The sequence below is a fragment of the Harpia harpyja genome, chromosome 1 (genome assembly GCF_026419915.1).
Source record: "Harpia harpyja isolate bHarHar1 chromosome 1, bHarHar1 primary haplotype, whole genome shotgun sequence".
Classification (NCBI taxonomy): Eukaryota; Metazoa; Chordata; class Aves; order Accipitriformes; family Accipitridae; genus Harpia; species Harpia harpyja.
Window position 1 is genome coordinate 46,780,488 of NC_068940.1, and position 125,316 is coordinate 46,905,803.

Consider the following 125,316-nt stretch of genomic DNA (forward strand, 5'->3'; position numbering starts at 1 on the left):
CCTTGGAGGGACCCGAGCTTTGCTTTTTGTGCATTCCTCTATGAGAAATCTCTGTCCTTTTTCTGAAAAGAAAAAAAAACCAAACCAAAAAAACCCCAAAACAAAAACCAAACCCCAAAACAAACAAAACCCCAAACCCCCAAAAGTCAGTCACTGTGGGGTATTCCTTCAAAAATTTTTCTAAATTATACAAGCTATTCCTGTAAAATGTCTCCTTTTGCTACAACATAACCAGCTGAAAAATGTGACAGAGAAATGCAGGGCAGGAGCCAAGAGAGATGAGCAGGCATGCTGCAGAGCATCTGCTACGACTCCTGCTCCCCTTGGTTGCTCGTCTGTCACTGCTATTCCTTGAAATCCCCCCAAGGGCTGCTGCTGGTCTTGCACAAACCGATACTTTCAGCGAGACTGGGATTGAATTCCAGGCTAAACTGGTAACGTCACATCCCCATCCCGACCAGTGGCAAGCACGAGCCAGGTAATGGTGTCCAAACGGAGCCATTCCTCTAGTTAAAATCACACTGGGTGGCTAACGAGGAGAGAGAAAGGAGTGGGACTGACTTTCTACTGGGCTGGAGATCTTACGTTGTTTTATGCCTTTTGAGGTGAAATCTGGATTCTCCAGGAATTAGTGCTGCCTCAGCACCACACCGATGGCCTCAAGCCACCCCGGGTGCACCGTGAAACTGCAACACCCCAAAAACCGCAGCCGGAAGCCAAGGATGATGCTCCCAGGCCAGCTACACAAGCTATAAAGGACACATTATGCAGATAGCTGGGAATGGAAATGAGAGGGAAGCTGGATTTCTCTTACCACTAATTTTCCAGAGCTGCTGCTCTGCTGGCCGCTGGGCCCAGCTCCTTGCCTGGCAGCACTGCCCGTCTGCCCGGCGCTTGCGGCTGAGCACCCTGCTGTCCCGGCCAGTCGGCAACTGTGGGCTGCTGTGCGCCAGCACACATGGTGTGAAGCACTCGGAGACCATGAACAGTGCTTTTACCTGTTTGGTACTGCTTTAAAGTTGTAAAAAGTGATGAGAATTAGTGGTCTTGTGTGACTCAGCCCGTGCTTCAGAGCCCTGGAGCTGAAGTGGCTCCTGAAGAGGTGGAAAATACAAATGCACTGAAAAGCTCAAGTTTTATTCGATACAAACCCAATATCATTAAAGGAATTGTCCTCTGCTCACTGCCAGCCGAGATTCTGGACCCAAAATCCTTGCTTGTAACTTTGTCAAGACACCGGAGCTGCAACATCTGCCCTTAGGGCAGGTAATGCTCACCCAGCTGTAGTTCAGTGCTGAGGGAAATCGCTAACAACCTTTTTGTGATCCTACAGAGAATGAAAGATCCTGTCTAAATGTGCGATGATACTTTTCTATTCTCTGTCCTATCAGATAAAACCAGGCAGGGACAGGAGTGCAGAGACGAGCAGCTGCAGGGTGTTTTAATCCCTCACGCTTCGGGATAGGGCACCTGTATCCTGCAAAACAAAACCCAAAGAGAGAGCTGTGCCCGCCCGTGCCCCATCCTCCACAACCACATCCATTCCTACCAGAAGGTGAATAACACACCTCATCTGATAAGACAGAGCACACTGGTGGCTGCCACTGACTTTACAGCATAAATGCCAGCATGAATGCTTCTCCATCTACCAAGGGGCTGCCTGGCTTCTGCCAATCCTTGGAGCATATTCTGCATTAACGATGCTGGGGTGGAAGGCTGCAGTGTGCGGAGCCAAAATTTAAAGGGAGACTCGGGAACTGGAAATTCAGGGTTCACACCATTGTTTTGCCTCCACTGCCCCTGTCTAAGCAATACCTGATGCCTCTTCTGCCCAGTGCTTTCCTGTTTCTCCCCCCAAATAATGCAGCAACAAAATGCCAGAACAAGGTGTTTATGCAAGGGCAGGGGGAGCAAGCAAAAAGTCTTGGTTTACTCTGTGCCTTTTTCCTGGACTTCAAAGAAATTATTTAGCTTTTCCTGTGCACCTGTTTATTCACCTGAAAAACTGAATTAATACCTACTTTTCTAAAGCATGAGATCCTTACATAGAGATTTATGACAAGCATTTATTTGGCACCTGTTAGCATTTTACAAGGCTTAGATGGAGGCGCTCAGTATCTCAGTAAGAAGAACTGAACACCTCTTCTGCTGGGAGGTGCCGCGTAAGTGCAAAGGACTGTAACTGGTACGGGGTGATCTCATGACTGGTCTCTGGGTTTCTACCCATCCTCTGGACGAAGCGGGTCGGCAGAGAGCCCCTGCGCACCATTGCGTGCTTAAACTGGCTGCGGAGCTTGGGCTGCTCCAGTGATCTTGCAACCCATGCAGAACGGCAAGTTAATCCACACTGCACGGCAAGTTAACCCACACGGTGCTGGGTGAAAGAGCTGCTGGCCGCAGTGGGGGGCTTAGCCCAGTAACCTCCTTCCATGGCAGGAAAAGCTGGTGAGCCAGCCAGCTGCAAGCAGCCCTTCCCCAGAGTAATGCACATCTCAGGGTGCACGAAGAGCAACCCTAAAGAAAGGAGAAGTCCGCTGGGTTTGACAGCTTCTCAACAGATTCGTGCTGAGAAAAAGGCAAGTAACGTTTATCACTGAGTCAGGTGAATTAAACATTCACATATATTTGCTGAAAAAATTATATACATCTGTAGCAAGGCTCTGCCAAGTTTGAAAGATAAGCATCATCTAGTCACTAAATTAAAAAAATAAAAATCTGACTTTTAAATCTTTTTCTTTTTATCCATGTTCAAGAGCACAGACAGTTTATTTTGTTAGCACATTTGGTGAAGAATGTATGTTTGTGTGAGTAGCCATGAAAACCGGTGAAAATTTGGCATTTGTTTTGGATATGATGGAAAAGAAGAAGCCACTTATGCCTTACAGTCTAAATAATCCACAGAGTATATCGGGTTGCAAAAGGGTCACAAAGTAGCAGTCAAAGAGAAGCCTAAACACCCAGAGACGTAGCATACATGTCTGATAAAGAAGAACAAGGTATAGAGCATGCTGGCTAATTAAATAAATTTCACTTTCAACCCTGTTCCTTACGTGTGTAACCCTGGGAAAACCATCCCATAACAAGAAATGGACTCTGAAGAGATTTCTGTATCCATTCACAGTAAGGCTTTGAAGATATATGAAGTTTTATAGCATTTGTATTTTAAGGATTTAGGGCAAGTACATGTTCTTCTACTGAATAAAAAGAAAGTTAGTACTTAAAAGGTTCAAAAATATATCAATTGTGATTTTTTTTTACATAAATAAATTATATTGATTTTGGATTTAACAGCTGAAAAAACCCTTTCTGCTTCCACTGGAGGCAAAACTGAACAAAATGTTAGTTAAATAGAGATAGCAGCATTTCTAAGAAATCTGTCAATAGTGATACAGTATCTATGCTACAAGGATGTTATTAAATAGAACACATTTAATTATTGGGGGGGTGCATTATGATTGATTACATACTTAAAAAAAAAATCATCCAATCCAGTAAACTGGGAATAAATTCCGTGAAAATAGAAACCAAATGCTTTTTAGACAGTGGGTAACAGACTTCTTTGAGATGCTAATTTTAACATGTACATAATTTATAATCCCAAATGTATAAAAGACAATGACAAAAAGCATCATAAATAAATAATGCAAACTGAAATAGTTATGTCAAAACATTTGGACCATCTGATAAATTAGCAAAACTGTAACAGAAAATAAGTAAAAAATACAGTAAATTGTGACAACCAAATGTGAAACCGATTACTAGCACACTCCCAACTCCCTCACCAGCCTGCCTTTTATCTCACTGCTGCACCACCACGGGTTTATTTCAAGTCTCAAACCATGAGCTGCAAATAAGAACAAGCCCAAGTGAAAGAAAAACTAAACAAGGAGTGTGGGGAAGGAGAAATAAGAAGGGTTGCCTGTGGAGGAGTCTCAGTACCCAGAGCTGCAGGGGGGCTGACGGCATTAAAACCTGTCCATTTAAAATGCAGACATTGAAATCATTTGCCAGTGGGGGGGGGGCTCGGAAATACTGTTCAACAGCAAATGGAATGGAAAGAAGAAGCCAAGGTCATCTCTTCACAGTCTAATGCTAGAAAAGAAGAAACTCAAGCTTTGAAAGTCTCAACAGTCCTTCTTAGAGGACTCCCCAAACAGGAAAGCCGGCCTACAGCCTTTTCCTTGTTTGCTGAAAGGACGTTGCTTCTGGGGTAAGGAGTGGAAAATATAAAAACTCAAAAAGCCTCAGCGTTCATGTAAGAGCATTAAAATCAGTGTGGCCTGTTCACGGTTGGAAAAACATACCTTTACAGCACTTCTAATGCCATAGATGAGAACTAACGCCATAGAGGAGAACTGAAGACTAGCAGAATGATGAAGAACCTGGTAGCTACAGGTACAGTAATCCCAAAAAAGTCATGCAAGATGTGCAAAACCTTTCCAGCTCGAGCTGAAAAGTTCTTGTAACTGTCGAGGAAAGGGCAACTAAACTCCACTTAACATAAAACCAAACTTTGGTTTTAAAAAACACAAAAGAATGTCTACGTCATATTTTCACTCGCTGCTGTTTGTCTCCAAACCTTTGAGGTGGGGGTGATAAAGAAATTATATCACTACCAGTTATGCTTTTTCCTTTCAAAGAAATGAATATATGCATTTTCAATCATTAGTTATATACTTCTGTCTATACTACTATTCTAGTAACCATGATAAAATAGGGAAATACTTTAAATCAAAAATACACATTAGCACTTACTATAGCTGTGCTTTTTACCCCCAAATACAGGCTTTTTCGTTCAGTGTCGCTGTAGACAGAAATACCCTTGTCTGCGTGTAGACCAAGAGGTAAAGACTTTTCTTTTGCTCTTGTTTTTTTGCTGCTTTTTCTTCTCAAAGGAGTGAGCAATTTGGGGGGGTGACCGAGTACTGGATTTGCTATCGTCGGCTGGGATGAACGACTGGAAAAACAGAATGAGAATTCGGTGCCTCCCATACTAGCTAGACAACACTGTTTATCTAATAAAGTGGCAAGACCCTGCAACTATTAACATGTAGTATGTCACCAGAGTTTTTTCTGACAGGGAATTAGGTAGATAATATTACTCATGGAAACACAGGTTTATGAAGGCGGAGCGGGGCAGGAGGGTAAGTAACAAAGAGTTTATGGGATAAGAAACTCACAAGCCACAATCTTTTTGTGTTTTTTTTCAATGAAACAAAAGTTCTAATTTGTATCATGAGCCGCTTTGCGCTCCTCCTCTGCTGGTCCGTCCTGCTCTTTCTCTGCCGACAAAGGCGGTGTTTGCTCTGTACAGTTTTGACTGTTTGCAGCTCCTTTTTCCAGCAGTGAGACAGTTTCTGGCTCTGGGTTTGCCAATTCCCCTTTCGCTTTCTTTCTCTTCCGCTTCTGGCTTTCCAGGTTCGCTGCCTCCGAGTGTCTGGTTTGCTGTATGCCGGGCAGCGCCATGCCGATGCCAGGGGAAAGAAACATTGAGGGATAGATCAGTCCAGGAGACATCCCTGGGATAAGAAACGGGTTAAAAGCTACAGGACTACTGGTAGTTATTGCGGATTCTGTCTGATTAGAAAACGAACTAGGACCAGGCTTATCTTCTGAGAGAGTTTCTTTTTTCACATCCTGGCTACTCTGTTTATCCTCAGTAGCTTTCTCTGCATTGGCTGTACCACCACTTTTTGTTGTGCTTGTTAACGAAGTTGGAGCAGTCGCAGTACAAGTAGTTGTCATGGGGGGGTTGAGAAGTCCTCCAACGCCAAACATCTGTGGTACGGTAGCCATGCCCGGCAGCATCATGGGCAACATACTCAGGGTGCTTTTCACATCCTCGCCGGCAGGCACTGCTGCAAATCCAGCAGGAAACCCAACCAGCCCAGTCAGGGGGATCCCTTGCATGTTTCTCATGTTCTGAAGTCCTACTAGATCCATCCCAGCAATCAGTCCGTTCATGAACAATGGTCCCATTCCAGAAGAAGAATCTGCTACAACGCCGGGGCCTTTAATGAGTTCGCTTCGGGGCCTTCTCCCCCTCCGGCGGGGCCCCGTGTCTCGGAGCACAGGCTCAGTTAGGATGCGATTGAATTTGCTTTCTGGTAAGTAGCCCTGAAAATGAAACACACACAACAGAAACACCTGACAGTTATTACTGCATCAAAGGAGATCTGGCTTTTCTGTGCTCGCATCTGCATCCCAGATGGTGTCAGCACAGAAATATTTGCCTACATGATATGGAATTTGAGAGGTACGCACAACTTTTCCCCAAGGGATGCTGCCAAATGCAAAACACCCTCTCTCTGCCCTGGCATGATACTGCAGCATCAAAGTGCACAGGGAGGAAAGGAGGAAGCACATTTTTACCCCACATTTTCACCCAAGCCCTCAGCTTCGGCTGTTCACAACATGAGAAGCACCGGGGCAGCTCTGTGTCAGATGCCAACTTATCTCCCTTCCCAGCTTTAATCGTGGCTTCAGCAACAGGTGACAAATCATGTCTTTTAGCTGTGAAGGGCCAAATTTTCAATGCTCTGCAGGACAGCAAAGCTGCATGGGATGACACACAGAAAGTGGACATGCTGTCTGAGGAGCACCCAGTTAGAGCTTCGCCGAGATGCCAGGAAGGTTCTTCTGAGCACTCAGATACAGGACCAAAACCCAGCAGCCACAACTGGGCAAGACTGTCCGATTACGGAGAGCAGTGTGTGTGGGATCCATAGTGCAGTTTAAAACTCCATTTTTCAGCATCCTCATCACAGATATTTAAACATTTCCCTTTGTGGATCCCTTGAGTTTCAGTATTGCTGCTCTTCGAACTGTTTCCAATAATAGATTTAGGTAGGAAAAGCAGAAACTTGAATCAAATGACCCTGGCAGTCTGCACAGCACAGCTACTGCCCAAAGAGGGATAATCTTCTGCTCTGCTCCCGCTGGCACGTGGGAAAACCTGCGTGGGAGCATGACCACGCCTGGGCTCTGCAGGGCAGCCGACCCCACGCTCCCGCCTGCCCAAGCGCCCAGAGCGGCCAGACGTCCCTCTGCATGCACGTGCCAGGACGGATGCGCACTCACCAAAAGCAAAGTGCTGATGGGGCTTGGGGGTGTGAATGCTAACAGGCATGCAGCCGCCAAACCAGGGCGTGTGAGCGGGTGCCTGGGGCGGTGGCCAGGCACACAGCTATTCCTACCGGCAAAGAAACCATCCCCTGCAAACGAAGGTAAGGAAGAGCTGCCAGCTCACACGGGTGCTGGCCACCCAGACAGGGCACTGACGCCAGCCTGGACATGGAGCTGGGCCAAATCTCCAGTGCTAATTAAAAGCAAATTTGAGAGCGGTACAAACCTCTAAGCCAATTGATTCCCCCTCCAGCCCCCTGCAAGGGTGTCACACAAACCACTGCAGCCAGAAACACAGGGAGCAGGCAAGAGGGACCGCAGGGAGAAGTCTGGATAAGGCCAGCCTGCAGGGCAGGGAAGGGCGATCAATCTAGCAGTGCCCATGTGCTAGGTGGGAGAGAGTGCTCCTCCTTGGCAGGCTCTGCCATGCACCGGGGCAGGGACTGGTGTGACGAACAGGGTGAATGAACGCAGCGAGGCGAGGCTCCGTCCTGTCCCTCTCCCTGCCAGTGTCTGAGCCTTCAGGCCTGGTGACCTGCAGGGCCTTTAGCGGGCCCAGGGTTGCACAGGCAGAGTTTGCAGGAGCTGATGAAAAGCCTCAGCTGAGGGTATTTTTGAAAATTTGACCTGCAAAAATGTGTTTTGTCCACTCCCTGCCATCCAGGACCCGAGGTGGCTTACTGCTCCTAGGGTGTTTCTCTTGCCCCTGCTATTTCTAAGCATCTCGAGGCTTTCTGGACAGTCACCCTGAGCTGCTGAGACCTGTTCCCAGGGTGCTGACCCCCTTCTGTCCTACCCCTGGCCGCGCTGCTGATCTGTGGCACGCGTCCAACCTCCCTCTCTGCCACGTGAGTGCTCCCGGTGCTGCCAGCCCTGCAGCTATCCCCTCCCGCATGCGCAGCTGAGGTCCTGCCTCGCAGCTCCCAGATCCTCACTGGAGAAAGGTTGTGGGGATGGGGAGGGGAAAGAAAAGATGACATGATACAGATTTCTCCAAAAGCTCTAACTTACTGAAAGCTTAACAATGTCAGCCCAGTCAGCTGCAACAGCATACTCCAAGTTTGCATCAAGCCACCTTGGCAACTCCTTCAATGCTGGTGCCGTGGCTCCCCCTAACTATAAAACACAGCAGAAGGATGACCTCTATTGCAGAAAGAGTTACGTAAAATAATACAAGAAATATGATTACACTTCTCCTAGCTCCTTGCTTTGGGCTGCAATTTGGCTGGGGCAGAGACTCCTCCCTTGCTACACATCTTTGCAGGACTCAGTATGTGCCTGCTGCCTCCCGACACACAGCTCAGAGAGAAGAGGCAAGTTCAGCCTCTGTGGCCTGTCCCATTGCCCTCCCCTTGAACAAGCAATGGGGATAGAGCTTCTGTAGTAGCCATGCTCAGAACTGGACAAACCCACCAATTCACCCAGGTCTCCAATGGCCATCGTGGGTGTAACAGAGGGAAACACAGATGTGGCTGAAACAGCCTCTTTCTGCCTCACTCTTTAGTTTTGGTTTTAGATGTGATTAATATCACATCACCTTCTGACCTAGTACAGTCCTGGGTGTGTTTAAGAACTGAATTTGGGCGGAAAGTATCCCTGAATGTCGCTTCTCATTCAGAGAGGTGAACATCAGTGCACTGGAGATTAAACTGCAGACAAGTAAATCTATGCTCCTTGCTCAGTAAGCAAGAAAAAGCCCTTCAAACCCTCCACTTTCCGCATGCCCAGCACTTGGATGGGTATTCGTATGCTCTGCCATCTCATAAGGAGGAACAAAACAAAGATATTTGCTTGGCAATATTAGAATTTGTGGCATATTGCAGTGAATTCAAGTGGAACAATCAAATCCGGAACAGGAAGCACCCAGCCAGGGCTGTGTTGATGGTGGCTTTAAAGCCAAAGGCTGAATCCCTTTGCCACTGTGGGGTCTGTGTACCCTGGCAAGGGTGAACACTCAGACTTTCCTTATTTCACATAGAAAGTCATTGATTTTGCGGGTTTGTGTCCCCTTGGGCACACACGTGTCACAGGATAGCATAGAGCAGTGACGTGTTCCAGATTTTTGTCCCATCCATAGGCTCCTCTGGATTAAATCTCCCCCCATGTGAGCTCAGGGGCTGCTAAGCATTTCAAGACACCAAGGGCAGAGCACGGAACAGGCCTTCGCTTACCCGCCGTCCGGTACCCTTATGTACCACAGGCACCCGCTCCTCTCCTGTGAGTGAGTTAATGTCCAATTTGCTGGGGTCCTTGCAGCGTTGCCTCCTCTGCTTGGGCTTGTCTGAAAAATTCTGCAGTGCAAACAAGACAATGTTAATGAGACTAGATGGCTTAATAAGCCTGGATGGCTACAAGCCCTGCAGGAGAGCAGCACAGATGAGCTCCCAAGGGACAGAGGGTCCCTGCAGACTTGGGTGGGAGCAGCATGAGCAGCACAAGCTGGCCTCTGCCACAGGGCCAGCTCTCAAATGAGCGCAACTGATTTTTGTAGGTATAAAGGGGCTTTCAGTGTACCCTACTTAGACTGCTCCAGCCCTTTCTAATTCCCCTCCAATCCTAAAACTGTAACACGCTGCCAATTCGTATACGTGCATCTGTAAACGGGGAGCTAACTACAAGTAGGAAAGAAAGACAGAACAGGTCTGTGTGTGCCATCTCATGTCAGTCTGATACAGCTACCCACTTCTCGCCAGCTCATCTGTGCTTTGTTTCGCTCCTGTCTGAGCTGCTCCCACCACAGAGCTGCTGCACCGTGTTTCTTTGGGATCAGAGCCCTTCAGGACCACAACCTACAGAGTTACAGCTGAGTTGTTGCACACCCACTGCGTGCACCCAGTCCTGGCATCAATGTGCCTGCAGGGATGTAGCATTATAATGAACTACTGCAGGCTCTGATTCCTGAGAGTCAAAGAAAAGACCCTGAGCTTGGTCTGTCCTTCAACAAGCTGAGCTACTGCAGTACCCCAAAGCAGCTTTCAATCCATCCTACTTGGAGAGAGGACAGCTGCCCTGACAGGGGGACATCCTGCAGGGCTGGCCCAGGGCACTGGGGGCTTGTTGGGAGCAAGAGGTTTACCAGCAGCATGGCCAGACTGGGCAAGCTCCAGTAAGTCCCCACAGAAGGCAAGGATGATGGAAGGGAGTGGGAAGGCACCTCCACACCTGCTCCACCATCTGACTGCTTCTTGCAGTGTTCCTAGCAGTCTGGCCTGGGGCACAGAGCTGCATGTATCTCTGGACTTTGAAAAGCAAGAGCCATCCTGCCCGAGCAAACACTGGGCTCCTCATCTCTCATCTCTAATAAGCTCCAGAACACTAATGGCTTGCCTGTACTCCAAGCTCTAAGGAATCTCTGCCTCAGGTACACAATGCTCCAGGACCAAGATGCACAGTCTTTTACGTATTACCACCACATTTCTTCCTCCTCTGTTTTACAGCCTGTGCTCTGTCTAGCACATGACCTAATAGGCTAAATAAGCTGAAACCTGGAGCAAACCAACCTGTGAAAACCAAGAGTTGGATGCTTATGAGATGGCAAAAAGAATCAGATAGATAGACTTTGCACCCCACTCTCTGCTACTCTGCTTTCTGACGGTGCCCACACCCATGCAACCGCAGCCTTTGCAGCCTGCAACACAGCCGCCAGTCCAGTTTTTAAAGCAAGGAGGTTTCTCTTGTCTGGGAACCTTATTTAATACAACAGCACTGCCTAAAATGACCACAGGTGAAAGGGAGCAACACAGACAGACCTTGAGCATCCCAAATCCCTTCTCCCATTTCTCTCCCCATCCCTGGTGCTTCTGGAAGACATTGGACTAATTGTGCATTGGGCAGATGTATGCACTGGAGCTGGAGAATGGACCTTGGGGCAGGAGGACACAGCTCAGCAAGTGCCTTTCACTGCTGTACAGGGAACCGTGCCCACCTCTCAAACATGTGATGAACCTCCCTAACAGCCCTGATGACCACCACAAGCCATGGTACAGGGGAAAAGGCTGCATTTTGAGACACTTCGTGGAAGCCCTGAACTCAAGAGCAACCGCAGAAAACCTAACACAAAGGGCAACGTACAAGGCAGACACACACACACACATGCCACCAAAGGCCACCCTTACTGTGCCAAAGCCGGGAACGTCAAGTGTGTAGTCAGACTGCTGACGGAGCCAGTCAAGGAGACTCTTATTCGGGACAGCCTTCTCTGCTTGGCTGCCTGCAGCTGGGACTGGCTGTGGAGTTGAGGTAGCAGCAACCGGCCCATCAGGGAGGGGACTGTTCTGGGGGGGCTGCGGCTGGTCTTCCTGAACATCCTGATGTAGAGGGAGGAGCAGGGAGAGCCCATCAGCAGCACATGGTGATGCATGCGCACCCAGGTAAGCAGATGTCCCAAAGCAGGTCATCTGCTCCCATCACACAGATTAATCCGCATATTCCCAGTGCCTGTTCCTTAAATCACCACCCACCACCACATTACACTTCCACTCAGTCCCCAGCTCTGGTGGCGTGGAGGGCAGAGAGAGCTGGGAGATGCTTCTGAACTCACCGGGAAACACCCTAATCACCAGGAGGACCAACTTCCCCCCAGATCACTCCTAGAAGTGCTCTAGAGGGACTGGTCTTGCTCCCAGAGCCCCACTCTTTGAGTGGATCCCAGGGTAGAAAGAGAAAGGGTGCAGCAGGCTCTTGGCCACAGCTCCAATTCAGTCAAGGACCATTCCTCATGTTCGCTAACCCTAGACACCCCCTGAGATGGGACAGCTGCTTTTGATAATGCTTAGCGGGACTCAAACACTCCAGGCAGAGTGCTGCAAGTCAGAGGGAAAACTTCCCTTACTCCCTGGAGTAGTATCTGCTCCTGCCTGCTCCAGCACAGGCCAAGCTGTCCTGGAGGAGGTCCCGCATTGTCATGGGCAGCAGAGCTTGTAGGGGAGAGCTGGACCATGAGACAAATCATGCTGACTCCATTGGGAACATATGAAAGTAGGGAGCATAAACCCACCTGCAGCCTGGTTGGAAGAGGCCTCTCCTTCACAAAGATGAGGTCCATCCCTTCTACATTTTTTCTCCTGCCCCGCCTCCTCCTCATGGCAGCATCATCTCTTCGGAGGCTGCCATTTACAATTTGTCCTGTGACAGGATGGATTAACCCTGCCTGGAGGATGCCAGACAAGTCCATGCCCAGGGAGCCCTGGAGGGTGTTCACGGTCCCCAATTTCGGCATGTTTGTGTTCAGGGGGAAAGGAGAGGAGCTCCCCGGGGACCCATCAGAAACTCTGGACAAGTCCACTGCTGCATCGCGCCAGCCATTCAGCACAATGGGTGGATGAACATGGGTTGCTGCTAGCTGCTCCAAGCTCCTCTGTTTGGCATCTCTCTCCATCTCGAATTCATAGAGCCTCCTGTGCTTCCGCTCGTCCTTTGCAAAGGCAGGGGTCAGGAAACCTTCCTGTGTGTATCAAAGCCACGGAGAGGGTTACAGCTGCTTGTGCACTGCCCAGGGACCACAGCTCTTCAAACCAACACAGCTAACGGTCAGGCTCTTCTGCCTCTCCACAGGAGTCCCAAAGGATGCCCTTTCCCTGGGCATATCAAAATCACACCTCTTTCCCTGTGTGGGGATGGTGCAGGAGCACCCTCACATGCACTTTGATTTCCCAAGGTGCTATAACCCTGGGTGCTCCACCAGCTGCTGGGCAGCCAGGCTGGGGTCTCAGGCCAGCAGCTTCTGTCTCTGTGCTGTGTCTAACAGTGAGAGGAGATGAGAGAGAGCAGGTGACTGATGGGGCAGTGCCCTCTCCTGCACCCTTTCCTTTGGGACACCAGGGCAGTGTCCCCTTTTCCCCCTGACCATGCTGGGTGCTCCAGCGCTGACTTTGGAAGCACCTCTATAGCTGCAGAGGCTGCGGAGCTGCTGCAGAACAGCTGCCTTCCCAGGAGGGGAGCGGGGCTGGTGGGGGGTTGAGAGCACGGGCAGCTCACCAGGAGCCCTCAGTGGAGGGGACCAAGTGGCTTAAGCCATGTGTTAGACACCACCAGTGGCACGAAGAGGCAGTGAAAAGCCAGGCCCCCCTTAGGAAATTCCTGAGCACTTCTGGGCAATGCTTCACCCCAGACTCTCAAGCCTGCCCTGCCCAAGGGCCTCCCTCACCTTTTGTACCTGTGAGATTAACACCCCGTTATTGAAGCTGGGATCGGGGGCTTCTGACTCGGCAAAGCTGTTCCTGCTGCTGGCATTGGTGGCTACTGCTGGAGCTGTCAGCAGGCTTTGTGTCTCAAACTGCTGGCTGGAGGAAGGCCACTTGCCCTTCAGGATGGCATGGCAGATGTTGTCAATGCGGTTGATGATCACACGATCCTGCGAACAGAATTGGACGGTGGCAGGCTGGGACTCGAATGACTGACTCATGTATGTCATTTCAGGATTTAGACAAACCCAGCCCTGGTGACCTCAGCTCGGTGGGGAACTGCTTTGGGGCAGGCGTGACCATGGCACGGGTGCTTGGGAAGAGCACCCCAGTTAGAGCACCTGTGGGGAGCCGTGTGCGGAGGACCAGGAGGCAGACCTGGTGCTGTGTGAGCCACTGCTGGTTAGGACTACACAGTAACACTTGCAATACAAACAGTGTTAATTTTAAACTCACCTTAGGCCATTCAGAGAAGGAGTAAAGCGTCTTCTCCTGCAGCAGCTGGGCTATGGTCGGTGCCCGGGCATCCTGAAGCTCATCGATCACCCCAGGCAGGACAGAAGCAGAACTCTTGCTCTCTTCCTCCAAGTACTTCTCTGGACCATCTGAGAAAGCAACAGAGAATAGAGCCCATCACCTCCCTGGCTCTCTTGCCCTCTCAAGGCAGGAGCAACTCCTCACACCTTCCCACCCCAGCACCCAGCTGGCTCCACAAGGGTCCGAATCCCCAACCAGCCACCAAGTAACGCAGCAGCCCTGGGTCATGGCAGGCAGCCCACACTGCTCAGGAAGGGCCAGCACTCCCCTGGGATGAGTCTAGGGGGTTTTTATTGCAGTCGTCCCCATCCCTCACCATTCCCATAGCCCAGGCAGGTGAGGAGGAGAACACATGCCTTTCCAGAAGGAGCTGCTCACCAGGCAGTGCCCTGTGCCAGGAAGGGAAAGGCACCCTGCATTCCATGGGATGCTCGTGGCAGAAAGGCTGCTGGGGCTCATGGTAGGGGGTTCTGGCCAGCCCTGCTAGCAAATGCAGCTACCAACCCTTTGTTCCCCAATCACATCAGCTAGAGGGATCCAGCTCCTGCAGAGGGGAGGCCACGCCGGGGGCTTGGCAGCCCCAAGGCTTTGGCTCTGCAGGGAGGGCAGCAGGTCCCTCCCACCTCAGCCAGAGGTGACTGTCAACCAGAGGGAGGTCTCAGGACTGTACCTTGACTCTGGCTGCCACTGGCTTTCTCCCCTTCATCTCTGTTCTCACACTCTTCTTGCTTCACTCCCTGGGGCTCAGGGTGCAGGGCCTCTCTGCAGCCTGCCTGCCCTTCAGCCCCTCGGCCCCAGGCCTCTCCCCTGGCATGGGGGAGCTCTTCCCCTGGGGCCGCCAGCAGAGGTGCAGGCAGGCTGAAAGCCTGGCTCTGAGCCTGGCGTGGTGAGTGCTGCAGGGTGTTCTCCTCATCCAAGCCGCGGTCCTCCCTGCCCTCTGGCCCAGGCTCCCCCAGTCCTTCAGGTGTTCCCAGCCCCAGGGACTCTCTCTCGCCATTCACGTCTTCTGGGCAAGTGTCCTCAGGTGTAGGGAGGCCAGAGCTCTGCTCCTCACCCCCCAGTTCATTAGCCTGAGGGTCACAACCAGCCCTGGTCCTGGGACCACTCAAGCCTTCCACAACATCTGCTGCTGCCTCAGAGTTATCATCATCCTCTTCCTCCTCCTCATCTTCCTCGCTGTGGCTCTGACTTGGGCCTGACTTTGCCTCCATTCCTTTCTCCTGCAGCAGATTGATGAACCTCTGCTCAGGAGGAACCTTTATGTCATAGTTATGAAGACTGGGACTGTAGAGCCCCACGCTTATGACCCCTTCCATGGCACCGTGCTCAGGCAGCACTGGTGCAGGGCTGGCGAGGTCTCCCTTCTGCTGCAAGGCTTCGCAGAGCTCTGCTGGGATGCTCCGCGAAGGGTCGCTTTCAGGGGTAGAAGGTGAAGGCTCAGCTTCCTCGTTCTGACTGTCCATTCGGTCACAGCCCACCTGCAAACCCTCTAGGAAGGGAGTCTCTCTCATGGCATCTGCATCGCAGCTGGATGGATCCTCATCCCCCTCTAGCTTGCCTTCAGAGAGTTTAGCAATGCTGCTTCCAACATCTGTGCAACTTGGGCTGTCTCGGGCAAGGGAGCTTTGCTCGCTGTTACAGGCCTTCTCATCGTACATCATGCACACCAACGAGTCTGGCAGAGAGCTCTCATCATAGTTACTGGAAATTATGTCCCTGACTTTAGACATGAATGTTTCACAGTTTGCATCTGGTGGACTGCCCCCAGCCTGGGACATGGTGTTATCTACAGTTTCTAGCTTGATCTGACTCTCGGCTTCATTCTCCAGGGATTCACAAGTCCGGTCCACCTGGCTGTACAGAGGGGAACTGTAGAGTTTGGAGTTAGTCTGGTAAAGGCAGCACAGGGTTTCTGGGCCTGGGAGCCCTGTTCTTTTATGCTGGGCATAGTTCCTGTATGCATCTAAAAAAGACAGCTGGGGGTCATTCATGATATAGTAGTCAGTGCGATTCAGGCCGTGCTTGGCGGTGCCGATCAGCAGGTCCCGATCATGTTTGCCACACTCCCACCACACTGGCAGGTAGAGGCTCGGCCGGCAAAGCTTGAGCCGGTCATGGAGCTGCGGACACTTGAGCACCTGCTCGCGCACCTTTCGCAGAAGCTCGATACGGTAGAGGGTTCTGGCAGCACGTTCCTCTGTGATAGGCTCCACGTAGATGTCCGGGTCTGGGGGACCTACAGCAAGGATAGAAAAGCCAAGGCCCCATTATACAGACTGATGAGAGTTACTCAGAGGCAGTGATGAGCAAGGTGAGTCTTAACTCTTGCTCAGACTGCAGGTGAGGTGGGGGGAGTGCTTGTAGCCGCCGTTGAGGCTTCTTTTCCCAGTCTTACCACCTTCCATCCATTTGCCACCAAATGCACACATGGGAGTAAAATCCCTCAACATTAGCAGCTGGACCAAGAGTGGCACTCAGCTGCAGAGGATTTCAGAGTCTTGTCTGAGCTCTGCTCCATCAGCGCCAGCAGTGCTGGAGCTGCCTGGACCTGCCAGTGGATCAGCTCCTTGGGGTCTGAGCCTCTGGTAGTCCTTCAGCAGGTTCTCAGGGAAGGGAGTCCCTCAAGTCATGCAACTCTTTTGATGAGGAACACCTACCTAAGGCATTAACACACATATCCAAGGAACTGTGCCTGAGACCAGACCTCCTGACAGGTCTGATATGAAATCCTTTCTGCTGCTGTTAGAAGCAAATTGCTTTGTGCTTAAACAGCCCCCAAGCAGTTTATAATCTGCCTTGTCATGCACGGTGCCAATGCATTGGGGCTCTGCAGGGCACTCTGAGAAAACATGATGCCCTGTGTGCTGGCCAGGCTTCCCAAGCCTCCTGCGGTGGGTTCAGACTCCCTTTACCCTGTAGCAGAGCTCTCTAGCCAGCTATGCCACAGCACAGGCACTGTGCAGACTCTGTCCAGCGCCAGCAGAGAGATGCTTGGAAAGAAAACAGCAATACAGATCACCCAAACAACCCCTAGCTCCAGTGTGGAGAAGGTGTGATCTGCTGCTTCTCTCCTTCTCCTCCCTCACATCTAGAGGTTGCTGTCTTGGATAAAATTGATTGTGATTTCATGGGAGAGCTCCATGAGACCCGTGACAGCAGGAGCTGGAGCCCACAGGGCTGCCCTACCTTCCCATTGCGCCGAGGAGGTGGTACGCAGTGGTGACAAGGCAGCCAGAAATGGACGTGGCTTCTGCAAGCCCACAGCCTGCCTGGCATCTCATTGCCTCCAACTGTCCCCAAAACTCCTCCCTTGCTCTCCTGCTCCACAAGAGCAGTGGGACCATTTCTGACCTATGGCTACATGGACCTACCGTTACCCCCCCCATAGGCCATGCAATTTCCACTCACCATCCTCTTTCCACAGTGGGAGACCACAGACATTCTTGCACATGGCCACGAAGCTGTAGAAGTACTTCTCCAGGCTCTCATCTGTCTTCTTCTCCAGTCGAGAGATGGCTCGGAACTGGGCCCAGTCAAAGATCTTTTTCTCCTGGTCATAGATAACCCCAAAGGAGGAGACAGTGCGGTAGAAATCTGCCTGCTCCCTCCTGGTCCACCTGTGGGGCAGGGAGGAGATGTGAACACCACTGAGACATGTTCTGGTCCCAGCATGGGCAAGGCACCAAGCAGAGTGGCTCAGAGAAGACTATCTAGTTACTGCCCACCAGTTTTGGGGAGCTGCCAGGAGGAGCACACCAGGGACATCACCACAACCTGAGAACCTCTGCCTTATGGCGCATAGTGAGGAGGAGTGAAGGCCACGGGCTCTGGCTCTTGGCTCACTATTGAAGAAAAAACACTCTTGGCTGTTTGAAAAACACTAAGTGCAGCTCCTGGCTGTGCTGTCGATGGGGTGCGGGCTCCAGCACCTTCTGTGAAAGCACAAACCTATCTCACCTACTTGTTTCCTGCCACATTGAGTTGTCTCATCACCTCCATGGAAAGGCCAGCTTTCTGTACCAGGAATTAGAAAGGAAGATCCTGCAGACACAGCTCTCATCTAGCCTCTTCCAGAGGGAAACTGGGACTGGGGTTCATTGCCATAAGGGTCCCAGTAACAAACACCATCCACCCTGCTGACTCCTGAGGACTCCTGGGTGCCACGGGTGGGTGTCACCCCCTCCCCAGTGAAGGAAAGCAGCCGTGCTTATGGGGGGCTTCAGTTACAGCGCTGTTAGAGCACAACTTTCACTCTGGCCTGGACCCTCTGAGCTTTCACCTCGTGGGGATCACTCAAAGAAACGATCCAGGTCAGAGGTGGTGAGCAGTGTCCTGGGCAAACAGACCGCAGAGAGAAACAGGCCACAGAGAACAGACCAGGGTGCAAACTGCAGGGCAAATGCAGAAGCAGGTCACAGCAGAGAAAGGTGAGTGGCGTGGGCTGAAGAAAGTTTAAGGTCAAGTCTCAGCTCCTCTGAACTGCAGCTCTGAGCCAGCACCAGCAAGCAGCTAGGACATGTCAAGGGAGAGCAGAAAGGGTGACAGCACCCACAGCACACCCCAGCTGACCAAAATACACCTAGACCAGCATTTCTGCCTCTGCTCCCAGGGGCTGTGAGCCCTCTGCAGTGATAATTCATTCCAAAAAGGAGAATAACAAGAAGAAAGTTAATAAAGAAATCAGTGATTCAAATCAAGGAGCCCAACGGGGAGTTTGTTGAAAGCTGCCTAGGACACCCCTGTAAGGAGACCCAAAAAAACCCCCAAAAGCCCACAAAATTAAAGAGCAGGAAATACCAGGCTGCTGTGGTGTCCACAGCACAACCACTGATGCCCCACCTTGAAGAGGGGACAATAAAACTGGAAGAGGTCCAGATGAAGGGGAGAAGGAAGATCAGTGGGTTCGTGCAGCTTCCATACAAGGAGGCTGTGAACAGAGAGCACAGGGCAGCATAGATACCAAGTGGTTACATGGGTTCCTGCAACAGGGACAGGTTCACAGGAGACAAAGCCATCAAGGACTGTTGACCACAGAAAGCCCCTGCAGTTCAGGAAGTCCTTGGGCTGCACACTGGGGACCAGCAGTGGTGGAGGCAGCATCACCCTACTGCACACCCTCCCTGGATTCTGCAGAGAGCCACTGAGGATGCCAGGATGATCCCACCATCCTTCCACTTACTGGGATGCAAACGAAATGGGAGCACCCTGCAATGAGGTTATGCCACCATTGGGCTCCTGAGGCCATGAGCAGGAGGCTAATGCAGCAGTGTGAGAGCCATGGAGGTCAGAAAGGCTACGCACGTGGGCTGTGACAGTGCTTATTCGTCACCCCTCATCCACGATGTGTCCCAAGGAGACAACACTGCTCAGCAGAACCCACTCTGCTGGGGCTGGGGGGCAATCCCTGGCCCAGCAGATGCTGAATTTGACTCTGAAGAGCTGTCCCCTCGCTTCCTTTCACCGTGTCACCAGCTGCTACCCGCAAACTACAGTGGAGACTGCTCCCCAGCTGGGCTGGCTGCCGGAGCCACAAGGCTCCCTCGCAGCTGCAAGCCGCGTTCCCTGCCCAGCAAGGACCCAGGCACCTCTGTCACATGGGCAGCTGGCTGCAAGGACAGCTGCAGTGACATTTACCTGGGTAAATCCAGGGGAGCAAGGATTTCAACTGGCCTAAATCAGCTTTGGAAAGGACCCTCTGCTGCGTTACCTTTTCTGCATTTCTTTGTTCACCGAGTCCATCTCAGAGGCTCTCCTGAACATCTCGTCCTGCAGCCAGTATCCATGGTTACCAGGCACGAGCATCTCGGCACGGGGAGGCAGCTCTTTGCGGTTGCAGCGCTGGTAGACGGTGACGAGCCTCCGCAGTCTGGCTGTGAGCGCAGATGAGACAGGCCAGCAGGATCTGTCTGAGTCGGAGCCATCCTGGGCTTCAAACACCAGCAAGGACATTAGTATTTAATGCACACTCAAAGCCACAGGTTCCTGTGTCCCTCCAGCCAGCTCCAAGAGCTCCCTCCTGCCTTACCCCTCCCGCGTGGGACACCATAGACCACAGTCATGAGTGGGGGGCTGTGGTGACCATCCGTGGGCCTCCACATCTGAAAAGCTGCTGGCTCACAGCCTCACCATGTCTGAGCTTCCTTCAGAGAGAGCCCAGAGACAGAGGTTGGGGTAGGAATGACAGCTCCGGGCTGGGCCATACATGGGAGAAGACTTCAGCTCTCTGCTCAGCAGTGGGGCCAGCCAGGCCATGGCATCCGCCAGCACCGCCTGCTGCGGAGACCCTGCACGCTCGTCTCGTGCAGGCAACTGCATGGACACGGGCAGGCTAATGGCTTCTAGTCACCCCTGGCTGGCTTTGGCTGGAAACTTTTTTTCAGGACCCTGGCTGTCCTGCCACAGGGCCCATCCATGGGTCACGTGTGACTCTGCACAGGAGGGCCCCTGACAGGAGCCTGCCCAGGTTAAGCTACCTCACCCACTAACACAGAGTAGCACGTCCTCCCAACCCAGCAATGTGCCCCTCCCACCCAGCAGCATCTGCCTCAGCGCTCCAGCTGTGCCGTGCCAGCCCCCAGGAAGCCACACGCCACGCTGCGGGAGATATGGCCTCACCTGCCACTGGCTCATCCCGCTTCTCACTGGCTTCGCCCACTCCAGCAGACACGATGTCCTGCAGAAGGAAACCATCAGAGAGGGCTCTCCAGCCCTGCACAGAACCCCCACACCCGCAGCCCACCAGGCCCTGGCAGTGCACAGGGTGGCAGGATGGGCAGGGCTGCGTGTCCTGTGCCCTCGGGCTGCAGTCGCTGGCTGCCCTCAGCACATGGGATCAGAGCAGCATGGACAGGGGAGGTGAGAGCTCAGAGGGGCAGTGCTGTCCTTTTTGGGCCTGGAGGAGAGGTCCACCACAGTGACACAGGCTGCAGTGCCGCTGCCCAGGACAGTAGCACTGCGACAGCCTCCACTGCTCAAACGAACCCTGCACCCTCCCATGCTTGCCTCACTCACTGCTCTTCCTCTCCCCCAGGGCCATTTCTTTTGGGATACCCCCAACTCCTTTGCCAGGGCCCCACGTGGCTCCTGAAGCCAAGTGTGAAAGCCAGCACCCCTGGCTGTCCCCAGCCCTCAATCCCCCTCAGCTCCCCACAAGGCAGATGCTGCCGAGGTCCGCAGGAAACACAGAGGCAACAGCAGAAGCTGCGCTCCAGTGAGCAGAGATGACGCAGACAGTGTGGGGCAGAGCTGTGCATGGCAAAGCCGGCACAGAGCAGGGTCACCGGCAGTGCTGGTTCCCTGGTGCCCTGCAGCAGAGCTGATGGAGGCAAGCCTGCAGTGCAGGGTGGGAGGGCAGGCTTGGCAACAGCAGACGTGCATTGATCACCGTGAATCTTGCTCACCTCCTGCTTTGGCAGCCCCTCCAGCTTTCCTCCACTGCTCTCTTCCTTCTCCATGCTGCCCCTGGGTAAGAGAGAGAATTAGTCCCCGGTAGCAGCAGCACAGCCCCCTTGGTTGTGCCAGTCATCGGCAGGAGGGAGCGGAGAATTGGTGCTCATGCATCCTCCATCTCATACTGGGAGCCAGCTCCTCCCTGCCTTCCCCCCACCCGCTGTGCCCAGATGCACGGTCTGCTTCCTTCCTCCTCCCTGTGCACAACTCACCCCGCAGCACTGCCCCACTGCTGACATGGCCCCCTGGAGTGAGCCAGACAGCCCCCGAGAGCTTGGCTCCATCCCCTGCCCACCTTTCAGCAGCATCCTGGGCCCCATCGCTGACGCCCTGCTCTGCTGAGAGCAGCTTCTCGTCCGGCATGCCCACCTTCTCCAGAAAGCACAGCGCCGGGTCCGCTCGCATGGCATTGTACCTCTCGTAACCTGCCAAGTGCCATGGGCCATCAAAAAGGAGAAAGACAGCACAAAGCCAGGTCTGAGCCTGGTTCAGGTGAACCTCCTGCTCTGTGGGACACAGCCCCCCATCCGGCTCTCACTGTGCTGCTGTGAGAACAATTCTCACCCCCAGAAATTCAGAACACTTTCCCAAAAGCTGTTAATTGCTCTGCAGCCCCTGGGCAGCAGGCAAAGAGAAAGGTCAGCCTTTCCATCCCACCAGGCAGCCCTGCCCGGTAGGCAGCGCAGCACCTGGAGAGCTGTGCACAGCACCCACAGCAGGTTGCAGCTGGGAGCAAACAGTCCCGTAGCTCCTGGAAGCTGCAGGGGGACTTCAGGACAAGGCTGGGGATGCCACAAGAGGCTCTGTGCCTTCCTCCTCGCCCTTAGGTGGCAACTGCACGCTGCTCCTGGCAAACCGGAGGAGTCTGCTATGAGACCTGGCATGGCCACCCTGGGCGCTGCAGTGCGCCTGCCCCACCACCTGAATGAGCTGGCAGCACTGCAGCTGCCTGCAGCCTGGGGAAAGCTGCCCTGGCCCTGTGTGGCTATGGTGTATGGCTGCGGCTCTGCCCCCTCGCACTGATGTGATGTCCCCTCCAAGTACTGGACTCTGGCCAGGTGCTCCACTTTGGGCCCCTCTCATGCACCGGCACCCACCAGACGAGCTGGGTACACACCATGCTTGAAGACGCCGATGAGCAGGGATTTATCAGCTTCGGCGTTCCACCAGTCCACTGGGATCTCCACGTAGTCAATGTCTGGCAGCAGCACATCCAGCTCCCTGTGGCAGACAAGGTATGAATGCCCCTCTCCCAGCCTCACCAGGCACTGGAGCGCACTGGGTGCTGCTGGGCAGGGGCAGGGGAAGACAGGCGCCATCACTCACTGGCTTGGGGACAGCTAATGAATGCAAGGCTGGCCTGGGGCCCTGCCATGGCCTGGTGTACATGTCTTCCTGGGGTCAGAGAGCTAAAGCCTTGGCTCCACTGCAACCCACCGCCTTCCCCATCCTCTTTCTCCAGAGATGGGGAGGCTACACAGCCCCTCTCCCCTCCCGCCCCAGCAACACCAGAGGACTGGAGATCCTATCTGATCTGAACAGCATCTCTTGGGAGAAACCACTTCAAACCTACCAGCCTCAAAAGAAGAGCACGTCTGGTGGAACGGGCTGCAACACCCCCTCCGCACAGACTTGGGCTGATGGGAGCTGTGCTGGGGAAGGCACCAGACCCTGCTCTAGGAAATTAAGCTCAGCATATCACACTTCTCTCTGAAGCACTGAGAGCTGAGTCTTTGCAGGAAGGTCAGGAGCTGGCAGGCTGCAAGCTCAGTGGCATTAATAGAGTCTGTCGGCCCTGTTGTCCTCAGTGCTGGGAAGGGACTGCAAGCCACAGCGATGGGGCATGCTCTGCTCCAAGGCCTGGCCCTGGGAACCGGACACAGTCTCTGTAGGCTCTTACTTTGCATTAAAGGCCAATTTATCAGGCAGCACATGGAGACATTTTCCTGCAGGCTGCAGGGTGTCCCCGAGCATCCTCACCACCCCCCAGGCTGACACTGCAGCCTCAGAGCTGCCTCAACAGGGCTGCTGCCATGGCCACAGTCCCTGCTCAGGCAGAGCTGCCATCTAAGGATGAAGTTTTGCCTGAGCAAGACCTGGGGATTTGACCACAGGGTCTGACTCGCCCGGAGCCACGGTGAGCCCAGACGTGGCTGGGCTGGATGGCTGTGGCAGTGCTCGAGCGCTGCCACCACCTCCCTAAGAAGCATCACAGGGGTTCACCGTAAGGTCCCTACCTGGCGGGGGTCCCCTCGAAGGCTTTGTCTGCAGCCTCCCCCAGCACTTCAGCCTTCAGGTAGTAGAGCATTCGCACCCGCAGCAGAACCCTGTCCCGGGGCAGCAGAGAGGAACACATGCTAGCACACAGGTGCTCAGGTGCCAGCCTAGGGCCTGACCCAATGGCCCTCGCCAGAGCGTTTGTAGGGGGATGCTCTGAGGGTCAGCAAGGCCAGGGAAACCCGCTCAACACTGTGTTTCCCCACGTTGGAGGACCCACTTTCTCAAAGCAGGACAGGCATCAGCCATGTGGTGTCATGCCACAGTGCCCAGCCCTGCGATCTGCTGGGGCCCTGCAGCTGGAGGTTTGCTGCTCAGGACATGGCTCCCATTAGTTGGAGGAGCATCCAAGAGCAGTCCAGCAGCTGGAGCATGGTGATCCTGCATGGGTGGTGAGCCCTTTGCAGCTCCCTCCCACCCTCCCCACACTAAAGGCCCTCAGCCCACGATCTCCACGAGCTGGTGTGGGGTCCCACACTCACTTGTTGCAGTGCTGTTTGAGGTGCTTCTTGTAGCTGTCGTCATGCAGGACGACCTCGGGGTTGCAGGTGGCGAGCCAGTCCGCATTCTTTATCTCGGGAAGCAGCATCTGGTTCTTCGTCTTCTTCCCCTTCCTGCCTCTGGGCACTGGTGCTGACAAGCCTGTAACAGCAAGTGGCAGCCAGTGAGCACCGTGGGCCAGGCCGGGCACCTCTGGCGCTGCAGTGCCCAGGCAGGGCAGCAGAGCTGGGGAGCTGGTGGAGGCCATGCAAAGCTCCTGGCTGCAGGTCAGCAAGCCAGGGTGGGGGAAATGCACGGGGTAAACACAGAGTGTGGGAGGCTCCGCCTCCAAGAAAAACTTGGGGATCACCACAGAAACTGAATTGCTGTAATTTCTCAGTGCAAAGCTGAGCCCAAAGGATAACATGGCCCCTTGATGTATAAAAATATCACACAGAAGCACGGAAGGGACCTTGGTCCTGGGCAGAGCCAGCTCTGAAGTTCACCCTACGTGGACAACACAGGGATTTGGGACGAGAGTTCAAACAAGAGCTCCCAAATGATCAAAGACCAGAAGAGAATCCTGATGATCTGATCTGAAGGGTTGTTTCCTATTCCGTGCATCAGGAGGAGGGCTGAGTGGGAACCAGATCACTGCAGGGGGCATTTACACTTGGCAAAGATACCTAAGGGAAAAGGAATGCAGTTCCATCTGGCCGACAAAGATAAAATGAGATCCAGTGGCTGGAGCTGAAAATTAAACACATTTTCAACCTTGAAATAAGATGCGAGTTCACAACAGAACATAGAAACAACTCCTGGTAGGGTCACTATTGTTTGGAGTCTTCCAAGAAGGATGAGCTGCTTCCCTGGGCAGCTGCTTCTGAGGCAGGGTCCTGCGGATGTCCTCTCCTGCCTATGAAGGGGAAAGAAGTGCCTCAGCAGTCCCGTCCCATCTGTCTGGTCTTGTGACACCAGGGAAGAAGAGAGAGCATCGCTGTATCCTCAACACCTGCATAAAGTTTGCAGCTCCATGACAGAACAAGGGCTCCAGCCCAGGTGGCTGCTGGAGGCCTGCGGCAGGCATCAGGGCTCCTGTCCCCAGCACCAAATTCACCTGACAAACTCTGGGCAAACATTGCTTCCTCAGCAGCTTGGCATCTTCCAGGATAGGGCTGGATCAGAGCAGAGCTCTGAGCTGGGATGCCCACGTACTGTGCTCGCCCCCCGTAGTCATGCGGATGCAGGATTGAGAAGGAAAAGCCCCAGGAGTCACTAGCAAGGGCTGGAGGTTGCTGTTGCTTTCTGCACATCAGGGAGGCCCGGAGCATGCCTCACCTGGTCAGCTCTCCGCAAACATGAGTGGTACCTCAGGCTCCTTGGCGAGCCACAGCAGCACCTGCCGTGTGGCTGCTCCGCACTGGAGGGTTCTGCTCTCCTCCAGCTCCTGAGGTTAGGCTAGATGGTTTTGTTGTTCCTCTGGCCAAGACCATATGGAGGTTTCACAGGTAGGAAAAGCGATTTTGAAGAGCTGATGGAGAAGCTCCTGGTTGTTTCCCTCTGCTAAATATCCAATTTTAGTGCTGTTCTTGCACTAAAGCATTCCTGAGCCTCCACTGAAACTGCGGCTTGTTTATTACTTGCCATTATCTAAATCAAGACCATTCATATCAGCCAATTTGTTTCTTACTCTTGCTCTGCTCCCCACAAGGCTCTCACATCCAGTCCCAGCGCCGCTCTGGGCAGGGCTCTGTGCGGCAAGGGCAGGAGGCAGCACTGCCAGAGTGGCTCACATTGTAGGAGGTGATTGGAGTAACTTAAGGAAGCCACTGAAGGCCACATGCTCGGACCTTACACTGTAAAGCCAGTTGGACATTTCCAGACGAAGGAAATGGTGAAGTCGGGTTTTAAGCACCAAGTAACATGCAGCACGCTCCCGGGGCTCAGCAACAGCACCACTCCAGAACAGCCTTCCCTGCGCTCCACCACCTTGAAACAGGAGCCCCAGGTTTCAGCCTGGCTCCCTGATGCCAAAAGCAGGCTGGAGACTCCTAGCCTCCTCACTACTCACCTTGCACCACAGATTACAAGTGCGTAACAAACAGCACACAGCCATGGGGCTCTGACCACCCCGAGGGAGCGCCGTGGCCTCCCCCAGCAAGCCCTCCTAGCCCAACTCACCTGTCCTGAAAGCCACAGGATGCAGGCACTGTGCTGCTAGGTCAGCACAGAGTCCTCTGACACAGAACAGGCAGTGACCACGTGTCCCAGGCCACAACCCTCTAAGTAATCCAAGGAGCCAGCACTGGCTCTGTCTTTGTATCATTAAAGACAAAAGTCACTGTGGCTGCACGATGCTGTTTGCATGGTGGCCTCTATTTGCTGTGCTGCTCCAGCCCCAAGGGATGCCTACAGAGAGCAGACGCTGCACTGCAGGTAGGGGGGTGAATCTGCAGTGCCCCACTGCCCAGGCCAAGTCAGAAACAGCAGGAGAGCATGGCTGGGGAAGGCTCTGGGTGGCCCCTGTCTGAAGCTGAGGATACACTGGAAACCTCCACCCAACAGAATGCAGATGCAATTACAAATTGGATATGTGGTGTGATATGTGGACATCACCACACTGGAAAATAAGCATACGAGTCCTCTGAACAGGGAGGGCACAGCCAAACCTGAGATAAAGGGTCCTGCCAGGTGGAGTGAGATAAGGCACCATCACCTGGGTAGGATTATGCATTGCAGAGGTCTCGGGGCAAACCAACAGTGCCCCTCCAACCATCAGGGCAGGCACTGCAGACCAGTATGTCTGGGACAAGAACCGTGATGAGAGGAGACACAAGCTGGTGACCTGGGGTGAGATGGCTGCACAGACTGCCCCACCAGCTTCCCTGGCGCAGCCATGAGTGCTGTGCCTGGTGGTCTCAGCTGTTGGCATTAGGGCTGGGGCTGCCAACTGGCACAGGTAGAGTCACTGCACAACAATCCACACCATGTCCTGCAATGCCCTGAGGAACAGTCAGGCACGTCTATGCTCTGAGTGGAATAAGCACCCTCACACGTATCACACCCAATGTGTTCATATGGTCACCAGTGCCCAAAGAGCTCACTGCCTGGTGTCTCCCCGTGCTGGGGAACCCTGACATTATTCACAGGCCAGAGAAAACTTAGCAGTGCCCGCTTGAGGGTAGGATGCCATCTCTGCTCCCACCACAAGGCTCTCTCTGCACCAGCCATGGCACTGGGATCCAGGAAACAGCCTCCCCCACCCAGCCAGCCCCTGCCACTGGCTCTGAGGGTCAGTGTGGAGGTCAGTCCCCTGGCAGCCACTTTCTCTTGCAGAGAGAGTCGTGGTGCTCAAGCACAACTGCTTGCTGGCTGTTTCAATCAGCTCTGCTTTGAATTCTGCAGCCTCAGTCCCGTAGGGTGGCACAGCGGCAACAGGTACAGGTGTAATGGCAGAGAGAACACGCAATACCTGAGTGATTCTGCAGAGCCTGGTTCTGGCCATCCTTCGTCGGTGTGATGAGATCCCAGATAAAACTCTTAATCTTCTCATCCCCCTTGTAGTGTTTGACACAATAGACCAGCAAGGCCCGACAAATCATCTCCATGTCCTTCTCATTCAGGTGCCACTTGAACCGCCCGTGGGTCAGGATATCTTTCCAGCGTCCCCAGCTGGAACAGCAGGAACACAGACAAAGTAAACACTCCTGTGCAACTAGAGACCTCGCCGGCACCTCTCTCCAGGAGCTTGCTCAGGGGCATGGCCCTGCCAGCTCCCCTGGATAGGGGCATTCTGCCCCCACATTACAGGAGCAGAAGGGGGAGTGGTTTGCCCAGGCCTGAGCAGGGCAGAGGAAGGAGCACACTCTGGAAGCACCGACTGCCAGCTCATGCTTTGCTCCCCTAACTCTCCTTCCATCCCAAATGTTCACTTAGAGCCCAAGTCCCACCAGGGAGGTCACTGCTGGGAAGAGGGAACACAGCAAGCAGGACGGACAGAAAGTGGCTGGGGCAGCCAGTAGCCCATGTGCATGCTGGGGCAGCTGGAGGCTGTGGCTGTGCTCTCTGGGAGGGGGTGAGACTCACCCAAATATAAGCAGGTTCTTTTCAACGCGGAAGCACTCAGCCCGCAGGTACCGCCGTGTCTTCTCGTTGAAGCGCCGCGAGCGTGTGGGTCGCTCATCCGAGTCACTGTCCAGCTCGGAGAACTCCATCAGCTCATCCTCTTCGAAGGAGTTGTAGTGTTTGGTTTGCTTCCGCACCCGGGGCCTGTCGATGACCAGGCTCTCCTATGAGGGACAGAGAGGGCAACACACTCAGGTATGGGCAGAAACACTTGCCTTCCATCAGGGCACAGCATGTCCTCTTCTCCACACTGCCACCCTGCTCTGCTCATGCCTCTGGCTTCCGGCTCCCCAGCCCCGTGGCTAGGCATCACCTTCCCACTGGGATACCTGCTCCAAATTACCTGCGTGTAGCTCTGCCTGCACACACGAGACAATTCCTGGCCAGCACAAAATTCAGCCTGAATGATGGCAGGCTGAAAATCAGGCCCTCTGGGTTCAAACTGCTGACAACCAACAGCTGATTCAGCTCTGAATCATACTCCTGGCCCTCCCAGCACTGCCTGTGCTGAGTGCTGTGCCGGAGGTGGTGTAATTTCTGTGTTGGGGGATAGGTGGACTGGAAGAGGACAGGCAGCTTCTAAGAATGTGCAGAAGGGAGCAATATGAAATTAAAATAGCATGTACCTGCCTCCTCTCCTTCCCCCCACCCTGTCAAATGAATCCATGTCACCTAAATCTGCCTGGATTTCAAGCACGTGGGACTCCGCCACCCCCAATTCTCCCTGCTAGATCGTTGAGCTCTGCAGAGCTATGAGGCCTCCACCTTGCTGCTGTCTAACACCATCTCTACAGTGTTGCTGCCTTAGCTGGAATTTCGGCAGGCCCTGGGGCCACACTGAAGCCAGCTACAGCACCCTGAGCTCAATGGAGGAGCTGGGAGGAAAGGCCCAGGTTGCAGCCGAGCCCGTGAGCTCAGCAGTGCCAGTGGAGAGATGGGACCCCATCTGTCCACTCCTGCCTCCCGACAGGCAGAGTCACCAACCCTCCCAGCTCCATCTCAGAGCTCAGCTAGAGAGCTCCTTTTGTGGGCAGAGCAGGCAGGGGCCGAGAACAAGGATGTTGCCCCTGGGAGATGCTCCCCAGAGGCACGTGGGGAACATCCAGCAGCTCTGCTACCATGCCAGGAGAAGCCAAGCACTGGCTTGCCAGAGCTCCAGCTGCTGCATTTGCCCATGGCCGCTGCTGGGAAGGGGCCAATTTGCCAGTGAGGGCAAGAGGCGAGACTCCGGGAGCATCCATTTACAGTCCGCAAGCCCCTCACTCAGACATGGTGACAGATCCACTTGGCTTTACTCCTTGTTCCCATCCCTGAAGGCAGGACAGCAGGGCTGCAAACGCTGACAGAGGGAGTGGCACAATCCAAACCTGTCCCCACTTGCTCCATCAGGCCAGGAGAAGCCCTGGGCAGCTCCCTTCATCGCTATTCACATTCAGCTTTTAGAGAGATTTGTTCCTAAAGCAACACCCAGCTATTAAGCCTGACCCACATCGTCTTCAAACAACCCCCCAGGCTCAGTAAATGTGGCTAGTATTCAGCTGGATATAGCAAATATCCAACAGGCAGCACGAGGGAGCATTTGACACTGTAAGAGCAGGAGAAAGTACTGGAGGAGTTGCCCAAGCTGCAACTCCTCTCGTGACAACCCTTGCGCTGTCAGGGCCAAACCCAACTGGCCCGGATGACCTCACTTGCACAGTTCCTGCTCAGAGAAGATGAGTTGAGCAAGAGGGAGCATTTGCAGACACCATGCAGGGCTGTGTCCATCCCCTGAGGCACTGAGCCCTGGGCAGGCCCTTCCCCAGCCTGCTCTAACCTAGGACAGAGCTCTGAGACCCAAACCAGACCAAGCACCCAAACACAGTGATGCTCTGACAAACCCAGTGCCACAGCCATGATATTCAACCTCCCTGCAATCTGCCTTCATTTGTGAGTGCAAATGAGGCGGGGAAGCAGCACAGCACGGTCACAGCCCTCACAGTATTGATGTGTTCAGCAAAGAGACATCTCTTCTGCAAAGAGGTGTTGCCTTCCAGCCAGCACCCATCGCCTGCTCCAGCCCAGCCAGTACACTGCTCCCACTACAGCACCACAGCCCAGTGTTTGCTCAGCAAGGGCCCCCAGTTCCAGGGGTGCCCTCATATCCATGTGAGAGGCTGGGACCTGAGGGTGCCAGTGTGCCTGACACAAGCCTCTTGATCAGCAGTGTCTCAGCACTGTCATGCCACTGCAGCTCCTCAAAACCCTCCCGTGCTGCTGCTGGAACCCACACATTAAACGTTATGAATAAATCACAACAGAGAAGCGTGGTTATTATGGTTACTACCTTGGCATTAAACAGGACTGTGTGATGCACGACCGATTGAAGGGACCTGCCTGCTCTGATGTTACCTGCTCCCCACCAGCCACAACTAATTGCAAGCCCACTTTGCTTGTAGGTCACTAAATGGCTGGACTTGCTGCTGGGTTGAAGGTTCCCTGAACAGGCCCATGGATGCTGTGGCCCTGCAACAGGCCTGAAGGGCTACCCAGGGAGAGGAGAGGGAGCCCCGGCCAATGGGCACAGTCGCATGCAGCACGGCTTCCTCTCTGCCTGCTGCCAGGAAAGCCAGGGTGCCCTGCCAAGCTTCACCACGACAAAGACCACCTCCTGAGCCATCAAGACCTGGGGTGGTGGGAGCCAGGGAGCTGTGGTGAAACAAATGTGCCCGGCACTGCAAGCTCCAGGGCTTGAAAGGCTGGAGTATGCAAACTCATGTCAGCTCGCCAGGCCTCCTCCAGAGCAGCCAGGCCTCCTCCAGAGCAGCCAGGCCAAATGCTTCCCTCTGCCCAGGGTGCCAGGGTTCATGTGGACATGGGTTTGGGCTGGAGAATGGTTACGCAGCTTCCCCCTAGCATGGGAAGAGCCTTGCTCACCCGACCAATCCCCAGCCACAGCAAGAGCTGGCACTTGGGCCCCTTTGTGCCCTGCCAGGGCACACAGCAGCTTGGCCCTGGCGTGCCTGGAGCTAACAAAGGTCTCTGGGCTTGGTGAGACAGCCAGGGAGGCAGGAGATCAGAGCTGGCACCTGCAGAGCAGCATGGGATCGTCCTGGTACTACTCCATGCTGGAGCCCCAGCCCCAGCTGCCCAGGCTGCCAGCACCCAACCAGGCTGGCAGTGGGAGGCACTCATGCCTGCCTGTGCTGTGGGGAACTCCAGCACAGCTCCAGCTTACACACAGGCAGTCACACCAGTCTGCTGGGTTCACAGGCATGCCATTGCACTGGCTGTTTCATCCGCTCCTCTCCTCCCCTCACACACTGCCAGGCCCAACTGTTGCCCCTTAACCGAGCCTGGGCATAGCTGGGAGCACAGACTGAGCACCCTGAAATACCAGGTAGAAACAGCCCAACATGTGGCTAAAGTAATCAGGGCTTCAGCCAGCACTCATGGGTCAGTCTTCCATTGCAGTAATTACTGACGCCTAAACACATACCCCTTCGTGAGCCCAGTGGAAGCACACAGCTCCTGCCTGGTGACCACGCCACATGGTGTCAGATCAGTTGTGGGGCACACAGGCCACGAGCTGGATCCTACCTTTTCATTCTTGGCGTCTGTATCAAGCTCTGCTATCTTGGCCCACTTTTGCCAGAAGTTGGGGTCATCTAAGGAAATGTCAGTTCTGTTTCCTGATGCTACGAAGCTGGCCTGGGATTGAAAGAAGAGGAGTGAACAGGGTGCAATCCACCATCCAGATGTGCCACCCACCATCCAGATGTGCCTTCCCCCATATAGAGATCCCCAACACATCTGTCTGCAGTGCACAGTCTCGCTGCCATGGGGTGTTACACCCCATGTTGACACATGTCAGAGGGCTCTTTGTTTCCTTAAGGGAGCTGAACCCCTCTCTTCTGCAGTCCTGCCTGACCTGTTGGAAATGGAGCCTGGGCTGTGCCATCCGCAAGAGGAGGAGGGACAGATGGCCCTTGGTGCCCCCAGCAGACACCAGCCACGAGCGTGGCACAGACCTTGCTCCTCAGGCTCTCTCCTGTGGGGATTGCACCCTGTCAGGGCCCCACAGCACACAGCTTCCCATGGCACAGCAGCACCCAGCTTCAGGCATTGTGCAGGCCAGCAGCCAGGTCCCGCCATGACCCTGGGGGTCTCCCTGTGGAGCCAGGTCCCATAGCAGCAGGAGAGACAAAGATGGGCCGCGGTGCTGGAGCGCTGTGCTGATGGTACCACAATGCCTTCCCACACCACTGGCAGCCCACATCTCCACCTGCATCTCTGCCTGGCAAAGCACCACACCAAGGCAGCACTCGTGTCCGGAAGGGCAGGGGAGGTGACAGACTCCAGATCAAATAAGCTCAGCCCATAAGTAGGAGATCAGCCCAGCTCAGGACTGGATCTCACCTAGGCTTTGAACTCATCCATCCTCCCCAAGGAGAGGCCTGACCCTGCCCACAACAGCTCTGGGCATGACCTGCTGCCACGGCCAGGAGTCCTCAGCCCATCAGAAGAGCAAGCCCTCCAACCCGCAGTGCACCGACTGGAACACAAGAGCAGCTCTGCATCCATCCACACTGCTGGCCCAGTGACAGAGCACGCCCTGGCACTGCCCGGCACCTGGAGGACAGCCCCTGCTCTGCCTTCTCACCAGCCTGAGCCAGCTTCAAAGGGAAAGTGGAAGCCGCCAAGCTGAACCCTCCTGGGCAGCCTCACATCACCTGCTCAGGCTGGTGGCCCCCTCCTCAATGCTCTGCTGACCACCAGTGAGACAGGAGACCATGCTGCTTCTGTGCCCCAGCAAGGTCTCACTCCTGGGTGCAGCAGGACAGGCAGGAGAGCTTGGCCTCCATGCAGACATGTCTCAACACATAGGTAAGAGGTCAGCCCACCACTACTGCCCTGTGTACTCCCAGCATGTCCCCCAGCACCCTGGGGGGAGTCCCCCCTCCCTCCTGATGGAGCACAGCGCACCTTGGCAAAGGTGGAGCCCTTCCCCTCTGACTGGATCGTGATGGTCTGTGTCCTGCGCTGGAGGATCTGATCAATGTCTTCCTCACAGAACTTCGATCCTTCGTCCTCCTCATCCATAAGAGCGCCATAGGCACCTTTCCGCAGCAGGTCCTCCACCTCCATCTTTGAGAGCTGCTGAACCTGCCCAAAACACAGGGGCATCACCAACCTGGCCAGCTGCCCTGGGCAATGCACAGCAGAAGGCTCTTCCCTCTGCCCCAGGGGGAGGGCAGAGATGCTCCAAGCCAACCCAGATGTCCCACTGCCACAGCAAAGAGGTCACTTCAAAAAGTTGAGGGACTGTCAGGAATTTCAGTCCATGTCACCCATACACAGCACCACATGTGTCCCCCAACCCCGTGGCAGTGCAGGTGCAGCCTGCCAGGCCAAAGAGCAGCAATGCAAGTGTGTGGGACTGGGCTCTCCCTCCCCAGAAGCCTGCCCAGGTCTCTGCTCCAACCCAGCAGTGACTTGCAGGGGAAGGAAGAGAGCTCTCCTGCAGCACCCCCCACCTAGTCCCACTCTGACAGCCAACCTACCCCGTTGGTGCTGCCCTTGCGGTTGATGTCCTGCAGCACAGCCTTATCCAGGCCCAGCTTCAGGCTGGCCTTGTCGAACATCTCCCGCTCGTAGGAGTTCCTGGTGATGAGGCGATAGACTTTCACCGCCTTGCTCTGCCCAATCCGGTGGCAGCGAGCTTGAGCCTGGGAGTGCAGAGGGCAGAGTCAAGCACAGTGAGCCCAGCAGGATGAGGACCGTGTGGCTTGTGGCACCCTGCACCAGCCCACCCACCACTCACCCCCCTGAGCCACAGTCAGCTCCCACCCACCAGAGCACCCTCATCTAGTGCCTGTGGCTGACCTGGTACGGCTCTGCCAGCGGGTGCTGGTTAGCACCAGGCCTGTGCGGTTGTGGAGCAGGAATCAGAGACCCCTGCACTCCTGGGCAAGGACACAGGGCTCAGGCTGGAGCCTTGGCTCTCTGCAGGCGGGGGGCACCCACCACTTCACCCCCTACAAAATGAGGTATGGACAAAGCGTTGCCTGGTCTGTGGCCCACCCGTGCTTTTAGAGCCACACCGTGGTCTCCCCCATGACACGTCCCCTCTGCCTGCACCCCTGCTGACTCTCCCAGCATGGCACCCCATGCCCAGTACAGCCAGGTGCTCCTGCCCTTCCTTCCCCGGCTGGCACTAGTGATGGGAGCCGTGCTGCAGGACCTCCCAGCAGCCTGTCCCGGCCTGGCCCATTACCTGTAGGTCATTCTGTGGGTTCCAGTCTGAATCAAAGATGATGCAGGTGTCGGCAGCGGTCAGGTTGATGCCCAGCCCGCCCGCACGCGTGCACAGGAGAAAGACGAAGCGATCTGAGTCGGGCTTACAGAAGCGGTCGATGGCAGCTTGGCGCAGGTTCCCGCGTACTCGCCCATCAATGCGCTCATAGGTGTACCTGCTCCGATAGGAGAAGGGGCAAGAGCAGGGTCACAGCAGGGCCTGAACTGGCTGCAGCTTACAAACCCCTTCTTGCTCCTTCCCCCGGGCTGTGTGTGGGCACACAGGCAGCCAGGACTTACTGGCAGGACCTGTGCACAGGTGGATGATCAGGCCCCATTAGCCTGTGTGCACTGCAGTTGTTCCCAAAAGTTGTTCATCATGGCAAAATCATCATGATCCCACACACAGTGCATGGCTATGGTGCTCATGGGAACCAGGACCAAGGGAATGGCCTATTTCCATTTGGTCACTCCTAGGACTAGCCCCAGGCAACGCAGAATGGACAGGTCAGAGCTGCCCAGCTTTGGGGTCTCTGCACCCACCAGCAGTAGCCTATAACTCAGATCTTTTGGTATGTGGGCACAGAATGGCCAAACCCCCACCCTGGGCTGTTTCCACTCTGTATCTACAGTGCAGGATGGAGGTGATGTGGAGAAGCTGTGGTGAATGCTGAAGCCTGTACTAACCGCCTCTGAATGAGATAGTCCTCCAGGATGTCGAGGCAGCGCACCATCTGGGAGAAGATGAGCACCTTGTGCCCACCAGCGATCAGCTTGGGAAGCAGCTTATCAATGAGCACCAGCTTCCCGGCTGCCTGGATCATCGCCTGCAGCTGAAAGTCTGGCGCCTCTGGGCTGTGTGTTTTACGGAAGTCTTCCAGGATCTTCTCCTCCGCCCCTGCCAGGTGAGAAGGGACCTGAGTTCTTGGCAAGGCTAGCAGTGCAGCTGCCCCCAGCCTCCTGTCCAGGGCAACAGCAAGCCACCATGCAAGGAACAGAACCCATGCAGTCAATCAGATCTAGGGAGGTTGGCTAGAGACCTCCAGAAGCCCCTCCACTCCTGCAACTCTACTCCTTCTTCAGAGCTTGCACCAGCTTTTGGCAGAACAAGCCAGGCTGGGATGTTGGAGAGGGTCCCACATCAGAACACTCCCAAACATAGTGAGCCTCACAAGACCCTGAGGTGCCTACCAGCAAGCAGCATTTGCAGGCAGCTGGGCCGCCCGTGAGGGCAACAAGGCAGATCACTGCATCCTGTGCTGGGCCTGGATGTACAACCACACCAGCAGCAGATGGCATGAGGGCCTGAGCTGGCTCCCAAGCTGGGTGAGCTCTGCGGGTAGTGACCAGTAAATGTTGCAGTGATATCCATCCCCCCCACACCTTCTGTGCACAGCCCTCACCGTTGATGAGATATGGGTGATTGCAGCACTTCCGCAGCTCCATCATGGTGTTGATGAGGTTGGGCATATTGTGCTGGTTGGCACCCTTGGAGAGGAAGGAGAAGTTCTTCTCCAGGATGGCCCGGTAGTATTTCTTCTGGATATTGGTCAGCTCCACTTCAATGATGGTCTCCTGCTTGGGTGCCAGATTCTTCTCTACATCATCCTTCAGCCGCCGCAGCATCATGGGCTTCAGGATGGATTGCAGCTTCTTCACCTGCCAGAGCAAGTGCAGAGGTTCACTGCCCTCCCTACCTGGCAAGCACATGGTGACAACAGCGGGGGGGCCTGCAACGCTAGAGCCTCCCCAGGCTGGAAACCCACTACAAATGACCCTGAAGCAGGTGCTCTGCTGACAGCCAGGACAACTTCAGGGTCTGGCTTCCTTGGGGCAGGCATGTGAGTGATCAGCCCTGGGCCACGAACTCCACACACTTCTGCTGCTGGCAGCCTTGGGTAAATGTGTCTGCTGTAGGAGGAGAGCTGAGAGCTTTGATAGCAGCTGAAATGATGGTTGCTCCACGTGCCCATGCCTGCTCCCTCAGAATGATGATCTTTGTGCAATCTCCACTTAAGCCACACTCAAATGGCAGTGAGACAGCCCAGGGGACTGAGCTGCTTTCCATTACCCATGCTCAAGGGAAACTTTGGAGGACAGCTCCCCAGGGGAACCTGACAAGGGCGACTGACATATGGACTTACTGATCTCCTCACTCCCCCTACACTCCTGTTGGTCTCAGGGACAGACCAGGTGGGAAAGCCGGGTGAGCTGTGCTGCCCAGGCATGCAAGGGGCAGTAGGGAGCTAGGTGGGGAGCAGATCACTGCCTTGACACAGGCTGGTCTCCTCTTTCCAAAGCAGCGTTGGGGGCTCTGTCACAACTTTGCTTCTCCTGGCCCGAGGAGTCCTATTCACTTCCATGAAGCACATGTCTGAGTGCGTGCCTGACCATGCGTCCCAGCCACCTGTGTTAACAGTCACCAGCGTCACTCTTCTAGGTACCTGCTCCTCTGTCTTCAGGTCTCCAAACTCCTCCAGGAAGGCTGTCTCTGAGGGGAACTGCTGTGGCTCCAGGAAATTCAGGAGGCTGAAGAGCTCCTCCACCGAGTTCTGCAGGGGGGTCCCTGTCAGCAACACCTTGTGCTCCTGGGTATACACAGAAAACAGGTTGAGGACTCAGACCCACTGGCTGAGTCCAAGGGGTCCCAAGAGCACAACGCTCCTTGTCTTCCAGCCTCAGGAGCACTCTGGGTGGCCTGGGGGCACAGACATTCCCTGAAAGGATCCCCTGGCCATGGTGCCAGCCCTGACCCAGCCACTGCCACACAACACTGTCTTGTGGCTCCCAGGATGCTCCCCTGGATGTGTCCCAGTCCAGCTCTGTGCAGCAACAACAGCCAAAACTGAGAATCCCACACTGTCCCCAGGCTTCAGCCCTGCCCTGTCACAGGGCCCTCAGGCAGGGTTGTGCTGGCACCAGACAGGGACGCTGACAGAGCCCAAGCCTCTGTGCACCTGGGGGCAGGATGTCCCTCTTCAGGGCTCAGGGAGAACAAGAGGCAACGTGGTCCAGAGCCATGTGATACTGAGGGGCATTAGGGACCTGCTGCTAGGCCCAGCATGAGCAGGGTGCTCTGAAATCAGCAGGGGCATGTATGACTGTCATGTGCACTGGGAACAAGGAGAAGCTTTTATTAGAGGTTCACCATGTAGGTACATGCACAATAAAAAGAGGCAGGGCTCCAGACAACCCCTCAAGACCTGGGGGTGTGAGGAGTGGATGACCCCTCAAGGAGAACACATTCCCTTCCACGCACTCACACCATGGGCTCTGGCTTCAGACACCACCGGGTGCTGCCTCCCGGGGCGCACCAGCCACTCTGTCCCAGCAGTGCCAGAGACTTGGGTGCTTGCTCACTGCTCAGGCTAATCCTCCTGCCCAGCCTAATGCAGGAACATCCCCAAGAGCCACCAGCTATGAAAGAAGGGCAATTGTAAGGTGGGAGGCTCCCACAGGACTTGTACAAAGGAAGGTGATGGTTACAAAGTGGGGCCAGCAGCAACCCTGCTTTGCCCCAGGCTGCTCACAACCCAGCAGGGACCTGCACAAGACACAAGGTCACAGGGAAACAGCAGGGTCTTTGGGAACAGGACACATAAGACTAAGAATTTTCAGAGGCCTGGCCCAGCTACAGGTGAGAGTGATGGAAGCTGGGTAGGGCTGGGAGATCAAATAGGCCTGATGGCCCTTGGTCCAGCAAACAGCAGTGCTGCCTTTCCCAGGGCTGGAAAGGAGCTGGACATCCAAATTCATTTCTCAGAGAAGCTCACTGATCCCTTCTTCACCATGCACAGTCCTGCACCTCCATCCCTGGCACAGACTGGTCCTATGTTTGCAGAGCAGTAAGAAACCAGCTTGATTACTGTAGCCCTGCTCACCGCAGGGACAAGGCACACCACAGCCAGAGGATGCTGTGCATGGCTGGTCAGCAACTGCCTCCGTGTGCTGCAGCAGCCTAAGCTGTGCTGCAAGGCCAGGCAGTGCTCTGTCAGGGAGTGTGCACATGGGGGGACTTACTTGGCCTGCTGTGGGTTAATATGCCACTTCAGCAAAAAGGAACTTGTGATGGCTGCAGGGCACCAGTGCCCCATCCATCAAACGGCTCTCCTGTCACTGGCACTGCTTCAGCGACCTGATGGGTCCTGGATGGTTTTCTCTCTGACGGGGAGCTCTCAACCCTGGCACTGGGCCTGAGCAGCTGGCAATGGCATCTGACTGCTAGGCATGGCCATCTCAGGCCCACCCTGCTCTCATGTGAACTTGGGCAGGACATGCTCACCAGGGCCATGAGCTTCAGCCCCTCCAGGAGTTTGCAGTTCCTGTTCTTCAGGCGATGTGCCTCGTCAATGACCACACAGCGCCACTGGATCTTCTTCAGCTCCGGGCAGTCAGCAAGGATCATCTCAAAGGTGGTGATAACCACCTGGAACTTGAAGATCCCAGGGAGAGCGTTACCCTAGGGAGACACAAACCATATGCAGCACTTGACTCCTGCAGGGTGGCAGGACACTGTCAGACATCCTGTCAACATATCAGTGTTAGCATCTGGCTCCTAGCCAGGATTTCCCCAGATTCATCTCAAGCAGCGGGCAGGTTCCTGCAAGCCTCCCTGCTGGCCGCAGGCTGTGTCTCTCCAAACCAGACACTGCTTCAGGGCAGATAAACAGGCCAGGACAAGAACTGTGGCTGGGGCTCTGCTGCATTTTCCCCCTTCTGCATGAGTTGGGCCTGTTCTTCACTCATGCACAGTGCACCCTGAGCCCATGCCAGCAAAGGGGTCTTAAAAGATCACCTTTCCCTCTCCAGATGAACCACAAGCTTCACATGCAGCTCAGTGCTTCCCAAGTAAAGGAAGCCAGGGCTGGGGGGTGCATCCTGGGAGTGTTGTGTGCGTCAGTCACCTGTGTGTCCCTGTACACCATCTCGTACTGCTGGATCATCTGCCGGCTGATCTGGCTGCCGTGGTACACAATGGCATTCATCTCCGTCCAGGTGCGGAACTCCCTCTCCCAGTTGGTGATGGTGGAGAGAGGTGCAATGATGAGGAAGGGGCCATGGATGCCCATCAGGAATATTTCTGAGAGGAAGGTGATTGACTGGATTGTCTTCCCCAACCCCATCTCGTCAGCCAGGATGCAGTTCTTCCTGCAGAGACGGACAGGGGCAGGTGAAGGTGGCTCTCAGCGGCAGGAACCACCCTGTCACTAACTCCTCGATGGGATGTCAGGCACATCACCTCCACTCACAGGTCTCTGACCCTGCAGCATGGAGGATGGGGGGACATTGATACAGTGGCCCAAACTGGTCTGGGTAAGCCAGACCATCCAGCTTCTTGCAAAATAGTGGACTCAAAGTTAGTGTAAAAGATGCTGTCCTTTGGGTGCACACTAGCCAGTGAAAGATGCATCTGATGGCCTGCTGCAGCTGAGAACATGCATATTCCTGCACTCCTGCCAAAGGAATGGGTCACCAGTAGCCTGTCCAATACCAAAAATCAGGTGTATCTTAGACCCATAGCTAAGCCCTACTATCTCCAAGACCCATCAGCATTTACCATGGAGAAACATTCCTGAAGACTCAGTTGCAAAGCTAAAACAAACACAATTTTTCTGGCAGCTGCCTGCCAGCTCCAGCACTGGAAGGTCTCAGCAGCTGCTCTGTCAGGCCTGTTTGTCAGCTCTGCTCCCCCAGCTCTGCTGCTCCCATGACCGTACACACCAGCATCCCACTGCCAGCAGGACTCCTCATGGGAGCACAGGGCTCCAGCCTCTCCTCACCTGTTATACCAGTTAAAGAGCAGCCAGTTCATTCCCTCCAGCTGATACTCCCGCAGCTGGTTGCTATTCTTATACTCCCGGGACTTCTCCAGTTTCTGCCAGGACTCAGATGCTGGGCGCTCCTAGGAGGAGAGAGGAGGAGCAAGGTCCACAGAGAGGAAGAGGCTAACACTCAGCGAGGCCAGACCTCACTTCTGCGGCTGTGCATCAGGACAACACTTCAGAACAGTCATTGACAGCTGATTCACAGCAAGGTCTTGGCCTCCGGATCCCACCCTCGGATCCTGCTAACTAACCCATCCAGAGGGGAGGATATGGGGCTTGCACTGCAGCAGCAGGGACAAGAAGGTCAGCACTGCTGGACCTTGGCAAGACACAGACAGTCCCTGCCTGCCCAGGGCAGCGAGCTGCCAGCCGGGTACGTTACCTCTGGGTACGTTACCATGTGCTTGATTTCTGGAGGGATTTGGAGGGCTTCAAACTCTTTAATCTTCCCTGGGTCAACATCCTCCTCCAGCTCCCAGGTGCTCTCCTCATAGGGCAGCGAGCACCACTTCACCAGGTAGTGAGTCACCTCCTGCAGCGCAGAGAGACAGGCTGAGACAGCGCAGGGCTCATGGCCACTCAGCCCCAGCGTGCGGGCACAGACTGCGACTGAGAGCAAGTCACAGGGATGGTCAGCGGCCCTCCATTTACCCCTGTGCCAAGGGGTCCCCAGGGACAGGGCTCAGGCTGTGGAAGGCTGGGGAGGCCTTAGGGTGCTCAGAGATGACACGCAATGCACATTGTGAGTCCAGGCCTCCTGCCAACCCTCCCCCTCTCCCTGCATGGGGCAAGCAAGCGATGTAGCCACTCACCTCCCCGGTGTCAGGGTCCTTCGTGTGAGCCACCTCCAGAATTCGATCTACCTCCACATAGTCCGGGTTGAACAAATCCTCATCAGGCTGCAACAGCAAAAAGTAAAAAGAGAGGTAAGTTCAAGGTGATTCCAGGGTTAAACAGATGGCAGGCATGAGTAAACAGCTGCAGGGCATCTGTCCCCAGGATGCTGCTAGCTGTGGCAGCACACCAAGTGCCCTGGATGCAGGTACACGACATCTGTCTCTGGGCAGGGAGGACGCAGGAGCCCTGCAGAAGGCAAAGCTCTTGCTTTAGAGCGGCCGCTGGCTCCATGCTGCCCTTGCTGGGAGGCAGCAATGTCCTCTCCAGCCCATCTGGCCCCAAGGTACAAAGCCCTCAGCTGTATGCTCCAGCTTACATGCAGCAGCCAGAGCTGTGACTGCCACAGCACAGAGCCACACATAGCACCCGATGAACTCAACTCCTCTGCAAGGGATGACAACTTGTTCTCTGTCTCTGCCTCTCTTCCCACCTTCAGCTCAGCAGTCACCAGCAGCAACCGCTCATGAGGTAAGGGCTCGAGGGCTCGTCCTCCTGCCAGGAACACCTGGGGAGGAGTGGGCTTTAGAGTAGCAGTGGTCCTCAGAGAGACACATTGTCTAGGGCTTGGGAAGGAGAGAAAACAGGCTTCTATGTTCACAGCTCCCCAAGCCCCAGTTAGTCACAGGAAAGAGCATTTGCTCCTTGCTAAATTGTTAGCGGTATGGTGCGTTCCAACACATGTTTTTTCTTTGCATCCTGGGAAAGACCCCAAACAGACTCAGGAGTGAGAAATTTGACACTCCCCCCCCCAGCTTTCCAACTACATTCATGGAGAAATCTTCATAGCCTACTGGCCTGATTTACACTTGTAAGGGGCAGTTTGAGGAGATCCAACAGCTCTCTCCAGAGCAGCAAGATAAATTACAGAACACAAGATTAATCTGCTCATAGAGCAGGCAGGAGCTGCCCTAAGCCCAAGTATTTATAGCTCCCTCTCTCCCATAGTATCTCTGCTCCACCATGAAAGCACCTCCAGTACTGCACGCTGCCCTACTTCCCATTGAGCAATGCTTCCAGGGTTGGCAGTGCCTGGCAAGTGACATTTGTCACCCTGCCCACACCTCTGCCAGTGACACCACGGGTGTTCAGGGCACTGTCATGGCCCCTTGGCTCCAGCATCCCCACCTGCTCACCCTCTTGTGCTGTGCCCTGGTTCAAAACCTGCCTGGAAGCTTGAGGTGCCATGCGGCTGCCTAGGCATTGCCACAGAGTCAGCAAGGGGGCACAGGCAGGGCCCAAGGCAGCACCCTGGGATCACTGAGCTATGGCAGAACTCAGGCAGGGCAGGCACAGCTGCACAGTGAGTCCTCCCTGACCACTCCCAGCCCTGAATTTTGGCCCTGGAGCTGGTCTTGCCGGGGCAGGGAGGTGCCAGAGGCAGTCAGTCCTCAGCTCTTGGCCTGCTCAGCCACCGCACTGGGCCCAGGTGTGCCAGGCTCTCACCTCTGTAAAAATATGCTTCATCTGAGCCTGCTTGTTCCGGAAGCGCTTTATCTTCTGGGAGATCCTGGGATCCTTCTCCAGCTCCTCCAGAGTTGCCCACTTACAATGGAGGTAGGAGCTGCAGAGGAAAAAAAAAGTCAACAAAACATGACCAAAGAGGCCTTTGGGGCCGATCCCATCCGCCACGCAGACTAGCAGGGATCTCCCAGCGACCCAGAGAACACCCAGCCTATGCTGCACCATGTGAAACTCTGAACTGGAGGAAGCTGTGGCCCAGGTCCAGGCCAAGACTGAGCACTGCGGCTGCAGCGGCTTTCCTGCTTCCCACTGCCAATGCTGGCTCAGGAGGACAGAGGCAGCGAGACAGCGATGCTGGGGCTGCAGCTGGGGATGGGACGGAGGTAGGAGCACACAGCCCTCACTCCTGCATGCACAGGGCCCACTGCTGCGGCACAGAGCACCACAACGTCACACGTACAAGTTCCTGTACTTGACGTAGAACTCCTCCATCTCAAACGCCAGGCCTCCGGGATGAGCCTGAAACCAAGGGGAAGAGAGTTAGTGACAGTCAGAGCCTGTGCAGAAACTGGGGGGCATCCTCTGTGGCATGGGCACAGACAGGCATCCCCTGCCCGGCCACAGCCTCCAGGTAGGCTGAGCCCCATGGACAGCGAGGATGGCCAGGCACTGGGCATGCTGCTTGCCCCGGAGGCTCAGTGGCCCTGGGGAACATAGTGTGAGATCACCCTTGAGCATGGCAGACTCAAGCACCTCCTGGGCATCAGCCCAGGCCTGACTCCTCTCCAGAGGCTTTCTGGTGCCCAGGGCAGAAGAGGCACTACATTGATCCCCAACCCAGCAAGGTGCCAGTCCAGGCATACCCCAGCAGCACCCTGAGAAAAGCAAGTTCAAGGAATGGCACAGCAGCACTGACTGCTGCTGCTACGTCTCATGTCCCTGCTGCACAAGGCAACCAGGTGCTGTCTCTCATCTGCCCAGGGACCTCCAGCCCCACTGACATCTTTGCCACTCACCTCCTTCTGCACCATCCTGGAGGCAAGGATCTTCTCAATGATATTGGCATCATCCTCGGGAGGTTCCTGGGAACAGGAGAGCAGAACGCTGTTTTCCCGGCTCATAGTGTGGCTTGGCCTCTGGCACCCTCCCAGCACAGAACAGCTGCTTGCTCCTCTCCCAGCCCACCAGCCGGGCAGGCAGAGCCAGCACAGCAGGAGCTGGGAGAGCTGCGCTTGGGGAACCCTTGCTGGGTGTGAGGGTGCAGGTGCTGCCAGCCCAGCTACACTCGCCCTCTGCCTATGCTCCCCAGGCCAGCAAGGCCACAGCACTGACTGTTGTGTTTAGCTGTGCAGGTCCTTCCAGCTAGACCAGGGCAGCCAGAGAGGGTAGCAAGTCTCCCAGAAGACAGGAGGAACCTTGGGCACTTCCTCCCCAAGACTTAAGGAACAAAATATGCCAAAATGTGTACATCTCCTGCTCCCAGCCACTCTCCATGACAGATCTCTGACTTGGCTTGGCATTTATACAACCCTATAGTGCTGGATGGCCCCAAGGGCCCCAGCAGAGCAGGGAGCAGGGCTGTTGGGCCCTGCCACAGGCATCTTCTGTTGCTGCCACCTGCTCATGGCCACAGGCCATGGGCAACAGCACCTCAGCCCCGCCACTGTCCATGCAGCTCTTCCCAGCAGGCTCAAAGTGCCACCTCCTTCCCTCCGTATGCTTCGACTCTGCCATAACGAAATCACCCCATGACACCACAGAGACCTTCCACTGGCCACCCACAGGCTCCCACCCCACTCCCTCACGCTGAGCACACAAGCTTTGCTGGAGGTGGCCCTAAGACTGTCCTGCTTACAGCTCTGAGATGGCAGGCACAGGGCAAGTGGGGAGGTCCAAGCTCTCCTGGCCACGTGCTGTGGCAGGACCAGCCCCACCGAACACGAAGGAACAAGAGAGCTGGGCTTGTGCCTGTCTGCGCTGTAGCAGGAGAGGCACAGAAAGGTTAAGGGGAGAGGACAGGCAGCAAAAATGTGGAGTGGAGCTTGCTTGAGCATTAGAAATATTAGTTCTGCCCTGGCTGGGAGATGGTATGGCAGCAGGAGGAAGAGCAAAGTGCAGAGCAGAAAGGAGGTAGACTCTCTTCATCCCCTTCAGACGGAGGCAGAGTCTGGTGCAAGGCAAAGCAGCCCCAAGATAGATGTCCCTTTGCACAGTAGAAAGACCCTCCAAGAAAGTCACAGGGAAGGCTGGGGAATGACAGGCAGCTGGGACATCCCACACCACTCACCCAAAAGGGTCTGGAAAAGCCAAGGCAGTGCCCAGAGCTGCAGTAACCCCTCCATGCCCCAGCCCTCAGCTGACCTGCTGCCTCGGCACCCCACCCTGCGGTGTGGGGCAGGATGCTAGACCCAGTATCGCAACACAGTGAGCAGGGTAACAGCAGCTCTGTCTGGGCCCCTCAGCTGCAGTCCTGTGGCCCAGAGGGGCATTTCTCCCCTGTTTGGGGCACTCTGCCCCACGCCAGGGTAACACGTCCAAGGGCAGAGATGGTCCCACTGCAGCCACTGTGCAGTGCCCGTTACCCTACGCCTGGGCATCCACCCTGGTGCTGCTGGGCTCCAGCCTGACCCCGGCCACAAAGGGTTTGTGTGAACATGGCCAGGGGCTCAGTGCTGTCATCACAGCTGCCTCCAGTGTCCTGTGGCTGAGAGCTCCCACGCTGACCCACAACCCAGCCATCTTACACAGGTCCATGGCTCATCGCTGGCAGCCTGTGGGCTGCCAGAGGAGCCCTGCACTGCCCTAGAGAGCTGCTGAGGAACGTGGCCAGGATCCAGGGGGGAAAGCCGCAAGTCCAGGCCATGGGGAGAGCAGCCCTGAAGCCTCAGCACTCCCATCTTGCCCTGCTGGGTCAGATCCAACCCTGAGAGCAGCCAAGCCCAGGCCTGGCTGAGCCTGCTGGCAGGAGCCCAGAGCAGCCACTCAGCAGAGAGCCTTCCTGCCGTCAGACACCAGCCTTAATAATTCATCTGGAGCAGGACAAATTGAGGTGGAAGTTGAGAACTAAGAGGAGAGCAGGGTGGCAGCATGGACATATGCCAAAGGCAACCCACTCCCACCTGCTGCTTTGAAAATCTCACTTGGAGAGATCACTGCCAGGAGCCCAGCTGGGACACGGCCCCGGGCAGCAGCTGAAGCAGCACCAGTAGCACCTCCTGTGGGTGTGCGCCAGCCCTTCGGGCGAGGCAGGGAGCACCAGGCCAGGTCTTATTTACTGGCTTAACAACAGAGCTGACTAATACCCACACCAAAGCCTTGTGAAGAGGGGACTAGAGATGTACACAGGAACACTATGAAAACAATTAGTGACCATTATTAATATCTAGCAGCTTTGTTAGAAACCAGAGAGAGGGAATGAGCTGCAGGATCCAACACACAGACCAGCAGGAAGGAGCTGCCAGCACCCACCAGGAGCTGGTGCTGAACCAGCGGGCAGAGGAGACAGGGCAGCAAGGCCCAAACTGCAGTGACACCAGCTGGTCCCTGCCACGCTGCCCAGATTCCTACCATGCTGCCCTGCGGATCAGCTTGGCTGGCAGGTGTCAGGCTGGGTATCTCTACACTCCAAGGCACTGATAGAGAGCAGTAATATGGGCAGAAAACAATGACCTGGCACCTACAAAGCCCTCGGCTGGCAGAGCCAAAATAATAGACTAACCTGATGGACAGGAGCTACAGAGACAGGAACTAAAGGTGGGCATGGGCAGTGGGTGGGTCATGCCTTCATGGACGTGTCCAGCTACGTGACATGTTCCAGAGGCTTTAGTCTCCAAGCAGGAGGGGGACAGCTGGACCTGCATGCCTCTTGCCTATCCCTTTGTGCACTCACAGTCCCTGCAAAGCCAGCCTGCGCCCTCCCAGACAGGCACACTCTCACCCTGTCCTTGTGCTGGGATCCCCCACTTCCTCGAACCTCAGCACTGACACCCTTGGGATACCCTGCAGGAGGCAGGAAGCCCCATCACCCCAGTCCCACATCCAGCCCTACCTCTGCCTGCCACGCCAGAGTAGAGGCAGAGAGCGCAGAGGTTCGCCCAGCTCCCAGCACAGCTATTGTCTCGCCATCATCATCCACCACCTTGAAATCCAGGTCCTCGTTGTACTTCCTCCTCTTCACTTGCCGTCCTGAGCGGCGCTTCTGTGTATGGGATGAAAAAGGCAGTCATGGGGTAGATGGGTAGACCAAGTACCTCCTCCTTGCTTGAGTGGAGGAGAGAAAGCCCCAGGGCTGCCTGATCTCCAGCCCACCCCCTGCCCCAGTGGGATGGAGGTGGTGGGAAGAACAAGCAGCGCTTGGAGGTAAACCCATCACCATGGTGCCGAGGTCTCCATCAATGCCTGACCCACACAGCCCCATCAGCCCCCAAGACCTGAAGCAGAGGAGCCCTGTGGAGACACATGCAGCTCCCCAGCCCTGCAGGGCTGACCTGCCTCCCCGTGCTGTGCTGGGAAAGGGGAGCTGCCAGGAGCCACAGAGGAGAGGGAGACTCAAGGCTGAGGGACGTGCAGCACCCAGGGCAGCAGTGTGCACCCAACCCAGGGCCACCAGCTGCCTTCCAGCAGTGTGGCTGGTAGACCACTCCAGGGCCGGGGTCTAGCCGCCACACTGCTGAAAGTGCTCTCCGATCGCTGCACCCCAGGGCCCAGCTCTTCTCCCACTCAGAGGCAGACGGGATTTCCCCCACCGGCAGCCAGCCAAGGGCTTTGGACATACCTGGCTGTCAGCCGACTCCGCAGACTCCTCTGGGCTCTGCACGGATGGGCTCAGGAGATCCTGATCCAAATCCAAACTGTCCACTGGTATCTCATTTTTCCTCTTCCCTTTCTTCTTCTTCTCCACAGGGGTGTCCTTGCTGCCAAGACAGACTGATGGTTAGATCTTGTCCTAGAGATCCTGGGGGAGAGCCAGCAGGCAGCCACACAGGGCTCTGCTCCCACTGGATCACCCAGAGGCAGCTCAAGGCTCCTGGGGCCTCCTCGAGCATTGGGGATCCCCAGTTGGTGATTCTCATTAATCACCAAGTTCCAGTACACTGGGATGAAAGGGTCCACCTGCCCTGGCCTGGTGTGGGGCAGAAAGGGGCTGGGGGCTCCCACCAGCCAGGGGAACAGCCCCACAGGAGCTGTAGGAGATAGGATTCAGCTCATGGCCAGGCCTCAATGCTCCTTTGGCATGGGGAGCCCAGATGCATGAGGTCAGGATGCTCTGGGTAGTGGCTCATGCATGGTGATGAGCCAGAAGGAACCAGGCCAGCCTCTCCCCTCCAGGCAGGGTGACCTCTTCCTTGGACCATGAAGTCTCCAGAGTTAAGGCAGGTCCTGCAGCTGAGAGACTCTCCCCAGCTGGAAGACCGAGACAGGGACCTATATCCAGCGCAGGTGCAAGGAGAATCTCCCCACTGCCAACCCCAGCAGGCCAGGGCAATGAGGTGCCTGCTCCAAGCAGACCACTCACAATCATGTCCTGCACTGACGAAAGTCAGGAATATACTTCAGCAGCTCCAGAGGCAACCCATGTCCTGGTACCCCAGAGACAAATCTTCTAGCCCAGTCTGAGAAGCACCAGCCATCCTGCTGGCCACCTCCTGCATGTGCCACAAAGCCCTGCCAGACCCAGATAAACCTTTACACCAGTGTTGAGATAGAAGCTGCTGCTCGTGGTTTGTCTTTCCTGAGCCACAGCACCAAGTCCCCTCCCAAGACAGCAGCTGAGCAGATGCTGGCCTGTGCCTTCACCCAGAGGGAGTTAAGTCCCGTGATTGCCATGAACATGGGGAAGATGCAGGTCCCAGACTTCCACCGGTGCAATGGCCCACCACGGCAGTCACTGCCGCCTCCAAGGGCCATGCAGGAGGCTCTGTCCCACCAGGCAACTGTCCTCCATGCTCAAGTTGTGGAGGGGATTTGGGCCCTACTCCCAGTGAATCCCACCACCTTCCTGCAAACATAAAAAATGCAAAGACGCAGCCCAGCCCTGTGGCACCCAGTACCCACCACAACCTGCCTGCACAAGTGAACGTGCCCAGGAAGCACCACAGTAAGAAACAGCTACTCCCAATGTGCCTGTCCATCCTTACCCTCTGCAAGGAACACTGTTAAGGGAAAGATTTCAAAGAGCTGGTGCCTGTCCCTGAGCTGAGCAACGTCCCCTTCCTCATTCACAGCCCTGCCATCCATTCCCTCCACATCCCAGACCTGCACAGCGGCAGAGGAACGGTTAGTTTCAAAGCCGCATTGAGGTTTTACCCCCATTTCACAAGAAAAATCACCACTTGCCTGGGACTGGCAAAACCCAAGCAGTTAAAAATCTGCTGTTCAGGCCACAAATGCCCTGGCTGTGCACTCGCGCTTCAATTAGAGGCACTGAAAAGGCACTGCGAGCACTGCTTCCACCCAAGCAATAACTCCCAAGATATTGATTTGTAAGTCACAATTAACAACTGCTTCATTCATGAACCAGTAGTTGGCTATGATTAGAAATAATTTAGAAGAAATTATGCCACCATTATCTGCCACTTAGAGGACTCCCAGCAATCATTTCATCTGCACGGAGTGCCTACCCTGCCTGCTGCTCGCCTCTCCCTCCCCACGCTGCAAGGGGCCCCCAGCCCACCTCCCTGTCTCCGTCCTGGGCAGCGGGCACAGGGGGACACACAGCCCTGTTCCCTGCAGAGCTTCCACCTTGACACCCATGGGTGCCTCCACCCAGCAGCCGTTCCTCCCACGGGTGGGTTTGCCAGTGGCTGACCCAGAGGCTGAGGCAACAGTCCGAGAAGAGGCTTGAAGAGGGGCTGCGGAGGGGGAAGCTGCAAGGAGGACCCACGGGCTGGACTTTCCAAGCAGCAGGGATGGACCTAGGTCCTCCTGGAAGGTGCAGGTGAGAGGGAGGAAGCCCCATGGGCTCAGGGTCCACTGGGCCAGGGTATCAGGAAAGCACAGAGCTTTGTGGGACTCCCAGACTCCCACACACGGTTTCTTCTGGCCACATGATGTGTTACAGAGTTATATTAATTGGTCTTTTTTGCATGAAGTGACCTCTTCACCAGGGCTCCGCACACTGGCCCCCAGGACAGCAAGCGGATCCTCCTCCAGCCCTGCTCCTGGTACCCTCAGACCCTGCCATGCCTTTGCAGAAGGGACCAGGGTCTCCAGCTCTGCAGCTGGGGTCACCCCACCACAATCTGCATGTCTAGCAGATTGACCTGCCCACCAGCTTCCCATGGCAGGTCGCATTGTCATGGGCTGCTTTTAGCGCTCTGTGAAGGCACTGATGGCAGCCAAGGGACCTGCCAGGGTGGCAACAAGCTCCTGGACAAGAGCCATGAGTGCCTCCAGGAGCCCAAGCCTCCACGGTCTGCTCTTTCCCAGGTTTTCCCTACTTTGGTCTGGTCCCTAAGGTCCCACTGCAGCGGTGGACCTCTGTGAACTGCCCATATGGCAGTCGCTTACTGGTGGAGCAGATGTGTCATTAGGAAAAGCTGCTAGCTGCATCCCTCATCCCAGGATCGTCCTCGGTGCCCAACGCTGCCTTTACATGGGCTTCATCCTTCCCTTCCTTGCCTGCAGCCCCTCTACTTCCCTCTCCACCTCCAGCCCCTCCACTTCAGCCCTCCTTGGGGCCTTGAGGAGCCCTTCCTGCACCTTCCCGACACTGTCCACTTGATCTGTCCATCCCCATCTGCTCCCGCTCACCAGCCCATGACGACACGGGGGCTTGGCTTCCTCATGTGCAGAGCCTGAGGCTCCAGGAAGACCAGAAGTGACAGCGCTGCACAGCTCAGGGACCTGCTGGGGACATGGTGCCCAGCTCTCACCCTGCTGAGCTCCCCGCCAAGCCTAGTGTGGGAGCTTTGCTGCCCCACACCTTCTTCTGTTCACTACGAGCCCACATCAATGGCACTAACGTCTGCCCTGGTGCCGGCTCCACAGACCTGGCCTCTCCAGGATCTGGCTGTCGGTGAGCTCTGAAGGAGCAGGGCTGTGGAAGACCCGGGGCTCGGTCCTCACCCTGCACACATGTTCTGTGGGCAGCCATGGCAGGAAGGAGGTGGGCAGATCCCACAGACCCTGGGACACCCATTCTGGTGACCATTTCTAGGAAAGTGCCCTCAAGAAGCTCTACCAAACTGGTGTTTTCTAACAAAGAAAGGTTTTGCTGAAAAATTCCCAGCTGGCTGCTGTACTAATCCCGTTTACAGTAGAAATACATTCATCCTATGGATTATTTACAGTACACGAGGAGGGCCCAGGTCCAGTCGATAGGCCTGCTTTGCACAGGACTCTCCAAAAACACTTATTCTCGCCAGTCCATGACAGTAAACCAAATGACCCTAGTGCTCTTGAGACCTGCTCTGCTATCTGCACACATTCCCAACTGAAAAGAAATCAGAGGTAAGAAATCAGAGCTTCTGGCCAATCAGCCTGTTAATTAAAAGGATGAGCAATTACCGGCGGCGGTGGCGTTGGGTTGCACAGTACAAGGGAGTTCTCAGGCCTCCCCCCACTGCTGGCCTTAGGCTGTTAGCACAGCTCCACAGCTGCAAGTGAGGGACAGGTCCTGCTGCCCAGGAGAGGGAGAGGAGACAGTATGTGCACCACCATCCTCCCAAACCTGACCTGAGGGAAGGCAGGCTGCCGGTCCCCACGCGTGCAGGGATCCTCACTTGCACAGACATCCCAGGGCCAGGTTTGCCTCACCCACATACCCTCTGCCCGGGCCCCAAAACAGGTATGACAGGACCTCTGACACACAGCACCTCACTGTCCTGGTAAGACACCTCCCTAAGGTCCCTCTGACCCCCAGGACACTAAGCACAAAGGCCAGGCCAAGGAGAGGCCAAGACTGTTCGGTCCTTTCCTGGATCTGGGGTCTAACAGGGCCTCATCCCACCCTGCAACGTGGTGGCCCAGCATGGCTCTCTTGGCCAAAGCTCCTGCGAGCCCACAGCCCTGTCCACACCAGGCACAGAGACAAGGTCACACCACCACCCACCTGCTCTTCTTGGGTCTTGTTCTGGGGGCAGGCTCAGAGCCACTCTTCTTGTCTTTAGGCTCCTTGGGGGCTTTGGGTTCCCGAGGTTTCCGGGGCTTCTTGGCCACCTCCCTCTGCTTGGGCTCCTTCGGCTTCTTGGGCTCCTTGGCCTTTTTAGGCTCTTTTGGTTCCTTAGGCTCTCTCCTCCTCTTTGGTTTCACCTCCACAGCTGCTTTTTCTCCCCCTTCCTGCTCTCCCAGATCCTTTTTCTTCCGTTTCTTCTTCACCCCTGTGCCCCCGCCCCCACTGTCCTGCATCCCGTTCTGGGTGCTCGTCCGCTTCTGGGGACCCCCATCAGGCTCCTCCTCCAGGCACTGGCACTGGCCGCCTGTGTCCATGGCCGTCATCATCACCTGGTGGGGCACCTCGTCCTGCTCCTCACTGCTGGCAAAGGGGTCCTGCACCTTGCACTCCCAGGCATCCGACATTGGGGAGCGGCTCAGCACTTTTAAGCTTGGCAGCTGCAGAGAGAACAGAAAGGCAGCGTGTGAAGCAAATGCCACATATAGAAACAGCAGGCGCTCTAGGGGGAACTGCAGCCCCAGCGAGGCTCTCATCACCCAGGTGCAGCACAAGCAACATCCCTCGACATACTGGGGACTATGGCTAATGGCCACCACACACAGACGCAGCTCAAAGGGAAGGACCCCCCTTCCATGCCCGATGGAGGCTGACAGGTTAGAGAGGCCTTTACTGAAAGGCCCCACCAGGCCACACAGGTCCAGAGCGGAGGCGGCTGGCCCCTCTGCTGTGCCCCCAAGCACATTCCTGCCTTTGATCACACACTCCACACCCCACTCTGCTGAGACCCAGAGCGACCCATGCGCTAGGCCACCTCATGCCTGTTGCCCAGAGCCGAGGATTGGCAGGCCCCCAGGTCCGTTCAGGACAGAGCTTGGGGCAGAAGAGGGGGGTTGGACCAGCACCTTTCCCGGGAGCTGCTGGGCGCCAGGGCTCCCTCCAGCCCAGGAGAGTGGAGCTGCTCTTCCTGCTCCAGCTCTTCCTTCACTTCCTGCGAACTTTCCAGCACTGAACTGAAAAGAATTCAGCTGCCTCCCTGGCTTAGCATGCCACGGTGGGCCCAACCAGAAAACAGCATGAAAAGGCTCAGCTCTGTTTGAGCAGCAGCAGGATCATCTGCGATAAGGAGCCCAGGCTCACAAGCAGCGACCCCAGCTCCTTGAGAGCAGCCCAGGTCGGCAGGGCTGGCAGGGGACAGCCCAAGGAAGGGAGCTGCCGGTGGCAATTTGTAATGGGGACCAGAAACATCCCTTGCAGTAGCTGCCAGATGGGGAGAGAGCAAGGGATGCACAAAGGGCCAGGCAGAAGCGTAGCTGTGTCCAGCAAGGACCGGGAAAGTAACATGTCAGGCTCTGCTTCAGTTGCTCTGCCAGATAGTTCCTACCCCCAGCACAGGCAGCACCTGACCCTGCCTGCACACTCAGCCAGCCCACTGCACCCTCTCCTCTCTGCCTGTGATCAGGGGGCCACTGGAGAGCAGCTGGAGCCACAGCCAGCACCAATCCCTCGTGGTACTGCTGAGAGCCCGCCGCCACCATGTGCCCAGGCAGGTCTCTGCCTGCTGCCCTGGCAGCACAAGCAGTCTGAGCTGCTCCAGCCCCGCAGCGGGAGAGCAAACCCCACAGCCCTTCGCAGGAGATGGCACACTTTTTACCCACAACCACCTGACTAGCTCCTCCTTTTAATGCACGGCTTGGCCATGACCAGAGGGAAGCTGTGGCTATCCCCGGCCTGGCTCATCGCCATGGGGCTGGCAGATCAGCACCAGATGAAGCCCAGCAGCGCAACCAGGGCTGGAAAGCTGGTCCTGCATGCAGGTGTTTGGTGGGGCTGAGGCCCACCATGAGACAAGGTGTGGGGCTGAGCCCCTGTCAGGCCCATCCCACCAGCCTGGAGGTGGCACCTCCTTGGAGGGAAGCTGTGGGATGGCTCGTGAGTAGCCTGGGAGGCACCAGACAGCAGCACGCCAGCAGGGACGGTAGCAGTGCTCGTCCTGGCACCCTGCGCCCACGGCTGCCCCAGGCCAGGGTCCTGGTTGCTTCACAAGCCAGTTCCCTGGTGCTGAGGTGCCAGTGCCTCTGGCAGCAATGCCCTGGCCCCATGGACCCCCAGCGCCATCCGACTCTTCAGATACCCCAGAGCTGCAGGAGATACCCCAGAGCTGCAGGAGAGAATGTAAATATTTACATCCTATGGGCTGAGCACTGGAGCCCGTTCGGGCTGGTCGAGGTTCAGGGCACCCTGTACGCTTGGATTTCTGATTTGGATTAGATGGAAGCGTTAAATGAAAGGGGAAGGTTTTCCTGCAAAGGGGAAAACCCCCTGATACCCCTGTAGCCACCTGTGAGTGGGGCTGCTGGCACCTCTGGCATCAGCCAGTCAGGCTGCACCAGCATTTCTGCCTTCACGCAGCCACCTCCAGTGCTCTGCCCTCGACCCTGCTGCTGGTCTGCTCCAGCAACCTGGGACAGGGGAGAGCAGCTGTCCCATCACATGGACAAGCCATCAAAGTGCACCCAAGCAATTAAGGGGAACCTATTATGGGCTGGGAGAAAATCAGCACTATAGGTGCTGCTTCTGAGCCCACAGGCTGAGCAACAGGATCAGTCCCAGCCTTTGCATTCCTCAGATCTTGCAAGCTGGGAATCAGCTGGAACAATTTACTAGATTAGCTACAAAGCTCACAGACCCCCAGGAGCCTGGATCTCCTTTTGCTTCTGTGCTGAGCAGCAGAGCAGCCAAGTGCAGATACCACATGGAAGGTCGATCTTCACCATCCTTGCACAGCAGGAGGGTGAACAACTCCTTTCGAGCCACAGCTTGTAGCCCTGAGTCTTGCAAGGGGCTGTCCGTTTCTAGGCAGACCACCCAACGAGCAACAGATCTGGATACCGCAATTCTGGTGCTGTCCAAGAGCAGGCAATGTCACCTGCCCTACCAGAGAGGGGTTCCCCGGACTGGACCAGGACTGGGCTGGGAGCAGTGCTGAGCACCTGGAGCAGCTCTGTCCCTGACAGCCTGTGCCTGGTGGAGCTGAGCCATGATGGCCAGGCATGGGGACATGGGTCCCTCTAGTTGCGTGCATCAGCAATTCCCAGCAAACCAGCGTGGAGTAGAGAGTGCCAAAACTGGCTCATCATTTCCACTGCCGCACACCAGCCAAGTGGTCCAAAGCTCCCCCCTACCCAATCTGCTGTCTGCATCTACAGCGCCAACCCAGGCTATGGAGCCCAGGCAGGTCCTGCTCACCATTGACACGTCCACTGCCCAGCAGGAGCCTCAGGCCCCACTGCATGACGTGGGCTGATAAAGCTGTCAGGAGAGCAGACCTCAAACTGACCTACTTTGTGGGGTCTGCTCATGCTTGTGTTGTGCTTCTTAGGCAAATCAAAAGGGCATTTCGGTGATTGCTCATGAAGACATCCCAGCCCGCCACAAGCCCTGCTGCAATAGAAAGCTTTATAGAAACAACCACGAGCTGTCAGAAGGTTTGTGAAAATGCAAGCAATCCTTCTGCTTCTCCTGCATCACCTCTTGGCTGCCAACAGCCCCTCCAGCCTCTACGCAAACTCATCATGGTGGAAGCACAGATGTGTCCACCCCAGCACACCTCCTAGGCAGTACTGCTGGCCCCCAGATCCAACAATGCCAGCACTTTGCCATGGGATGGCCTGTGGGCATCAGACATCACAGCCTGCTGTGTCCGGGAAGCAGTGTTGGTACCAGGCAGCATTTGCCTCCAGCTGGAGCAGCCAGAAGCTTCTCATGCTTGCCCTGCCATGAAAGAGCCATCAAACACCAGCCTGTGGGACTGAGCAGCTCATGGCCAGGGCTTGCACAGGCAGCAGAAGCACAGAGGGGCAGGGAAACTAGGCTCCTCCACACCGACTGCGAGCAAGGTACTGCCAGCCCCAGAAACCCTTCTGCACCCAAGGCTTCTTGGTTTGTCTTGAGGGGAAAGGGCTCCATGTCATGCTCCTACAAATCCATGGCAAGCTCCTGCCATCCACATAGGACTGTGCTGCCAAGTACAAATCTGCAGTCAGAGCTTGGTGCACTGCTGTGAGCCAAGGAATGGGCTTTTCCTCCTTGCCCTTGATGAGGTTCAGTTTATCCTGGCTTCTCATCAACAGGAAAAGCCTGAGAAAGCAGTGCCAGCATTATCAGTGCTCCTGCGTGGCTTCAAAGCACACTTGCAGCTTGCCTGTGGCAGCCTGGCCAGTCCTTTGCGGCAGGCAGGAGCACACTGTCCCCATGCAGCCAGTGCTGGACCATCAGCTGCTGCCCCTGTGCCGCTGGGAACCACCACCTCTGCTTCCAAACAGTGAGGAGCTGAAGGGCCCGTGTCACACCGATGGGGACACAGCACTGCAGGGAGCTCTGCTGCTGCAGCAACCCTCAGGCTGAGTGGCCCGAGACATGTCTCCACAAGCCATCAGGCTGCCCATGGCTTTGCTCGGGCTACTGGCCACCGTGTCTGCAGCAACAGCCAGCAGTGACACACTACATGTTCTGTCTCCACTCGCAGGGGAGAAACACATCCAGCTTCAAGAGCCTAAACCTGGCAAATCATAGCCCCAGGATGCTTGCTGCAGCAGATGGGCAAGGTGGGCTCCCTTTGGCTGCTCTGGACCAGCCAAGGGCTGCTCTAGGCCAGTGCTCTGACCCCAAGGGGGGCAGGAGTGGGGCAGGGCAGGCAGCATGCTCTGCCTCCCCGTCTGCCCAGGCTGACTGGTTCAGGAGCTCCAGCAGCAGGACTGCATCCAGACAACGGCAGCTAACAGCCAGCTGCATGAACCCACCTGTAACCATTGGTGCCAAAGGACTCAGTGGCATTCAGTACTACAAACTTGTAAGGTATGGGAAAAACCCACTCATTTTGTTTAAATCGTGCTGCCCTCCTAAGTGGCTTCTAGTTCTCAAGGTGTGAGAGTATAAAGGAGGATTTCTGTGTCACCTGCTCTGCCCCATTCACTGTTTTGCCATTCTCCATCACATCCTTCCCCTGCAGAGCTCTCTTGGCCCAGCTAAAGTACAGGTGACAAGACACCCTCTCATCGCAGTTGGGCTGGGCCAGCTCTCAGACGATCTGCCTTATCCTTCTCTGCACCTCTTCAAACCCCATCAGCTTTGGGGTGGCAGTAGGAAAGCACACAGTACCAGAGAGGTACCACATAGCAGCAGGAGGGTTTCTGCTCTGTTCCTTCTCCCTTTCTGAACTGCTGAACACACCTCTGGGACAACCTGCAGGCAGATGCCAAACTCTCTGCCAGTGTTTTAGTCTCCTCCAGGAGCAGGGATAGCCCCAAGTGAAGATACGCACATGGCTGGTTCACCCATATGCATTATTTGGCACATCTTAGGACTCTTCAACTCTTCAGACTCTGTCTCCATTTCAGCATCTCAGATGATTGCAGGAATCAGCTGGCACCTTCTCCCCTGCTCTACACCATGAAAGCAGAGATGTTTTTCCTGTACTTTGCTTCCTATTCTTTAACCAGTCACTAATTCACAGAAAGACCTCTTATCAGAACAATGCTTAACTTTAAAAGCATTTGGTGAGAAACTTTCTCAGCAGTTGTTTGGGAGCCCATGAGCACTGTACCAGCGCAGCCCAGTCTCACCCCTGCAATCTGGCTATCTTTAAAATCCCCAGCAGATTGCAACGACTAACTTTGCTTTACAAAAGCCACAATGACTATTCACCAGTGTACTATTTTCATAAAGTGTTTATTATAGTTCCTAACAATTTACCCAATATCCAAATAAACCTATTGGCCTTTAATTTCACGTTTGCTACACCTCCCCTTCCATGGATGTGGCCCTGATGGGCAACAGCACCTAACACCATTTATTAGCGATTCCCAACATCTCCTCAGGCTCCTTTACAATTCTAGAGTAAATACCATCAAAGCCTGGTGGCTTGTGTTACTTTGCTCAGAAATGTCTTTACCAAACCCTTTAATTTAAGGGCAACCCTCTGATGCATCTGGGAGCCTTCCTGACTGAGCTGTTCTGCCAATGCCCTGTTTCCACAAGCACTCACTTGACACCTCAGTTGCTTATTTACCCTGTGACTCCTCTTAAAGGCTTTTTAGTCCGGAGATGTTTAGAAAAAAAATTATTAGACTCCATGTCTTTAGCAAGTGGTTCCTAAAAATCTTTTTAGTCCTGCTTTGTTACAGGTTTACTTTTAAATTCCCAGAATATGTGTCCTTTTTCTTACTACAACTTTTTTTAACTAACGAAAAACGTCATTTTACATTGAACAGTCTCTTCTACATGTCTTCTTACATGTCTGCCTAACCACACAGGTTTGTTGTTTCTGGAGTATTTTGGAGGGGGGGGAAAGTAAAGATGATGACTTCCAGGGTTTGGTACATAATGTCCATCTCTGAACCTCTGGTATCATTCCTCAGCAGCCTCCGTACGCACAGTATGCTTTTTATCCTTAGAGCTGTGCCTTTGCACTGTCTCTCAACTGGCATTTTTTGGTGACGATTGTAGCAATTTTACATTTTCAGAATACACTTTTATGTAACGTTTGTACATTTTTTAAGTCCTAGAGGAATCTTCTATAAATTACATTTCATACAGGAAAGCAAGTCCCTCAGCAGCAGCTGGAGCATGAAGTCTTGTCCCATGCATCTAACTACTGTCAAAGAGAAGGTCAGGGGAAAATAAATGTTTCAAACCTCCCCACAGAGCCGTGAAGGCTAACAAAGAGCACTGATAATTGCATGACCCCATTAGACGGCAAAGCCAAGGTTAGGGTGGGCCTTAATGTTGTGTTTCCTTAACTTTAAATTGTTTCACTTCATTTATAGTCCCAATTTGACTCAACTTCTCATTTTGTATTCAGGACTCAGGGGAAAACACCACCAGGAGATGGGAAGCAAAGCGGCTCCTGCCCCTGGTCCTCGAAGGGCTCCCTCTCCTCTCGTAGACTGCTGAGCCTGCGAGGTGCACCAGCTGCCCCCGCCCATGAGGGTCACGCAGCACCCCTGATCCTCTCCAAGCCCTCCAGCAAAGAGCGGAGCCGGATTCACAGGGACGTGAAGGAACAATTTAAAAACTCCACTTGGCACGTGCAGGGAGCTTAGGAGCATTGAAATTCAGCAACATTTTCCCCACAACTGCCCAGGGCAAGCACCAGCCCAGGGCCAGTGGGACTGCCTGCAGTCTGAGCCGGGTCCAAAACCCTCACCCTTGCCCTGCCTGCGCCAGGTACCCGCAAAGGGAACAGCTGAGACAAGGAATGAGGGGGAACAGCAACTGCAAAGAGAAGGTGAGGAGGGGAAGATGGAGGGAACTGGGGACAAGGAAAGGGCAGCTAGGACAGGGGGCCAGGATGAGACTAGGATGTTATGGGATGAGTCATAAGGAGCAAGTGAGAATGGAGAACAGCAGGCAGCTTTCGGTGAAGACAAGAGAAAACTGGGCCCAAGCACCTGGGGGAGGTACAGCAGAAGGGGTCAGGCTGGGCTGGATAGGGCAGAAGATCCTGTACCTTGTACCCAGCCAGGAGAGAACAATCACATACCCAGAGCCCCGCTCTCTCCATGGCCTGTGAGACCACATCACCTTCCCGTCCTCTGGCGCTCCTGGGCTCCCACCCCATGGCTGGGCAGCCCAGCATCATCTTCTGCCCCATAAAGGTCACACCAATTAACCGATTATACAGCTTATCCACTTGCCATGTGATACCCAGACAGGCAGGAGCAGAGAGAGAGGCTCCCCTGGACCCAAGTGACAGAAGTCACAGGCCAGCACTGCTGGGAGGTGTGATGGGGGTGAAACAGACGTTGCATTGGCACTACTGGGTGTTGGAGCCTCCTCGCCAGCCAGCATCACTCCTGATCTGTACCCAAACCCTGCAGTACCACATGAGTTTGGGGGTAGGAAGGGGAAAGGAACAACAGCCCGATGTCCACCCTGCTGCCCATCCTGCACCTCAGGACCCTGCCCTGAGCCCTGCAGGCTTTTCTGCCCAAGAGCACAGCATTCCCAGCAGGGCAAAGCTCTGCCACAGCCTCAGGGTCTGAATGGCAGCTCCATCCTGCAAGGAGGCCATGGCTGAGCCCTTCTCATGGTCATCGCCAAAAGCGAAGCCAGGTCCCCTGGCTACCAGGCTCAGACAACATCCACACAAGATGCTTTTGCTGGGCAGTGTGACCAGAGCCAGCAGCAGTGGCCATGCCATATGCCATCTTGTATGCAAGTCCCAGCACCATTCAACCCCTGTTCACTGTAGGCTGGGCCAGGCCTTCCTGCAGCCCCCCAGGAGAAGCAGGACACCTCCACAGAAGCTCTGCATTTGGGTCTAGGGCACAGCTCAAACCCCACAGAGATCTGTCCTATATGTGGAGTGTCTACAGGGACCCTGACTGCAGGGGTCATGAAAGCTTTCCATGCTCTTTAGACAGAGGCCAATATCTGGGGGCTGCCCAGCACCCCAGCTGCTCAGCTTTCCCCCACGGTACTGACCAAAGCCACCAGCCAGGCTGCCACTGCACCAGCAGCCCAAGATGGGCAATGCCACACAGCTCTGCCTCCCCAAGACGGTCATGCTGGCAGCCGCCAGCCCAGTATATATGTGCAGCCAGTTGCAGAGCCCCATGATGGGAGCAGAAAAAGCATCTTGTTCCATACACAGCATTTTAGCAGGCTGTTGAGCCACCATCTCCAGCAGCTGCAATCCCCTCTGGTGGCGTGCACAGCATGGGCTGTTGTATTCTAGTTGCTGGGTGTCCACACCCCTCATTTCCAGCTCTTAATGCAATGCAGCAGAAGCTAAAAATACACAAGTGCCACCCTCTGTCATGTCTCTGAGCAGGCTCTGCAGTCGCCATGGGATGTGCGTGACGGAGGTGGGGCCTGGCTCTGTTCCTGAGACACTCCACCAAGATGCAGCCCTCAACAACTACAGCTGGGAAGCTCCGTCCCATGACCGAGCCAGCCCTGGCAGCGGGCAGACATGTCCCCACTGCTCTGGCACAGGGCACAGCAGGGGCACAGGGCAATGCTGCTGCCCTGGGCTGGCCAGGCTGTCCTCCCTGCTTAGTCCTCTCTGACAGGGCAGGAATGAAGGCAGGGAAAGAGCACTGGAAGAAAGCCTGTGCAGCAGCATGCTGCCATGAGCAGCAGCAGGGTGAGGAGCCCTCAGGACCACGGGGGAGGACCAGGACCAGCGCTCTTGGCTGTGGGTGTAGGAGCAGGGGACCCTGGCAGCTCACTGCTCCCCCTGCCCTTCATCCTCACCAGAGTGGGTGTCCACACGCTGCTTGGCAGAGCAAAACTCCTCCATGCACCCACCACCGAGGGTCATCGCACCTGACAGTCTCATCACGACAAAAAAAGCCCGCAATGGGCCAGGAGCCCATGGACACAGCCTGCGATAGAGCCACAAGTGCCCTCAGGCTGGGGAGCCCCCATTCCCCTGCCCTGGATCCTACTGCTGTCAGGACTCTGCTCCAGCCCCAGGGAGCTCTAGTAACAGCCCTCAGCAGCGTTTTCAGCAGGTGAGACATCAAAGCTCATGTTTCACTTAAAAAGACCCATAAAATTCAGGAAAAATCTTCATTTTATGCAGTGAGTGCTTGAAGCAAAGGCAAGCAGAGCTCCCACAGATACTCCTGGGGGCCTGCATGCCCTGACGCGTCCCCAGTGCGAGGGCTGCACAGCAGCCATGCAGTCCCCACAGCCCTGGGCTGTTCCCCACTGCCTCCCCCCACAACCAGCCGTGCACCACTGGGGATCGGGCCATTCCCACCGCCTCCAAGCCCAGGCTGAAAAGTCAGAAGAGCCCTCCAGGAGAAGGCAGGAGCTAAGGGGTCACAGGGCTTCCCATCCCTCCCTCTCCAAGAAGCAAGCAATGCTGCTCTGCTCTTACAGTCTGCGCAGGATGGGAGCATTTCCATGGCTGTAGAATAAGGAGATTTACAGGCACGGTGGGATAACTGCATTTATTTTAGTTCAATATTTCTCAGGTTTTTCAACAAGTCAGAGCTTGGCAGAAACAAGCAGTAGTAGAAGACCCTTCAGTGGCCAGGAAGGAGCAGGACACAGATGGCAGAGGCAGCCCAGGGAACGATGGTGCTGCTGAAGCCCTCTAAGAAAATCCATCGTTTGTCATTGCTCCCTGGGGTAGCTAGGCACCCCTGTCCCACCTCCACCAGCAGACAAGGCACCCTGGCATGAAGCCTTGTAAGTCACAAGGGAAGTGACAGGTTTCATGAGTTAGTCACAGCTTGGTGACAAATCCACCAGATTTTCATGCATTACTAAGGAAGAAGAGTCGTGCAAACACAGACCCTGCCTGCACTAACAACAGCCTCTCATCTGGTGCACCAGTTGGCAATGCCCTACACGCCAAACCTTTCCAATCCGTGCAGGAAGGGTGGCACTGCTGCGGGGGGCACCAAGGGGGCATAGAGAGGAGCTCCTCCCAGGACAGCCTGCTGCGAGACCCCAGCTCTCCAGCCCAGGCTTCATAATCCACTGGCAGTGGACATGGGCAGGACAAGGCACTTGCTCAGGGCAGCCACGGACTTGTGAAAGGAGAGAGCACATACATAACTGTCCTGGGTTCAGCTGGGATAGAGTTAATTTTTACAGGAACCTGGGAGGTGGGGGGGCATAGCCGGGGCAGCCGACCTGAACTAGCCAAGGAGCTATTCCATACCATGTGACATCATGCTCAGTATATAAATGGGGAGAGGGCTGGGGGGAGGGCCCTCGACTTTCAGTGGCGGAGCGTCGCGTTCCGGGTGGTGAGCAGTTGCACTGTGCATCACCCTTTTTGTATATTCTTTCATTAGTACCGTTGTTGTTGTTGTAACCTTTTTTTTTGTGTTGTCCCAGTAAACTGCCCTTATCTCAACCCTCGAGGTTCCAGGTTTTTTTTCTTTTCTCTCCTCCATCTCCTCCCTATCCCACCGGAGGGGGGCGGGAGGAGTGAGCAAGCGGCTGCGTGGTCCTTTGTTACCGGCTGGGCTGAAACCACGACAATAACCATTCCCAAAGGAAGCTGACAGCTCTCTGGCTGGTGTCTCCCTCACCAATATGAAGGGTGCCAGCATTTTGCCAGCCTTTGTACCTATGGGCCTGAACCTACACCTACATGATGACCAAGATGGCAGGGAGACATGTACAGAAATGTGTGGCCCTTGAGAGTCCTGGGAACCACACAAACATCTCATCTTCTCCAGAGAGACTGCTCAACGGACTTTTGAAGGCAACAGCCCTCCTTGGTGCCACGAGGAGTCTGTTTACAAGGTGTGGGAGCTCCTGGTCTCAGGTATCCAGGGGGACGTGGAATGGCACCTCTTGCTAGTTTTGCCTCCAATGCCGCTCAGCAGGGTCTGCAGAGCATGGCAAGGAGCCATCCACCTTGGGGAGCAGCCACCCTCTTCACCACATCAATCAGGAACCCAAAGTACCCCCAGAAGCCCTGCTTGGCCAGGCTTTCTTCCAAACACTGAACTCACAGCAGCATTTCTGACTGCTGCCCAGACCCTCCTGGGGACACCCCAGCACAGCCCTTGCAGAGCTGGTGACCCCAGGAACACTGCAGCCCGCTCCATGACATGCTCCAAGGATCATCCTACACTACTGCTGGTTCAGAAAGCTCAGGAGATGAGCAGCTCAACCTCTACCCCTCCTTGCTCACACTGGCATGCCTTTATCTCCCTCCCAGACTTCATCTGCAGGGGCACTTACACAAAACACTTTGGCAGCTGAGCCCTCTAAAATCTCCAAGTGCTGGGGGAGGATGGTTTTGCTGTGCTTAAAACACACGTCATTTCAGCAATCCCATTTCCAGAACAGCCAAACCTGCTATATTAGTCCAATGGAGCAGTGGGAATTTCTTACCGGGGCTTTGCTACCAGAGGATAGAGATCACTCACCCATGCCCCAAAGTGCCCTGCTCTCCTCCAGCCCTTCCCCCTGCCCTGGCAGGAGTGATCCAGCAGTGCTGGTAACACAAAACCTGCTGCACTCCCCTCCTCCTCACCTTGAGATTGGCTCTGCTTCTTCACACCAACTTTAGGACACACTGATAAACTCACTACTTCCTACAGTGCTCTGTACACACACCTTCCTGTATCTGCAGTGTTTGGCTTGCTGCAAGCTCCTAACAGCACACTTGCTTTTTCCAAACCCTTCCCTCCCTTCCTCCTCCCCATTAACCTGCCATGACAGCACGATCTGCAGCTGTCCTGAGCAGCATGAAGACGTTGCTTCAGAGCTGGCTAGAAATGGCACCAGCTCATGCCCTCCAACAGATTTATCCCTTAGCTCAGTGTTCAATTTAATAGTTCCCATTAAAAGCAGCACAGACACAAATCAGCTCAGGGTGGACTGGTTTGTTTTGTACCTCCAGACATATTTCACCCCAGCGGGCAGAGCAAGTCTCCATGCATGTAACAGGTTCTTTCCCCTTATCAGAGCGCCGATGGTCAGGTTCTTCCTCTGCACATGGTTAATACAAAGACCACTGGCTCATAAATCTCCGGGAGCAGCAGGTAGTTATGATCCGATGCAGCAGTTCCGAAATGGCAGCTTGGTGGGATGGGATTATTTCTGAGCAAGGGAAGATTCCCTGGCCAAGCTCCCACAGACATGATCTTCTCCAACCTCCCCGCTGGTGTTAGTCCTGGAGTATCATGTTATTAGCAGTAATCACAGCAAACTTGGTTTTGTAATATATATATGATGAGATTCAAACAAGAACCAATACTAGGGACTTTGAGGGAAAAGGGTTGCTCTTCCACAACAGAACAGAACCGAATCAAGAGCACTTCCGTTACTGAAGATAAACCCCACCCTGTTCAATTGCCCACATCAGACTCATCTGCTCTAGGCTGCAGCTCAGGTCAAATTTCCCCGTGCTGAGCTGCAGCTCTGTCTGGAAATGTAAGGTCTACCCCTGGCCCCCTTCCCACCACACATCAACTGCAACAATTCACACACAGGATATGGTCCCCAGGCCTTGCCAGCTGAGTTGGGATAAGGAGAGAGGGTCACAAACCTGCTTTTCTTTTTTCTGTATTTTCATTATCATCAAATCTGGGATGAATGTTATTTCTGCAAGACACAACACAAAAAAAAATTCACAATAAAGAGACTGGTGAACCTGAGGTACTCCATCCTTCCACATCACCCCTCCAACAGGCCGAGCCACCCCCCGTGCCACTCAGAGCAACAAAGCTGCAGGATTAAAACACTCTCAGGGACAAACTTGGGGACATCTGCTCTGCTGAGCCATGGCAAGGAGCCTGACCACACATCTCCCCGCAGCTCAGTGCTACCTGCACCCTGCCCCACCTCACAGTTGCAGTCCCAGCATGAAGTGGGACACCCAGGGCTAGTGGAGACGCATTCCACCTCCCCAGAGCCCCAAACCCATCCCAGACACCCCTGAGAGACATGTCGGATGCTGCCAACCCTGCAGCAGCAAAGAGAAGCAGTAAACAAACCAGCCTCTGCCAAGCAGCGATGACAGCAGTAAGAGACGTGGAGAGGATGCAGGAGCTTGAGGTGGGTTGCAAGCCCCACTACCAAAGAAGAGCTGCTAGGGGGATGAGGACGGGGCAAGCAAGGAGGGGGAAGAGCCATACTGGCAAACACCATCTCCCCAGCGAGCTGCAGCAGCCCTCAGAGCAGCGTTGGGTCATGACCAGCGGGCCGGCTGCCCCCTCAAGCCTGTGCCCCTGCAGCGCAGGAGGACGCTGTGTGAGCAGCACCCACCTTGCAGCCCACAGGAGGAGGGGGGGCCGCAGGCAGAGGTGATTCCCAAGCAACCCCCCCACACCAGGCCTGGCCAGAGGGGCTGCAGTTGCAAATCCAACTCTTAGCAGCCCCTTAGTGACAGAGGCAGAACTGCCTGCGCGACCAGGTCCCCACACTGCCCCCCACCAGAGGAGGGGACCAACGAGGGATCTGTGGTGATGCAGCACTCCAACAGCTCCCTGGGGCAAAGACTGTTCCCCCACACTCACTGTACCACAGCTCAGCACCCTGCACCCCGTGGCTGTGGTCCGGCTTGGCCAGGGGCACCTTTTAGCTGGTCTCTCCCTGATGACCACAGCTCCCTGCAGGCACTGTCTGAGCAGCTGCGCCCAAACACAGAGACACAACACCCAGCACACCCTCCCTGGGCTGCCACGCACCCTCAGGATGGGGCCGGCTGGCAAGCAGACATGCACCTGCCCAGGCCTGATTTCTCTGGGGATTGGCATAGGTTGGACACTGCCAGATGCAGGAGAAAGCCAGGCTCACTGCTTCCCTCCTGCCGGTGCTGTGTCACTAGAAAGGCCAGGAGCAGCCCCACCACATGCGGGGTCAGCATTGGAAACAGCTCCCCAGGATGAACATGCTCACCAGCTGTGACAGTCAAGGGGACATGGTAAGGTTACAGCCCCGTGCCCTCCCCACAGCAGCCCCAGCCACGGTACCCTTGACAGAGCTGTTGGGGTTTGCCCAGACCCCTTTCTCCAGGCAGCAGATGCTTTTTGGGGAGCCAACCTTCAGCAGTTGTCTGCTCCCACAGTGCCAGCAACAGGCGCCAGAGCCCAGAAATATTTGCCAAGTGTTTTAGACATAAATCCCACAAACACCTGCCTCTTGTTTCCCTCCCGTACCACGTAAACCCCACTCCACCAGCCACAGTGACACGAGAGCCTCCCTTGCCACTGCAGCTGTCAGACTTGCTTGGCACAAGGGCACAGCTCACACTGCTGCCAGTCTGCAGGTGAGGCCCAGTGACGCCCCAGCACACCTTCCCCCCTAGTCAGGTCTCCCCTCCCAGCAGGAGCACCCTGCTAGGCCCAGACCTCACCAAAACCCAGAGCCATTTCTTCACTGACCCAGCACCTCTCTTCCCAAAGGGGAGAGCTCAACAGGTCCTACAGGTGGGCAGTGCTCAGGCCAGCACAAGAGGGGACCAATTCTGCACACCAATGCTGGTCCATGGCTCATGCGCAACACACCAAGAAGAGGCAGAGGCTTCTACCTCTGATCCCAGCTACATGGCACGAGCCAGGCCAGCACATCCCACACATAAGTCAAGCTTGGTGGCAGTAAGGCAAGGCACCCAGTGCCACCAGCTGAGTGGGGAGGAGTTTGATGGCATCTGTAGACAGGATGACACAGAACTTTTCTCTCATGGCTAAGCCTGCCAGCCCCTCCTGTACTCCTCCAAGCATGCCCCAGAAGGGCCAGAGGACAAGGGGCTAAGCCAGGCTGGAAGATGCGTGCAACTGCAGCAGTGGTGCTCTCCAGGGAGGACCAGGTGGAAATTTCAGACTGAGCGGCCACTGCCGCTCAGAACAAACCTGCCAGGCTCCAGCAGAGAGCAGCCCCATCCCAAGGCTTTGCTTGGAGCAGAAGTGTTGGAGATCTGGGTTCAGTTCAGCTTTCACAGCGGTCTCTGGGCTGCAGGAGACTCCAGGGTGGTCAGCTTAGCCCTTCTTGCCAGCAGCACGTAAGTGCACTGGCCTTCACCCACTAGCCTCAGCCTGCACCCAGCAGGTCCTCTCAGCTCCCAGGGCAGGAGATGCTCTTACCCTGGCTCTGCTTCCCAGCCTTTCACCCACAGATTTTCTTCTGGAGTAACCCTGGGCCCTCCAGCCCTTGCAGGCACTAGCACTTTCTTCCTGCTCTCTGTTTTCTTTCCATCATCAAAAGGCTGTGAGCTCCCTCAAGCTGCCCCTTCCCCAGAGCCCCAGCAAGCCATGGGGTCCCCTCTGTGCTCAGGGAGCTCTCCCCATCACCTCCTTGCCCTGAGGACTCGCTCCCTGACACTTAAGTGCCCCACTTGTCACTTGGCAGATACCGAGAGTTTTTGCAGGCTAGCCCCAGAACAGAGCTCACACAATGCAAACAACTTCCAGGCCTGCAGGCTGAGCCCTGGCACCCAGCGTTACAGCACTAAGGTGCCTGTGTGTGTCTCCAGCAGCCTCCTGCTGACACAGTCACGGGGACAGCACCAGGATGGGATCCAGCAGCACTGTCTTCTCCCATGGCAGGACGTTGGCAGCTTTCATCCACACCCCTCCAGGAGCCACTGCATCTCACCAGCACGGCTCTGGCCACCTCCAGAGCCCAGGGCAGGGCCAAAGCCAGCCCAGAGAGAGACTATGAGGGCACCTATAGCCCTCTGCCTCCACCCCAGCAGAGCCAGGGCCCCACACTGGAGCACACAGGCGGTTCCACTGAGACCCAAGAGATGTCAGGGAAGGAGAAAGACTCAGATGTTGTCTGCAAGGCAGCAGTTCAGCACCACTTCTGGCAAGCAAAAGCCAAGATAAATACCTTGCTACAAGTTCCTCAGCTCTGGGCTAGCCCAGGCTGGAAGTCTCTTATCGTGTGGCCTACAAGAGCTTGCTCCTATTACTCAGCTCTGGGTTTTCAGGGCTTTTTTTTATTAAAATAAAACAAACATCATACATTGTGCATCACACACATTTAGTGGCCTAGGTCCCAGCATGCTCACCACCGTCTGTATGGTGGTAACACAGGCAGTTGCCAGCAGCTGAAAAAGAGGGCCAAAGGATGCCAGGAAGCTTGCTGCCACTGCAAGCAAGCGGCCCAACCCTGCTGCCTCTCCAGAGCCCAGGCAAGGGCTGCTGGTCTCCGCTGCCATCAGCCTTGGTGGCTCTGCCCTACAGCCCTGGCCTCTGCTACCATCAGCTGCTGTTCTGGCACCACCCAGCCTGTTACTTCACAGGCACCAAATGCTCGGGCTAGGGTAGGATTCAGAGCACGCGACACTGGGCCAGCAGAATGCCTGCAGGCAGGGAAGGCCAGCCAGTGCTATGAGCAAGCCACACAAAGGAATGAGCTTTAGACCAGCCATGCCTTGCTTCACAAGCCTCGCTTCACAAGCCTCATCTCTAGCAGCAGGAAGCCAGACACAAGCTCCTCAGAGGGACAGCGAGCAGGCAGCTGGTGTATGCCGTGGGTCCAGTGCTCTCGGGAGTGGACGTACAGAGCAGGGATGTTCCTGGGCTCCCCAGCAGAAAGAACAGCCAGGATCCTGCTGCCAAAGCAGCCCTCTGCAGGCAGCCTGCTGTTCTCCTTCCTGGGCAACTATGGACCAGGCTGGGGAGGGGTAGGCTGCCAATTCCTAATATCCATTTTTCCCAGGGAGTGCACAAGGACTAACCTGCACACACACGGCTCACGAACAACTTTTACCAGGTTAAAGTTAGTATCAGGGAAGGACTTTCACAGTTCCCTGAGTACGGCAGGCTGCAGACCACCCCTAGCTTTAGGGGTTTGCAAGAGGCACGGCAGAAGCCCAGCCACTGGGCTAGCCAAGCCACGGCCTGCAGCACTGGCACACAGCAATGAAGAAGGAGCGCTTGGCCAGCCCTCTGGCACGCTCTGAATGAGCACCAGGACGAGAGGGGACAAGGGCACAGGTTCAGGAAAGGACGTGGGAGAGCAGAGCACGGGAGGACGTTTCTCCATGACCAAAGCAGAGCGATCACTTCTTGGCACACGCCTTTGTTTCTACTCAGATTCACACCCACAGATGAACTGTGCGAGACCGCAGCCGAACCCAGGGAGGTGTCCTGCACAGCACCCACTCTGTTACCGGCAGGAGGCAGCTAACGGGGCCAGGTCCCCCCTCCTCTAGGCAGCAAGGGGTGCCCATAGCCGCAAACGGAGCTGCTCTGGCCCTTGGCAGGGAAAGTGCCCAGGAGACCTCACCACAGGCCACAGCCCAGGACAGACTGTGCCCCAAAAGCACTCGGCACAGGCCACAGCCAGCAAGGGACAGGCAGAAATGGAGCAGGCAGACCCTCCTCTCACCCAGTAACCTCCCAAAGAGCCTGGAGGAAATGTCTACAGGTCTTCCTTCTTCTGTCTGTCCCCACATACAGCAGCTTGAACATGCCAAGCTCTACACAGACACCACCCACTCTGCTCACACCCCATCACTGGCAGAGCACAGCTACTTGGCATGGCGAGTAGTGCCAGGGCCAGGCCAGCCCCAAGTTCCATGCTCAGCAGCGGTCCCAAACCACCAGCAGACAGGTCTTCTCTATGCTCCGTCCTCTTGTTCCAGCTGACAACAGGCACACAACAGTATCACCCCCACCGAACACCCCTGTATTTCCATAGCACTGAAGCCAGTGTGTGCATCTGTCTTGATACAACAAGGCTGGTATACCAGAGGAGACAGTTTAACAGAGATACCTACTCTGACCATGTGCAAAGTCATTCAAGTGCAAGGAGAAGCCCTGCAAAGTCATTGCAGGTGTCAGGAGAGAGCGCTTGGTCTCCTGTCCACACACAGAGCTAGCCACAGTGAGAGGCCACCCCATGAGGATGGCAGCATCCCAGGTCCTTGCAGGGCCCTGCTGCAGCTCCCTGGATGATGTGCCATCCTGGTTTGTGGAAGGCTGCGTTAAACTCTGGGCTGGCCAGGGACCAGAGTCACTGTGGTCAGTTGTGAATCCAGACAGCAGGGAACCTGGGGCATTTAACACGTCGTATTGTTCATAATCCTGTGAAGCAAGCATGTCCTGCCATCACCTCTTAGGGGACAAGCTGCAGAGGAGGAAAGGGACACGTTCATGTCTGCGTGGTGCTGTGGTCTGCTTTTGCCTGCTGCATCCAGAGCATCTCACCTGGCCTAAGAGCCAGGAACTTGTCCAGCATCCTGAAGGGAAACACACCACCTGCTAGGGAGCACCACCACACTGGCATGCAGATATATACATTGAGAACCCCATTTAACTAGCCATTTCCACGCTAATTAAGTATTTGCAGATTAAAGGGAAACTCTAATCTCAAATGAGACAGCCTAATTTTCTAAATGAGCTTATGGTTTTCATATGGAGATCAACGTGTTCTCACTAGCACATCATGCAAGCGCTCCAGGCTGCTAGATGCAGCTTTATTGCCACTGTCAAAAGTGGGGAGTTTTTATTCTCCATGCTCAAGTTTTTATGCCTTTTTAACCCAAGATAATTGATGCACATCCCACACCAGCACTGCCAGCCTGCAACACCCGCAGCACCATGTGGTCACCAGCGCTGTCGGCTGCCACAGTCAAAAGCAAGTCCTCCTTCATGAGGTCACAGTATTACACTCTCTGAACCTCGCCGGGCACCGCACACAAGTGGCAAGCACACCAACATGGCACACCACGCTGGCAGGCTGACCATGCACTTGGGAGCTGTCTTGTTGCATTTCAAAAGACAAGAAAAGCAGTGCTGAAACCTGTGTTTCATCCCTCTACATGAGCAGACCAACTCGCTGTCACACAGCCTCTACAAAGCATCTGCTGCTAGCAATGACGTTTTAAGTTACACAATTTGGGGCACATCAGGTTACTATCCTCCTCCCTTGGATTTATTTTTATTGTTCTGAAAGCACAAGACATCCCTACACCAGACCACATCATGCCAGTATTTCCTGTTGCTCCTGCCTGGACTCCTCCAGGAGTTGCAGCATCTGTGCACAAGCCAAAAACATTATCAGAAATTCCACATCTGAGCCAACACCAACCCAAGACCAAGCAGGAACCATGTGCTCTTCCCCTTCTACCAGTCTTCCCACAAGACTGGCCAAGCTCTCGTCTGCAGCTGGAGGATTGATTTTCCCAGTTCAGAGGCTGAGGCTTGCTAACATGCAGTTCAAGTGCTCCCAGAATCCTGCGGACACGCACAGCGCTCCCACCACACAGCTCCAACCAAACACCAGTCCTGCAAGCGCATATACATACAGGCACTCTGTGAAAAGTAACCACAGCTCCTGGCAGGGAATGATCATCTATCTCATTTGTACACACAGCTCCATCAGCGTATGTCCCCATGGAGTGGTTCACCTCTGTTTTGCCTCAGAAATGGAAGATCTTCTCAAGATGATCCTCAGGTGGAGGAGAAAAAGGGGCGCTGAAAATGAGCTGAGAGCAAAGGCAAGGAGAAGACACAGTGGCCCAGACTAGTCAACCTGTAAAGAGACAGATCTTCTCCAGGGCTAGAGTAGAACTTTTAACACGTTTCAGAAACACGCTAGCCAAGTTTGGGGGAGGAGGTCACCATATGAAGGAAAAGGAATAAAGCTCTACAGCGGTGACAGGGATATACCCAAAGGCATGTGTGAGCTAGTCCACCTTGGCCTGGATTAGTCACAGCGCTTGCAGGGCATCTGAGTGTCCTGGTTTTGGCTGGGATTGAGCTAACTTTCTTTCTAGTAGTTGGTATAGTGCTATGGTTTGGATTTAGTATGAGAAGAATGTTGATAACACACTGATGTTTTCAGTTGTTGCTGAGTAGTGTTTATACTAAGTCAAAGATTTTTCAGCTTCTCATGCCCAGCCAGCAAGAAGGCTGGAGGGGCACAAGTAGTTGGGAGGGGACACAGCCAGGACAGCTGACCCAAACTGGCCAAAGGGGTATTCCATACCATGTGACGTCATGTCCAGTATATAAACTGGGGGTAGTTGGCCTGGGGGTGGGGATCGCTGCTCAGGAACTAACTGGGCATTGGTCAGTGAGTGGTGAGCAACTGCACTGTGCATCACTTGTTTTGTGTATTCCAATCCTTTTTTTATTATTGTTATTATTATCATTATTAGTTTCTTCCTTTCTGTTCTATTAAACTGTTCTTATCTCAACTCACAAGTTTTACTTTTTTTTTCCCTGATTCTCTCCCCCATCCCACTGGGTGGGGTGGAGTGAGTGAGCGGCTGCATGGTGCTTAGTTACTGGCTGGGCTTAAACCACAACACTGAGCTGGAGCCTATGAAATGCAGAGCCTTGGCCATGGTGTGCTGCCCAGAACCCATGTAGCACATTAACACATCCGTGTTAGCAGAGACAAAGGAAAACAGTATTTTGAGATCACAGCACTCGGGAGAGGCTGTGTGCTAGGACTGCCTTTCAGCACTATCACGGACAGCCCGAGCAGCCCCAGGAAGTGTCTAGGACAAAGCTATCACAGATGGGCCAATGCCGAGGATGCTTTTCAAGATCATACCTGATGGAAAGACAGAATGCCATTGCCTATGTCCTGTTGCATGTCAGAAGGAGAGGAGGGTCCTGGCACAAAAGCCAAAGTGCCTTTCCAAACTTTCCACCATACAACACATCTCCACAGCGGAGCATCCAGCTTCGTGCTTGCTCAACACCATGCTGAAAATCTAGCGCCAAGCAAACAAAATGCACACTTGTGCACTCACCCTCAAGTGCAATCCATGACTGATGCATGAGCTGGGCAACACAAGCAGAGCACCAAGGACTCTATTTGTACATGCAGCTGCTACACCACCATTAGACTAGCAAACACGCACTCCTGCACCCGGCCCGCAGAGAGCTGCCAGGGAGGATGAGAAGCAGAGCCAGGAGATGTTCTGGAGCAGCAGGTATACCCTTCTGTACATGGTGGGAGCAGGTACCAAGTATACAGCACTCAAAGAGTAGCTAGCTTCATCCCTGAGCACAGCAGAAAAGGTACTAATGCAAGCCCCAAGTGCAGGATCCTGGCAAGCAGGACTCAGGCTGGTAGGACTAGTTTGCTCAAGAGAGCCAGCCACACCAGGTCATCAGGGTCCCACTCTGCCCAGCTGCCTGCAGTACCTTCCTATTACTGTTCTGGCCACCCACAGGTCCCTGCCAGCACCCCACGGCAGGCTGCACTTCTGCAAACACAACGGCAAGCTGAGGGTGTTCAGGGCACCCTCTGCACAGTCTCCCACATGCCAGGAAAGGATTTTACAGCTACGCAGGCAACACATCCTTCCTGGCTTGTAACAAGATCTTAAGCATGGAAATGAAGTGGTAGGTTCTCAGACAATACCTTGACAGGATCAAACCACCTCAGAGAGGAAAGTTTACATGGGTTGCAGTTCTCCCCGCACCTTCCTCCATTGTTTTAAACCACCACATTCCGTTGAAATTCACTGCCCAGCTCACGCTCCAGTGTGGGTGCGTGTTCCCTCTCCCCAGGTATCTTCCAACAGCCAAGCTACAGCACCATTCAACATCACAGCTCTTGTTGGGGCTGTCCATATGTCACACAGCATGTCCCTGCTCCTCTGTGCTTCAGAGACCCTCCTCTCACAGGTCTCCCCAGGCTCCCATGAGAGCGAGCGCTGGAACGGGAAGCTTGGCTTTCTGCACCTATCTTGCTTATCTCTTCCTATTATTTTATGTTATATTTATATCCTGTATAGGGGGCTAAAAAGAGCAGGCAGGCAGCCCCACACTGCAAAACCAGGAGGAATGCCACATGCAGCTGGATCCCAGCTCTCTGCCACTGCTCTGCATGCCTGGGGGCTGTGCTTTGAAGAAGGCCAGCCTGAAGTCAGAGAGGACTGAAGACGAAAATAATACGGCACTCGCCCCTTCTGCACTCAACCCTCAGAAAAATCCAAGACAAAACTCTGCTTGGGGTGATCAGCAATTTCACAGCACACCCGATGCTTGCACAAGCTGGCATGTCTGAAAGCAAATGGGGCAAATCCAGGAGGCTGGGGAAGGCTCAAAGAAGTCTGTGCCAGTCAGCAAGGAAGAGCTCCTCTCCAGATCTGTCTGTCCAGCACAGGGGACGCTGGGACTCTGCCCAGCATGCCACTGCACCTCGCTTCAGAGCACGTTGCCCAAAGGAGGTCCCCAGCCAGTCCCCAGCAGCCAGCCCCAAGAATAGCTTCCAGCCTTGTTTCTCCAACCATGCTGAGCCATCCCCCAGCTCTTTTACTAAGCCTCCAGAAGCGCATCCCTGGCCACACTGCCCACCCAGAGCAGGGGGCAGCCCAGGAGAACATTTCACAGCCCCTCTGCAAGTCTGACCTACCCAAAGGAGTTACTACAAGGTCAGGCTGACCCAGCAGACTTTGTTCTCAGGCCCACATCTGCCCAAAGAGCTGAACATGTCCTTAATATCACTGTTACCATCCAATCTGAGAAGTTCTCGGGGCCAACAGCAGGGCTGGGTGACAGGCATCTGTGGCAGAACTCTCCAAGCATGCCCCAGCATCCCCACGGGCACCTGGCCACAGCATCTCCCACACAGCCATTGCAATGACATGTGAGGCCCATAGAGAAATCCTGCAACACTGCTGGGACCACAAGGCTGTAAGAAATGTTCCAAGTCACAGTGCTGGAAGCAGGAAATCTAGAAGACAAACTGCCACAGGACACTAAAGAATTCCTAGTATGTGGTTTGCAAAAATAGCTACAATGCTAGCTTGCCTGCAGCTGGTAAACAGCATTAAAACAAGCAGCAATTCAGGGTCCCCTTTTACCCACCAAATAGATGTCAGATAACCTCAGTCATATCCCATAGCAGTCTCAAAGTCATGACCCAAAGACGTCCCCCAATTTAACGGGATAAGCATATTTTTGGCCAGGTTTTGAAACTTTAAAGACAACAAAGTCTCCAACAATGTTCTCTAATATTAATTTCACTTACATACTGCATAGCTCGTGGTCTGTAACCACAACAAGCAGCATTGTTCTGCTGCTTCAGTCTGTCTGGGAAGACGCTTGCTGCAACACACACCTCCTAGCCTTCAGGCTAAGAGCAACCAGATGGGAAACCCTGATGCAGCAGCTAGGGGTGCACGAAGCTCCCAGACAGATACTAACCATGTGTCAGCCCCCATAACCTTGCTTCCAAAACTGACAGTGTTTAATATTACCGCAGAAGAATAATTTCTAATACTCATCTCATCACCTTGTGTGACAGCAACAGCGAGCTCTGCATGAAGTTCGCTCACACATCCAGCTCGTTTTGGGAACTGCAGGTCTTCAAGCAGCACGGATTAGCCTGCACACATGCGAACATGGGCCGCAGGAGCAGGCCCCACCAGGGAAGCCCGGCACCCCAGGCTGCTAACAGGGCACCACTGGAGCAGACGGCTTGCCTCACAGTCTGGGCTACTGTGTGCTCCTTCCAGAACCCAGCCCAGGTTCCGGGTGTGCGCAGCTCCCAACCCAGGATCCTGCCTGGGCCAGCTGTTAGCTCCAAGAATAGCTCAGATCAGCTGCAGAGGATCAAATAATTGCCCCAGGGATGGGAAGCACCAACTATTTTCAGCTTTCTGGGAGCTTTGCTGGGCTAGGGGAGAGCAATCGCAGTGGAGGCAGAGTGCTAGCCACCCAGCCCGGTGGGAGGAAGAGCTTCCAGCTTGTTATGCTCTTCCAAGGATCTTGTTTTTACCAAGAAAAGGAAAGGGTTTCAAAGAGGGTTTAAACCTCAGACTTGCTTTTTTGAAACAATTTTCCAGTTGAAACTGCAGTTTCACACCAGGAACATACAAAATATGCAGATTTTCCACCAGAGGCCCAATCCTGACATCTCCTGCCCGCCCTCGCAGAGCAGCCGAGAGCGGCTCCTCCCAGGCTGCTGCACACCAGCCCCAGTGCAAGGGGCACGCAGCACTGCTGACCACGCTTCAAGGGGGCTGTCTGGGTCAGAGCTGGCCTCAGTGTTCGTAACCCTCATCATGGGCACTCAGCAGCCTGCTGCTGGCTCCTTCTCTGTGAAATCTTTGCAGGTCACCTTTAAAAGCCACAAGAGGCCTAAAACTACTTTACAGGCTGCAAGATTAGTTGTGCCCATAAAGACATTCTTTACGGCAGTGTGCGATGCCAGCTCCGGAGCACTACTGCTTCCACGCCTGGGCAGCAGCAGGAGCATCTACTCCCCACCCCACAGACCAGCACCTCTCCACACACACCTGGGGTCTGGGGTGCTCACAAGCCTTGGCTGCATTTCAACCACACCACCTCACATGTCAAGAGGATATTTAAAGGACACCGATGGAAGCACTCAAAAGCCTGAAAATGCTACAATGAAGGTTGCACAAGCACTGTTAATTGAACTTTTGTAGGCAGCTGTTACACAGGAAAAGCCTTGCCCACCAATGCTGCATGCTAGCAGCAATGCCAGAATCCAAATCTAAAGCTTGGATCCAAAACTGGGAAGAAGCAGCCTGTCTGTGCTAGCATCCACATCCTTCAACAGCCCTGCAGACAGGAGAAGTCACGGCTGCTGTGCCATCCCCTGAGAGAAATGAGAAGGAAGAGGAAAAAGGGAAGCAAATTAATGTTGCACTGTCCTGGTTTCAGCTGGGATAGAGTTAACTGTCTTCCTAGTAGCTGGTACAGTGCTATGTTTTGAGTTCAGAGCGAAGAATGTTGATAACACTGATGTTTTCAGTTGTTGCTCAGTAGTGTTTAGACTAATGTCAAGGATTTTTCAGCTTCTCATGCCCAGCCAGTGAGAAAGCTGGAGGGGCACAAGAAGTTGGCACAGGACACAGCCAGGGCACCTGACCCAAACTGGCCAACGGTGTATTCCATACCATGTGACGTCCCATCCAGTACAGAAACGGGGAAGTGGGGGGCAGGGATTCGCCGCTCGGGGGACTGGCTGGGTGTCGGTCGGCGGGTGGTGAGCAATTGCACTGCGTATCATTTGTACATTCCAATCCTTTCATTATTGCTGTTGTCATTTTATTAGTGTTATCATTATCATTATTAGTTTCTTCTTTTCTGTTCTATTAAACCGTTCTTATCTCAACCCACGGGTTTTGCTTCTTCTCCCGATTTTCTCCCCCATCCCACTGGGTGGGGGGGAGTGAGTGAGCGGCTGCGTGGTGTTTAGTTGCTGGCTGGGGTTAAACCACGACATGCACAATCCCTGTCTGACTGCTCGACTTTGAAGTAGTAGTTTTCTGACTTAAAAAAAAACCCAAACAAATCCAGAAATTTGCACATAAAATTTTAAGGTACCAGGAAAAGAACCCCAGTGAACCTCAACTCTGCTCTGCATTACCGGCAAGCCTGGGGAACAGGACCTCTGGGTGCACAGGCCAGCTAGGGGGACTGTAGCTGTAAAAGCACTGCCAAAGCAAAGTGGGAGCTGCCAAAACAGCTAGCCTGGGAGAAGACTCATCTGGCAGCCCTTATCTAGGGTTCAGATGTAAAATTAAGGTTAGGGTTGAGAGAAAGACAAAAGCTGCAGTGTGAGAGGGATTGGAAAGAGCTCGCTAGAATAAAGTGGGGGCTGCTAAAAGACCTGGCCTTGCAGAAACCTTCCACGAGGATGACCTTGACCAATGTTCAGCCATAAGATTAGGGTTGGGATAATGCTGAGACAAAGTCCAGAGCTGCAGCTGGAGTGGGGCTGGAAAGGGGCTGCAAAAATACCTGGCAGCTGCCAAGAGACCTGGACTGGGAGAAATCACTGGTTCAGGTAATCAATAGGAGCCTTCTCTACAGCTTCCCAGGAAAATCACAGTTCTGGCTAAGAAAACCCAGAGGTGCAGCAGCAGCAGCAGCAGCAGCAGGGCAAGGGAGAGCTCACCTGAGCAAAGCGGGAGCTGCAAGATGCCTCACCTGGGAGAAAGCCTTCATCGGGGAAATGGCTGGGGGCTTGGCTAAGGCTCAGCTGGAAAACTAGGGTTAGGGTTCAGAGAAGTCTAGAGCTCACGTGGGGCTGGAAAGGGACTGCCAAAAGGAAGAGGGGCTGCCAAGAGGTTTGGGCTGGGAAATGGCTCAGAAGCCTTCCCTACAGCTCAGCTGGAAAATAGCTCCTAGGGTCAGGGTCTGGACTGAAAGGAAAGGTTACACTTGCAGTTGGCCTGGGGCTGGAAAGGGGCTGCCAAGAGACCTGGGGTGGGAGACACCTTTTGCTGGGAAATGGTTGGGGGGGCCCTTCCTTATGGCCCAGCAGGCAAATCAGGGTTCAGGTTGAGAAGCAGAAAGCCTGGTGTTATTGCTGGAGCGAAGCTGGAAAGGTGCTGTCAAGAGCCCTGGGCTGAGAGAAAGCTTTCGTGTGAGCAATGGGTTAGGGGGTCTTCCCTACAGTCCTTCACAAAAAGAAGGTTGAGTGAAAGAGAGAGCTTACAGCTAACCCTGGGCTGGGGGCTTCAACAGCCAAGCAGGGGCTACCAAGAGAGCTGGGCTGGGTCAAAGTTTTCATCTAGACAACGGCTGTGGGGTCTTTTCTATTGTTTTGCAGGAAAATGAGAGCTAGAGCCAGGGTTAGGGTTAGGGCTGAGAGAGAAAAAAGCCTAGAGCTGCAGTCAGACTGTGGCTGGAAAGGGGCTGCCAAAGCCAAGTGGGTGTTTCCATGAGACCTGGGCTGGGAGAACTCTTTCATCTGGCTTTCTATGTCTAAGGCTCAGAGGGAAACTGAGAACTCGGGTTAAGGCTGACAGAAAGTGAAAGCCTAGGGTTTCAGTTGGAACAAGGTTAGAAATGGGCTGCCAAAGATTATTTTAGGTTGCCAAGAGACCTTGGCTAGGAATCATCTTTTGTACAGCAGGTCTTGTCAAAAGGTTCAGCTATAAAATTAGGGTTAGGGTAACACTGATGGAAGGAAAAAGCCTAGAGATGCAATTGGAGCAGGGATGGAAATGGGCTGTCAAAGCAAAGTGGGGGCCTGCAAAGAGACTGGGGCCTAGAGAACCCTTTGATCTGGAAAATGGCTCAGCAGCCTTCTCTACAGCTTCCCCTGAAAAGGGAGAGTTAGGGTTGAGAGAAAGCCTGGAGCTGCAGACAGAGCGGAGCTGGAAAGGGGCTGCCAAAAGGAAATGGTCAGGAGACCTGCACTAGGAGAAGTCTCTGGTCTGCAACATGGCTTCAGGGCCGCATCTACCCATTCCCAAGAAAACAAAGGCTAGGGATAAGACTGAAGGATGAGAACTGCCATTGGAGTAGGGCTGGAAGGTGGCTGCCAAGATACTTGGGATGGGAGAAATTTTTACCCATGCAATGCCTGGGGGTCCTTGTCTAAGGCTCAGCAGGAGAATGAGGACTAGGTTTGAGAGAAAGATGACTTCTCCAATTAAGGTAACACAAAAGACAGTCCCAGTAACAGGCTTCTGCCCTCCTTCATTCAGGTGCAAAGGGAATAGAGCACAGTGACAAACAGCATTTTTTAAAATCAAATGTTTGTTTTCAGAGGCTGGTGCTTTGCTGCAGCTGGCTGAATTTTTACAAGGACAGGTAAAAGATCAAATTTTGCCTTTTTCTGTAACCTCTTCCTCAAAAACAACATCCGTTCTTGTTGAAACCTTACAAAAAAGCCAGCCTGAGGCACTACAAAGATTTGCACTGCAAAACAGCGAGAGTTAGACAAGGATTATTCCAACTGTGCAGAGGAGCTTCATCACAGAGAACACCAACACCACCTAAGATCGAATTATGTTAAAATGTATCTTGCAGGAACGAGCTGTAATTAGACTGGCCCACAAGTCTGACGGTCTCCACAGCCAATGAGCTGCAGAGGACTGTGCCCACAGGTTAGGTATTCCAAGAGCAGGCAACAGGATGAGTCTGCACCATCCAAGTTACTCTCAGTTGACACCCTATTTGCCTTTTAGGAGACTCTGCTGGTGGGCGCTCACATCTGAAACTCCAGTTGATTTTGCAGTGCATACCCCCAAAAGGCTGGGCTAATATAAGTTCATTGATCACCAAGATACCTGGCAAAAAGGTGTCCTCCATGTTATACAACACATACACAGGTGAGAATCAGCCAAACCGGACCAGTTCTTAGGGTCCCAACAAGACAAGCACTTTGGTGGAACAGTGCAGGGGGATGAAGTTTTGGTTCAGTTTTGGGCCCCTCACTACAAGAAAGATACTGAGGTGCTGGAGCGCGTCCAAAGAAGAGCAACAAAGCTGGTGAAGGGTCTGGAGAACAAGTCCTACAAGGAGCAGCTGAGGGAACTGGTGTTGTTTAGCCTGGAGAAAAGGAGGCTGAGGAGGTTGTAGTGAGGTGGGGGTCGGTCTCTTTTCTGGAGTAACAAGTGTTAGGATGAGAGGAAACGGCCTCAAGTTGTGCCAGGGGAGGTTTAGATTGGATACTAGGAAAAATTTCTTCACTGAAAAGGGTTGTCAAGCATTGGAACAGGCTGCCCAGGGAAGCAGTTGAGTCCTATTAAATCATTTTTCTTTTGCTAATACCATTGGAAGTGATTCTTTAAGCAGTCCAAACCACTCCCGTTCATGACAACATCCCTGGAGGTGTTTAAAAGATGTGTAGATGTGGTGCTTAGGGACATGGTTTAGTGGTGGACTTGGCAGTGTTATGCTTACGGTTGGACTCAATGATCTTAAGGGTCTTTCCAACCTAATACAAGTCTATGGTTCACAAAAACTGGGAACAGTCCCCAAAACCAGTAAGGCACATGGCACAGTCAGGAGCTGCCCCTGTCTTTCCCTTGGAGACACATTCTGCCTTGCCTCAGCCCTTCCCTCTCCCCAACTCCAGCATGTGCTCCCAAGATACACACACAACCACCACCAAGGATGGGCCCTACAGATGACTTCAGACATAGAAAGTACAATCTCCAAGTGTAGGCTGGCATTCCCCCGTTGCAGACTTTCACCAATATCCCTTCAAGCATTCTGTGTCCCAACAGGAACAGATGCTCCAACAGCCCCTCAGTCATGGACACACCAAGGCACTTCAAGAAGAAAGTTTTATTCATAGCCTTTAACCAGAGCAACTTTCATTTCCTGCAGGGAGATCACATCTGCAGCATGGCGAGGTACGTGGGAGTCAGCAGCTCTGAACTCAGCCCTGCTTTTGCTTTGCCTTCACTTCCCGGCTCCGTTCCCCTGGCTACTGTCTTCAAGGCCTGCCCTCCCCTCTCTTCTCTGACCACCCTGGTGCACCCAGCACCACCACCCCCCCCACGCGCCCCATCGCACAGCTGTACCTGCTGCAGCTCAGAAACTCCCCCAGGGCCAGTTCAGCCCTGGCCTGCGAGCAGCAGCAAGGCACCCAAACTGCCTCAGGCAGGCGTGAGTACAGCCCTGCCTGTTCCCCCCCAGGTCGTGTCCACAGGCTTGTCACCAACAGCCAAAAGGGCTATAAACTCAGACAAAGCCAAGGCCTCAGCATCTGCAGAAACTGATGGAATTTGCCCAAGAAAGCTCCTTATTCAGCACAGATGAGAATTTTTTTGCTTTATTAGAGCACATCCCTGCAGTACACTGCCATGTTCGGCTGCCTGCGAGAGGCAGGTGGCTTCCTTCTTCAAAGGGGAAAAAGAACAGATTTTATCTGTAGAAATAAGCTGCAGCCAGGAAACAACGTGAGCAGTTAAAACAAAAATCAACACCCAACCATCAGGTCCTTAGAGACTGTCAATCCTCTTCAGAAGGATGAGCAGAAGGGGCATGTGGCTTTCTCCAAGGGAAGAACGAAGCACAACAGGAGTTGGGATTCAAAGAGCAAGCAGTGCTCACAAGCCACCTCCTGAAGGACAAGAGGCACCCCCAGGTGCATGTGGGCCTGTCCACCTCTGTGCCAGAAATACTGGTGATAACACACTCAGAAAACCTGCACTTTCTTTTCACTTTCTAAGTAGGAATTCTGCACCGAAACTCCTTCAAAGCTGCTGCAGCAAAGAGCAGAAACAGGCAGCAGCCTTGTGTTGCAGCCACAGGCACCATGAACAGTCACTTTTAAGTTGATGTGTGCCACTACACGATACATTTCAATTCTGATTTTCAGACCACAGCTGTGGCAAACTTTCACTGACACAACCAAGCCACTCAGCACCCTGCACATGCACACCACATCTCAATGAAGTGACAAAAGTCCAGCAAAGAGATTGCATTTGCTTCTCAGCAGGTCTCCGGCATACTCAGGTCCCAGGCCAGACGTGAGAGCTCCCAACATCTGCTCTTGAAGCAAAGCAAGCTGGGTCCAGCGGGAGCACAGTCTGCCTTGCACCATGGCTGAGGCAAGAAGCCCCTCCAGCAACTACTTTCAGTCCAAGGTAATGGCACACTGCCAACCAGGAGCCCATAGTGACACTGCAGGCTCACAACACTATCTTAAATCACTCTGAAAACACAAGTTGGGGTCTGTGCCTCAGCTGCCCACCCTCACCAGCAGCTAAAAGCCAGCATTTAGAGATTAGCAGTTTTCCCAGCAGCTTTTCCTACATGGCAGACTGGAAGATGAACTCATTCTGTCGTTCAAAGACATTCAAGGGGAATAGGAAGCCCACACTTCAGGCTGGAGGCCCCTTTGCTTATTACAAACTACAGAAGTACTCTACAACAGTATACCTGGCTCCACACATTCTCACTCATCCCCCAAACTAGCTGGCACTGGCCCCACTGGAGATGCACCCTCTCCAGGCTGACCCCGTCTGCCAGCCATGCTCCTTGCAGCCTGAGGGTCCCCTTCCCAGGCACAGCACAGCAGGCTCAGGCTCCAGGGAGGTGCCAAGGACAAGTCTCACCACAAGCAGCTCCTTTGAGATAGAAACATCAAGAAGTGTCCAACCTCAATCTGTCAGCAGACTTCTGGTGACGCCTCCTTCCAGATGAGGGGTGCAAGCCTTTCTTTCGTATCGCCTTTCTCTCTCCTCCCTACTATAGTTCTCATTCCAGAAAGGATCCCTTGAAAATACAGATCCCAAACAGGGACAGCATTTTGCATGCAACCCCAAAGGACAAGCAGGAAGGCAGGGAGATAAAGAAGAGAAGAGAATTGCACAGCCATGCCATGAAATTACTGATTTTCAGACAAGCAGGTCTGCTCTGCTGAAGCACCTCAGGAAGTGCTGCATCTCCTCAGTGTTTGAGCACAGCTTGAAGGAAAAGAGATTAGTCAGGGCTGCCAGGTCCAAACCTGCTGCCCAGGCCTCCAGGCCACAAGCAAGCCAGCCTCATGGACTGCAACTAGCCCAAGTGGAGCCAGGGAGGCTTAGGACACCCTTGCTGCTCTGGTACCAGAAGATGTGCTAACCTGCCCTGAGAAAGGCTGGCAGAGGTCAAAGTACAGACTGATGAGAAGATTCAGATCTCTCTAGAGCTCCCAGCAGCCAGCGCTCCCAGCAGCAGAGCGCTGTAGACAGCTCCTACAGCCACAGCACAAGGGCCCTGCTCAGCCCTTCCACACACAAGGGAGCAATGAAGGGCATCGGGCAATGGGGTAACCAACAGCTTTCAGAAGACTGTCTCACAAGTAAAGGGTCCTGGTCTTTCTTTTGCCCCACACCACCAACCCTTATGCCAGTGTCAGCAGCTGTCCTTGTGTGTACACACCATTTTGGGGTGGCAGGGACATCGCCACTGCCTTACACAAGCTGCAGAAGCAGCTTTTTGGGGGGAAGAGGTGCTGCTCCAGCCGTGGCAGCCTGAGAGCTGCTCTGCTCCCTGCTGCCTGCTTTCATCATGGCAGCAGCCCTTGGCTCAAACATGGAAGAGCAGTGGTTCATGCCTGACAACAAACCTTACACCCTTGAGGAAAAGGGAGAGTAGTCAGTAGCCATTCCCTACCATACAGAGACGACATCGAGCCACGTCATTTTTGTATCAGGGTCAGGCATCACGTGAAACCTTTCAGGCCTTTGCAGAACTGAGGTACTAATGAATACCACTGCTCCAGCAGGAACTCCCAGAGTCCTGGTACTTGGCACTGGTCAGAGGCACAGGACTAGCATCAGCATCTCATGGCATGCCCCATCCCACAGCCTGGAGAGCCTCTTTCATCAGCACACTGACCACAAGCGTGTCAGGCCAAGATGGATCAGTGTGCTGGGGGTAAGGGACCAGCCTTGGCAAGCAAACATGAATCATTCCCAAAGGAGCAAGGGTGCCTGTGTCTGCCTGAAGACAGCTGGGAGAAATAAGTACTGGCCATTGCTTGCCAAGAGGTTTGCTGCATTGCCCTGCTACTCCTGCCTTAATCACTAGGAGCACTACAGAGTAGCAGATGACAGGCCAGGACTGATGGGCTCTGACAGGCTCTCCCAGGCAAGCTGGAGCAGAGGTCCCCAGGGCCTGGCAACACCAGTCCATCAGAGGGGCCTCCAGAGCACTCTCCACTCTCAGTAGCTTTACTGTTGGCAAGGTAGACAGCAAGCCTGAGGACAACAAAGCATGGCCCAGGCATCAATCACCCTCCCTACCTGATGCATCCACACTGCAGGTGAGCAGCAGGAGAGGACCGACATGTCTGGCTGGGACAGACCAAGAGCAGAACTCAGAGCCTACACTATCGTTCATCAGCTTGGCTCAACCAACACCCTTCTCCAAGGCACCAAACAGCAGAGACACATCTGCAGTCCCCTGGTGCTGTTTGGTTCTTGCTACCTTATCAATTCCTGTTTCCAGGCAGGGCTGCACAGACACGTCTCAGCCAGCAGAGCTACCAGAGCTTGAAGCCTGAGTATCTGTGGTGCAATCCAGAGGGACTCAGGCAACTACATTCCTGTGGGCTGCATGAAGAAGGGGTTTTGCAGAGACATCACCCTGCCACCGGCTTTAGAGAGGTGCTCCCACTCACTCGGGGAGATCCAGGCAGGGGAGACAACCACTGACAAGACAACTGCCTGCAAAACACGGAAGGGGCAGAGCTAGGGGAGGGGGAAAGAGAAATACGGCATAAGAGTGACACTTCTCTCCCTGGCTCCTCCCAACCAGCTCTCGGCAAGCTGAGTGGCCCAGCGAAGCCTCCTCCGCTGGGCAAAACAGCAACCCAGCCAGCTGCTGCTCCTCCACAACACGCTCAAGCACCCGAGAGCTTCTCTGTGGGATACTCTTTGAAGGAGGTATCCAGCCCCCATCAGAAGCCACCCGTCTGCAGGCTGTCACACAAGCAGCCTGGGAGCCCAGAGCCCAGCTCCCTCCCCACAGCCTGCTGCAGCAGGATTTGTTTATGTGTCTGCAGCTGCTCCATGCATTCGCCATGGGAATCCAGGCTGAAACTCCAGCCGCATCGCACGGAGAGGTGGCCTCCCCTCTGCGCAGCCTCGCAGCTTGGTGAGCATGCGGAGCCCGGCAGGCAGAGTGCTGCAGGGGGCACGAGCCCCTGGAAACAGGCCTGCCAGAGTGGTGAGCCGCATTCCCAGCCCTCCGCAGTGCCTCCCCCACATCCTGCCTCCAGCCCTCCGCTGAGGGTAGAGAATGCAAATCTTGGGTTGTAATTTTTCCAAGTTAAAAATAACCCAGTAGTTTAGTAAGAGAAGCAGCAGCAGCGAGGCAGGGGGCTGGGAAGCCTGTGAGCTTGCTGCGAGATGGCTTCAGCACACATTTTTCCTTCCCAAGCAGAGGCTAAGGAGAGGCAGTCTCCCAGCTCTGCACGCATAGCTATGGAAAGCAAGACCCCTTCCCAACTGCAGAGGCTTCACTGAGCAGCCAAATGCTCTTTGTTTCAGAGCTGCCCTAACACTCCCTCACCGCTCCCTGGCCCTGACAGGAAGGGGGCACAGGCCCTACTGCCCTCAGCAGGACACATGGCAGGATGAAGGAAGCAAGGGGCATACAAAGAGGTCCGAATAAGCCAAAGTCAGGGAGCAAACACCCCTCAGGCAGCTGCACATGTCCAGGGCAGGCCAGGCAGAACATTGCACCAATGCCAGCCCCAGGGGAGTCACAGCTGTGCTCCAAGCAATTTTCTGGTGTTCTCTGTGGGGCCAGGGGAGCCAAGAGATCTGCTGACAAGAACGCCCAGTGTACGCGGCAATCCTGGCAGCAAGCCATGCAGCGCCTTGCCAGGACACCTAACTCCACCACCCTGCAGGGGAACAGGCAACACAACTTTGACGGGCAGGCAAGAAATAGTCACAACCTCCTTGCCACTTGCTGCTTGGGACAAGGAATACAGCGATGCTGCACAGCGTTCCCCCTCCAAAAACCCTGCTCAGCACCAACACTTCTGCTCCCAAGCCCTCCCAGGCAAGCTCTCAGCCCTAAAGCGACAGCCACGTCAGAGACCCTTGGGACAGTGCCACTGCCTGTGCACAGAGGATGCTCTGTTGGCACCCAACAAGCAAGAGAGCACAGGCAGGCTGGATGCAGCCCCCAGTAATGCAGCTTCAGTCAGCTGCGCTTCATGACTCTCATGACAAGCTCACGTGGCAAAACCAGCAATAGCTCCTTTTTGGAGAGTTTTCAAATGCAGCTCCTAACCCAAGACCATAACTACAATGACCTTCAGCAGTTACTTCAAAGCTGCACAGTGCCGCAGGGCTGAGAACCAAGGGCTCGCTTAGACTCTAGTGAGCCCAGCAGCAAGCAGGGACCAAGAGCACAAGGGGAAAGCCGCAGAACAGCTGAAAACACCTTCAGTTTTGTTCAGCAAAGGCACGTCATGAAACGCAAAGCCATGCCTCGGTAACCAGCGCGCACACAAAGACACAGCACTCCAGCTTGTTGCTAAAGAGAGAGAAACCAGGTCTGAGCTCACCCTAAAATGTATTTTTCTCACCACCTTCATGGACAGCTGAAAATGAGGGGACACACCGCTCCCAAGCAGCACTGGGGGTTGAGAGGTGGCTGTCTGCAGAGTGGGGATGCACCCAGCATTAGTTAGCTGCACCCCCTTCCCCACCACGGGGACGCACCCAGCGTTAGCTGTATGCCCTTTCCCATACCATTTCCCTGCTGCCCTGGTGTGCAGGAGCTGCCAGGAGCGAGACAGGTTTCTCAAGCCTGCGTCTGTTGTCTTCTGATCAGCAGGCCAACAGTCTCACTCCAAACAGTTGCTCATAAGCCCCAGGCAGTGGATTTTAATCCTCAACACCAGCAAGGCAAAAACCAGAGGAAAAATAAAACAAATCTCTACAGCAAGGAAGAGAGAAGGGAGGCAGGCCAAGCCTGACCAACCTTGTAGCTGGCACCCAGCAGGCTGGGCTCCCGCGGGTGGCGGGCCTATGACCACCCTCAGCAGTACCAAGGACCAGGATTTCATGGGTGAGGGTGCGCTGGTGAGTGTGTGAACATGTGCAGCACTGCTGTCCATGCAGGGGGCCCGCAGCAGCTCCCTGCAGGCGTGGCACCCCACCAGCACGATTCGTGTGCCCTGTCAAGAGCATCACCTGCCACATCAGCAAAGCCCACCGCACTGATGTGGCATTCTCCAGACCTCTACTCCTCATTAAAAGCAAACACGCTCCAGTGTGGCATTCAACCCAGGCCACTACACACACCAAATAAACTGCCCTGTCTGCCAAATCTTAACAAGCCATTTCTCATTCACCAGCCCCAGCGTGTTGACCAGCAAGCCAATAAGGAAGGACATGAATGGGGTGTCCAGGGAACAGACTGTGCGAGTGCCATACAGCCTTCCTACTTCTCCCATCACACTCCCAGCACTTGATTTCCTACTTTAAAATAAGGGAAAATGCAGTATCTGTATCCATGTGCTGCAGGAGAGCCCTGAGTTGTGCAGGCCAATAAAGCCTATGGCAGACTGCCATTTCCACAGCTTCTCATGCAGCTCTCCTACCCCTCTGGTACCCTGCTGTGGGCAGGAGGCAGACAGCTCGCAGCCTCTCTCCTTGCCTGCCGGGAGTCAGAAGCACACTCCTCATAATGACAGTCCAACACAGCTGCAGAACCAGCTTGCCAGCAACCAAAACGATGCCTAGTGGGCGACTCCTCTTCCTTACCCTGGGACCGTACACCCAACCTGCTCTTCCACAAGGCAGGGAGCCTCACGTACCAAGGGGAATATGTGCTAAGGCTGCCAAGAAGACTGCGCAAAGCTTCAGGTCAGAGTGACGACACAACCCTAGCCACGTTTTAGATGGAAACAGGCAAAGTAGCTCTGTGGGCAGACTCTCAGTGCGAGAAGCAGGCTGTCTTCTCTGAGGTGCCTGGCTGTTACCCCTGGGCAGAGATGGGATTGTGGGCTCAGCTCCTACTGGCTTCCTGGACCAGTGGTCATGAGGAGCCAGACTTCCCAGTAGCATAAGAAAAGCCTCTTCTGAATTAGCGGGCCTGCAGGAGCACAGGGGTTAGTGCCAGCTGCTTCAGAGGCTTCTTGTAACAGGGCAAACCACCCAGCTGCTCTCCAGCTATCAGGAGGGATATAGAGGTTTTGGCAGAAACCAGCACCCTGCACACTCTGCACATTTTCCTGCTGTCTTTTTTTTTTTCCCTTGTGCACAAGCACTCAGAACTTCACTTTGCTGCCCAAGTCCATCCTCAAGGTCACCAGCCCTGTAAAGATGCCACCAGGCACATAATTTAGCCCACAGCACCTTTATTAGTACGAAAGATGTACAAAGGCCAGCTAAACCAGTAGACCTTGACAGCTGGCCAATTCAAAGAACCCTTTATAAGGTTCCTGCTTGAGAGCTACACACCAAAGAGCACTGAACTCAAGCCATCCCAAGGCAGACAGCAAAAAAATGAGATGGCATTCCTGAAAGCACAGATCTTCCCCTTTTGCTGTTGTTAATATCCTGCACAGCAAACTCAAGCTGTCAGAAAACAGCTTTGCCACACTGCAGACAGCTCCTCAAAGGCAATCAGAGCCCTTTATGCCTCTATTTTCCAACTGTAGAATGGGGATAAAAATCAGCCTTCACAGCAGGGCTACTGGGAGGATCAACAAGCACTTGCAACGCACCTCAAGGCTTGGCTGTAGACACATACGAAGAGCACATCCGACACCCAGAGCAGATTACCTGCTGGGATGGCACAGCAACACCGGCCACAGCTCCAAATGGTGACGGAGACCCCACTGCAGAGTCCGGTCCTGCTGAAAATCATTCCTTCAGGCATTTCTGTCAGTCTTCTCCAGTTGAAGCTCCCTGCCATAGACCTCCACAGTGGATTGCCTTTACCCCTGCTAGCCATCCAGCTGGTGCCCCCACCCCATTTGCTGCTGTTACCTGTTGGCTTTAAATTATTCCCTATTGCCCTCTTGCTATAACCACAGTAAAAGGGTGAACCAGGCTTTGCATGCTCCTGCCAGCCTGCCCCCTGCTTCATCTAGTGGAAAGCCCATGGGAACATGCCCTAGGAAACACATCGAAGCCAGGAGCTGAACAAAACGTGGCCAAGCCACCAGCAGCTGGACCACAAGAGCACAGTCAGCTTTTTAAGCATTTCCAGGGCCTCACAGGCAGGACGGACACCACTGCTTTGCCAAATGCCTTGTCTGTGTATGGGCGGCAGAGTGGGGAGGGGAGGGATGTACAGTGCATGAAGCGAACTCGGGGCAGCCTTGTTTTGCCCACCATGGCCACATCTTGTGCCACAATTCTTGAGTGCAGGCACTGAAGGCTGATCCCAATCTACATCTTAGTGCATGACAAGCAAGCAGCTCTCCTTTGGGCTAGGCAGCATTGCCATCCTGGTCCTAGGGGTCTCAAAACCCAGGTGACAAAGGAAGCTCAGCTCAGTCTGTGCTCTCTCACACACAGTGAAGGTTGGAGGGGCAGCAGGAGGGACCTCCAGGAGCAAAAGGATATTTTGCTACACTGCTCACTCCCCAAGTACAGGACATCTCCATCACCAGCTTAGAGGTCACTTGCTTGATGCTGCCCTGTTGGAGAGGAGCTCCTGCACATGCCAAGGCTGCACCTGCCCTGTCAGCGCTGCAAACCCAGGCCACCCCACCCCAGGAGAGGGCAGAAAGGTTGGCTGGCAAGATCCCTGCCTGTGGCAGTGCCAGGCACTGGGGGAGCCAAGCCGTTTCTCAGCACCCAGGAAGGCAACATCCCAAACAACCACAGTCTGAGAGTTTACTGTATGCTGTGGTGAGGTCCCACAGCTCATGGCATCTGTTCTGCCTGTACGTCCTAAGAGAAACTAGCAAATCTTGGCCCAAAATAGCAACAGAGAGAAATCTGCTGTTCTCCAGGCCTGAGAACTTCCATACTGAAGCATCAGACCTGTTCCCCAAGCATCTAAAGAACAGGGAGAGAAAGCAAAACATAGCAAACTCTCCTGCTGCAACACAGAGCAAGAGCACCCTTCATAAGCGGCACCGCTACCCCACAGTCCTCAGGTCCACATCCTTACATGCACCTCGACTTCAACTGCTCTGCCCTGCCAGGACTGTAACTCCCTGACATTTACCTCCAAGGGCTTCCAGTTTATTTTGAATTTAACTCTCTGGGATACAAGTTCTCCACAACCTCAGCTGAAGCTACTTTGAAGAACAGTCTCCCGAGTTCAGAGGCCATCTGTAAGGAGACATTCCTCTCAATCATGTATCTCAATGCTTCCTTGCATTTGTGTCTTATACACCATCCCAAGAAACACTCCAGCATGGGAGGAAGAGAGAAGTGCCAAAAAGAAATTCATCAATTCCTCGTGTGCAAATGCTTGGAGTTCAGCAATGCCAGGTTTGGTTCCCTCCTCAGCTACAGGCAATTCTTTAAAAAGGCTACCCAAGTGTATTAAACAGCAAGCACCCAAAGTCCTGCCCAGACATGCTGCAAGTAAAATGCTGCTGAAAGCACATATGGAGAGGTAGCCCCTTCTTGTCCCAGCTCATAAAGCCCTTCAGTGAGAGGCCAGCTCAGGGAGCAGTGGAGAGAGAGAGCATCGACCTCACCAGGCTGGAGGTCCACACTTGCACAGGGAGGGAGCACACCCCTCCTGTAAGAGCACACCCAAGTTGCAATCACTAATGCTGACCACAGAGCACCATCTTTGCAGTGTCCCTTTTTCTAAGCAGAGCTGGGACCTCCAAGCACACCAAGCCCCTTCAAACAGCGCACAGGCAAAGCTGCTATGGGTCTCTCCTGAAGTCAAGCTACGTTCATTCAGGGCACAGACACAGAAGACACCCACCATGTCCAGGACCCTCCTGGCCAACCACCACCATCTTCATGGGGTCAGCTAGCCAGCAGGCAAGCACGTGGCACCAGCTGCACCAAACTGCCAAGAGACTCTTGTCCCTGCTTGCCTGGCAGGCCTACAGATATCAGTCTCCCTTGACATGTAGCAACATGAAGGCCCCGCAAGCAAACTCTGGACATAACAGCAGAGCATGAGTCCCACAGACCCATGTCCTTGCCCACTCCTACTGCACGTACCTGTCAGAAGTCTGTGCCAACATGGTTTCCACATCTCCTCTCCCTCCATACCTGGATGAGCCACTCATTTTCTGACCCCTTCCTTCAACAGACATCTCTGGAGGAACTAGAATGCAAAATGGTCCAGAAATCCACTTCTGCTCTGTGAGACATCTCCCTCTCCCAGCTCAGGATGGCAGAAAGAGCAGGAGGTAGAGCTTGACCCAGGAAAGGGTTTAGGAGCACTGTCCAGAACTCCTCATCCCTAATGTCATGCTCTGCTCAACAGAGAGAGACCCTGTCTAGAAACCAGAGAGAGCCAGCAGAGAGCCTGTCTAGAAACCAGAGAGCAGCATCTGCAGATAACCACATCTCCACACACAGTGCACTATGCCCTGTCAGATGTGGGCACAGCTGTACCTATTCAAACACACATGGTTTGCAAGCCTGCAAAGTCGCACCTCACTACAGGGCTCCTGGAAAGGCCGCTCTCATTGAAATTACAATTACTAAAGCTTCAAAGAGCCTGTGCCCATAGCGACCCACTCCTTCCTTTGCCTTCCAGATTCAGGACCCTGGTCCTCACTCTCAAAGCATAATATGGGACTGGCCCAGCTCCAAAACAGCAATGTTATTCTCAGACAAAAATTCTCACCCTCCGGAGCAAGGAGGTGGAGCAGTGACTGTGACTGGCCCACAGATCTGTAACCACTTCTCTGAAGAAATCAGGGTAACCACAAACCTCAGCACCTTCACAGTAAGCGCAAGCCTTGCTTCAGTCAGCCTCCCCACAACATCACCGCACAGCAAACAAACAGAGCACAGTCTCTGCTGTCTGCGGTAAAGGAGAGAAACCTGCCTTTATGCATGCACAAAAGTGCATGCCGGGAAAAGCTCAGATACCCTGGTGAGGGGCACCCTACAGGGACTGAGAAAGATCCGGAGAAACAGGGCTTTGCTTGCCCTAAAGCAAAAAGCAGAGAAGCATACAAATAAGAGCAATACGCTGTGCATTCCCACACCCCACTGCTGTCCTTCCCAGGCTAAATGAGCACAGAGTGCAGCAAGGATGCACCACGCACACATACAGAAGTCATCAAGAAAGAATGGCACTCTCTTCTCAGATAGCCAATTAACAGTCACCTAATACCTAAGCTTCATTTTATCTTAATTATGTCTTAAGTTCAACCAAAGCGGATGAAGCATTTAGGGTTAAAGGTGCTCGGTGCACAAGACCTAGAGAACTCAAGGCAGCAGCTCACACAAAAATAGCAGCTTTCACAGCTCATCTATTGCAAAGCACTAATGTTTATTCTTTTATCTAGGACTAACTTTAATTCTGCCTCAATGCACATACATAACAAGGCATTAATGTTTCTTAAAGAACTAATACTTCACCTATCTATACGTCAAAAAAGTGAAAGTTCCCCATAACTTTGCATCACCCTTGTTCCTGTGTGTAGCACGCTAGCACATTGCTAATGCTGGACTTCACCTTCAAAGGTAGCCACTAAGCATAGGCTAAATTACAAAATTAAAACCAGAAAGTACATAAAACAACTTAGTTCTCTAATTACCTTCATGACTGCTGAAGAGATGTTTAACAACTGGAAGTTTTTTGAAGGAAACTCAACTATGTCCACATAACAAATGCCTATTTCTAGTGCAATACAGAGGGACCAAAATTCTCAGCAGTGGCTGCTAACATGGAGGGGCTGGTAGCTGAAGTCCTTCAATTAGCTAAAGTCCTGCTTCTGCATTCAAAGAAATGCAAACGAGATACCTCCTGGGGGAAGGGGTGGGGGTCTTACATCCTAGGGAGTTTTACCAACCCTCAGGGCAGTAAGTGCTGCAGTTCCTACCCCCCCCAGGCACACTCTCAGCAGGCCAGCCACAGGGACACCCGGCTACACTTCCCCCACCAGGCATTTGCAGAGGCTTTTGGCCTGGGGTCCCTCACAGCATGCTCATGCCCTTCCCACCTATGTTCCTATGCAAGAGCTCCCAGGCTGCAATTTAAAAGCATGCTTTAGAACCACATATGATACTGAACGAAACAACCTTGCCCCTCCCCACCTACCTGTCCCTCCCTTGCAATAACATGCACATTAGCAGGGGCATGCAGCCAGTTCACGGGGCTGGGTTAACACCAGGCTGACCCCAGATATTGCCTCCTTTTACTCTAATGCAAAGCAGGGCTCCACAGATCCCACACTTTTATGGAAACATTTAGGAAACACAAATACTCTGCAAATTGATACTGACAAGCTAACTTTCTCCTTCTTTTGGCACAGTCACCCCAAAAGGAAGCAATGAGTTACCTGCATTTCAACCAGACTTCCTGTACCAACTGAGCCAAACAGCAGAAAGAGCCAGACAAGTGTCAGAAAGCTTCACCAGAAAAGACCTAAACTTAATCTCACCAGTTAAAATGCAATTAAAAAAAAAAAAAAATCAAAAACACAACACACCCCAAAACAACCAACCAGATAACACTACCTATACTAGTGCAACATTATGGCTGCATAAAGTTAGGGCAAAGGCAGGACTGCAGAAGACATGCTGTACCTCCTAGGATACATGTTAATAGTATCACTGTCAGACTGCTACCGAGCAGGAGCATCCCTCATAGGGAAACCAGGGCTGGAAAATGTGATGTGCACCCCATGGCCAAGACAACATCTCATTGTGATGATAACACCTGCACTCCTTGATCCATACCCAATGCAATTCTGCAAGTACATTTCCAGCTCCCACATGAAAAACAAAGAGAGACTGGGACTCGGTTCCCACACTTCTCACTTTCTTTTCTGGACTGAAGAGAGTGTTTTGCTCCTCTTAGAGCAGGATTTATACTCACTACAGGCTGGGAATCCCCTAGAGGCAACAGGCTGCAGCACAGAACAGCGTGCACCCCTTAACCTCAAGGCAACACTTTCTCCACAGGGGGAAGGTCCTTGCACAAAGGATGGGTCAAGTGCTCCGCTGACCTCCTCAGTGCCAACGCCACCAAGGCCTCCAGCTCCTCACCGAGCACTGGGCCCCAGGGCAGTTATGATGGGTTAACCCTGGCTGGACGCCAGGTGCCCACCAAAGCCGTTCTATCACTCCCCCTCCTCCTCAGCTGGACAGGGGAGAGAAAATATAACAAAGAGCTTGTGGGTCAAGATAAGGACAGGAGAGATCACTCACCAATTACCGTCATGGGCAAAACAGACTCAGTTTGGGGAAAATTAACTCAATTTATTACAAATCAACCGGAGTAGGGTAATGAGAAATAAAACCAAATCTCAGAACACCTTCCCTCCACCCCTCCCTTCTTCCCGGGCACAACTTCACTCCCGGATTCTCTACCAACCCCCCAGCAGCACAGGCGGACAGGGATGGGGTTTACGGTCAGTTCATCACACGTTATTTTCTGCCGCTTCATCCTCCTCAGGGGGAGGACTCATCACACTCTTCCCCTGCTCCAGCGTGGGGTCCCACCCACGAGAGACAGTCTTCCACAAACTTCTCCAACGTGGGTCCTTCCCACGGGCTGCAGTTCTTCACAAACTGCTCCAGCATGGGTCCTTTCCACAGTGTGCAGTCCTTCAGGCACAGACTGCTCCAGCGTGGGTCCCCCACGGGGTCACAAGTCCTGCCAGAAAACCTGCTCCGTGGGCTCCTCTCTCCACAGATCCGCAGGTCCTGCCAGGAGCCTGCTCCAGCGCAGGGTTCCCACGGGGTCACAGCCTCCTTCGGGAACCCACCTGCTCCGGCATGGGGTCCTCCACTGGCTGCAGGTGGATATCTGCTCCACCGTGGACCTCCATGGGCTGCAGGGGGACAGCCTGCCTCACCATGGTCTTCACCACGGGCTGCAGGGGGATCTCTGCTCCGGCGCCTGGAGCATCTCCTCCCCCTCCTTCTTCACTGACCTTGGTGTCCGCAGGGTTGTTTCTCTTACATGTTCTCACTCCTCTCTCCGGCTGCCGTTTTCCGTCTGTCCCAACTTTTTTTCCTTCTTAAAAATGTTATCACAGAGGCGTTACCACTATCGCTGATTGGCTCGGCCTTGGCCGGCAGCGGGCCCGTCTTAGAGCCGGCTGGTATGGGCTCTCTCGAACACAGGGGAAGCTTCCAGCAGCTTCTTACAGAAGCCACCCCTGTAACCCCCCCCCCCACTACCAAAACCTTGCCACACAAAGCCAATACAGCAGTGCAGGGCAGGAGGCCTACACCCAGGCACCAAACTCTCCGAGCTTTTAGCTGACTTCCTGAGGAGCTGAGTGTGCTCAGGCATTCCCCAGAGCACAGCCACAACCTTTCTCCAGGTATCGCCAGGGTCCTGCCTCAACCATTTAAGCCTGGCCACAGCATCCCAGGTACTTCCTACTTCTTAGGCTGACTGGACACATCCAACATAACAATGCTAAAAATTAATAGCAACATATTGGCAGATTGCTCGGCTGCATACCAGATTTTCCCATATAAGGGAAAGTTGAAGGCATTGTCCTATCACACGGAAAACATATTGCACCAGCCTGAGATATTAGAAAGCACAATCAGAGTCTCCTCGTGTCACAAGCTGACACCCACAGCACCACGTTTTTCCCCTTTTGCTGACGGTTTGGACGGCTTTCCCCAGCTCCGTTATTTCCACCAGAGGCTTGTGCCTGAAGATCACTGGAGGCTGGCTGGGACAGGCACTGCCCAGCACAGCGTTTGCAGCTTGCTGCTACACAGGGGCCCTGCACTTTCTTAGAGGATATGGGTCCCACCACCACCATGCTGGCAATGCAGACCCTGATATTGCCACCATTCCCAGGGTGACGTGTAACTCTGTTTTCATGGGTTTTTAGGGTGCTGAGAACACACCATACAAACCTGCACACTGTCACCAACACTCTGCCCGCAGCAAATATTGCTACTCAACTGACTACATATAGACCATTCACCCTGACCATCTCCTCTCCCCTTTACACAGCTTGCTGGCCCCCAACAACAGCTCTGCCTCTGCTTTCACAGACCAGGGTGAAGTCACCAACACCAGAGGTTGACTCCACTGTCCCAGGCAGGAAACGGGATGAGAGAGGAGAAATGCTTTCACTACTACTTACAGGAGCAATGAAAACAAGCCCTCTCAGCTCCCCTGAAGCCCATCCAACCTCCATGCTTGCCGGTGTCTCTTTAAGACAATTTCAGAGAAGCCTCCCTACACATGCCTGCTTTCCAGACCCAACACACCAAGTCCACATTCCTGCACCAAGGGCTCACTCTCAGCACAAGGCTGATCAACCCTCTCCCCTCCTTCGCAAGGGCAAGCTTCTCCTGCACGCCAATGTGCACGATACTAACTCTTACCTCTGCAAATCTGAGACAGGCCAAGACACTGCAGCTTCATGCAAAAAAAGGCCTGCTCTGGCAGCCGAGCTCTCAGCCTTGCCATCTCGTGAAAACAAGTTCACTTGCTTGTACAAACCCCTCTTGAAATAACACAAACCATTAAAGTAAAACACTTTATATTATCCACCTGTAAAAGTTTATGTCTTTGGAGAAGCTCTTGAGAAAATATTAAAAATATCTCAAGGAAGACTAAATCTTAAAAATGACTGAGATTACATGGGGGGGGGGGCAGAGATTTGCTTCCTATTAAGAAAATATGATAAAAAGCAGTCAGGAAAATGAGACATTCCTCTGAAAGCCTCCTCCACCAAGCCACTAGAAATCAACAGACCCTGAAGATACACACAGCACTCACCACTGGGGCTAACACTGGTGTATCCAGGGCCAGCTGCTCAAAGACCAGCAGCTTAGACAGAGCCACTCTCCCCTAACGCCAACACGCAGGACAACAGAGGGAGAGGTAAACTCAAGCCATTAAAAAGGCATACGCTACCAAACCAGACAGCAGCACTCAGAACAAGGTAATGAGGGACCCTGACAGCACCTTCCGCAGGAGATGCGCATTATTCACGTGCTGCAAGCATTGAGAAACAGCAGAAGAGCTGCCTTAGTTTCACAGATTCACACAGCCTAGTTTTTAACACATCCGCACTAGCCCGCAGCAAGGGGCTGCAACTGCCTTCTCAGCAACAGGGCAATCAACGTTTCTGTTTGGAGGAATGAGACAATAGGCAGAAATAAACAGCCACAGCTGCGGGATGGGCTTCAAACTTCACAAAAGTGAAAACGAACCAAGATCAGGCTTTCTCCAAGTCCTCTCATTGACTTTGGCTTTTATTTGAAGTATAGTGCTACCTACTTTCAGTTCTGCTGCACAAGGTACACGCAGACATTTTGACAGGATGCAACTCTACTAGTTATCACGTTTTACAGCTGGAAGCATTCAAGGGGCAACATTCAATCAGCTTCACCCCACCACTGCTGCGTGGTTCCCATCTTGGCAGCGAAGGAAACTCAGCAGTATGTCCAGTCCCCTGAAGGACCTGCAAGTTTAGGCAGCTGTACCAATTCAGAGATGATGGGCAGAATTAGCTTTCCAAAAGCAAACAGACAACAACATTAAGCTTTGTAGTGGAAGAGGAATCAATTTTCCACTAAACAAGTGGGAAAGGAACCCAGTGGCATCACTCAAACAAAACCAACCCAGTTGGAGGCCAGAAGCCTCAAGAGAAACAACCTATTTACTCCAGGAAGAATTTACTCCCAGAGCAAAAATATGCTGTTACTGCTTCATACTTCAACAGCTGGACCAAAACAACAATTTCTCTGCAAAGCAGCACAGCAGAGCTCCTGCGTGAATGAGGTAAACAAAGGGCGAGGAGAGACAAGGCGGCACCTATTCCTGTGCCATCACCTGAACAGGGCCCATAAGCAACAGCAACACTTCACAGCAGGGAAAATACTCGCAGAGCTCAGTGTTCCCTCTGACCCCACACCAGTTAAAAAGACATAGGTAGCACCAGCTGCCGAATATCTACAAGCGAAGGGGTCAGGGATAAACATCTAACAACTACAACTACATCTGTCTGCCCGCAAGAAGCCCCTTCGCCAGGGAGGCCAGTGACTGCAGAGGGGTGCTGGAGACTTCTGCACAGACCTACGGGACACTTTGCACAACCACAGCAAACCATCCCCATCCCTCTCCCCTCATTCTCCAACCCCAAAAGCATTTGCTGCATTTCCCAAGCAGGAGGTAAACAATGAAAAAGCCCGAGCTTTTGGCTAAAAGCATCCCAACTCACTGAAGAAATAAACCAAGCACCTTTCATAGCAAAATTACTGAAAAGCTCTACCACATCGAAGGCTGGCAGCAGACCAAGCAGAACCAGGTCTCCAAGTGCCGAGGCAGTCTGCCTGGCCTCCACAGTCCCTGACTTTACTGTGAGTTTAGCGTAGTTGTCAGGAAGGCAAATCGATAAACAGAGAAAACGTTAGCTGCTCCAAGACGGGGGTGCACACTAGGCAGCAATACTAGCAGATGACTTCTCTTCATCTTTGTGTATTCTGTTTGCGTGCGTTTCTCTCACAGCGTTTACCCTACAAACCTCATCGATCCCAGACTGAAATCCACCTCAATCGCCAGTAAAAGTCACTAGTAAGAACAGGGAGAATCCCACAACGCAGCCACCAAAACACAACGGACGCAAGGCTGCGCGGGGCGATTACGGTGAGATGACTGCAGCGCGAACGAGACGCGACTCCAACGTGACTGTGATGCCTCTCTGTTGTGACATGGCTGCAATGTCACAACAGATCCACGTCTGCTCCGCGCACAGCGGGCGAAGCAGGACGGATCCGCCGATGACAGGGACGAGCCCGTCGCCCGGTGCGGAGGGAACGGCCCTTTAACCGCACCCACCGCCCCCCCCCCCCCGCCTTCTCATCGCCCCGGGTGCCCTTGCTCGGCAGCGGCCGGGCAGCAGGAAACCCATGCCCCGGGGGCCTCCGGCCTGCCAAGGGACCCGCTTCTCCCCCGCCCGCGAAGTTTAAAGACTTAATTATCGATTTTCTTGAGCACTGCGGCCGGAATGACGGTGGAAAGCTGCGCCCCGCGGGCCGGCTCCCGGCACCCCCCATCCCACCCGCCGCTGCAGTCGCGCAGCTCGGTGCGGGGCCGGGGGCCTCGCTCCCCCCTTCCCGGCCGGGAGGAGCCTCCGCGCAGCGCCGGGGGGAGCCTGCCCCGCCTCCGCCCCCCCGCACGCCCCGGGGGCCGCCGCGGCTGCGGGGGGCGCCGGGCCCCGAGCTGCCGGCCCGGCGCCGGCTAGGCCCGGCCTTCCCCGCGCCTGGCGGGCCGGGGCGGGGGGGGAGGCGGCAAGCGGCAGGTCGGGCCGGCAAGAGGGGCCGCGGCCCGGGGGAGGGCGGCGAGAAGAACGCGCGGGGACGCCGCCGCCCTTCCCCCGCGGCCGGCCCGTCCCCGCGGCCGGAGCCATGACAGGGCCGGCGGCTGCCCCGGCCCCGCCGCCCGCCCGCCCCGCGGCCCGCGCTGCCGCCGCCGAGTTCATTCATAGCGCCGCCCCGGCGCGGCCCCGCCACCGCCCCCCCCACCCCCCCGCCGCTGCCCCCGGCCACGCCGGGCGGGCGAACCCAAAAGTTCGGGGCAGAACTTACCTAAAATGGCTCCTCGGCCGCCCAAATACAAACAGCTATTATTTGGTGAAGTTTAGCCCAGCACCCTGCAAGGACACCCTAACCTCGCTCGGGCACGCCCCCGTCCCGCGCCCATTGGCTGCCCACCGCCGCGCGCGGGCGCCCATTGGCGGGGCGGCCCGTCAGCCGCGCGGCGCCCGCGCCAAGCTTGGCTGCAGCGCGCCCGCCGCTCGCTCCATTGTGCTCCTGTTTGCACCGATGAGAGCGCGGCGGCGATTGGCCGCGCCGCCGCCCCCGCGCGCCGCCCCCCGCCACTGCCACCGCCCCGCCCGCGCCCTCCACGTCCGCGCCCGCCGCTCGTTCCCCGGATGTGAACCGGCCCGCCCCAGCCGCAGACTCAGCCCCGGCCCCGGGCCCGCTGGGGCCTGTGACGGACGGCGGCCGCCCCGCCGCCTGGCGCGGGGCTGAGCGGGGCCCGCCGGAGCGGCGGTGCGTGTCCTCGGCCCCGCGCCTCGCTCGCCGGCGCCGGGGGTCGCCCGAGGCCTCGAGAGGTGCGAAGGCGCCCGGTGGCGGCCTCGCTTAGAAAGGGCCGGGAGAGCGTAGGGGCGGCTTCGGGAGGCCGCCGGCCTGAGAGGAGGGAATGCCGCTCCCCGGAGGGGTGCTCCAGGAGAGCCGCTGGGACAGACCCGGGGCACGGGTTGTGTTAGCCACCTGTCTGGAGAGAACCTCGGCAGGGAGCAGTCACAGGCAGCCGCACCAGCTGGCAATGAGACAAGCCTGCCGGGGTGGGTTTTCTGTTGGAATTCCTCACAACCGGACCTCCTTGGGGTGCCTGTGCCTTCCTGGTCACACAGCACTTGGGGGCTTCGCGCAGCGGCCATGGTCCCTCCTCCAGCTCAGCACCCTGGCAGCCAGACCAGCAGCACCCTTGCCTTGGTGGCTGGCAGCGTCGATGCCTGCCTTTTCTGCCTGAGAAGGTGTGAGCTGCTCGCCTACTTGGGAGGAGGACCAGGGCTGGCAGTGTGGAGTCACTGCATCCTCCCAGCTGATGCGAGATGCTCTGAGCAAGTTAGCTCCGGCACCAAGAGGAAACTCTGCGAGAGCTGATTAGCTCCGCTGAGACTTGGGGCTGATTAACCGAGCGTGAGTGCAGTCCTCATGCAGCCATGCAGCTTGCCCTAGGCTCCAGAAGGTTGCTGGCACAGCCCTGCACTGCACCCTCTGAAGTCCTGGCTTGTTCAGCACCAGCTGGCACTGATGTTCTGTGCTGGCCGGCTGGCACGTTCCCTTTACACCTCCTGGCTTTCCCCAGATGCTGTCCTTTTCCACTGGTCATGATGGGCTCCTGGGCAGAGCAGGCAGCACCACTGGGCAGTGCTGGTGTGCTCTGGAGGTACCTGTTACTGCACAGGTGTAGGTCAAACACAGAGGACACAGCCAAGGGACACATCTATCGCAGAGCTACATCCACTCTGTTCCACGCTTCCTTCAGGTCCCCTGCACAGACCAGTATACCACTGTGCTCCTCCCAGCGAGGCAGGACTTCCTTCTCTGCAACATTCCCCTTTACCCTTTCTCATTTGCTCCAGCCCACATCTTCACCCTCCACCCTTTTTCCTCTCTCAGCCTGGCTCGTTGCCCATGGATGGCACTGGTGGACACTGCTGAGATCTCACACGTATGTTTTGTCTCTCCTGACCCCCAGGTTCAGATACTTTTTCTGTTTATAGAAGGTCAACATGTGTGAAGTATTCCTCTCCAGGGTCTTCCCCTTTCCCTAGTCCTGCCTGCTCCTTCTCCAGCCACCAGGCATGCCTGTACCTGATCTTTTCATTTTCAACCTGCACTGGTCAACCTTTGGCCAACAAACTCCATCCTTTGCTATATCCTCCCTCTCTCTCCAGAGCAGCACCTTGGCCTCCATATGAAGAATGCCTGTAAAGGTGGAATTAATGGGTACTTTATGACCAGAAAACCAAAGCAGCTTATTTTTACATTAACCACTTTTTGGGCAGTTGGTCTCAAAAGAATGCCTAAGGGTGGCTAAGTGACTCATTGCTGTACGTGCAAAATAGGTGGGCCAGTTGTTAGGAAATAGTAAAGCAAGACACAAACAAATCCCTTCCTGGATGAGAATTCATCTGGCAAATATCATTTGGGAAGACATTTTAACACCTTCATTATAGAATTGTGGAAGCGTTGGTGGGAAGGGACCACGGGAGGTTGCGTTAGAGATTTCCAGAGGTCCCTTCCCAGCACCACAATTGTGACCAACACAAGATGAGATCAGCCGTGGCTCTGCCTACCTGAGTCTTAAGACCCTTCACGGCCAGAGATTCCCCCACCTTTCTGATGACCTGTGCAAGGCTGCACCACCCTCCCAATGAAAGGGTTTTCCTAACTGTCGTGGTTTTACCCCAGCCAGCAACTAAGCACCACACAGCCACTCACTCACCACCACCCCCACCCAGTGTGATGGGGGAGAAAATTGGGAAAAGAAGTAAAACTTGTGGGTTGAGATAAGAACGGTTTAATAGAATATAAAAAGAAGAAACTAATAATGATAATGATAACACTAATAAAATGACCATAGTAATAATAAAAGGATTGGAATATACAAATGATGCACAGTGCAATTGCTCACCACCCACCAATCGACGCCCAGTTAGTCCCCAAGCGGCGATCCCCCTGCCCCCACCACCCCAGTTTATATACTAGACATGACATCACATGGTATGGAATACCCCCTTGGCCACTTTGGGTCAGCTGCCCTGGCTCTGTCCTGTGCCAACTTCTTGTGCCCCTCCAGCTTTCTCGCTGGCTGGGCATGAGAAGCTGAAAAATCCTTGACTTCAGACTAAGCATTACTTAGCAACAACTGAAAACATCAGTGTTATCAACATTCTTCTCATACTGAACTCAAAACATAGCACTGTACCAGCTACTAGGAAGACAATTACCTCTATCCCAGCTGAAACCGGGACACTAAAATCCCACCTGAACCTTTCAGGACTCACTTTGTGGTTATTGCTCCTTAATGTATCACCAGGCACTGCCAAGAAGGATATGACTCTGTCATCCTTGTAACTGCCCTTCCAGTACTTGTAGACTGCTGTTAGATCAGCTCCTAGGTACCTCTTCACCAGAAGAAACCGGCCCAGCTCTTCCACCTGTATTCAAGGGCCCTTTGCCTGTCTTGGTCACCTGTTGCTGATGCCTCTCTGGCTTCTCAATTTTGTGGGCCCCAAAATTGGACACAGTGGGGACAGAATGCATGATTTTATAATGGAAACTCATCTACCAATCCAGTCTTAATCCAGGCCATGTCTGTTTTATTATTTATGGAGTGGGATTGCTGTGTTTTGGACAAGGTGATTTAGAGAACTGTCCCAGTATCTGTATTTCACCGTGCTAGCAATAGCCAAACAAGACTGAGGGGTGCACCCACCTGGTCCTCTCACAAGGCCAGCATGAGCTCTGTTGTTGGGTGGCCCCAGCACCCTTTGACACCAGTACTGGAAGCACCCCTCAACCTCTCTGGAAAGCAGGTTTAAGTCCCGAGCTCGGCTATTCACAAATCCTCCTGGGCGCAGGATGTAACCTCTGTGAGTGCAGGATGCTCAGCTGAACAGAGCTGGGGTCAAGCATCACCTGGAGCACAACCTTGTTGCCAGCAGCCATTGTTGTGCACAATCTTTGGGATCACCACCTTCTGATTTGATTTGAAATAATAATAGTAATAGTAATAATAATAATAAAGTTTTGGCCTCTCTAAAGAGGGATTGTGACAGTCTCCCTGGGCAAACTCCTTTGGGCTCAGGACACCCCCATACCTCACTGCCCACAGGGGACCTGCCTCCTCCCAGGGAGCACAGCCAGCTCTGCACCAGGATGCATGGCGGGGCCATCGTTACCTGCGATGTGCTGGGTGGAGGCTACTGTGCTGTCCACTGCATGCATGAACACCCACTGTGGCCCTGAGTTACAGATGTGACCCACCCTGAAGGATAAATGTGTTACTGTTACATACTTACCTTGAAACCAATGTTAACAGGAATCAGGAAAAGCAAAATGCAAATGAAGGTGGTTACTCACAGCATCTCAGCTAGGCAACAGGGAGAAATGCAAAAGAAAGCAATGAGAAAATTAAAGAAATAATATGCTTTGTTGGCTTTCACAGAATGTCAGTGGGAAAGGCAGAGTCTGCTCTGCAGCCAACTCTCCTGCCGGGACATCGGCTCTTTGGGTGCCTGTGCCTTTCTCCTGGCCAGTGTCCCTGAAGCAGGAGAAGCAGCATCATTTGGGGCCTGGTGGTACCTAAGATGTGCTCCTGCTTACAGAGAGGCCCTGAGGACTCCCAAGGTCTACAGGGAGTTGGGCACAGTCTCCTGGGCTATGTCCCAAGGTTGGTGGTTGTGACCTGAATCATGTCCCCTGTGCAGCTGGGGCAGTGACTTTGCTCTAGCAGCTGCTGCACACCAGTACCTACCGCCACACAACCGCCTGCAGGCTGCCGCGTGCAGCTCTGCACCTGGGTGTGTGAAGAACAGCTAGGTCTGAGCTTGCCACCAGGGACGGAGACCTCTGATGTCGCATGCCACTCTTGAAAATGTCACTGATTTATCCAAGATGCAGATTTTGCAGCAGCAGGTGCAGCATCCCAACGCAGGAGCACCTGGGCTGAGTGGCAGCGCAGTGCCATGCTGTGCCTGCAGGCTAGTACCGACCACGCTGCTTCTCCTGGACAGGAGCCCCAGAGATTTCCAACACCTTCTTAATATGCAGTGGCAGTACAGATTACCCAGGCACACCTCAGTGCCGCAGCACGTTTGGGTGGGTGTGCCCGGGCCAGTGCACCGCAGGTCTGTGCAGCCCTCGGGCAGCCTCACACACCGTGCTGGGCATGCTGCTGCCGCAGGGACAGGCACTGGCTGCCATGGGGACAGCTTTGGCAGCAGGAAGGAAGGAGTCCCTTGAGACTGAAGAAATGCCAAGTGTTTCCAGGATAAACTTGTCCTCTTGCCGAGAGGGATGCTCCAGTGCTGCCTGCAAGAACTGTGCCTGCCTGGCCACTCCTGAGCCTGGGGTGCTGGGGTTTCTGCCCATCTCGCAGGTAGGGGCAGGCAGAGCGAGAGTGGTTTCCCTCTAGCTGATGTGCTACCCTGCAACACAAGCCCAGGAAGATAAAGACTTTTCTCTGTAGCGGCAGCCCTTATCCAGGAACAGGGCAGCCACTCCACAGGTTTTGGAAGCAGTCTGAAGAAGTCATTAAAGGAGCAATTAACTGCTGTTAGCCATGGGCGTTTTTTAGGTACAGGGACGCAGGGCTTCCTCCACCTCAGTGTATTAGTCTCAACTGCTGATGTAGCAGCCTTTTGCTTGCTGTGGCCATCTGTACATTTGCACATCTCAGCAGGGTCCTTCACTTGTCTGGTTCTGGGGAGGTTGGTGTGTCTCCGACCATTATCTGTGGCCACTTTACAAGCCAGCGGCTTTGCTGTGGCTCTGGAGCTTTTACGCACAGAATAGTCTTCCTGGGCTGTCGTGGATGTTTGTCCCAGCACAAGGTGAGTGAAGGATCCCTCAGCTCCTTTCTACCATGCATCCTCCCATGCCAAGGGCTTGGCCACACAGCGCCGGGTCCAGGCTGGAGGGGAAGCTCAGCTCTCATCACCACCAAGTTGCTCTGTCCGACTTACATCCAGGCTCTCCGGGTAGAGGTCTGCAGGAACTGAGGACCAGGAGCCTCAGTTCTCCCATCCTCCCTTGATGATCAATTCGTAAAGCAAAGCAGAGGAGTACATTTGTCTAGAAGTTGTCCAGAAGCTGTCCTGCAGATTTTATAGTGGACGCACAAGATTGTTTCCAAGTCTGGACCTTAGATTCTGAGATACATAAACCCCTGTCAGATGCACATCAGCAGACAGTTCTGGTTTTACTGCATCCTTTTTCTCTAGAAGCAAATTTCAAGACAGTTTGCTCATGCTGATACAAACCTGGGCAAAACCAATGGGGTTATTGCCCTGGAGTCATTGGCATGAACGGACCATGTTCTGCCCACAGCGAGGCGTCATGGCCATCCCAGGTGTGCTGCACCTGGCAGTCAGGACAGCTCAAGCATCCTCATGCATCCTCTCCCTATACACACCACAAGCACGACCAGAGAGTGCCAATCTGTCACTTCAGACCAGAGCTTGAGTGTGACGGGGCTGTTGCGCTGCTCAGCCTCTGCTCTTCTTCCACCTCCAATGGTTCAGACATTGACAGAAGGCTTAATGCAAGCCATGGGGTTTGTACACCTATTCCAGCACGAGCCCTGTGTCTGTGAACCAGCAAAACTTAATGTGTCTGTCTCCCCCCCTAGAACAAACCCCCTTAAGTTGATTCAAGAATGTCACAAAATTAATTTTTATTTTGCAAAGATTTGCACTGCCTGAAGCAAAGATCAATTGCTTTGGGAAACGCTTTGGCTAAACCCATCTCTGCCTGCATCAACCATTTCATACCCTAGAAGGGGATTTTCTCTAAGGCTGAGCATCCGAAGGCTGGAGCTGTGGGAAGGGTGCTCCAAAATTGTGCTCTGGCATCAGAGATGGGGGATGGCATCCATGGGACCATGGCCCCATGCAAGGCACAGGGAGAACTGCCTGGGTCCCACCACCCAGCAAGGCTTGACCAGGACTCTGCAGACAGGCCGCAGGAAGACTTACCAGCCCTCCTTGCTGATGCTGTTACATCCCCAGAGCAGATGCATACTTGCTGCTTCTAATGGTAGCCCTCCCTGTGCACAAGTCCATCAGCTGCAGCCATGGGTCCTTTTCAGCAGCTGGGGAGTGGGGGCCGTGTCAGAGACAGGAGATGGGAAGCGGAGATGGGGGCTGTAGTCACACCAGCAGTAAAAGCATCAGTTATGTTTACAAAGGTCTTTTGGTAGGATTTTGCCTGGAAGCACTTGATGGTGGGCAGTGACACCCAAGCAACCTGGGCAAGGGGGACATGCAGGTCTAGCTGCCAGGTCCTGCTGGGGATGGTGGTGTCAGCCCAGCCCCTGCCATGCTGCAACGTGGGTGAGAAGCAGAGCTCAACAGCCGAGTACCTCTGGTGAGGCAGCAAACCAGAAAGGAGCTGGAGCTACATGCAGAGCGAGCGGGCAGGGAAACCCCTTTCCACTGGCTGCAGCCGTAGTCAGGTCCCAGCCAGATCTGGTGCAGCAGGAAGGAGAGGGAGTTACCCTGATGCAGCAGCATGAGTCCTTCCCTTCCAGGCTGTTGAAGCACACCTATGCCCCTGTGAAATACAGAGCCTGCAGAGAGCTGAAGGGGGAAGGAACAGACTTTTAAATACCCTGCGCAGCTTGTAAGCATGCATGAGTAATTAACTAGTGTTAGCATCAAGGCAGAATTCAGCATCTTAAAGACCGGTGTGGCAGGTAAGGTTAAAGAAGGCTGACTTTCCAGTGCAAGGTCTGAAGAGCGGCTCTGAACCCAGGTGAGATGCTTGGATGCCTCTGCTCAGGCCTGTGGGCACTGCAGGACCCCCTGGCTCCAGGAGCCACCCTGGGCTGACCCTTGTTGAAACTCCCATACGTCAGATGCCCTTTACTGGAGTCGCCAGCAAGGAGGTGGATGGCTCCTCCGTGGGCAGCTGAAGCAGTGGCCAAACCGTGCGTGGGATCAGAGATGCCCCAGCCCAGATGCCTCTTGTATCTGGCTTTGCTTGTTGCCTGCAGGGTTATCCTGCCAGCACTCCCTGCTGCCGGGCTGTGGCAGGAGAAGCCAACCTCCAGCCTATGCAGGGGACCCCAGGGATCCCACGGACCGGTGTTTCTTCAGCCTTAGTCTAGGGAGTCTCTAAGGCAGACTTCAGCTGGAAAGTCCCCATTGAAGGATGGAGGTTTCCTTAGGTGTGGTCATTTGAGGAAATTCCCCTGCCCTCAGGAGTTTCTATCAAGTAAATTACATGATGGCTGTTGTAAATTCCCTGTGGGATTATTTGGGATTATTAAGTGGTTTCCTAGTCTTTGCTGCTGCAGATGATTGATGGAAGAGGAGATGGGGTACTCCCAGGAACTGGGAATTTCCTGGCCAGTCCCCCACACCATCGCAGTTCCTTAGCGCTGAGCTGCTGTGCATGGGGCTGTTGCTCGCCCTGGCCCTGCGGTGAGCCCTCTGCTTTGTCATTGCTGTAAACCCAAGGACTGTCCCACACTACACCCTGCTCATGGTGTGGGTATAAATTTGTGATGGATCACACAGCAAGGACCTGGGGGCCTCCTTCCCTGCAGGGCCCTCACATGCCCCGAGGGAGGGAGGCTGTCCCACGAGGCATGAGGCTGTCCCTGGGGCACAGTATCACAGCCCACCTTATCTCACAGACATATATGGGGCACGAATTACACATGAAACTTCATGTCTATGGAAATCTCAGCCTTAATCTCCTTTTACTGCTGCTCTTCTGTGGCTGCAGTCCGAGGCTGAGAAGAAAAGGACTCTGCAGGCTGTTGTGATGTGCTGCATCCTTCTGCCCCACGCCTGCATTGGCACCCATGACCCTCACTGTGCAGACCCCACGTGGCACTGCCATGGCAGGCGATGGTGACAGGAGCTGTCTTCTTCATCTGGTCAAAGCTAACCCCAGGGCCACCCTGTGGGCAGCAGCTTTAGCTGGGAGGAGAAGGATTTGCCAACAGCAGTTTCCCAGTGCTCTCAATGGAATCCCTGGGACTTACTTTCTGCTCAAGTTTTGTGGCTCCTGTCGCTTCAGAGCTGCCAGCTCACAGGTGCTTCTAATCACTCCTCCAGTTAACTAGAGTGAAAGGTGCTTAACATGCTGCTCGTCATTAGCCAGGTCCTGAACACCCATCACTCACCTCCCACGTGAGCTGTGCTCATCCTGTGCGTGCAACTAAAGCAGAGCCAGTGGCCATGACCACCCCTAGACAGAGACAACAGAAATAATTTCACAAATTCAAATTACACAGCCCTCAGCTCTTTAAACACTGTTTCTCTCCCAGCACATTTTCCTCTCACTGACTCCAATTGATTTTGCTTCCAGGCAGGTTTCCTCACTAGGCTCCTCTTTCCCCAGGCTCCTGGTGAGCACCCAACATGATGTGGGATCTGCTGCCCACATGAGCTTCACCTGCTTTGCTTTATGCCAAAAGTGAATTACTGTGACTTCTCCAACCCTGGCTTCACTGTCAGTTCCTGGGGGCAGGGGGGAAGCTGGTTTGATATCCAACACCCAGCACCTCCTTGTGTGGCTCTGTGGGATGATGCTGGTGTTGCCCCTGTGGTCCCTACAGACACTTTCATCCCTTTGGGTCTCTAGGGGTTATTCTCAGGGCTTGCCCAGTTGTTCTACCTTTCCTTCTTCACAGGACGTGAGCCAGCCAGGCCTGTGCTTTGGGGGTTTTCCATATGCTTGTACCCAGAAATGGTAAAATCCTAGAAAGGAGGGAACCTTTGGGACCAGCTAATGCTAATGCCAGCTAATGCTAATGCCAGCTAATGCCATGCCGCCTGGGAGCTGGCTCCCCCAGAAACCTTGGCAATGGAGACTCCAGCCCCGCCCCCCTCATGACTGGGGGGATTTTTCCCAGTGCCTACCTTGAATTCCCTGTGATAATTTAAGCCTGCTTCTCCTTGCATTATCCAGCACAGACAGATTAATCCTTTCCTCATTGCAGGAGTCATTTACATTCCTGCAGACTGCTGCCGCAGCCCCCACCGCTCTCTCCTACCAATTAAGCAGCCCCACGTCTTGCCAGTTTTTCTTGACGGTCATGTTTTCCAAGTCTCTGACATCCTTCCCTGGATCCAATCCAACCGGCCCAAAGGGCAATGTCCAGACATAGCTGCCTTCTCCAGCCACTGCTTCCTGGTGCTGTGGAGAAAGGCAGAGCCGTCTCCAGCATCTCTTGAAGCCCTCCCCCGTTACACAACCCAGTGTCATGTTTGCCCCTTTTTTGCTATTACCCCCTGCTCTGTTGTGATTTATTAGAATGTCAGGTCCTTCCCCCCAAAATTACTCACTTGCTTCCCATTTCTTATTTATATGTTGGCCTGGTTGTGCTGGGGTGCTGCCGGCGTTGGGCTGTGCTGCGCAGTGTCCTGTTCCCCAAGCCTGTTTATCTAATTTGTCAGTGAGGGTGGCATGGAGGGAGAGTTTGAGGTTAGGGATCTGCCTTCCAACATTATTCCCACTCTTCTTGCCTTCCTATTTTGTCTGCAAGTCCTGTATCCCGTTATCTCACCTGCTGGCAGCTGCAGCCTGGAGGCAGTTATCCAAGCTAGGACCAGCACTCATTTTATAGCAGGGTTAGGCTGAATATGATCTGCAACTTGCTTCTGAGCTTCTTTGATGAACCTCTGTCAAAAGCCTTAAAAACATCGAGATATACGCACTGCGTTTCCCATTCTTCTAAGGAGAAAATCAGATTGGGTTTGCCCATGAGAAGTCGGTGTCGCTTTCTGCTCCTCCACGTGCTGTCCTGCGGGGTCCTGGGGCTGCTTCGCTGCTTGTCCTGGTGTTTCCCAGGGGACTGAAGCTGCGCTGACCATTGTGGTTTTTCTCTTCTTTTTAAAGAGCTGCACAGCATTGCCCTTCTGCTGCCCCAGCTCCCCACCCCCCCCGCCATTTCGGCTACACACCTTCTGCTTCAGGCTGTCCTGCTCCCAGCTCTGCCTGCATCCGCAGAGAGGCCTGCCAGGTCTGCCCTGTCTGCACCGCTCGGTCTCTCCAAGCTCCCCAGCCCTGTTCCTGGCAGAGCTGTTGCCCTTTCACCAGTGCTAATTGCACACTCCGGCTGATCCAGGCTGGTGCACTGACGCAGTGAATGCCCCTGGCACTGCAGTATCCCTGTCAAGGGCTTCCCCTTCCCCCTCCACTGGATCAGCCTCGGCTTTGCCTGTCCCCTTCTTCCCCACATGCTCTCAATTGCCTTGCTCGCTGAATCCTTTTCTTCTCCCTTTGGCCTTCTTGATTTTGCATTTCAAGCTGATGCATTTACATTCAAACGTGCCTGCCTGTTTCCCAGCCACTCCCCAGCCACCTGGTCCAAGGCTCGTAGTTTGGAGACAGCATGGGATGCTCGCCACCTTGCCATAGCCTCTGGCGTGGCCTTTGGCATGGTCTCCCCGCAGCCTCCTTGCAGCCAGGCTGGTGAGATGTGGACAGCAGAAATGCCCAATAACGCGGGGGTAGGAGAGGGCTGGAGCATGGGATGCTCAGGGTGCACAGGGGCAGGACAAGACCCAGTGAGCTCAGGGAACTTGATATAAGGACATGACTTTCCCCATGAGGGTCTTCAGCCCCTGGCCCAGGGCTCACAGAGGTTTGGGGTCTCCTTTTGTGAGGGTATTTGAACCGTACCTGAACAAAGCCCTGAGCACCCTGGTCTAACTGGTGCTGCTCAGAGCAGCATGTTGAACCAGGCCTCCCTGGAGGTCCCTTTTCTTGGTCCCAAGCTCTGGCTCTTTCCCTCTGCAAGACAAGGAGCTTCTTCATATCTCAGCCACATTCATCCCACTTCTTTCCCCCACCCTCTGTATCCACGCCTTGGAGGTTAGAAGCAAAGCCAGAGCCTTTCTCTTCTACTCGCCTCTTCCTGAAAAAAATCACTTTTAATGCCTTGGGAGTGTTTGCTGGACAGTCTATCGCTGCCATCCTGATTCCACACCAGCCACTCAGGCAGGGACATTCTCCACCACCGTGATGTCCCAGGCTTTGGGTGAGCTCAAAGTTCAGTTGCTCACCAAAAGCCCATTGGCGTGCAGTGCAGCCGCTGTGGCAGGATGGCAGCCAGGTTCTCTCTGGATTGGAAACCAAATGTATCCAGCCTTAATATACAAAGCAACACATTCCTCCTTAATCCCCTGCCTGTCTTTCCATTACAAGCTGCATCCTTCCATATTAATATTCCAGTCATGTGGCTGAGCCCACCAAGCCTTTGTTACACCAATTAAATCATAATCTTGATCACACATTAAGACTTCCAGCTCCTTTTGTTTATCCCTCCTGAGCGCCCCGATAGGGCAGGCGTGCAGTGGGCTGACCCCCTGTCCGCCTCTGTGCCCAAGGGCTGTGCTGGAAATGCCACCTCCCTGGTCACCTGCAGCTCCTTCGAGCTGCAGACATGGGGCTGCAAATCCACACACACCCCAGAGCCAGTGCTGGCCCGGTCCCAGGGGAGACGGGCAGTGCCGGGGCTGGTGAGGCTGGCACCCCTTCTCCTTCCATCACTGGTGCCAGGAGGTGGAGTGAGGGGGGCCGGGGAAGAAAGCAGAAGGAAGGTGAGCAACAAGCACCCAGGCTGGGCTCTGAACATCATCTGGCTCTGTGAAGCAGCCCCCAATGCTGTCAGAGGCAGCTGTTGGGCAGGGGTGATGCTGCCTGGGGACTGCCTGTCCCCATGCAGGCGTCATGGCAAGGGGCCAGCAGGAGGGACCGGGCCCCTCTGTGCTGGCTGCAGTCAGTAATGGTGCAAGAAAGGGCTCTGTGTGTGTGTGTGCATATGTGTGTGACAGGAGCATCCATCTTGGTCTGGGGCAGACTCCCAGCACAGCATCAGAGCCGGGAAAAAGCCAGGTTTGAGTTATTCCAGCTGCAAGGCAATACTTGGGCATTTTAAGTACCTGGTGTAAATCCAAGCTCTGGACACGCTTCCCTGGGGCATAAGCCCTCTCCCGGAGCTTTGTGCTTCGTCGTCAACACTGGCCTGGAAAAATGAGCCCCCCTAGCCCTGCCTGGAGCAGCCCCAAGCAGTGGGATGCTCCTGCCCACGCCACGCCAGTGCGCCCTGTCGATTTAAGGCAGGGCCCTGCTCAGACTGGCCAAGTCTTCATTACCTAGAGGCAAGCCATCTCACAGCAGAGCCCAGGGAAATCAATAGTGTGAAGAAAATTAACTCATTAAACAGCCATCAGCGCAAATGCGAGGAGGACTCATATCCTCCCGCTGCATCCGTATGATTGTTTGCTGCAACTGGCCAGAGACAAACCCAGCTGCTGGGCAAGTAGCAGCAGGGGACATGTTTGCTGGTGCTCCCTGGTGTGCCTGGCACCCACGCGGGCACTGGACATCCCGGAGCTGGTAGTGGGTGAGCGGAGCAGCTTTTGGGAGCTGCTTGGCTGGAGAAACCCAGGGTGAGGAACGGGGCTTGGCTGTGTGTACAGCGGGGCCGGGCAGCAGGAGCAAGATGTGCCAACTGGCCCTGCCAGCCCCCCTGGCACGGGGAGCACCCCCGCCCTGCTGCCAACACCTCCATTTTGTCACAGCACCTTGCAGAGAAGGAAAAAGCCATTGGGACACACTGGCCCCTTTGGAGAGGAGCCCGGCCCCCCGAGAACCACCCCGGGCCAGGCTGTTTCCACAACTTTCCAGGAAGTTTTTTTCCCCATGGTGCCAGGGGACATGATCCGGGTGTGAGCCAGTGGGGCCCGGCCGCAGGGGTCCCACAGCATCCAGGGCTGCAGGAGCGGAGCCAGAGCTGGGCTTTTTGCTGCGTGGTGGGGGGACAAGGGACAGCGGGCAGATGCTGGGACAAGAGAGGGTCAGGCTGGGGCTGGATGCCTCCAGAGATCCCGTGCGTCACCCTGCGACCCTCTGAGCCAGCGTCTCTGCTGAAGGTGAACAGGGAAGAAAACAATAAGGGAATTTTTTTAAGGTCTCATATTTTAGGGCAGCAGTGCTGTGCTGGAGCTGAATGCTGTGCGATGGGGAAGTTTCCTCTCTGAAAGCAAAACTCATTTTCATTCTCCTTGACACAATGAAATAATTTACTCCTTTTGGCGACATCATAGCAATTCTTAGGGAATTAAAGCAATTTGATTCCTTATCATTTTGTTACAAACCTTGGCGAACCAGCACAATTGTTTAGCAGAAATTAATGGCACTGAATATTTCCACGTGGGCACAGGGTTGTGCTGTAAATTCCCCACAGCGCACCTCTTGCCTGCCTAAAAGCTGCCTTTCAGTCAGCCACCTGTCTCCACCACCGGGCGAGGGGCTGGTTGACACTTGCGGTCACCAACGCCCAGCCTGGTGTGGGACTTCATGGGTCCCGCTGCAGGCAGCACCCTGGAATGGCACCCCAAGACCCCTCAGACACCCCACAGCTACCCAGCACCACGCAGCCCCTGTGGGTGCGTGGCGCGGCCCTGGGTCATCAGCTGTGTGTTACTGATGGGGAAACCAAGTCAGAGAGTGGCCAGGCTGTCACCTCCTGCCAAGCGTGCCTGTGGAGGGGCCGAGGCTGCCAGCAGCATGTCCTTCCCCCTGCCAGACAGGGGTCCGGAGTGGGAGGCTTGGAAAAATGAGCCCCCCTCAGCCCCATGCCGATGCTCTATGCTGGGAGCACATGGGCACAGCCACGCTTAGGGCACAGCCATGGCCAAGGGCCCATTAAGCACCAGCCACTGAAGAGAGCAAAACCCAGAGCCACAAGGGTGTCAATTAGCAACCTGTTCATTACTGAGCCAGGTGCTGACACGAAGGGCGGGCCTCACTCACTCCATTTTGTCCCTGTCAAGGGGAATTCTCACAGGCAAACAGTGATGTGGTGCCATCACTGGCAGCACTGTTCCGGAGGAGGGAGGGTGGGAGGACAGGATTTATTTGGGCCCAAAGCAGATAAGTTGTGGGGGAGGAGGAAAACAGGGACAGGGCAAGGCAAAAGCAAACAAGAAAAACTTCAGACACATATTTTTGGGGGCAAAAGTGAGGGTTTCCAGCAGGACCGGTCAGGCAGGTAGAAAGGAATAGGGGCATGAGGAGCAGCCACCTCCAACAAGTTTCCGGCAAGGGCAGAATCCAGGGGAGCAGGAGGGAGGGTCTGGGGGTGTGAGTGTGCTTTGGGGAGCTCCTGGTGCCCTTTCAGGCTGAGGGACCCTGAAGGAGGACCCAAACCTCAGCCCAAGGTTGCAACACATGCAGGAGGACACCATGAGACACCATGCAGGGAGGTGGCCACGCTCCTCTGCATCTCCACAGTGTCCCCAGCCATCACCCTGCCCCACTGCTCGCCAAAGATGACCCCGTGTTCCCTGTCCCTCCGATCCTGGGTGACCGTGGCTCCTGCAGCTGTGCAGGAGAGGGCTGGTGTGTGGCACCCAGTGAGCCAAAATTAACTTGTCAGCTGCTGCCCTCCCTCCACACACTGATGGCTTTTATAGCCAGCATCTGGCTGCAGGCTGGGGCTTGTGCTGCTGTGAGAGCAGTCGTGCTGGTGCATCTCAGCAGCTTGCAGCCACAGCTTCCCCTGCACTGTTGCTGTCAGTACCGTCCCTGTGAGCGCCATCCCCTGTGTGCACCACCCTTGTGTGGTCATGGTCAATGGCAACTCGGAGGTGGCCACGTGCTGTGGCAGTTTTCTTGCCATCTGAGCTGCCATCAGGAGCCCCGTGTAGGAGGGGGCACGTGGCTGGACCAGCAGCACCTCTGCTCTCCCGCTCCAGGGCTCCGGGAAGCCCTTGGTTTGTAACACAAAGGGCCAGGCTGGGCCATTGGCACGACGGTCTCCTCACCACCCATGATCTCTGTCTGTCTCCCTGGAGGCGAGTTATTCATAGAGAAAACTCGAGTCAGGAGCAGAGATGTCTGCATCGGGCGGTGAGTGGATCTTTGCTAAGCCTGGGGTGATTTTCTGTACCTCTTATTGCACCCTGCCCCCCAAGGAGACCTTCAGGCTGCCCAAGGTTCAGCCTGGACCGATATCTCTGAGATGTCCTCTGCTCCAACACCGGCATGGTGCCCTCATTCCTACTGCCACGAAATGCCACTTGGGTCAATGCTGCCTTCCTGCATTCATGAAACCGCAGTTTGGGGTTCATAGCTGGAAATCCTGAAGCCGAACATCCTAAAAATGCTTCAGCAAAAGCGAATGTGTCCGGGGTGCCTGACGGCAGCAGCGTGTCCCCCAGCGCAGGGCCTCATCCTGCCCTGGGGGGATGGCGCAGAGCGGAGGTGGCTGCACAGCCCTCACAGAGACACTTGCTCTCATAGTTAAGAGGCAGTAATTAGGGTGCTCCTCTCTGCCCCGTGCTGTGGGATACTGAAGCCGGGGCTGCTGCTCGCAGGCAGCACAGGCAGCTCATGGCCTCTCGTGTTGCCTCCCCATTTCAGTCCTCCATCCCAGGCATTCTGCTGGTGCAGGAGGAGGACGGGACCGTGGTGCTGCTGGTGGTGCCCAACGTGGCACAACTCCCGGTGATGATCTGCCTGCCCTGCTGCCAGCCTGTGCCTGGCCCCTGGTGTTTCCAGGGGAGGTTTTACTCCAGCTGAAAGGCCACAGGGAAAGTCAAACAAAAACCCAGCCAGTCCTTCCCCTGCCTGCCTGCCAGCAGGGCTGGGGCTCCCCTTCCTCCCCACCATGGGCAGGCTGACACTGCCCATGGCTGTGGCCTTGGCGCTGGCTGTCCATCGCAGAGCTGGTTTCATCAAACCCCATCTGCAGAGGCAGTCGGGGTGTCCCTGCCCGCCATGCGGCGAGGGGGGTGTCAGCACGGAGCAGCTCCCTGGGACACCCAGCACCCACCAGTTATCACCCCCAGGGTCCTGGGACAGCCCAGCACCAGCCACCCCCACCCCCCCCCCCATCCTCTTTGGCCCCCGCCGCAGTCCCCACTGCGGGAGAGCCCCAAGCGTGGCAGCACGGCAGCAGTCCGCTCCGGCCTGCCCCTCATGGCAATCAATGGCCATAAATATTGCTTAGCATCTGAATGGCTAAGCAACTGCTTAGAAAGTAAATTACTGCTTAATTACATGAAATTATGAAGAAATTTATTTTCAGAGTGATAGTGGGTCTGGTCTGATGTGAATTCCTAACAACATGACATTATTCTCCCTGGGAAAGAGAGCTGCTGCCATGCTGGGGTTTGTGCTGGCACCAGGACACCGTTCAGCACAGTTTTGCTGCAACAAGTTTCTGCAGAATAAAGACAGGGCTGCGGGTTACAAATGGCCCTGCCGGGGTGTCCCTGTGTCCCTGCTGTCCCCAGCCTTGCCAGGAACATGCAGTGGATGGATGTGCATGATGGCTCTGGACCAAATAACTAATCCCAATCCCAGGACAAACCAGCCTGTAACTATTGCTGGTGTTTCAGAAACAGCTATTGCCACGGTGGATGTGAAATTTAAGGCAGAAAAGATTTAGTATTCCCAAGGCAAAAAGGCTGCTGGTGGGCAATGTGCGCTCACAGCCCAGAAAGCCAACCATATCCCAGGCTGTATCAAACAAAGCATGGCCAGCAAGTTGAGGGAGGTGATTCTGGCCCTCTACTCCACTCTGGTGAGAGCCCATCTGCAGTACTGCATCCAGCTCTGGGGTCCTCAGTACAAGACAGACATGGACCTGCTGGAGCGGGTCCAGAGGAGGGCCACAAAAATGATCAGACAGATGGAACACCTCTGCTGTGAGGAAAGGCTGAAAGTCAGGATTGTTCAGCCTGAAGAAGAGAAGGCTCTGGGGAGACCTTATAGTGGCCTTTCAGTACTTAAAGGGGGCTTATAAGAAAGATGGGGACAAACATTTTAGCAGAGCCTGTTGTGACAGAACATGGTGTAATGGTTTTAAACTAAAAGAGGGTAGATTCAGACCAGATATAAGGAAGAAACTTTTTATGATGATGGCGGTGAAATCCTGGAACAGGTTGCCCAGAGACATGGTAGCTGCCTCATCCCTGGAAACATTCAAGGTTAGGTTGGACGGGGCTCTGAGCAACCTGATCTAGTTGAAGAGGTCCCCCCTTCATTGCATTGGGTTGGACCAGATGACCTCTAAAGGTCACCTCCACCCCAAACTAGTCTGTCATTCTATGATTCTATAAGCACAGTCAGTAGATAGGGATGGAGCAGGAGCTGTGCGGGGAGGGCTGCATCCTCCCTGTCCCTCGTGGAGAGCAAATCCAAGGGACAAAACCCAGCCTGTCCTGCCTGGGGCCTGTGGCCCTGTGCTCCTAATGGCTACTTTCAAACCATGGTGAGAAAACTCTGCTCAGTGTCTCTGATTTCCCCCTCCCAGCAAAGTGCTGAACTTTCCCCTGCGTTTTTTTTTGGTTAAACCTCCCTTGTCACTATTCCAGCTCATTCCTTTTGCTCTCTGTCCCAGGGAGGTGTCCCATGGCAGCGGGACCAGGCAGGGTCCATCTCCATGTGGGCAACCCAGCAGCTGGGGGGACCCTGTGAAGCTGGAGGGATGCGTGTGGGGCTGTGGGGCCAGGCTGACCCTGCTTGGACGTGCTCAGCCCCGGCACAGAAACTCTGGGTCTAGGGCAGGCCAGGAGCTGGAGAAGTACCCAACACCCATCCCAGCCACTGTCCTTCTCCCTGCCCAGCTGCTACCACCAGAAAATAAGGAGGTTTCCTTGGTGTGGAGCTATCTGGGGTTTATTAACCATGACTGTGGTGAACAGGGACCTAGACACATCATTTTGGCTGTCCCAGGCAATGCTGCTGGCCACAGGCGGCAGGAGGAGGGTTCTGCCCACTGTGAGAGGCAGGTGACAGAGCTCACACGGGGCTCTGCCCAAAAAAATGTTCCTGAAGCACATGGGAGCTTCAAACAAGCTCTGCATAGAAATGAAGGTAGCGGTGGGTGATGGCAGAGACTGGGGGCTGCGGTGGTGGCGGCGGGGGCTGCAGTGCCCTTGCGCCCACCGGGCTCAGCACTCGCCAGCTGCATTGCAGGGCTTTTCCCAGGAGGACGGCTGGTGGCTTGCACAGCCAACATCTGCTCCTGCCTGCTTGGGCGCATCTGTCCCCAGGAATGGCTGGGCTGGGGGTTGAGTGGCTGCTGGGGTCACCGCCATCCCCACCAGCCCCTTCCACTGTCACGCTGACACCAGCACCAGCACTAGCACTGGCTCTGGCCAGATGCTGGGGCTCCTGGGCAGGTACCATGCCACAATGGTGTAGGGCTCCCAGGGGCTCAGGCTTATGGGGTGATGAGGTCCTTCGGGCTGGACGGAGCCTCAGGAGATGCTTAGTCCCAGCTGCTGCCCAAAGCAAGGTCACCCATGGGGTCAGAGTGGGCTGCACATCGCCCAGGGTGGAGCCCATGCCACTGCGGGAATGTCCTCAAAGGGACAAATATTCAGACTAGAGGTTTTGGAGTAGCTCCACCTGGGAGCACGGTGCTCACTGGGCTTGGCACCAGCCACACAGGCAGCAGGCCCTGCCTGCCCGCACTTTAGGCAGAAAACCGTGGTTCCTGTGCACCAAGCAGGCAGCCACGCCAGGGCTGGGCTGCTCCCTGCTCCCCCGGCACACACCACCACCCCGTCCTGCCAGGCAAGCCCAGGGCTGTGCCCACGCTCCCTGGGAGCTCCAACCTAAACCATTTTGGGGCCAAGCCTGGCAGCTGCCCCCCTTGTGCACAGCCCTGCTCTTCCGTCCAGCTGCCCCCAGGGCCCTGAATGCCCTGCCCGAGCTCGCCCTGTCCCCGTCTTGCAGCTGGCACTGCCACCACCAGCTCCTCCTTCAGAACAGTCTCGTTGCCATTCACACCTCGCGGCCCCGGGCAAGTTTATCACCAGGGTTTGTTTTCCCTGTGCGTAGTCCCGCTGCCGGCTGTGCCTCAGTGCTGGTGCACGACCCACCGGCGAGCTGCTGCGTTAGAGCTGCTGACAGCACGGTCTGTGCCTGCAGTGGCCGAGGGATGGGGCACTGTGGCCCCCTCTGCCCAGTGACACTCGTGGCACCCTGCAGTGCTGCTTTCGCTGTGTCTCCAGCACGGACCCCGTTCAGACCAGTAAGCCAGAAGGAAGCATCCCTTTGACCAGTCCTCAAATCCTGTTCATCCTTCTGGGCTGTTTTAGGGCCAAAGCCACAAAAAGCCACCTACACAGAGAACTGTTTCCCCCACCCTAAATTCCCCAGTGGTATAAATTATAGCTGTTATTTATGAGCAAAAGGCTGGAGGGAGCAAAATGCATCCCCTGCCCCATCCTGACCATGCCGGGGAAGGGACACGGGTGCCAAATCCGAGGCCAGGAGCTTCAAATCCCCCAACAGCCGCTGCCCGCGAGCCAGCTGCGAGCTGGAAACAAGCTCCAGGAGCCATTGGCAGGCATGTGAGCGTGTCCCAGGCCCCCCAAATGCAGCAGCTCCTGCCCACTGCCAGCACCCTGCTCAGCACAACCTGCAGCACCGCAGCCCGACCTGCTCGAGGACAAGGCTGGCAGCCAGCAGCAGGCAGCACCACAGGTGGGACCTGCCAGCCCACCTCTCAAACACCGACAGCGTTTTTCCCAGCTCTCGGCCGGAGGACCCAGCCCAGGGGCCCACGGGGAGGGGACCCCAGCTGCATGCTGGTGACAGAGGGGATGGGGCAAAATAAAACTGGGGGCAGAAAACCCAGCAGATGCTGCACAGGGGTGCTGGAGAGCAATGGCGGGGTCTCAGCATCCTGCGTCGGCTCCTGCTGACCAGCTGGCTCTTGGAGCAGGAAACCTCTGATGGAAGCAGGGAGACGTGAGGCTCCCCAGCACACCGACGCTGCTGCCCTGAAGTGCCTGTGGATGGTGTCCGATAGGAAGGGTTTCTGCACAGCACCATGCACAGCGCCCACCCTGCACCCACCCAAACGCTCCCAGACTCCCACAGTGTCCGGGCACATGGGGATGGCCAGACTGGAGCTCAGGATCATGGGGCACATCCTGAGCAATGAGGGCCCCTGGGGAAGAGGAGTCTGGTGGGGGCAGTACCCCTGCCCTGCCCTCTCCCCCGCCATTATAATAAATTGACAAAACAACCTAATCTGGACTGTAACTACATTTTCTTAATCTGAAAGGAAGAGTCCTGCAGTCAATAAGCGACAGAGTCCCCAAGGGCTCTTGCTGCTGAGGAAGAATCGAGCCATTGCTATGCTAACAAGTATATTAGCTAATGAAAACAGTATTTAAAGTAATCATAATATTTCTTTATTTGCATGTAAAGATGACATAATAAAAGATAATTAGCAGCATGTGAAGCAGTTCTACTACTCAATTTTCTGAGTTTAGCTAATTAATTATCTTAGTAAAATGCATCATTATGGCTAATTTTAGAAAATCTAGCAGCTGCAAGGTCATAGTGGGAACAATTTCAATTTGTAATTGGAAGAAACATGAAAGTGAGTCAGATAATCTTTTATTAGATAATAATAATAATGAATCACACAGGCATGTATATTAAGCACTTTAAAAGGCAGAAAATGCACTGAATCATTTAATAATGTCATCAACTGTGTTTCCAACACAGGCTCTTGGGGAAGCATGGGGGCACTTGTCCCTTGTCCCTGCCTGAAAGGACACATGTCCTGGTGCCAGCTTGGGGAAGCCTCTGTCAGGATGTGGGGAGCTGGAGCGCCATAGAGGAGCTGCTCTGGGCCCCTGGCCCTCCAGCCTCCATCCCCCAGCCCGTGCCTGCAGTGCTCCAGGGCTGGGCAGGAGGATGGCTGGACAGGGGTGTCGCAGCAGATCACCCTCCTGCCAGGTTGGCCATGGGGGGCTGCCCTGGGCCCCTCGGCCTTGCCAACGGTGGAGCACCTCCAGGATTCGCTGCAGCCTGCAGGTGGGGGGGCAGGGGTGGTGGGTCTGTGGGATGCCCCAGCACAAGGCAGGAGGAACAGCATGTGCTGATGGATAACGGCTCCCGGCGGGGATGCTGCTGGGGATGCTGGAGGCAGGCAAAGTGGCACGGGTGGCCTGTGCTGGGGGAGTCAAAGCCCAGTCTGGGGCTGGGCCAAGACAAGTTGGGGAGGGAGCACAGGACCCCTGTGCCAGTGCCCATCAGACCCATGTGCTGGCCCCATCCCCCGGCCCCTCTGGGACACCCCTGCTGCTGCTGGGGCTCTGCCCTGCAGGAGGAAGTGGTTTTACCACCCAAAAGCAGCCTGATCCCCCCAGAGCCGGCGAAAGTGGTGGTGCCAATGCACCGCGGCTCATCCCATCCCACCAGCACCAGCTCCGGGAGCAGCCCAGCAAGCCTTTCCCTCTGCTGCTGGGATGAATTGGCCCATCTATGCCTTTCCTGGTAAAACCTTTGTAATAAAACCTGGTGTGAGCCCCAGAGCCATGGTGCATCACCTCTTCCCATCACCCCCCCATCTAGGTTAAAGGCAGAGCTGGGCCCCCCATGTACATGGTGGGTGTTTTTGACACAACGTATATAATAAAGCAGAAAATATCACTGCTTTCGCAGGAAGCAGAAAGCAGGTTTAAACCTCGTGTGCACCCAGGTGAGCCTCCACCCAGCTCCCCCTGCCATGCCCCAGGTTCTGCCCACAGCTTCTGGAGCAGCGCCGGGAATGAGGGGTTTCCCCCAAAGCAGCATGCAAAGCCATGCTGTTGCCCCAGCTGAAAGCCAGGGCTGATACCCCCGGGATGCTCCTGGTTGCCGTGGCAACATACTGCCCTCCTCCATGATGCTGTGATGGGGCCCGTTGTCACGGCAATGACCCAACCCACAGCCCTGGGATGCCCTCCCAGTGTGGCCCGTGGACACCCCAGTGTCACCGGCACAGCCCAGGGACATTCCAGCAGCACTGATGTGGCCCAAGGACACGCCAGTGGCACCAACATGGTCCAGGGATGCTCCAGCAGCACAAGCACAGGCCAGGGACACCCCATCAGCACCTACCTGGCCTACGGACACTACATCAGCACCCACAGCCCAGGGACACCCACAGCACCTGCACTGTCTGGGGGACACCCCATCGGCACCCACCACCAAAGCGGGTGCACTGGAGGACGCCCACAGCCACAGCTCAGCCCAGCTCCATCTTCAGCTTCTTACCCCCTCTCCTGTGCAGGTTCACTGCCAGCAGTCAAATATTTTCTCGGCTTAAAGCAGTAACTAAATTACATTTCACCCTGGAAAACTATTTGTAATGCAATTTGGCTCCATTTGTGGTCAGAATTAGCCATGCTGTGGAGAGAAAAACAGGTGTATTGGGCATCAGTGTGCAGTGTTTCTCCTGCTTCCGCTCAGCAAGTTTACAGGAATTCAGCTGGCGAAGACAATGGCGGAAGGCGCTGGGGACAAGACATCTCTTCTGCATCTCCCATGGCAAGGCTCCCAGGTCCCTCCGCTTGCCCAGACTGGGCAGGACAAGGGGTGCAGGATGGCTGCGGGGTGCTGCTGGCTGCTGCATACCCCATGGAGCAGGTCCCCTCAATTAACAATGAATTAGAAATTAATTCTAATTTCTGGCTGTGGCGAGACAAACTGTCCCTGGGCTGCTCCATGCTGCGGCCACTCCTGCCTCCATCCCCGGATTTGTTACTCCTGTTTCTACAGCAATTGCCTGTGTGGTGCCTCCAAAACGATGTCCTAGTGCACTACAGCAATTTGAAGGCTGTTTACTGCCTCGGCATCAAATACCTTCGGTGCACAGGAGTGTTAATAAAAAAACGGCCACCCAAAGAGCTGCTTCGTGCTGCTCCCAGCACAGCTCTCATGCCCCGAGGAAGCCAGGCGGTGGAGGAGCCACTTGAGTTGCCTTTGATCTCCTGGGCTTGCTTGAAGCTGAAGTCTGGTCACCACCACACACCCACACAGATCCCCCTTCACACAAAACACTTCCCATTTCCACGGGCTCTGCTGGTGAAAAGGCACTTTCAACCTGAGGCCCTGAAGTGAGCTTTCTAGCCTCCCAAAACAGCTCAGCAGTGGCCGATCCTTCCCCAACACCCCTCCTCCAAAGGGCCCTGGGCTGGGAGGGTGCCCTCAGCCCTCCAACCAGCCCCTATGCCTGCCAGGAGCTCCCCTGGGCACCCCCCCACCATCCCTCTGGGCTGCCATGCAGGATGGGGCCAAGGAATCGGGGGTGCCCGCTCCTGCCAGCAGCACCAGGGCTTGCATGTTGGCAGACCTGCAGGCAGCTCCCAGCTGGAGGACAAGCATCCCCATGCTTGCCGGCACAGCTCAGGGTGGGGAGATGCATCTAACACCCAGCTGAAGGCTATCAGCAGCTTTATCAATAAAACTGGGGAAAAAAAGAGGGGGGCTGGCAATAGCTTAGGGTGACAAGCTCTGGTGCAGGATGAGTCTGCCGCACCCCAGGTGCAGTGTGTTGCAGGAGGGATTTGGGCCGTTGGGTGACCTGCCACCAGACTACCTGCATTTCAGCGTGGCCAAGCACAAGCTCATTTATTGAGGGACAAAGAGCTTGTCCACTTCGGGCTGAAAACCTGTATGATGAGAACCACAGCAAAGGAAAGGGTTTTGTAGAGGAGCAGATGTCAGCTGAAGAGCAGCTCCCTGCACGGCTGAAGCATGGCCAGAAATGGCGCTCTGCAAAATGAAAATTGGGGAAAAGCCACTGGGAAAGCAATAGGAAGAAGCCTGTAGTGGGTGAGAAGCCTGCAGCAGCAGGCAGGACACATGGCAAGGACAGCCGAGGTTTCCCTGTCCCCTGGGAGAGGGATGGACCGCTCTGCCCAGTGCCCTTTGCTTCCTTTGTAGGGAAGGAGAAAGCATCAGACCTTCAAAACCAACCCCAGAAAGCCCTCTGCTACTGGCCCTATGCTTTGGGACTGCAGAGAAAGATATTTCACTATTTATCACTCATTTCTGTGATTCTTCAGAGATCAGTGTGGGACCTGCCCTAACCTTCCCTGGAAGCAACGTGGCAAAGAGCTCAGGCAGGTGGTCCAAGGCAGGGAGGAACCTGCTGAAGTTATCAAAGAGGGAGCTGGCAGGAAAACCAACATTGACGTTGCTCTGTTTGAGGTTCCTGGAACCGCCATCAGTTCAGTGTTTTTGTTCCGGGTAAGTCAACATGCAGACAGCTGATGAAAGGCTAACGTCCCAAAGGTAGCATCTCACATTAAGAGCTGAGGTGAAGGTGAAGTGCCATGGTCAGCACAGGGTAACTGACGGGTAACCACCAGCTGGTGCCCCAGCAGTAAAGCACTGAGACACACAGACAGGGTCCTGCCAGACCAAACACCGCAGCCCTGACCTGGGAAACCCCCAGCGAGAGTCAGCAAGAGCTTGTCACCTCCCTGGGGAGATAAGAGATGGTCAGTGAGTGGTTTGGCTCACTGGTCTGACAACAGAGGGGCACTGACAAACCCTACCCTCTACCACAGGTTTCCTGAAGCTTTCCTAATTCCCCAGAGCTCACTGGGTGCATCGCCTTTGCAGGACACAGGATGCTCCTGCACTGCTGCCCAGCTCTTCTCCTAATCCAAACAATTGAGAAGTCAGATTCTTTATCCTCAGCCTGCACAGACATAAGAGCTGTCTCTAACACTAGCAGGACTCTGCACTGCATTTTAACCACACAGC

The 125,316-nt window shown here is 54.6% G+C and overlaps 1 protein-coding gene across 6 annotated transcripts; it reads right to left on the reverse strand.

Annotated features, from left to right (window-relative positions):
• Nucleotides 1–2,048: 2,048 nt before the first annotated feature.
• CHD6 (chromodomain helicase DNA binding protein 6) lies at nucleotides 2,049–100,301 on the reverse strand. 6 transcript variants are annotated; one of them, XM_052791407.1, is made up of 38 exons: nucleotides 100,066–100,301; nucleotides 64,780–64,835; nucleotides 51,687–52,186; nucleotides 47,409–47,547; nucleotides 46,683–46,832; nucleotides 43,651–43,716; nucleotides 43,095–43,153; nucleotides 42,617–42,734; nucleotides 41,089–41,175; nucleotides 40,659–40,808; nucleotides 40,232–40,353; nucleotides 39,356–39,599; nucleotides 38,734–38,910; nucleotides 36,896–37,039; nucleotides 35,855–36,110; nucleotides 35,139–35,349; nucleotides 34,432–34,627; nucleotides 33,719–33,883; nucleotides 33,141–33,320; nucleotides 31,755–31,865; nucleotides 28,137–28,339; nucleotides 27,523–27,722; nucleotides 24,053–24,212; nucleotides 23,531–23,620; nucleotides 22,411–22,514; nucleotides 21,589–21,718; nucleotides 21,245–21,305; nucleotides 20,460–20,517; nucleotides 19,552–19,771; nucleotides 17,253–17,461; nucleotides 14,515–16,080; nucleotides 13,764–13,912; nucleotides 13,271–13,477; nucleotides 12,122–12,568; nucleotides 11,241–11,432; nucleotides 9,297–9,416; nucleotides 8,137–8,241; nucleotides 2,049–6,117 (listed from the first exon to the last, which is right to left on the reverse strand). In XM_052791407.1, the coding sequence occupies exons 2-38, from the start codon at nucleotides 64,810–64,812 to the stop codon at nucleotides 5,224–5,226; spliced, it is 8,223 nt and encodes a 2,740-aa protein (XP_052647367.1). In that variant the 5' UTR covers nucleotides 64,813–64,835; nucleotides 100,066–100,301; the 3' UTR covers nucleotides 2,049–5,223. The 6 variants fall into 6 exon arrangements, with proteins under 6 accessions (XP_052647367.1, XP_052647345.1, XP_052647354.1 ...); XM_052791385.1 differs by lacking the exon at nucleotides 100,066–100,301 and adding an exon at nucleotides 89,167–89,460; XM_052791394.1 differs by lacking the exon at nucleotides 100,066–100,301 and adding an exon at nucleotides 89,167–89,459 and having other exon boundaries at nucleotides 40,674–40,808.
• Nucleotides 100,302–125,316: the final 25,015 nt, after the last annotated feature.

Coding starts and splice junctions, on each gene's coding strand:
- CHD6 (XM_052791385.1), bottom strand. CDS start 89,338: ATGGCTAGCAGGGGTAAAGGCAATCCACTGTGGAGGTCTATGGCAGGG. Junction 52,187..64,779: donor TACAGAAAAAAGAAAAGCAG/GTTTGTGACCCT, acceptor TTCTCTCTGCAG/CTGCCAAGCTTAAAAGTGCT. Junction 37,040..38,733: donor GGCTGAAGCTCATGGCCCTG/GTGAGCATGTCC, acceptor GTGTATACCCAG/GAGCACAAGGTGTTGCTGAC.